This window comes from Mesoplodon mirus (assembly GCF_964341445.2).
Source record: "Mesoplodon mirus genome assembly, chromosome: 1".
Classification (NCBI taxonomy): Eukaryota; Metazoa; Chordata; class Mammalia; order Artiodactyla; family Ziphiidae; genus Mesoplodon; species Mesoplodon mirus.
Window position 1 is genome coordinate 6,120,687 of NC_138976.1, and position 142,999 is coordinate 6,263,685.

The window sequence follows — 142,999 nt, forward strand, 5'->3', positions numbered from 1 at the left end:
CCCCTTCTCTGTGGCTGCTTCAGCCCCGAAGTGGGCCCTCCAGCTTTGTCTCCCAGGTTGGTGTCGGTCTGACACTCCTTTTCACAAAACCAACTGTGAAACACAACCTGTTTTTGCAGGTGGTGGCTCATTCTAATGTTGGCTGCTTGATCTCATCAACCGACACATTCACGTGTCTTTCAAGGGCCCTTGGCCCAGAGTGGTAACATATTTCTAGCCAGCAGTTACACTCTTGACGTGACATTGCCTTTTACTGTTCTCCTAATTAACGTTCCCTCAGCAAGATCCAGAAGGCAAAGACTGTCACCTCCTCTGATCTCCCTCCCCAAAACACCTGGCACATGGGGAACCCACGCCATGCGTGTTGAGCATTTGGTCACTTAACTAGAGGGGAAAGAAGAGGCCCCTCCAAGATCCCAGGTTCCAGGCCGAGGGGAGCCATGGCAGAGGGCAGCCACTCGAACAGCCAAACCATGGGGTGCCTTTCTGAGAGCCCGCATCGGAGCTACTCACCTACCCACCTCCCCTCCCGAAACACCCCTCCACTCGGTAAGTGACAAGTCTCTGGGCCCTCAGTGCCTGACACGTGGCAGGTGCAAAAGTTACGCACAGGTGAATGATTAGCTTGAATCCCCAGCAAGTGGAGGGTGGACTCCTCTTTAGAACCCAGCTGGGGAATTCCCAGGCGGTCCAGTGGTTAGGACTCTGCTCTTTCACTGCCAGGGCCCAGGTTCGATCCCTGGAACTAAGATCCTGCAAGCCACATGCTGTGGCAAAAAAAAAAAAAAAAATTAGAACCCAGCTGGATGTCCTTCTGTGTCAGCAGCTCCCCAGGCCTTCCAAAGTATGGTCCCAGACCAGCAGCCTCGGCATGGCCTGGTAACTTGTTAGAAATGCACATTCCTAGGCCCTGGCCCAAACCTAGCTAATCAGAAACTCTGCAGGTGGCAGTCTGGGTTTTAACAAGCCCCCAGGTGATTCTACAATGCTCAGTTCTGAGAACCACTAGTCTAGGCCCATGTTTTCAAACATTATTAAACCTTTAGAGAACCCCAAGACATGAAACAGGCAGGAATGGAAATGCTGGGAGTGATACGTGGGGATTCACTCTGCTGAACCCTTGGCTTCCCAGAAACACTCCTGGAAATGTTCTGGTTTAATCATTACACCCAAGGTTCTCACTCTGCACATTCTTTCTCTTGGGGAAACTGGGCAGACAACACCCAAAGCAAGAGAAAGGGTGTCACAGGAGGAAGAAGAAACCTAAAATGAAACAAAAAAGAAACAGACAAAGCAACAGGAGCCACACAAGGAAGGCAAAGACAAGTCAGGAAGCGTGTTTAATTGGCGTGACAAGGACGACATACAAGGAGAGCACGAGAGGAGGCCTGGGCGTGCTACGTGGCCCCTGTCCACCCCAGGGCCTGCCCCTCCCCCGGAGACACACACCAGCAGATTCAGACAGAACAACACCCCAAAAGAGGCTCAGAGGGATTGGGAAGGCAAACAAAGAAAATCACCACCCAGGAAACATTGCTTTTTTTTTTTTTTTTTTTTTTGGTAAGAGTTGCCCAAATTCCTTTCCAAAGCTGCAGGCTCTGGGCGGGGGGCACCATGACGATTCAGACTCCCACTGGCCTTTCACCTCGGCCAAAGCTCTGATGATTCCGCTCATGGCTGCTCCCCACAATGTCCCTGTGACATGGGCTGAGCAGAGACTCACTCCCATCTGACGGATGGAGAAACTGAGTCCCAGTGAGAAGTGACTTGCCCGGAGTCCCGAAGGAAGCTGGTCACTGAGTCAGACTGGGAGCCTGTGGCCCTCCTTGGGGCCATGGGTCAAGGCAAAGACACATGGAAAACAGAAATGTACAGCCTGGGCAGGGGGCAGTCGGGGTGGAGGTGGAGGGGATTCTGCGTTTGTCCCAATCATGGGGAGCAGACAAAGCCTGAGAGGCCTAGATGCCAAGACAGAAGATGGGACCAGCTGTGTATTCAACAAAAGCCTTTTATTCATTCAAAAATCAACCATTGGGTTTATTCCGCAGATATTAAAAAAGGTCGGGGGGCAAGGCTTCCCATTACAGTGCCCTTATGCTGATTCACTTGCTATCTCTGGGGTAGACCTAGAAGAAGGGCATCTGGGAGACATGCTGCCAATAAGGTGGGGCTGGAAGCCCAGGGCCTGGGTGAAAACATAGCGCGCCCCCCCCTCGCCTCCCCATCTGCCGCCTCCCTCTCAAATCACCTATTTGTCTGGTCAGGTCCCCCAAATGCCTTTACTGACCATTGCCACGAGGGGGCGCTCGCGCGTTCCCCGCAATCCCTTAGAAGCTGAAACCACTGGGAACCGGGTAGCTTTCCACTAGGTGAGCAGTGGGGCTTTCCCCAGGGAGAGGCTGCATCTTCCCAAGGGGCCCAGGAACCGCACACCCCAACCCCCTAGAGAAGAGACAGAGTCCCCGAAAGCCCAGATGCATCTGTCATCTAGGAAGTTGGCTGTCAAAATGAAAAGCATTTCAGGGGAAGAGGAGGACACACATCTGCCTTGACGTTATTCTAAACGTTGCCTGGTTAAATACTGGAAACTCATGACGTTCTCCTAAGTACCATCGACGCAGAGTGGGGAGCGGATTCTATGAGGAAGAGGCCAGGGCTGCTGCAGACGGACTGCCCGAGACTGGCCCCTGCCCCTGGGCTGGGGAGCGAGGGCTAAGAGCCTGGCTTCTGGCTGGTCTGGAAGTCCCAGAGAGCAGCAGTTGATGGGGCTGGGCCTCGGGTGGGAAACGGTGCTGGGGAGAGAGGCCCAAGGGCTGCTCAGGGTTCCGAGGGTGCTGCAGCTAGAGGCCTGGTGAGAGGACGGGACAGAATTGTCCCTGCCCTCAACCTCGGGCAAAAATGGCCAGTGTCCAGCACCCTGCCAGGAAGAAGCGTGGCCCTTCCAGCAGCTCTGGACTGTCTCTGGGCAAGGACCCAAGGTGTGCCTGGGGCATGAGTCCACAGTACCGCCTGCTAAGGTCAAAAGCCACACGCGTAGCTCCAAACCAAAAGGCCTAACGGTGAGGAGGTGGGAGGAAAGCCTTGCACACACATCTCCCTAGACTCCTAGGAATCAATGTTTCAGTGGGCGGGACCCACATGCTTAACCTTGGATAATTCTTAGCCACAGGCCCTTTCCCGTGATGCTCCAGGACAGGCTGCACAAAAGCTCCTGCCCAGTGGATCAGAGAGGTAAATCGAGGCTTAGGTGCAGGCCAGAGAAATCATTTGACCTGGGGAAAGGCCCCGCTCTCCCCATCTCCAGCCCCAAGCCACCAAGTTCACCTGCTGCCCTAAGGTCCTAGGTCAGAGCCAGGCTGAGGAACTGCAGGATTTGGTGGTGAGTACTGGGCCTCCTAGGCCAGTGGCCTGAGCAGGAAGGTGACCGCAGGGGCCTCAAAGAGCCCAAGCTTCAAAGTCACCCGCGAAAATGAAACTACTGCTCCTATCCCCACAGGATCTGGGGGGCTTCCAGTGGAGGGAGAGGGCAGCCAGAGGGCTGGCAAATGCAAGGAGGGAGAGACAGGGGCTGGCCAAGTGGTCCAGCCTGCAGGAGCGGACACGCAAGTCCCACGCTGGCAGAGCCGCTCTCTGGCGGGGCGTCTGCTGTGAGAGTTAAAGAGAAGGAGAAGCTCTGGCCTCCTGGGAAAGCGCAAAGTGGACGCCAAGGGCAATTTAAAGCGGGGGCCGAGGGTCAGGTCCTCCCCTCTGCTGGCCGGGATAAGTCAGGAGGTGATAGGCTGCTGACTTCGCAAAGAAGAAGCAAGGATTCTCGATTCTGGCCTGGCCCGAAACAGTCTGGGAGGCTGCTTCTCACCCAGAAGCCTTCCCTGGGTGAGGACTAGTTCTGGGCCTGAAAGATAGCTCAAGAGTCCAGGAGGGACCAGGAAGCTCTGCGGGGAGGGACAGGGTGTGTCATCCGAACGCACACACCACGAACAGTGGCTGCCGTGTCCCTGAAGACTGTGCTAAGAGACAAATAGTGACTCAGGCAGTCCCCGTGTCTGCTGGGGTCTGTAAACTTAGACCCAGACCGCAGAATCACCAACTGCAGGAAACCCAAGCTTAGAATTAGACAGCATCAGCACGAAGGCCTCCCGGCTCTGCAGCAGGGGGAGGTGGGGCCCACAGAGGGCGTGGGAGCCCACAATCACGGAGCAAGGGCCAGCCTCAGGATCCTGCCTTCTGGTCCAAGGTCATCTGACTTTCCTGGTGACAGTTGTGGGCCTGCCCTGTCTCAGTGGCAGGCAGAGCTAGAAGCTTCCTGTGAGCACATGTGGGCCACAGCCCAAGAAGCTACCTGAATGGGATTGCCTGCAGCCCTTCTCTCTCCCCCTCTCCCTTCCGGCCTTTCAGCTAAAAGAGGGAAAGATACTGTGGTCCGCTGGACGAGGCAGACAGGAAGGCAGGAAAGCCGGGTGAGCGGCTATTCTCAAAACCCACCAAGGAGGGAGACGCAGACTTTACACCTGCTCACTCCCTCCTCCTTCTCTCCTTAGGTTCTTGGCCCACCCCCGCCCCTTCCTGGCTCCCAGTCTCAGCACAAGCCTCACCACTCCCCATGGCGCTGCGAACACCAAAGCAAGAACTGAGAAACCAGAAGATGTCCCTCCCGTTTGTCCTCAGAAAACAGGTTATGGACCCAGAGGAGGATACAGGACCGAGAGATGTGTGAACTGGGAGCAGAGAAAAGAGATCCAGGAGGGAGGCATTCAAGCTGGAGGCAACAGTGCATTAGCCATTTAAGAAGCCCACCTTTCCCCTCTCCAAACATCGAGCACAGTATCTGAATTAAAAAAAAAAAAAAAAAATTTTGGCTTCTTGGCCGCTGCAGGCCACCATCCTCCCAAGCGCCTGGGCAGGTGGGTGAGGGCGCGCACGTGTAAACGGTGGGCCCCGCATCCCTGGGAGCGTCAGACACACGAGGCAGAAGCAACGGTTACCCACCAATAAATAAAAGGTATCAATTATATATGTATATAAAAAAACCCCTCACTTTCCCCACAAAAAGCACAATACTGTTATCACAAAAAAAATCATCAACATTGTAATGAATCATCCTAGCCGCGCAGGTGGTCTTGCTGCTCGAGGATGAGGCGCCAAATCACGATGGGCAGGCAGGCCCCCCCACGCCCCGACCCCCCGTGGCCGAGGCCGTGACTCCCGTGGCCTCTCCCGCTGCCAAGGTCAAGGCAGGAGTCAGAGTTCTTTGACGTCCCCGAGGCCTTCTCCCCATCTGTCCGTCTGAATCTTCTAGGACAGAAGGTAGGTGTTTTTTTCTTTTTCAATGTCTGTTTGAAATAGAGAACGAAAGCACACACGCAGGAGAGCCAGGAGGGACCGCGAGGCCGCCTGCGAAGCAGCCAAGTCCTTGGTTTTGCAGAGGGCTGGAGCCTTTTCCCGTCCGTACTGTCGTTTTCTGGACAAGCAGAAGTTGGTGGCAATTGGAGCCGGTGGCTTCAGGCGGCGGGTGGGTGCGGGGCGGGTGGAGGAGAGCCGGGCCTCACGGTTCCAGGGCAGCCCGGCGGGGCGTGGATGCGGAGAAAGGCTGGGTGGACACATGAGGGTGGTGGTGTCGGGGCAGAGGTGGCCTCATGGCACGGGAGGAGGTGAGTGGTTCCCAGGCATCTGGAAGACACAGGCAGGCGGGGCGGGTTCAGAGCTGGCTGCCAGGGACACAGAGCAGGCTACAGTCAACTAGAGGGCCAGGTGGCATTATACGTCACAAGTCCTAAAAATGTGCATGCCCTCCGATCCACACATTTGGTGCTTAGTATTTATCCTTAAGAAATAAATGTTTATGGGGGGTGGGGGAGGGATGGACTGGGAGTTTGGGGTTAGTAGATGCAAATTATTACATATAGAATGGATAAACAACAAGGTCCTACTGTATAGTCCAGGGAACTATATTCAATGTCCTGGGATAAACCATAATGGAAAAGAATATGAAAAAGAATGTATATAAAAAGAAATATGTATCTGAATCACTTTGCTGTACAGCAGAGATTAACATGACATTGTAAATCAACTATACTTCAGTAAAAAATAAGTTAAAAAGACAGAAATAAATGTTTATGACAGTATCATCTGTAATAGCAAAATTAAAAGGGAGGAAGCAACCTCAGTGTCCACTATCAGGGGACAGGGTGGATAAATAAGGACAGAGCCATAGGCCAAAAAAGTTTGCAACCATTAAGAACAACGTGTGCAATGGCCAATAATCACATGAAAAGATGCTCAACAGAATTAGTCATCAGGGAAACACAAATCAAAACCACAATGAGGGGCTTCCCTGATGGCGCAGTGGTTGAGAGTCCGCCTGCCAATGCAGGGGACACGGGTTCGTGCCCCGGTCCGGGAAGATCCCACATGCTGCAGAGCGGCTGGGCCCGTGAGCCATGGCCGCTGAGCCTGCGCGTCCGGAGCCTGTGCTCCGCAACAGGAGAAACCACAGCAGTGAGAGGCCTGAGTACCGCAAAAACAAACAAACAAACAAACAAACAAAAAACCACAATGAGACACCACTTCGCACCCACTAGGATAAAACCTGAAACCAACAAGTGTTGGTGAGGGTGTGAAGAAATTGGAACCCTCGACCATGGCTGGGAGGAATATAAAATGACACAGCTACTGTGGAAAAGTTTGGCAGTTCCTCAGAAAATTAAACATACTTACTATATGACCCAGCTATTGCACCCCAGGGATGTACTCTAAAAACTGGAAAATAGGTACTCAAATCCATGTACACCAATGTTCATAGCACCATAATTCACAACTGCCAAAAGGTGGAAATGACCCAGATGTCCATCAATGGATGAATGGATAAACAAATGTGATCTAACCACACAGTGGAATACTATTCAGCCATACAAACGAATGAAGTACTGGTACATGCCCCAACACAGATGAAACTTGACCACATGACGCTAAGTGAAAGAACCAGACATAAAAGGTCACATAGGGTTTCCCTGGTGGCACAGTGGTTAAGAATCAGCCTGCCAATGCAGGGGACCCGGGTTCAAGCCCTGGTCTGGGAAGATCCCACATGCCACGGAGCAACTAAGCCCGTGAGCCACAACTACTGAGCCTGCGCTCTAGAGCCCAAGAGCCACAACTACTGAAGCCCGTGCACCTAGAGCTCTGCAACAAGAGAAGCCACCGCAATGAGAAGCCCGTGCACCGCAACGAAGAGTAGCCCCTGCTCGCCGCAACTAGAGAAAGCCCACACGCAGCAACGAAGACCCAACGCAGCCAAAACTAACTAACTAACTAACTAACTAACTAACTAAATAAATAAATAAATTTAATTTTTTTAAAAAAATGGTCACATAGTAAATGATTCCATTTATATGAAACATCCAGAATAGAGACAGAAAGCAAAGTATGGTTGCCAGAAGCTCAGTGAGGGGTGGGGGTGGGAGAGAAACTGCTTAAGGGATATGGAGCTTTATCTTGGAATGAGGCAAAGGTTCTAGAATGTACTAAATGTCACTGAATTGTTCACTTAAGATAGTTAATTTTATGTTATGTGAATTTCACTTCAATACATTTTTTAAAAAAGCAGCAGCCTGGGGGACAGTTATGTCTGTTACTGTCTGTGCCATCCAAAGATCCTTCCCATAACCTGCTCCACCCCTGTGTTTAAATCTCACATCCCCACTCCCCACTGGACAGGTGTAGGTGTCTGATACAAAGGGGTCATTTTCCCAATTGGGGGAGATGACTTAAAAACATTATCTGGGCCAATCCAAATCTATGTGGAGGTGGCCCTGGGGGAGTAGGAAGGCCCTGCAGGACCAGAATTGGGGGGGCCATTATGGTGCAGGTGCCGAGGGAGAGAGAGTATGGAGCAACCACCCAGAGAAAGGCCAGAGCACCCAAGGGAGAGGCCTGGGTCCTCTCAGCCTTCCAGGTCCCCTGCCAGCCCCTGGAGGTTCAGCTGGGTCTCCAATCACATGCTTTGCCTTCCACGGTGATCTGTGAACCCCTGTGACTTGCATTATTGTATCTGCTAGTTAAGGGAATCCCCTGGCGGTCCAGTGGTTAGGACTCTAAGCTCTCACTGCCAAGGCCTGGGGTCCGATCCATGGTTGGAGAACTAAAATCCCACAAGCTGTGCGGCGTGGCCCAAAAAAATGTAAAAAAAAGAAAAAAAGAAAGAACTGCAAACATGATGAAACTCACCCAATGCATTTAAATCCCTAAATTCACAGTTACACATATATTTTTTAAAAACTTCATTGGTCACCTCTAAGGATTTTAGAAATCCAACTTGTTTTGAAAACTGATAAAGAATCAAGTACCCATCATGCCTTCCCTATGAAAACCAAGCCTCAGGGTCACCAACGAGTGGATGAGGGGAAGTTTCCCTTTGTAAAAGTAATCTAGCCAATGACGAAGAAGGAAAGACGACTTTAGGACGTCACCATTTCGCACCATGTAATGAATGAATGGACAGGGGTGGCGATCAGCAACAGCGGCTGATGTCACCGAGGTCATGTGCACCTGCCAGACACACACAACCCCGCTCATGAGGTGTTCTCGCCCAAAGTGGCCCAAACCCAATGCCAAGCCAGCCTGCAGATCTAACTGCCATTTCCAGGAAGAACAAGAAAGAGAAGAGCCTGTTAACAGCACCGTGGGGCACCGTACAGAACGCTCTTCTCAGCAAATAGCAAGAAGGAAAAGGGAGGGGGGGAAACGTAGAGATTAAAATAAACGTAGACCTATCAACCACTTGCTATCTATGGACTTGATTCAGATTCCAATAAACAGAGTGAAAAAAATTGTGAGACAACAGGAAAGTGGAATGTAAGTGCTGATGAGAGCGTATTAAGGAATTATTGATTTTGGGGGTATTATGGATTCTTTTTTTAAAGAATCGTTATCTTTTAGAAATACATTTTGAAATATTTATGTATGAAATGATACGATGTCTTGAATTTGCTTCAAAACAACCCAGTGGGGCTTCCCTAGTGGCGCAGTCGTTGAGAGTCCGCCTGCCAATGCAGGGGACACGGGTTCGTGCCCTGGTCTGGGAAGATCCCACATGCCGCAGAGTGGCTGGGCCCGTGAGCCATGGCCGCTGAGCCTGCGCATCTGGAGCCTGTGCTCCGCAGCGGGAGAGGCCACAACAGGGAGAGGTCCGCGTACTGAAAAACAAAACAAAACAAAACAAAAAAAAACAACCCAGTATCGGGGTGTGTGTGTGGGAGGGTAAAGATGGCACAAGATTGCTGTGAATCGGTGATTCTGAAGCTGGGAGATGGGTACACGGAGTTACATATTCTCTCCACTATTGCATGAGAATGTTCACATAACAAAAATTGTTTTTTTTTTTCCACTCTCAAATTTCCAACAACCTAAGTGCCCCACACCATAAGACTGGTTAAGGTATGGTCCAGCCATAAACGGTATACTATGCAGCTATTAAAAATGATGATCTCGAGCAACATTTAGTGACGCAAAAAATATGCACGATCTCAGTTCCTGAATAATTCAGTGAATTATATAACCGTAATTTATCTAAGAATTATGATCCATCAGGAATCTGAGAAGGCAAATAAATCACAAAAACAATGGAACACAAATTGGATATAATTACTATCAGGCAGGCTCTAGGAAGTCCTGAGAAACATGGTATATGGCAATTTTCGGGAAGAGCTATAGAAAAGGGGATCTTGGCACCCTGAAAACCTTGTCATGGAAATAAAGTTACGTCGTGTTGGCCGACATGTTGCTGGTGAGGGTAAGATATATGTCTACATAAATTGTGTTAAGGAAAGCCAGTGTAGACACAACAGGATGTGAAGCCAAGTTGGGTAAAACACATTAAAAATCTCTTTTCTTAGTGTTGAGTCTCCAAAAGAAAAAAATAAATGTTTCCTACAAGTTGTTCCTTTAAAAAACAAACTAACAGGGCTTCCCTGGTGGCGCAGTGGTTGAGAGTCCGCCTGCCGATGCAGGGGGACACGGGTTCGTGCCCCGGTCCGGGAGGATCCCACATGCCGTGGAGCGGCTGGGCCCGTGAGCCATGGCCGCTGAGCCTGCACGTCCGGAGCCTGTGCTCCGCAACGGGAGAGGTCACAACAGTGAGAGGCCCACGTACAGCAAAAATAATAATAATAATAATAATAATAAAACAAACAAACAAACAGGGCTTCCCTGGTGGTGCAGTGGTTGAGAGTCCGCCTGCCGATGCAGGGGACGCGGGTTCGTGCCCCGGTCTGGGAAGATCCCACATGCCACGGAGCGGCTAGGCCCATGAGCCATGGCTGCTGAGCCTGCGCGTCCGGAGCCTGTGCTCCACAACGGGAGAGGCCACAACAGTGAGAGGCCTGCGTACCGCAAAAACAAACAAACAAACAAAAACCAAAAAAACAAAAAACACAGCCAACAGCATATGGTTATGAACTCGTTGTTGAGGAAATATATATACATATATATTCATAGAAAACTGTAAGACAAAAACAAATAGGGTAATTCAAAAAGAATCACACACTTAAAGAAATTAATTACACTGTACAACTTTTCCTTGGAGGGATACATCAAGAACTTATGTTTGCACCATTTTTCCATGGCCTGGAGGAAATAAGCAGCTGTTATATGATAGTTGCCAATGAGGCTATTGGTGGTAAATCACAAAAGAGGGACTCTGAAAAATCAGACAACAGATCAGTATGCACTGTGGGACCCAGAGCTGCATACTGAACATTTTTAAGATTATAGAAATGACTGTCACAGTTCCTTTATAAATTAGTTTGATTATATGTTCCTATGTGACCTAGTTACTGAGTATTAAGTTTTTGTAAGTGTTCAATTCTTTCTGAATCATTCTGGACACAAAATGTTCACAGTGGTTATTTCTGGGTTATACATGAAGGGTTTTTTTCAATAAACTTTTTAATGGAGGTTTTCTTTTTAAACATATTTTCTAATGTCTCTTCAATGAAAAAGGATTTCTTGTGCAAAAACATAAGAATATTAGAAGCTTCAAAACAGGCTTCCTAAACAAAATATCAGCAAATCAAATCTGATGATACATAAAAGCATATCATGGGTGGCTTAGCATTCAAAAATCTATCGGTGTAAATCAGAATGGCTATCATCAAAAAATCCACAAACAGTAAATGCTGGAGAGGGTGTGAAGAGATGAGAACCCTCCTACACTGTTGGTGGGAATGTAAATTGGTGCAGCCACTATGGAGAACAGTATGAAGGTTCCTTTAAAAACTAAAAATAGAGCTATCATATGATCCTGCAATCCCATTCCTGAGCATATATCCAGAGAAAAACATGGTTCAAAAAGATCATGCACCCCAGTGTTCATTGCAGCTTTGTTTATGATAGCCAAGACATGGAAACAACCTAAATGTCCATTGACAGAGAATGGGTAAAGAAGATGTGGTACAAATATACAATGGAATATTACTCAGCCTTTAACAAGAATGAAATAGGCATAGGAGGGAGGCTGGAGAGATCAGGAGAGGCAGGTGGGAGGGGCCATCAGGAGGAGCGGGAGAGGAGCAGAGGGCGACTGCCCAGCCCACTCTGGCCGGGGAGCCTGCTGAGCTCCGAGGCCAGTCCCCTGCCCTCCAAGGCCCCCTCCAGGCCACGTGGGTCCTTGGGGGCATAGGAAGGAGGCCGGGGGGAGAATAGGAGAGGCACGTGGGAGGTGCCTTCCAGGAGGAGAGGGAGAGGAGCAGAGGGTGATTGCCCCACCCACTCAAGCCCAGGAAGCCTGCTGGGCTCCCAGGTGAGGTCCCCTGCACTCTGAAACCAGGGGTGGGGGGAACGCCTGGGCCCCTTCTGTTCCTTGAGCCTAAGTTCTACCCCCCTGCAGCCCCCAGGGCCTTTTCCAGATCCTGAGCATTGGCCCCACCCACCACCCAAACCTCGCCCTTGCTTAGGCCCCGCCCTCCACAGCTAAGGCCCTCCCCCGCCTTTTTTTTTTTGTTTTTCTTTTCCCTCCTCTTCTTTTTTACTATTGTGGTACTGATGCATCTTCCAGTTGTTGATTCATCCCTATTTTTATTTTCATATTCTTCCTAACATATCTGTTAGTTTCCTAGTCTAATTTTATTTTTTACTTTGTTATTGTTGTTTTTTGCCACCCCAGGCAGCTTGCAGGACCTTGGTTCACAAGCCCAGGTCAGCTGAAGCTCCTGCGGTAGGAGCTCCAAGTCCGAACCACTAGACTAACAGAGAACCTCAGACCCCAGGGACTATTCATCGGAGTGAGGTCTCACGGAATTCCTCATCTCAGCACCAAGACCCAGCTCTACCCAATAGCCACAAACCCCAGTGTTAAAAGCCTCAGGCCAAACAACCAGTAAGACAGGAACACAATCCCAGTCATTAAAAAAAAAAAAAAAAAAAATGAGATGGCAAAAAAATATGTCATAGATGGAGGAGCAAGGTAAAAACCTACAAGACCAAATAAATGAAGAGGAAATAGGCAATCTACCTGAAAAAGAATTCAGAGTAATGGTAGCAAAGATGATCCAGAATCTCGGCAACAGAATGGAGGCACGGATTGAGAAAATACATGAAATGTTTAACAAAGATCTAGAAGAACTAAAGAACAAACAAACAGAGATGAACAACACAATAACTGAAATGAAAAATACACTAGAAGGAATCAATTACAGAATAACTGAGGCAGAAGAACGAATAAGTGAGCTGGAAGACAAAATGGTGGAAATAACTGCTGAGGAGCAGAATAAAGAAAAAAGAATGAAAAGAATGGAAGACAATCTCAGAGACCTCTGGGACAACACTAAACGCACCAACATTCGAATTATAGGGGTCCCAGAAAAAGAAGAGAAAAAAGAAAGGGTCTGAGAAAATATTTGAAGAGATTATAGTCGAAAACTTCTCTAACATGGGAAAGGAAATAGTCACGCAAGTCTGGGAAGCACAGAGAGTCCCATACAGGATAAACCCTAGGAAAAACACACCAAGACACATATTAATCAAACTAACAAAAATTAAATTCAAAGAAAAAATATTAAAAGGAGCAAGGGAAAAATAAAAAATAACATACAAAGGAATCCCCATAAGGTTATGAGCTGATTTTTCAGCAGAAACTCTGCAGGCCAGAAGGGAGTGGCAGGATATACTTAAAGTGATGAAAGATAAAAACCTACAACCAAGATTACTCTACCCAGCAAGGATCTAATTCAGATTCAATGGAGAAGTCAAAAGCTTTTCAGACAAGAAAAAGCTAAGAGAATTCAGCACCACCAAACCAGCTTTACAACAAATGCTGAAGAAACTTCTCTAAGCGGGAAACACAAGAGAAGAAAAAGACCCACAAAAACAAACCCAAAACAATTAAGAAAATGGTAATAGGAACATACATATCGATCATAACCTTGAATGTAAATGGATTAAATGCTGTAACCAAAAGATATAGACTGGCTCAATGGATACAAAAACAAGACCCATATATATGCTGTCTACAAGAGACCCACTTCAGTCTACAAGAGACCCACTTTCACGCGGCATGGTAATTAAGCTCGTGATCTAATGGACGGGCACATGTACGATAAATGCAAATTATGTACTTATGTAAAATAAAAAAAATTAATTACGAGCTTTAACTCCTCGTAGTGAAAATAAATGAATGCACAGTTATACATAGTATATATATACATACAGACTGAAAGTGAAGGGATGGAAAAAGATATGCCACACAAATGGAAATCAAACAAAAGCTGGAGGGGCTTCCCTGGTGGCGCACTGGTTAAGAATCCGCCTGCCAATGCAGGGGACACAGGTTCGAGCCCTGGGCCGGGAAAATCCCACATGCCGCGGAACAACTAAGCCCGTGCACCACAACTACTGAGCCTGCACTTTAGAGCCCACAAGCCACAACTACGGAAGCCAGCAAGCCATAACTACTGAAGCCCGTGTGCCTAGAGCCCGTGCTCCACAACAAGAGAAGCCACTGCAATGAGAAGCCCGCACACTACAACAAAGAGTAGCCCCCGCTCGCCGCAACTAGAGAAAGCCCACACACAGCTATGAAGACTCAATGCAGCAAAAAAAAAAAAAAAAAAAAATTGATAAACGCTTAGCCAGACTCATCAAGAAAAAAAGAGAGAAGACGCAAATCAATAAAATTAGAAATGAAAAAGGAGAAATCACAACTGACACTGCAGAAATACAAAGGATTATAAGAGACTACTACAAACAACTATATGCCAATAAGATGGACAACCACGAAGAAATGGACAAATTCTTGGAAAGGTACAACTTTCCAACACTGAACCAGGAAGAATTAGAAAATATAAACAGACCTATTACAAGTAATGAAATTGAAACCGTAATTAAAAATCTTCCAACAAACAAAAGTCCAAGACCAGATGGCTTCACAGGTGAATTCTAGCAAACATTTAGAGAAGAGCTAACACCCATCCTTCTCAAACTTTTCCAAAAAATGGCAGAGGGGGAAACACTCCTAAATTCATTCTATGAAGCCACCATCACCCTGATACCAAAACCAGAAAAAGATATCATAAAAAAAGAAAATTATAGACCAATATCACTGATGAACATAGATGCAAAATTCCTGAACAAAATACTAGCAAACAGAATCCAATAGCACATTAAAAGGATCATACACCATGATCAAGTGGGGTTTATCCCAGGATGCAAGGATTCTTTAATATATGCAAATCAATCAATGTGATACACCGCATTAACAAATTAAGGAATAAAAACCATATGATCATCTCAATAGATGCAGAAAAAGCTTTTAACAAAATTCAACACCGATTTATGATAAAAACTCTCCAGAAAATGGGAATAGAGGGAACCTACCTCAACACAGTAAAGGCCATATATGACAAACCCACAGCAAGCATCATACTCAATGGTGACAAATTGAAGGAGAAAAACAAATACAGTATGCTAACATATATATATGAAATCTAAAAAAAAAAAATGGTACTGATGAACCTAGTTTTAGGGCAGGAATAAAGAGGTAGACATAGAAAATGGACTTGAGGACATGGGATTGGAGGGCAAAGCTGGGGTGAAGTGAGGGTACCATCAACATATATACACTATGGAATGTAAAATAGTTGGCTGGTGGGAAGCAGCAGCATAGCACAGGGAGATCAGCTCGGTGCTTTGCGATGACCTAGAGGGGTGGGATAGGGAGGATGGGAGGAAGGCTCAAGAGGGAGGGGATATGGGGACATATGTATGCATATGGCTGATTCACTTTGGTGTACAACAGAAACTAACACAGTATTGTGAAGCAATTATACCCCAATAAAGATCTATTAAAAACTTTTTTTAAAAAATGGATAAGCAACAAGGACCTACTGTATAGCACAGGGAACTCTGCTCAATATTATGTAACAACCTAAATGGGAAAACTAATTTGAAAAAGAATAGAAAAAAAAAAGGTAGTGTATTTAAGTGGACAGGAATCCACGGATGATCCATAAAATGTATTCACACACAAAATCAATCAGTGTAATTCATCATATTGATAACAAAAAAGAGAGAAAAGTCATATGAGCATCTTGATAAACGCAGAAAATTTTGATAAAGTTCAATACCACTCATGATTTTTTTAAAAAAACAAATAACTCCTACCAAACTAGAAAAGAAGGAAACTTTCTAAATCTGCTAAAATCTATCTACAAAGGACCTATAACAAGCATCGTAATTAATGGTGAATTATTGAAAGCTTTCTCTCAAGAATGAGACAAGGATGTTCACCATCACTACTTCTATGTGACTGGAGGGCCCAACCAGTGCAAGGAAGCAGGAAAAAGGAACAAAAGGCAGAGGGATAGGAAAGGAAGAACTAGAATGTAGACAATCCAAAAGAATCTAAGGCAGACTCCTAGATTTAATAAATGAAGTTAGCAGGACCATGGGTATATGATCAATAAACAAAAATCAACTGAATTTCTATAAATCAGAAACAAACAGAAAATACAATTTTAAAATTACTGTTTAAAACACCATCAAAAACATCAAATACTTAGGAATAAATCTACTAAAAGATGTGAAAGACCTTTTAGCTAAAAACAGCAAAATGTTATAGAGAAAAAAATTTAAAGACCTAAACACAGAGAGAGATATACCATCTTCATGGATTGGAAGACTCAACATTAAAAAGATGCCAATTCTCCCCCAAAATGAACAGTAGACTCAACTCAATCCCATTCAAAATCCCAGTGTGTGTGTGTGTAGATATTTATAAGTTGATTCTAAAATTTGTATAGAAATAGCATAAAGTAGCCAAGGCATTCTTAAAAAAGAAGTGATGGGATCTTGCTTCTCAAGATCAAGTTATAGGGCTTCCCTGGTGGCGCAGTGGTTAAGAATCCGCCTGCCAATGCAGGGGACACGGGTTCGAGCCCTTGTCTGGGAAGATCCCACATGCCTCAGAGCAACTAAGCCCATGTGCCACAACTACTGAGCCTGCCACAACTACTGAAGCCCGTGTGGCTAGAGCCCGAGCTCGGCAACAAGAGAAGCCACTGCAGTGAGAAGCCCGTGCAGCAGAACAAAGAACAGCCCCCACTTGCCGCAACTAGAGAAAGCCTGTACACAGCAACAAAGACCCAACGCAGCCAAAATAAATAAATAAATTTATTAAAAAAAAAAAAAAAAGATCAAGTTATAAAAAGACTGTGGTTTCATCTTGGGTTCTCCCTCTCCCTCCCTCCCAGACAGCTTACCCTGCGGGAAGCCAGCCACCATGTTGTTAGGCAGCCCTGTGCAGAGGGCCACATGGTGAGGCCGCCAAGCCAAATGAGTGAGCTTAGAAGTGGGTCACCCCTGGCCAAGCCTTCAGATGAGACCGCAGTCCTGGCCAACAGCTGATGATCATCCCAGTTTACCTAATACGGAGGGGTTTCCCAGGACATGGGACTTTCAGCACTAAATCTGGGACAGTCCCAGGCAAACTGGGATGGTTGGCCACCCTCCTGACAGCTTGGCTGCATCCTCATGAGAGACCTTGAGCCAAAGGCACCCAACAAAGCTGTACCCAAATTCCTGATGTTTGTTCTCTTCAGCTGCTGTTTTGCGGCACTGCCGTGTGCAGCAACAGATAACTAAGACAGCACTGCACAAAAGGTGATCGTACAATGGAGGATGCACATACAACAAGGTGCCCAACTTCAGTGCTCATCGGTGAGATGCAAATTAAGATTACAACAAGCTATCGTGACACGCCCACCAAAACGGCTGAAATTTTAAAAGACAGAGAACACCCAGTGCTGGCAAGGAAGTGGGGCAATGGGAGCTCTCATACACCGCAAGTGGGAGTAGGAGATGGTACAACCATGTTGGAAGACTTCTGGCAGTATCTACTAAAGCTAAATATACACACATTCTATGTCCCAGCAATTCTACTCTTAGATCTATATCAACAGGATGCATCATCCGTCCACCAGGAGACACATACAAGAGTGTTTGTAAAACAATGGTCATGAAGAACCTAGGGGTAAGACGGGAAAAAAGACACAGACCTACTAGAGAATGGACTTGAGGATATGGGGAGAGGGAAGGGTAAGCTGTGACAAAGCGAGAGAGTGGCATGGACATCTATACACTACCAAACGTGAGGTAGATAGCTAGTGGGAAGCAGCCGCATAGCACAGGGAGATCAGCTCGGTGCTTTGTGACCACCTAGAGGGGTGGGATAGGGAGAGTGGGAGGGAGGGAGATGCAAGAGGGAGGAGATATGGGGACATATGTATATGTATAGCTGATTCACTTTGTCATAAAGCAGAAACTAACACACCACTGTAAAGCAATTATACTCTAATAAAGATGTAAAAAAAAAAAAAGAGAGAGCCAGTAAAAAAAAAACAAAAAACGAGTGTTTGTAGCTGGACAGGACCATAGGGGTCAGTTCTCTGCCAGCAACAGAGGCCTCTGTGGGCTATCATCCTATGCTTAACGGAAATCCAACGGGGCAAAAAAAGAAACCACGCTGGAGCTATTGATCAAGAGAGTGGAAGCTGAGGTCTTCAGCCACCCCAACGGAGAAAAGATGAGAAACTCCTGTTCTCCCAGGCCCCTGGCCCTGGCTGAGAACTGGGATTTTCAAAGTGCTTTCACCCCAGGGAAACTTCTATTCAAGTAAACGCTCAGGCTGAATCTGGGTATATAAAAATGACAAAAATAGAGGAGCCCTGGCTGATGTGAAGGCCCTGCCTCCTAGGCCTCCCCTACTAGCTATGCGCCAACTGGGCAGACCCCGATTCCCCTCCGGGAAACTCAGGTACTTATCTGCCAACCCCAAGTGTCCTGAGGCTAGGTCTGCCCCCTTTCCCCCACCCCAGGCCCCAAGTCTCCCTCCACTCACCTCAGCTCTGGGCCTTGGACTATACCAGCCCGTCGTAGAGGGACAGCGCCTGCACGATGGACGGGTCCGCCTTGGATCCTTCCTGGAACTCCTGCAGCGTCAGCTTCCCGTCAGCATTCTGCAAACAGAGAGAAGAGGGTTAAGGCGAGGGGACAACCAACCTCCCAGGACAGGGGCCTCTGCCCTGGGCCCTGGACATTCCCTCCCCAAGCCCAGCCCAGGGCTGCTTCCAAAAGAGCTTCCACAGTTAAGTCAGGAGGGAGGCAAGGCAGCTCATTAGGTGGGAGGGGTCAGGCATAGACAGACGCGGGCACTTCCTGGCTGGGTGACCTTGGGCACACGACCCACCTCTCTGGGCCCTTGTTTCCTCATCTGGAGACTGGAGAGAATTGAACGGCTTCTTCAGGGCACTGAGGTGAGCACTCCTTGAGCTCAAGCTGTGTATAGCGTTCGGCGGACTGGAAGCACCCGATAACTCCACAGTTATCATCCTCACTGCTGTTCATCCCACACAGGGTGTTAACCCCACAGGGCCGAGAACCTGATGCATTTCTCCAGGGTCACCCTTGGAAGGGCATTTAAGCCATCCCCCGGGAGACCTACAAGGAGGCTGGACAGAGCCCACGTCAAGGGGCTTTAGTGGGTCTCTTGCAGAAGGAAATGGTTTGGGCCAGAATCCCTTCCCCTGGAGCATCTTGCAAGGAAACCCGTGAGAGAAAAAGAAAAAGGCCTTGGAACCCACCCACAGCCTGCACCCAGAGAGACCGTGACGAGGTTTCCACAAGCTCCGCAGGCAGACCTTGAGGGTCGTCTACCTGGGGCCCCGCTCACGCTATGCGTGCGCTTGGTCTCATGGGGTCCTCACAGCCGCTCTAAGAAGAGGGGCTGCTCTGCTTTCTCTGGTTCCTTTAGGTGTAAGTTTAGATGTGTTATCTGAGATTTTTCTTGTTTCTTGAGGTAGGATTATATTGCTATAAACTTCCCTCTTAGAAATGCTTCTGCTGCATCCCATAGGTTTTGGGTCGTCGTGTTTTCATTGTCACTTGTCTCTAGGTATTATTTTATTCCCTCGTTGATTTCTTCAGGGATCTCTTGGTTATTTAGCAGCGTATTGTTTAGCCAAAGAGGGGCTGCTCTTATCACCGGTTCACCGGTGAGGATGCCGAGGCTCAATCACCTATCCAGGGCCCTCTCTGGCTGCTAACTGGGGAAGCCAGATTTACACCCAGTCTGACTACAGCGTGGACTTTGCTTCCCCAAATAAGGGATGTCTGGATTGGGGGTGGGGGGGATTTAACACCTTGGTGGTAAATAACATTGAACCACCCTGCGAGAGGTTAGTGTTCTCTGCCGCACTCTATGGACGCATCTTCTGATTATTATCAGCAGCCCAGCGCGGTCTGAGCCTCTGTGTCTTTACTGCCCCTCTGACATGTGATCTCACTTTTTTTTTTTTTTACATCTTTACTGGAGCATAATTGCTTTACAATGGTGCGTTAGTTTCCGCTTTATAACAAAGTGAATCAGCTATACATATACATATGTTCCCGTATCTCTTCCCTCTTGCGTCTCCCTCCCTCCGAACCCTCCCTATCCCCCCGCCAGGTGGTCACAAAGCACCAAGCTGATCTCCCTGTGTTATGCGGCTGCTTCCCACTAGCTATCTACCTTACGTTTGGTAGTGTATATATGTCCATGCCACTCTCTCACTTTGTCACAGCTTACCCTTCCCCCTCTCCATATCCTCAAGTCCATTCTCTAGTAGGTCTGTGTCTTTATTCCTGTCTTACCCCTAGGTTCTTTATGACATTTTTTTTCTCACTTTTTAAATTAAGGAAGTAAGGCCTCAGGCTCAAAGCTTTCAGGGCAGGCACCTGTACCTAGCCAGAATGTAATAATAAGCCCAAGGTCACTGTTCATTTGAATTCTTTTATTGAAGGCAAGCAATAGTGGGTTTCCTTACCACCTTGATATCAAATTCCAGTTTAAAACAAAGTTATTTCCAGTTTAAAAAAAAGTTTGGTATAAAGAAGGGTTTCTTTCTTTTTTTTTTTTTTTCGGTACGCGGGCCTCTCACTGTTGTGGCCTCTCCCCTTGCGGAGCACAGGCTCCGGACGCACAGGCTCAGCGGCCATGGCTCACCGGCCCAGCCGCTCCGCAGCATGTGGGATCTTCCCGGACCGGGGCATGAACCCGTGTCCCCTGCATCAGCAGGCTGACTCTCAACCACTGCGCCACCAGAGAAGCCCTAAAAAAGGGTTTCTTAACCTGAGGTCTGAGGACAGAATTCAGCAGGCCTGTGAACTAAAATGGGAAAAAATGAGGTCTTTCTTTTCGCTAACTTATAACTGAAATTTAGCTCTTCCTTCCATAATGAATCTAGGTAACGATCTCCCACAGAACCAGCAGTACCTGTGGTTTTGTCAGCTGTGGGGATCGAGGGATTTTTATAACACTCCACGGTTGCTGTAGGCATCACCTATACATATCATCGGTTCGAAATTGTGGGGTTGGTTAAACCACTGTATCTCATCATCCGATGTGTTCATAAAGAAGCTCATATACCACATCACAAATTCTTTAAAAGAATTTTTTGATAGCTGCATTCCAAAATAGCTTCCTTCTTAATCCTGTGGATTTTATCTGATGCACTTAAAACCATTACTCTGAGAAGTCCACAGACAACTTCTTCAGAATGCCCAAATTTCTTGTCCGTGGCAAAAAATTTAAAAGGTTAAGAACCTTGGGACTTCCCTGGTGGTGCAGTGGTTGAGAATCCGCCTGCCAGGGCTTCCCTGATGGCGCAGTGGTTGAGAGTCCACCTGCCAATGCAGGGGACATGGGTTCGTGCCCCGGTCCGGGAAGATCCCACATGCCACGGAGCGGCTGGGCCCGTGAGCCATGGCTGCTGAGCCTGCGCGTCTGGAGCCTATGCTCCGCAATGGCAGAGGCCACAACAGTGAGAGGCCCGCGTACTGCAAAAAAAAGAATCCGCCTGCCAATGCAGGGGACATGGGTTCGAGCCCTGGTCCGGGAAGATCCCACATGCCACGGAGGAACTAAGCCCTGCGCCACGACTGAGCCTGCGCTCTACATCCCGCAAGCCACAACTACTGAGCCCGCGTGCCACAACAACTGAAGCCCACGCGCCTAGAGCCCATGCTCTGCAACAAGAGAAGCCACCGCAATGAGAAGCCCGCACGCCGCAACGAAGAGCAGCCCCCACTCTCGCCACAACTAGAGAAAAGCCCGCGTGCAGCAACAAAGACCCAACGCAGCCAAAAATAGATAAATAAATAAATTAATTAATTTAAAAAAATAAATAAAGAATCTTAGTTGATCAAAGAGAAAGTGTTGGACAAATTTACTTAAAACCCTGGATGTATGAAGGGGACGGCTGCCAACTGGACCAGTGGACGTCACACCAAGTGTGCTGCCTGCCTCGAGCCAGGCCCCTAGGCGGTCAGTGGCGCCTACGGGGAGGGGTCTCACCTTGTCCATCATGGCAAAGATTCGGTCCACCCGCTTCTCGGGGGTGTTCTCCTCCTCGGGGAGTTCCACGGTGTTCCCCTGACAGGGACAGACATGGTGGGGGCTGGCTCCTGGCACTCTGGACTTTGGGCCCTTTTCCAAAAAATATGCTCCCCAGACCTGGGCGGGTTCCAGATGAGGACCCCCTCTGCCTCCCACTCCCCGCAACGTCCCCCGCCATCTGTAATTCTGCTCCAGAACCTCGCACTCACCCTAGCCCCCATCTGCCACCCCAGCTGCAGATGTGCTGAGCGGCCCCAGGCAGTGACCCTTACCTGGCCAACGCTTGCCCCGGTCAGGAGAGCAGTCCCACGGGGGTGCTTCCTCTGGGACAGGCCCAGTCACTGAATTTGATGCCCCTACTGCCTCCCCCTACCCCACAGGACCCGGGCCTCTCACCACCATCTGGTAAATGGCGTCCACTATATCCAGCATCTCGTTCCTGGTGATGTAGCCGTCGTTATCCAAGTCGTACAGCTTGAAGGCCCCTGCGGTCAACCAGCCAGGGCAGAGTGACCCCCGGCCCGGGGAAGGGGGTGCTGCTCCCCCCCGCCACTGCACCACAACCCCATTACTCATCCAACCAATGAATATTTACATCAAAACAGACGGGACACGCGTACGCGCACGCACGACAGGAACACATGCGCCGTTTTAACTAGGGTTATTAAAAAAAACCCTAAATATAAAAAGGAGGGGGGGGCTTCCCTGGTGGCGCAGTGGTTGAGAGTCCGCCTGCCGATGAAGGGGACGCGGGTTCGTGCCCCGGTCCGGGAGGATCCCACATGCCGCGGAGCGGCTGGGCCCGTGAGCCATGGCCGCTGAGCCTGCGCGTCCGGAACCTGTGCTCCGCAACGGGAGAGGCCACGGCGGTGAGGGGCCCGCGTACCGAAAAAAAAAAAAAAAAACAGGAGGGGGCACTGGATCTGCTAGAGCTGAGGCTGGAGCTGGAGCTGAGGGAGGGAGGGGACCCCAGGAGGAGCCCTAAAGGCCCCCCTCTCCTTCCCCATGCCCGGGCCTCTGCCTCCTTTCAGCCCACTTCCTTTCCACAATTACACTGTATCCTGCTGGGATCAACTTAGAAAATAAAATAATATGCCTGGGGAGGAGGTGAGGAGCTTCTGCATAAATAAATCCTCTTTTATTTCTAAAAAGAGAAAGAAAAAGAAACTGCCGCGTGTTCTCGGTGCCGATGCAAAGCAGTGAAAGTGTCTCAGTGGGAAGTGAGTTCTGGCCCAGCTGTTTTCATCTTCTCTCCAGATTCCCTCTCGCAGCAGCACGAGCCTGCACACTCTCCCCTCTGAATTCTTCTCTCATCCCTCCTCAGGGCCTCGCACATGCTGCTCCCCTGCCTGGAACCCTCTTCCCTCCTTCCTCCCTGGCACCATCATCCTTCCCAGCTCAGCTCCTGACTCATAACGGGGTCAGTTCCTCTCCTGTCGGTTCCCACTTCCCTCTTCCTGCCTCAGCTGCAGTTTTCTGGGATCTTTTGGATAAGGTCCCTGAGCTAGACTGACAGCCGCGAGGGCAGGTGCCCATCTATCTGATGCACCCGTGGGTCCTGGCCTCTGCTCAGCACTGACACGTGGCCGTGTTTGGTCAACATCTGTTGGGTGAACCAGTAAATAAGTGAATGAATGAGATCAGTTATCAAAACAGCCTCCTAAGTGGTGGATCCAGCCCTGGAACCGGGTCTTTTAACTCCATGCTGTCCTGCCTGAGGTCCCATGTCTGCACGTGCTCGGATGCCCCTTTGCTCCCGCCCCATCTGTCCATGCATCTAAGGAAGACACGTTCCTCCCGCCTGGCCTCCTCCAAGAAACTGCCTCTGACCTGGAAGGGCAGGACATCTGTGCCACTCTCAGCCCCAGACAGATGACCTGGCCCAGGTAGTTGGCCTCCCTCCCGCCTGGGACTGCCCAGTGGCCGCCCCATAGAGCCCAGGGGGCAGGACTTACACCGCAGCTTCTCATCCAGGGTTCCCCTCGAGGTCACCGACAGCGCCTGGATGAACTCAGAGAACTCAATCCGCCCGTCCTGCAGGAAAGAGGGGAGTGGGGGTGGGCCTCAGTTAGCGCTGAGTCACCTGGTCAGGCTGCACCTTGGGCAGGTGGTGATGGGTGGCAGCAGGTACCAGACACCCAAGTGGAGAGTGCGGGAGTGATGGGATGAGGGTCAGGAGAAGGAAGGGGAGGGGGAGGGGGTAGGATTAGAAATGGGAAAAGAGGACTTCCCTGGTGGTCCAGTGGTTAGGACTCCGCGCTCCCAATGCAGGGGGCACGGGTTTGATCCCTGGTTGAGGAACAAAGATCTCACGTGCTGCATGGTGTGGCCAAAAAAAAAAAAGAGGGAAAAGCCAGGCAGGAGGGACAGGGAAAAGGGTGAGGCCAAAGGGAGAGCCTGACACTCCACATCTGGTGGGAGGAAGAGGGACCACCAGCACACATGACCTTCTGGGCAGGAGTCACCCAGAAACCCCTTTCTCCTCGGCCTTGAACCACAGGCTCAGAGGCTTTAGAAAAAGGTGGGGCTCTGGACTGTTCAATCCTATTTATTTTGCAAATAAGGAAACTGAGGTCTGGAGAGGCCAGAGCTCTTCCCAGGGCCAGGCAGTGTGATCGTCAGCTGAGACCACCTGCGAAGAAAGTCAGGGCGTGACACAGCAGAAAAAATCCGAGTGCCCTACAGCATGGAGCATGGAAACAAGTTACAGTACGTCCACCTTGAATACAAGTGAGCCAGGAAATATGCCAGCGTGGCACAGAGTCTGGAGGACTGCAGATGCCCCAATGGTGGATATGCCAACTGTCAGGGTGGCTGTCACCAGGAAGGGACACGCTGCAACACGGATAAGCCTTGAAAACACGATGCTCAGTGAAAGAAGCCAGGCACAAAAGATCCCATATTATATGATTCTCAGTTTCCTCATCTGCAAAATGGGGGCAATTAAAAGGCATCCCTACAGGTAGTTGGTTGTAAGGTCTCACTGAAAATAATCCACAGAGCAACTAAGCCCGTGCACCACAACTACTGAGCCTGCACTCTAGAGCCCAAGAGCCACAGCTACCGAGCCCGCGTGCTGCAACTACTGAGCCCGTGCACCTAGAGCCCATGCTGCGCAATAAGAGAAGCCACTGCAGTGAGAAGCCTGCGCACCGCAACGAAGAGTAGCCCCCGCTCGCCGCAACTAGAGAAAGCCCATGTGCAGCAACGAAGACCCGATGCAGCCAAGAATAAAATTAATTAATTAATTAATTAATTTTTTTAAAAAATCTACATAAAGAGCGTAGTACGTAGTAAATGTTCAGTAAATGTCAGTTATGATTATAAATCCTGTTATTATCCCTGGAGGCATTTGCATTTTGTGCTTGTAAGAAAAGGGTCAAGGTATACATATGTGTGCATGTGTGTATACATGTCTGTCTGTGTGCATGGTATGTATGTGCATACACGGATCTCTGTGGGTTCCTTGTGCATGTGTGAGCTCCTGCAATGTACATACGTGCATGCATTTGTGTACAATGAGTGCATGTGTGTGCATGCATGCGTTTGTGTGCATCTGTGTATAAGCACATGTGGGTGTGCACACGTGTGCGTGCGTTTGTGTGTATATGTGTATGTGTGAGTGCACACGTCTGTGTGTTCCTTCTCTGGAATGGAACATCAGCAGGACAGCGTGGGTGTGGAGCCGCGCAGGCTGCCGCAGGAGGGAGGGGACTCCGGGCTGGCACAGGCCCTGTCAATTCTCAGCTCACCTTGTTTTCATCAAAGACGTTGAAAACAAATGTGGCGAACTTGGTGGGGTCTCCAAACGGGAAGAACTGCTTGTAGATCTTCTGGAAGCCCGCTGCGTCCAGCTGCCCGCTGGGGCAGTCCTTGATGAAGCCTTTGTACCTGGAGGTAGAGAGCAGGTGAGAGAGGGTAAAGGAGACTCGCTCCTGCCCAGCGCCCTGGAAGCCTGTGAGTCCCTGTCCAGGGAGACAGTGCCACACGGGGTCGTGAGCACAGACCTGGACTCCACAGGCATGGGCTCATCCCACCTCTGCCTCTCGCTAGCTGTGTGACCTGGGACAGGTGGCCACACCTCTCTTAGCCTCATCCGTCCCAGAGGGTAAGAGTCACTTGGCCACTCGGCCCCCTGCTCCACACAGGCGACGAAAACAAAAGTTGCAGGAGCGACCTCCCCGAAGTCCCGCTCTCCCACAAGGTGCTCCCCCTCCCCGACCCTCTCCACTGAGCCCCTCCCGGAGCCAGGCAGGCTGGCGGTGCTGGCGCCGCGCTGGTGGGCAGAGCCACCATATGGGGCCGGCAGCTGGCTCCTCCCACATGCCTGCGCCCCCGTGTGCACACACCCGCTCCCCTGCCTCTGTTCCCAGAGAACTGTGTAAACGACGCGGGAGCCGCCCAGCAAGCTCGGAGGGCATCCTGGTGGGTCCCAGCTGGACCTGTCCACCCTGCATTCCCAGTGCCCAGGGACCCTCCAAATACCCGGCCAGCTGATGGCAACATGGCTTTGCAGCCCAAATCCCAGTCCTGCCGTTGGCTGGCTGCGTCCTCAGGCAGGTGCCTTCACCTCTGAGCCTGACTCTCCTCATCTGTAAACAGGGACAGCTATCACGTCCATCTTGTGGGGACTGCGTGAGATGATGATGTAGCATACTTGGCACAGGGTTGGACGTAAAAAATAAGCAACGGCATGACCTTTAGTATTATGACCTCAGTGTGTTCTTTTAAATCAATTCATAAGTTGGCTCCTGCGTGTAGCTTGGCTACTCCAACCAGGACATACGTTCCTCTGAGGAGGATTCCCAGCACAAAGTGGGGCTAGAGAGAGGGGTCAGCTATTAACAGCTACCAGCTGCTACCTCTGCTGGACCACTCTCTGCTGGGAACTTTGCAAACCTGATTCTCCTGGAATGCCCATAACAGCCCTATGAGCCATGTGCTAGGATGAAGCCCCCCCTTTTTTTTTTGGCCGCGTGGCTTGTGGGATCTTAGTTCCCCGACCAGGGATTGAACCTGGGCCCCAGCAGTGAAAGTGTGGAGTCCTAACCACTGGACCGCCAGGGAAGTCCCAAGCCCATTTTAAAGATGAGGAAACTGAGGCTTTGAGACGGGGAGATCTGCAAGTCCTTGCAGCCCAGACCGGAGCTGAGGTGGGGTTTGAAGTAACCACTGATGGGGCCAGATGCTCAGAGACACGCGCTCACTGACGACGTCCCCTCCCCCCCGCCCCACTGTTCTCTGGTCTACCCAGGGCCACTCTCCCGTCTCGTCCCGGGAAAGTTGCTGGTGGCGCCGTGACTGAGGGCCGTACACACAGAGAGCGAGTGGAGAAGCCACTGTCCCTCCACCCATCAGAGAACAAGCGAAGGGGCCCAGGCTGGGTGAAGGGACACGCAGGGCACCAGAAGGAGGGAGACTTGGGAATTCTGGGGCCTAAGTGATCAAGGTCAGATGTCCGAAAGAAAGCAAGACAAGACTCTTGCTAACAAGTCAGCGGTTCCTTAGGGGTGAGGGCGAGGCTGGGAGATGGAGTGGGGCGTGGCGTCGGGCTGCCGTGGGCACCCACCCTCCCGCAGTGCCCCCAGCAAGCATGAGGCTGTAAAAAATGGCCGGGCCTCTGCGTGCCTCCCCACCCACCCCCTGGGGCACCTTGAGGGGCCAGAGGCCCAGGGAGGCGGTCCCGGCCCAGTAATCAGGATCGCTGCCCCATCTCACCACCGCCTGCACCTTTGACAACAGCCCCGTGCCGGGCACTGGACTAAGACTTGGTGGGTGGTTCCTCCTGCAGTTGCCACTCAGCCCTGCTCAGTGGGTTCAGTGATCCCCATTTCACAGATGAAGGCACTGAGGCACAGAGGGCAGGGCCCCTCCCACAGCAGGTACCAGAAAGGGACTCGGCCCCTCCGGGTCCCTCCCCTTGAAGCCTCCTTCCCAGCTGGGTGTTCCAGACTCAAACCTTCACATCTGGGCCAGGACGCAGAGCCAGAGAGGAGCGTTTCGGAGCCAAGATCTGGTCCGTGACCCCAGGCCCCTGGTCAGGATGGGTCCCGGGGCAGGAGGAGGGAACAGGCCCGGCGCCAGGCCGTGAGGACCACATGGGGGCACAGCCGGCTCTGGAGGCCAGAGGGGGGCCATCGCTTCCCCTCGTGTCCCCCAGAGCCTCCCAATTCCCCACAATGGCTGTGTGTCACTTGAGTAATTTGAAGATTATTAAAAACAGTAAAGGGAGAACAAAAGGCGCCCAGAGGCGTCTCGCGGCCCGGCCCCTGCGGGCGCCTGGCCCTTAGGAGGGAGGGCGGTGCGGACGCTGCAGCAGCAGGATCTGCCAGTGCTGTGAGCACCTGCGGGGGCCCTGCAGCTTTACTGCGGGCAGGTGGGTACAGGCAGGCTGGCCTCAGTGGGGAGCCTCCGGGGGACTATCTGGTTTCCCCTGCAGAGACTGTCACTGTCACTGTGGGGCCCCAGCCCCCTTGGTGCCATGAGCAGCAGGCCCACCCCCTCGGGGGCCCAACCGATGAAGGTTTGCTCCAGCCTGACGGCCCAGCCTCCTCTGGCCACACACCCTCACCACCCCACGCCGCCCATATTCCACACCTTCCCGCACTTTCCAGAGCTTGCCATGCCAGCCAGGCGCCAGGCCTTTGGGCCTGCAGGTCCCTGTGCCTGCAAAACACATCCTCCTCCTCTTTACCTGGCTAATGCACTCATCCACCAGGTCCCGGCTTCCCCCAGGAAGCCCGCCCAGGCCCCCAGGGGCCGCACTGCCCATCTGCGCCCCCACCCCTTGAACGACCCCAGCGCAGCATGAACCATGCTGTGTCATGTTTTCCCCCAGGCTGTGTCCTCCACCCAACAGTGAACTCCCAGTGCCCTGACGCCTGGCACATAACGGGGGCTCAGCAAATGCCCAGTGAGCTCAATGAATGAGCTGAATGAATGAATGAACGAATGAACGAATGAACACACAGAGAGACGGAGAGGCCAGGTGTCAGGCGTCTTCTTCCTAAGCCCCGGGCACCGTGGTCAGAACCTGAGAACTCCGTGCAGATGGTTAGAGCACCACAGATATACGCCCACCCCTCTGTGCATTGATGGGGAACTGGGGGCCCAGAGAGGGAGAGAGACTGGCCCAAGGTCACACAGCAAGTTAGCAGCAGAAACAGGCCTCACACCCGGGACTCCCGCCTCCCAGGCTCCCTCTTTGCCAGGCTGCACTGGCCCCAGCCCCATGGAAAGCCAAGAGCCTGCTCCCCAAACATTGCATAACCCCATGGTTCATCATCAGAAGATGGGGGGCACCCTGTCTCGCTGGAGCAGAGAGGAGGTGGTCTGTCCCAGACGCCCCACTTGCCCCAGGCCCCAAATTTGCTCTTCAAGTCCTCACAGCTCGGAGGCCAGGACTTCCTGCCATGGTCCGATTGCGAGGTGCAGCCCAGCCCCTGTGGTGGGCCGAGCCAGGACACTCACCCAGGAACACACCCCCACCCCCACCCCATGGCAGGCACCCAAGGGAGCTGCGGCTTAATAACAGAGCTCTTGAGACCAGCCTGAGCAGGTCGCATAGCAGGTCTGGGGCCAGGTGGCAGTGACCCCGGCCCGGCCACGGTGCAGGCCTGGTACATGGATGACTCGGCTGACAACCCACCGTGGCTACACCACGCGGAGCCCGTGTGCCCGGTCGGCCTGGAGCAGCTGCGTGGGCTTGGGGTCCTTTACTGGAAATTGGGTGCTAACAAATATGAGAATGATCCAGAATTAGAAAAGATCCGAAAAGAGAGAAACTACTCCTGGATGGACATAATAACCATAGGCAGAGACAAACTACCAAATTACGAAGAAAAGATTAGATGATTTACAAGGAGCATTTACACCTGGATGAAAAGATTCGCTTCATCTTGGTCGGCAGTGGGTACTTTGACGTGAGAGGTAAAGAGGACAGGTGGATCCGGATCATCGTGGAAAAAGGAGACATGATCATGCTCCCTGCCGGGATTTACCACCGTTTCACACTGGACGAGAAGAAATACGAGAAGGCCATGCGGCTGTTTGTGGGAGACCCGGTGTGGACGGCATACAACCGGCCGGCTGACAACTTCGAGGCCCGGAGGCAGAACCTGGAATTGCTGGCGCAGACAGCCTAGCGGTGCCCTGGGGCCTCGTGCACCCCGGCCCCCCTTGTGAAGGTTCCAGATGTGATGGCAGCAGAAAGTCTGTCATTTTCTCCTTGCTTTTGTGTTGTAGACTTGAGGCTAGGTGAGCTTTCCTCTGCAAGGTTGTTTGATCAGAATACATTTTAATGGAAGTAGCTATAGAACTTGTTTGTACATGGAAGCACCTGTGGAAATCTGGGCAAATCTGTTCATTTTCTCTGATTCAGGATCAGTGGTCAGTGGCCCTGTGTCAGCTGGTGCCTTCAGCTCTGACCGAATGAATTTCATCTCCCCAGATGCAGCCATTTAGCTGCTCCATCTGGACAATTTTTGGACTTCAAGCAGATACCAGGCGAGGCCATGCCTGCCTTGTGCAGAGGGGTGACAGTGGATGACAGGACTGGGAAGAGAAAAGATGCTTTTCTCCCTAAACGCGGGGGAAGCTGGGGGGCGGTGGGGTGCGTGGGGGACGGGCTGGCATGTTAGGGGGACACTCGCTAGCTTATGCCACTTTCTTGTTCAAAATATAGTAGCTGCCTTAATGTTAAAATAAATAAAAAATTTAAAAATAACAGAGTTCCTGCCCAAGAATTCTATCCCAGGATGACTGAGAGATGTACGAGACTGCAGCCCCACCCCTGACCCAGGCTCAGGTTCCAACAGGCCTGGGCCTCTCCCTCTCCCCGCCCCCACTCCGTCTCTCCTTCAGACACGCTGCTGCCTGGAAACCTGCTCTGGGGCGTGCCCTGTGCTGCAGTCCTGGCCCATCCTGTCTCACTGTGAGAGGGGCCCGAGCAAACCCCTTCCCTGCAATGCCCCCCAGTTTCCCTGCTGGTAAAATAAGTGACTTAGACTAGATCAGGGTTTTTCCACCCACGCCACTGACACTTGGGGTCAGATGATTCTTGGTGATGGGGGTCTGTCTGGTGGTTTAGCGGCATCCCTGGCCTCCACCTGCTAGACGCCAGAAGCACCCCCGCCCCAGGTTATGACAACCCAGACAGTGCCAAATACGCCCCCGGAGCAGAACCACTCCAGTGGAGAACCATGGGGCTAGATGGTCTCTGGGGACCCCCACAAAGCGGGGGGAAGGGTCTTCCCCAGCGTCTGCCTTCCAGTGATCTGCGATTCTGAATAACAGGGACCCACTGAGAGCCGGGCACGGAGCTATGTGATTTCCAGGCACCATTTCACCAAATCGTGCAAACAAGCCCAGGAGGGGACGATTATTATGCCCATTGTACAGATGGGGAAACTGAGGCTGGGGGCTGTTAAGTCTCCTGGCTCAGGGCCTTCACACGGCATTTCTTTTGCCCGCCCCACTCCTTCCCCTCCTCCTTCCCCCTTTTTTTCTTGGCTTCCGTGCACCTCCCCTAGAGAAGCCCGCTCTGGCCACCCAAGACCCCAGTACACACACCGGTTGACACACTCACTGCACCCTGTCCCTGGCCTGGGCCTCGCAGCTGTGCTTGTAGCCTGTATGATGCCTGGGCCAGTGAGTGCACCACAGGGTCCGTCAAGGCAGGGACCCCGTCTTGTAGCTCACCCCGAATCTGCAGGGCCCACTGCAGGTGCTCAGTAAATACCTACTGGAGCTGCACAGCTAGCAAATGGGGGGTCACAACTGGACCCCTGCCACCGCCTGTGTGCGGCCGGTCACCAGCGAGGGCCGAAGCCTCCGTGGTCTGCTTTCCTCAGTGCCTTCTGCCTGATTCCAGACCAGGGGTGGAAGCAGCAGTAGTCCTGGCACTGTCGCTGGCGCAGGTTAGGCCGGGGAGGGCGGGTGAGGCACAAAAAGCGTTCCGAGGAATTTATATGGAGACCACCCCTCCCACAGCCGTGCTCAAGAGCAGGGGTCTCAGCTCTCTTTGGGGATGGGAGGAGAAGTTGTGGAGCCGAGCCTGGGACGTGGCGCGGCTCCTGAGCTCCACACACGCGGTTTCCAGCCACCAGAGCACAGGTTTTCCGCATGGTTGACTGTGCTTGGGAACCAGCTCTCCACGACGGGGTGGAGACGAGAGAAGAAAATCCCAGATTTGACAACTGCATTCTTAAGCCTCTTTAAAAGGGAAAGGGGAAAAAAAAAAGAAATCTGTCATTTCATAAAAACACTGAAGGCTGAATGCCACTTACAAAACACGCCCGACTCAACGCTGGGCTTCCTCCCTGTAAGCTTCCCACCCCACCTCTAACCCCCACTGCGCCAGCCTGTGTCCCCCAGGGGACTCCAGCAGCTCGGCTCCCCCAGTCCCTGCTGCCCCCAGTGCTGGCCATGGGCCTGGCACATAATAGGTGCTCAGCAAAGATTTACGGAATGAATGAACCAACAAAGGAATGAAGGAATGAGTGAGCGGATGAATGAATTAGTGAATGAATGAGGGAGTGAGCAAATGAGGGAGTGAATGAATGAAGGAGTGACTGACTGAATGAATGAGGAGCAAATGAGTGACTGAATGAATGAATGACGGAGTGAATGAGTGACCAGATGAATGAATGAATGAGTGAATGAAGGCATGAGGGAGTGAATTAATGAATGAATGAGTGATGAGTGAGTGCGTGAATGCACACTGGCCATGAGGCACGGGTCCAACTCCAGCTCAGCATCCTGTTCTCTGTGGTCCCCAGAATCCCCAGCGCCGCCAGGGCCTTGGTTCCCCAAAGGCACCAGCCTGCTAGGACTTTCTGGAATTCACTGCTCGCAGTTCCCACAGAGCCTCGTCCTCTGGGACCCAGCTTGAAGCAAGCCTCGCATAGCCCTCCATGCCCACCTCCCTCCCCGCCAGGGTTAAGTGTGGCAGATGCTGCTCTCTGCAGTGTGGAAAGTGGGAAGTAAATAGATGGATAAATAATAAAGCATAACCCCCAACTGCAATCAGGGACTGCCACAGCGGCCTTGGCAAACTGTTCTCCCATTATCTTCTCAAACACCTCCCTTCCCCCGGCATTCCCCTCCCAGCTCCCTGGAGACCTGCCTTCAGACAATCCTGGAGGAGGGGCTCAAACACATCCATGAGGATGAGGCCTCTTCCCTCTCCTTCTCTTCCCTCTCCCCTCCCCCATCTCTCTCCTCACTGCGTCCCCCCATCCTCCACCGCCTTCAGCTTTGTGGGGTTTCCCAAAGCCAGAGCCAGCAGAGCTGAGCCCCCGTAGCCCAGGCCATGGAGGCCAGCAAGCTGGACCCAGACTCCACACACACACAGAGCTGTGAGACCCAGGCAAGTGTCTCCGCCCCTCGGAGCCTCAGTTTCTTCATCTGTATAACGGGCTGTTCCTAGACTGACCCCACGGCATTGGCGGCGGCCTCCTTACCCACAGCTGTGACTGCGGAGGAGGGTCCAGGATTGACAGCTGGCCCTGCGGAGGCGGCTGCAGAATTCCTCCTGCTTCCGCCCACTATTTTTGTTACAATACCATCGGGTTATTTGGTTATTATAAATGTAACAAAAGCATTACAGACAACTTGTAAAATAGAAAATATAAGAGAAAAAAGAATACCCATGATGCCACCACCCCCAGCACACCCACTTCTAGCCTCTGGCCAGTCTCCTTCCCATCTTCTTTTCCCTCCACACTTTCTTCATCATGGAACTGTGTTGGGGCACTATTTGTACCCTACTGTTCCCCCTCGGGATGGCGTTCCCGTCACCCTCCAGGTGATCACAATTTCACCATCGGCTTTAAGGGCCTGGGACCTGCTACAGTTTCCTAGTCAGTCCCCACCGAGGCTCCCGATCTTCCACTGTGGTGAATGGAGCTTGGTCAAGAACAAGGGATCCGGTGGGCAGGGGCCTCGGGCTGGCTGTGGACCTGACACTGGCCCCACCTCCCGACGCCCCAGCCTCCTCCGGTCTCTGCCAAATACAGAGCCAGGAGCAGCGGAGATGACACCATGGGTGTCCAGCATGAAGCCGGGTGTGAGGTGAGTGCCCAGCTGGCCCAGCTCAGGCATCATATCCTTGTGGCCTGGTCTGCGCTCCTGACCACCTGGGGCTTCAGCTCTCCTGGAGGACCTGGGACGTGCCCAGCTCTGCTTCTGCTCACTGGGTGGCCCAGGACAAGTCACAGAGTCACAGAAGACCCCTGGGTCTGGTTCCTATTCTGGGGAGCAGCTACTGAAAGTCAACACCAAACAAGATGATCCTGTACCAGGCAGGAGAAACAGGGGCAGGGTGGTCAGTGCAGACCTCTCCCAGGAGGTGACATTGCAGTGAAGATGCCAAGATCTGGGGCAGAGGGAAGAGCAGAGGGAACCGCAAGGATGGAGGGCCTGAGGTAGGAAGGAGCGTGGCATGGCTGAGGGACAGTAAGTGTGGCTGGTGCCTGGTAAGCCAGGGAGAGGGTGAGGCCAGAGACCTTGGGGAGCCCCGAAGACCAGGCAAAGGGGCTGGGTCTTTATTCTAAGTGCAGTTAAGAAGCCACGAAGGGCTTTAAGCAAGAGAGAGAGAAACACAGGAGGAAACTGAAGCTGCCCTGGCTGAATCCACCCACATGTGTCACAGGTGGGATAGGAAAACTCTGTCCATTGCGGCAACGCTGCTCTCCGCGTGCCCCTCCCTCCCATTTCCCAATCCCACCCCAGATGGTTTGATGCTAAATTGTTTGCTGCCCTGGTGGTCTGGGCTCAGGAACCTCAGTTTTCCCAAGGAAGGGCAGGCATTCCCCAGCTATCAGGTGCCAGAGAGCCGTTTAGGACATGAAAGGGCATGGTTGGAGACCGTGGTGAGAAAGGGTCCTCTGAAATGGGCCAGGGCACTTGGGATGCAGATGCTTGTCCCATTTGTCTCCTGTGCAAAGGACAGAGGGGATAGCGGGCTGCATGGATGTGGCCTCTGACCCAGCAGGCTTGTGTTATGGTCCCAGTGAACCAGGGAGGTGTAGGCCCATCATGGGATTACAAATTGATTCATTTCGTGTGCTAAGAATAATTACACGGGCTGCCCACAGCACTGGAGGAGACTGATCCAGAGTGCCATATTCTGTGATCCATTATTGATGTCTGCTGTGGACACAGGTTGGGAGAGTGGTGGTAAGAGTGTCGCTGTTTAACCATCCCTAGTCTACCTTCACCCTGGGGGGTATAACCATTCTAGGATACAACAGTGAGGTGGGTGGTGGGCTGACCCAGGAGGGTTAGAGAAAGGCACCACCAAAATGAATCAAAGGGCATTTACTTGAGGTCCATGGAACTTTGTGGCAAAGAAAAGATCTTTTTTTTTCTTTATAAGCTCTTTAGAGAGAGTTCCCCTACAGCAAGGACTGGGCATCACAAGGGCCCTGGTTTTGTTGTAGAAGCCTCCACTGTCCCCTCCAGGCCGGCCTCCTTGGCCTCCCTGCTGTTCTTCAAACACACCAGGCCCCTTCCCACTGCTGAGCCTCTGTCCTTGCCGTTCCCTGTGCCTGGAACACTGTTCTGTGGTTGAGTCCTGTTGTCCAGGTCATAGCTCAGATGTCAGCTTGATGAAGGAACAAAACTCCCTCCACCTGTTTGGGATCCAGTTTCCCCATCTACGTAATGAGGAGACGACCCTCAATCTCAGGACCCCTCCATGGTCGTACTGATCAGTGTTATTCGTAGTATTAGCGTTATTAACAAAACAGAGAACTTATGACTAGGCCCTGTTCCGGACGCTGTGTATGAATTAGCTCATTTATTCTTCACAGTATTCCTATAAAGCTTGACTATTATTACCCTCACTTTCCAGATGGGGAAACTGAGGCACCGAGCAGTCCAGTCACTTGCCCAAGGTTGCTCAGCTCAAGCCCTGGTTCCGGATCCCTTCTGGCCACTTTGCCTCCTGGGGAAGACCCAGGGGAGCAGGGGAGGATGCCGGGGCTCAGGTGTGCCCTGCACCTCCTGGGGCTCAGGAGACTCGTCTAGGGAATGCCATGGTGGGACACCGCTCTGGGTGACTACGAGGACAAAATGACTAAGGCCACATCTGAGAGCAGCACTGGGGAGGCATCTGCCACCTCGCAAGGACAGACCTCGTCCTCATCCCTGCTCTGACCTTCTCTGAGCCTCAGCTTAGTTTTTCCATCGCTGTGGAGATGATAAGCCATGTCAACCCCCGGGACAGCACCCAGGAGTCGATGACAATGTGTATGTGAAGCACCTAGGGGTGACAGATGGGTGCTGAGCACCTGCTATGGCCAGGCCCTGGGGACACAGCAGTGAACAGGGCAGAGCTGGCCTCAAGGCCAGGAGGGGAGGTGGAGGAGGACGCAGACCTGTAACTGCTGTTTGTCCCAGGTGTGTCCTGTTTGTGCCTGGTAAGTCCCCGGCTGTGACACTGAGCTGTGGGAGGTCAGAGGAGGCCCCTAACTCAACCTGGGGGCTCAGGAGGTTTCAGGGAAGGAGGCCTGAGGGTGAGGAGGTGGCGGCCAAGCAAAGAGGAGGAGGGGTGTTCCCAGAAGGGGGAACAGCCCAGGCAAAGGTCAGGAAGCCCCAGAAAGTAAGGTGAATTCGGGAACGGATAGCAATTTGGGCAGGCCAGAGGGCAGAGGGCAGAGGAGAGGAGGAAATGGCAGTGAGACTGGAGGGTTCAGCACAGCAAGGCTGGCCTGAGCCAGGCCTCGTAATCACGTGACCATGCCAGAGGCGCAGACTTCACCTGAGTCCAGGGAGAGTTTAAGCATCGTTGAATATTTGCTCAACAAAGACCCCTCTGGCTGCCATGTGGGAAGGAGGGGGATTATGTACAGATGGGGAATCCAGGAAGGCTTCCTGGAGGAGGTGACTTAGGTACGCCTTGGGAGAGTGGAGTTCAGATGGCCCCGAAAGGAAGGGTGGGAAAAGTGAGTGACAAAGGCTCGGGAAGGCCGGGTAGGGCAATCCAGGAGGGAGAACCTCACAGATAAAGACCTAGAAACAGGGACTTCCTTGGTGGCACAGTGGTTAAGAATCTGCCTGCCAACACAGGGGACACGGGTCTGATCCCTGGTCCGGGAAGATCCCACATGCCACGGAACAACTAAGCCCATACACCACAACTACTGAGTCTGTGCTCTAGAGCCCGTGAGCCACAACTACTGAGCCTGCATGCTGCAATGACTGAAACCCGCGCGCCGAGCGCCTGTGCTCCACAACAAAGAAAAGCCACCACAATGAGAAGCCTGCGCACGGCAACGAAGAGTAGCCCCCGCTCGCCGCAACTAGAGAAAAAGCCTGTGCACAGCAACGACGACCCAACGCAGCCAAAAAAAAAAAAATACCTAGAAGCAGGAGTATTTCTGGAACGCTCACCTGGGGAAGTGGAGAAGTGGAAAATGAGGTCAGAGGCAGGTCAGGCCCACCTGTTGGGTCCTAGGATGTGGGGGAGGAGGAAGGGAGTGGCAGCTGCTCCCTTCACATCCACTCCCCCTGTGGGGCACAGCCAGCTCACCCCTAAGGTTCTGCCCACCTAGCCGGGGTCTCCAGCAAGGGGTCAGCAGGGCCAAGCAGGGCAGCCACAACTCTCCCCCTCTGCCACCTGGACTCAAGGACAGGGAGGTGTAAGCAGTGGCCCCGGGGAGCCTGGCCCTGCCCCCAGCAGGGCTCCACCAGGAGTCTCGTGGCCTGGGCCCTGCTTCGGTCTGCTGTGATGGAGGGCACGTCTGTAGGCCTCAGCTCCCCATCTGAACAGTCGACGGAAGACCGCTGTCAAGGCCGTCATCTCTTAGGACCTTTACAGGGAATGTCGCCCCGATGCCTCCTCATTACTGTCACACACGTGGGGAAACGGAGGCTGAGGGGGGTTGGATCACTTGAGGTCACTTGGATAGGAACAGGTAGGGGCAGAGACCATTTCTAAGCCACCAAACTTTCTGGAAGGTCTCCAAGCTCGCCTCCTCGCTCACCTGCTCCCAACTCAGGTTCACCTGACCATGCGTGAGTCTCCCCTGTCTGCTCCACATTCCACAATGACAGACAGTGTATACCACTCTCCCCTCTCTGCCCCAGGGCAGGCATAACTAATCCATTCCAGACCTTCCAGGCATTAATGACGCTATACTTTCCGTTTGCTCCATGATCTACAGCCTCAGAATCCTTCTTAACACAGCACTCCAGGCAGCTACTATGGATTGATTAGAGCTGGCATCCAAAAAGAAACCTATCTGCCATCCTTGGTCCACTCTAATCAATCACTTTATAGACAGGGTGGCTGAACTCTAGAGAAGAGACTTCTCAAGGCCACGGGATGATTTAGGGACAAAGCTGGGCCTGGGATCCAGTCTCCTGACTTGTTTCTGGTCCAAACCCCTCCCTTGGGTGAGCAGGGTGTGAAATGAACACTGGTGGTCCTTAGAGATGCCACACAAGGCAAGGAGTCACCACCACCCCACCCCCATCCCAGTTCAGCTGGATCTATGTCAGTCTCCTGTGAACAAAGGAATCTGAACAAAGGCTGCCTGGACTGGTTTGCAGATAAGCCGCTCTTAGAGGGTCTTCCACGTGCTGCTGTCCTGGGCAGCTGGACTGCCATCTCATCAGCACAAAGCCAACACCCCCTCTCCCACCCAACAGTTTGGGGAAAAGCAGCTACTCACCACTGCTGGACCTCCTTCTCAGTAACTGCAAAAGAAAACAGAAAAGTGGCCTTTTAGCTCAGGAAGGTGTCCTAGGGCACAGACAGACACAGGGGAGCCTCCTTCCTGCCCTCCCCACCCCGGCCCACAGCCAGTGTGCCCAAGTCTGGACACCAGCCAGCTCTGAACAAGAAGGTGCCTGCAACTCCCACCCCGCCCGGTGGACAGTCCCAGTCAGGAGCTCTGTGTCTAACCCCCAAGGGGACGACACTGGCCCATCCCCTCCAGATGCCCACTGCACTGCCTGGAGGACGGCCGAGATCAGCCTCTTGCGGGCAGGGGCTGGCCTCTCCCTGCAGTCCTGGGCTGGGCAGGCAGGATTATTGTGCCCAGGCCAACACTGAAGATAATTCTTCCCCGTCTCGCATCCCTGGGGACAGGACAGTCACAGAAGTCACTGGCTTCCCCAGGCACTCAGCTGCCCTGCCTGCACATGGGGGGCCAGGGCAGAAAGGCTGAGCCCCCTCCTCGGCCCTGGCAGCACCCAGCACCTTCCCCTCCTTGACCCATCCCTCCAGCCCTTCAGAGCCATCAGTCCCGGGTTCTTTTTACAGGCAAGACGAGAACAGAACGGTGAACCAGAAGCTAGAATGAGCCACTAAAGTAGCTGAACCTCCAGCCAAGCCCAAATAGTCATTCTTTATTGAATCATGAAACAAATGAAAAAATGTTTTTTTACTGAATTGGTTCAGGCTGAACAAAACCAGTAATTTCGCTCAAATCACTGAACAAGAACATCTAACCACCTCTAAGGCCTCACTCATTCTCGGGGCAGAGGGGGCGGGGAGTGACTTTGGGAGAGCACCTCCAGCTCCCCACGCCTCAGTTTCCTCGTTTGTAAAGTGGGAATGATAGTTATAGTACCTGCCACACGAGCTGTCCTGGGAATTCAATCAAACCACGTGTGAAAACTCCTGAATCCCCAGCACAGGGCCTGGCACTCGGATGTGCTCAATACAGGCCTGTAGAATGAATGAATGAACGAAAGAACGAATGGACAGGAAGGTGGGTGTTGGGTGCAGGTCAGGTGAATAAAGGAACTGGCTTCCCTTCCCAGAGAAGTGAGGGGGGAGGCCCAAGGGGGTCCACCTCACCATTTGTGCCCGATCACACTTGAGGCCGCTTTTCAAAAACTGTTCAAAGCAAGCTCGTAACAGCTGCCAAGTCCTGAGTGCCCACTGCGAGCCTCGATCTGTACCAGGGCGGGCCTCTGTGCTTCGACTCAGCTGCCCTGACAATGCTCCCAGGGAAGCTGTGACTCTGCCCTGGCTGAAAATGGGGAAACTGAGTCACAAAGTGGGCAGGACGTGAAGTGGTAGTGCGAGGGTCTGAACTCAGGTCTGTGGCTCAGCCATCTGCCAGCCAGGCCCTGGCAGTCAGGCTCTTGGGGCAGGCTGCAAGCTCCTGCCAGGCCCCTTCTCGTCGGCGCTCTCCTCCCACGAGCCCAATCCGAGGCTAAGGAAGAGCCCGGTCCATGAGCAGGATGCTGACAAAAAGAGCGAGGCAACAGTGAGAGTTGTAGGTTACTGGGAACAGCCAGACCTGGTGTAAAAAAATGCAATTTTCCAAGAGAGTTTTGGCAGAGGGTAGGGGGTGGGAAGGGAGTCCAGCAGGGGGGTGGAGAGGGAAGTGTCCGTGGTCTAACTCAGGGTGGGCTGCCCTACACCCGCCACCCACACCTGGCAGTGAAGAGCAGCAGGAGCTGAGGGGCTGATGCTTAAAAAACCCAAGCTGGAGACACAGGAGTCCCACCATAGCACAGCTGGGAGCTTAGGGGCTTATACTCTGGAGCCAGACTGGACGGCCTGAGTTTAAACCTAGCACCACAGTTTCCCAGCTGTGTGTCCTTGGGCTAAGTACTTCCCTTCTCTGAGCCTCAGTTTCCTCATCTGTCAAATGGGCTTGTTGTGAAGATTAAAGTGCTTGGTGCTCTTCACGGACATAAGACTCCCACAGGTAGGTGTGACCCCATTTTCCCAATGAGGAGACTGAGGCTCAGGCAGGTCTGCTTACTTGCCTGAAGTCACCCAAGGTGACTGGGTGGGGCCAGGGGCCAGGACTGTGCCTCCAGAACCCAGGATGGATGTCCAAGTGGATGCCCCCCACCGCCCACCTTGAGTAAGCCAATGAGCTGCATGACCTTGTATGACCTTGGCATCATGTGATATAAACGGCAGGAGCCGGGTAGCAAGGGCTCAGGCGGCTGGTCCACTGCTGACTTTAGGGGAGGCCTCCTAAGGTCAGAGAAGGCTTCCCTGGAATCCCCCAGCTCAGAAGTCCCAACCCTCTCCTGATCACACACCCCTGCCCCGTCCCCCAGCAGCCTCCCCCCAGGGCCTCTCAGCCTCCAGGCTCTCCTGTGCCCCTCACCAGCCCCTGCACCCAACGAGCTCCGAGGATGCAGACATGTTTGGCTGTCCCCTGCCCCATTAGAACGGTCCCATCACAGAACACTGTGTGGTCAGCAGGCAGCCAAGCTGTAAGCTGGGGAGGGGCAGACAGGTGGCTGTGAGCTGGGGAGGCCCTGCCCCGTGCTTTAAGCAAATTAACCTTTAGGAAACAGGTATCCCCTGGTACCGTCCCAGGCCCAGCAGCTACCACTGCTTGACCCCTTGGAGGGTCTTGGAGGGGGGCAGGCAGCAGGCAGGTCTCAGGGGGCCTGGTCACCTGCCCCCAGCCCCTCCCCAAAGGTCAGGCAGGCCTGCATCCAAATCCCAGCCCCCCGAGTCTAATCATGAGGATATAACCAGGCAAATGCAGAATGGGGGACATTCTATAAGACAAGTGGCCAGGATAATTTTATAAGTCAGGGTGCGAAAGGTAAAAAAGGCAGGGGATTGTTCCAGAAAAAAACCCTAAAGAGACAAGGCCATCAAACGCAACTCGCAATGCCTGCATTGGGTCCTGGATCTGGAGTTAAAGACCAGCTACAACGGGGCTGGTGGGGGAAGCTGCCTACAGGCGGGCAGCTGGATGCCCTGATGGACTGACTCACTGTTGGTTTCTTTAGGAGCAGCAACGGTAGGGAAGTTATGTGGGAGAATGTTCTTTTCCTTGGGATGTGCCCTGAAGCACTTAGGGGTGACGATCAGGATGCCTGCAGCCTCTTGGGAAAGGTTCAGAAATATACACACACATATTTAGAAAGAGAGAGGAAGCGAATGTGGCAAAATGCTGACAGCTGGTGAATCTAGGTGTGGACACACAGGCGCTCACAGCGCCGGTGTTGCTCTTGATCTTTCAAAATAAAAAGTTGGGGGGAAATGCTTGTCCTCATCAGCCCACCACCTGTGTGCCCCCCTCACAGCACCAGAAGGGCCGAGGGTCCTGTCCAGGAGCACGCCCCTAGCAGCTCCGACCACCGCAGGCGCTAGCAGGGAGGAGAGGGCTGAGGGACACTTATGGGGTCCCTCTGCTTCCGCCGTCCACCCAGATACTAGAGCGACAGGCTCAGGCTCCCAGCTTGGTCCCACCCCCCCATCTCCCAGAGCCGACATGCGCGTGTGAAATTAACAAGCACCCACCAAGCCCTCGGTGGGTCCAGGCTCAGCACGCAGGGCCCAGCACGAATGAAGGTCATTTTCAGTGCTACTGGCCCCTACTCTCCTGCCTTCCCCCAACTCTGTGACCCCCTCAAGCTCCTCTAACTGGTCCCACCTCCGGGCCTTTGTACATGCTGTTCCTTCTGCCCAGAACACATGCCCTCACCTCTGCTACCTGTAACCCCAACACACATTTCAAGTCCCAGCTGGGATGTCCCTTTTCGAGGAAGCCCTCCCAAGCCCCGTTTGGGAGCTCCCTTCATATGTGGGACTCCCTGTTTTACATGTAGTCTGTCTTCCCATCAACTGTACAACAGAGGATCAGATGGGGCACTGCCTGCCGGGGCCAAACCGGGGAAAGGGGGTAACAGGACATTGGTAAAGTAGGGTGGGCCACACAGAGGGCTCTGGTTGTGTGGTCTTGGGCGAATGACCCCACACCTGTGAGCCTTGGTTTGTTCATCTGTAAAATGGGACAAACAGACTGTCTCTTAGAGGAGGAGGATGGACTTAAAGTGCTTGGTGTGATGTCTGGCACCCAGCGGGTGCTCAATAGAAGCCCTTTTTCCCCCCTCACCTTCCCAGATGGATGCTAAACCCCCAGAGGTCAAGGTGCTTCTCCTAGCATCACCCTCAAAGCCCAGCCCAGTGTCCTGTTGATTCCCACATCAACACCAAGCCACTTGGCTGGATTGGGAACACATCCTAAAACACGTTTCTCACAACATGTTTACCTTCATAATTACAACTGGCTTCGGCCAATTTTAAAAACAAGCTGCCTTTCTCCAGCTCGCCCCCGCCTTCAGGCCTGGGGTGCCCAGGCTCATTAGGAAACCAGTATTTAAGACCTGTCTTGATCACTTGTAGACTGGGTTGCTCCAAACAAGTTACTTAACCTCTCTGAGCCTCAGAGTCCTCATCTGAAGGATGGGGTACAAACTCCTACCTGGCAGAGTCACCGGGAGGGTTTCTTTTCTTTTTTTTTTTTTTTTTCATATTTATTACCCTTTATTAATCCAGTTTTTTTTTTTAGTTTCTGTTTTATAACAAAGTGAATCAGTTATACGTATACATATGTTCCCATCTCTCTTCCCTCTTGCGTCTCCCTCCCTCCCACCCTCCCTATCCCACCCCTCTAGGTGGTCACAAAGCACCGAGCTGATCTCCCTGTGCCATGCGGCTGCTTCCCACTAGCTATCTATTTTACGTTTGGTAGTGTATATATATCCATGCCCCTCTCTCACTCTGTCACAGCTTGAGAGGCGGATAGAAAATTCCCAGCTTAGCAGGGGGCTGAGCTCTAACCCCCTCCTGCTGACCTCCCCCAGAGCTGGGGGCAGCAGAGCGGGAAGGAGCCTTCTGGGGGCTCAGCGTGGAGAGAGGGGCCCAGCCCCTGCCCCTGGACCAGCCTTCACCCCCCGGCTGTGGCAGGGGTGCCCCCAGGGCCCCCTGCTCCCCTCCACCCACAGAGCCGCGTCCCCGGGCCGCCCCCCTCTCCTCCTCCTTTCCCCGCAGCTCTCGTCTGCCAGGAGCGAACACTAGAGCCGGTCCCTGGAGCCCAGGATAAATGTTGAGTCTGATTTTGATTTCCCTAAAGCAAAATACCTCTCTCCTGATTGAAGCTCAGCTCAAACATGGTGGGCACAGAAAGCAGGGGCTGCGGCCCACAGAGGCGCTGGCGGCAGCAGGAGGGATGGAGGGCACCCTGCGTGCGAGCTCTTGCCCCCGCTCCCCAGCCACTGTCCTGGGGGCCCTTTCCATCTCCAGGGACAAAGGCTGCGTGCCGGCTGTGCCTCCGCCACCCCCACTGCAGGAAAACCATTAGCAAAGGGGCCTCCGGTTTGCTTCACACAAAAAGAGAACTGGGGGCTGTTTGGACCTGGCCGCCAGCATTCCCTTATCACTGAATCCCACCCTCCCATCAGTCCTGACATCGCTGACTGTACACCTTCCAGAAGTGCAGCCCCCCTCGGACAGCTCCTCCCCAGGCCCTAGGCCTCTCCGTCTTTGCTCAGCCTCCAAATATTGGGGTTCCCCAAGTCCCTGCCTCAGTGTCCTCCTCACGTGCTCTCTGGGGGGCGGCATGTGCACCCTGCACCCCTCCCTCCAGGCTTCTGGCTCCTCTTGACAGCCCAGGGACCCCTCATGCTCCAAGTGGCCCAAAGAGACCCTCATCCCAGGCCAGAACTCCCCTCCTGGATCCCCATTCTGTGCGCACCCCTCTTCCTGCCCTACCGGCAGCCCCACCCATCCTGGCTCCCTGGAGAGCACGAGAACACTGTCCAGGGCCAGCCCAGAGTCTCCCACCCCAGCCCAGGGCTGTGCCAGCCTCTTCTCAGCCTCCCACCTCCATTCCTCCCTCCCATCTGGTCCCCACCCAGCAGCCGCCAGCATCCCTAATTTGGTCATGTCCCTCCCCCCCAGCAAAGCTTCTTCAGAGAAGGGAGAGAACATGCTGGTGGGCCAGGATGCGGCCCCCCTACCCCACAGCAGCCTGACTCCCCCACTCCAGGGGCAGTGACCCCAGCATCCCCAAGGAGGGGCAGTTGTCTGTAGCAAAGATGGCAGAGCATGGTGGTCTTGTGGGACGTGGATTCCAGGGGTCTGCCGTCCCGCTCCTGCGTGACCTGTCACTTCCCTGGTCTGGGCCTCAGCGTCCCTGTCCCCAAAGGGGGAGAGGACTCCTCCAGCTGGTCTCAGAGACGCTACCCGGCTAAGGGCTGCACCGGGGAGGGCAGGAAAGAGCACTGAATGCCCGTGGGGTTTCCCACCCACAGGGGCCTGCCACTCCGAGGGCTGGGCGAGAGGAGAGCTGCCCTCTCTAATCCCCCAGGAGCCACAAGCTCCCCAGCCCCAAATCACTCCCCACCCCCAGCTGTAACAGACCCGTGGACCACAGCCCCTGAGGTCAGCCAGCACTGTCGGAGCAGCTTCCAGCAGCCTGCGGAAATGCACTGGTGCCCCTGGAGGGGCAGGGGACTTCGGGCTGCCTGCCGTGGCCACGCTGCTTCCCCTCCCTGGAGGCTCCTGAGACTTCCAGGCTCCCCGAAGTGACCTGCGGGCAGCAAGTCAATGACGATGGAGACCCACAGGCCCCGAGCCCAGGGAGCAGCCCATGGACACCATGAGGGGCGGTATGGAGACTGGAGGGTGGGTACCCGCCCTGGGCCAGATAACCTGGGCTGGGTCCCAGATGCACTAACACGACGGGTGACCTTGGACGGGGGGCTGGGAGGCTCATGTGTAAAGCACAGTCCTCCAGCAGAGCCGCTGCAGATCAGATGTAACGGGGTAACACGCACGGGAGCCCAAGTGCCACGGTCACTGTCACTGTGATGATCATCCCGCGCCTCTGCTGGGAAGGGAAGAGATCGGACCCAGCGCCCTCCACCCCGCCCCATGCCTGTTTCCCATAAATGCCCAGCTGCAGGGGAGCTGGGCCCCAGGGCCAGCCTGAGTTTCATCAGAAAGGAGGCCTGGCCTCCTGCCCAGAATCCCGGGCAGTCTGGGCTGCGCTGGGCGCTGCAGGAGTCCCTCGCCCTGACCCAGAAGAAGCGAGGTGCCCAGAGCCCCAAACCCTACAGCCCTCCCCTTGGGGTGGCAGTGGCCCAGCCTCCCTGGCTCACTATTTCCACCCTCGTTGGCTGAGCACCGGCTGGTAGGGGCCCCTCCTGCCTCGCTCACCCTGCACCCTTCTGTGCAGGCTCGCCCGCCAGGACCCAGGACACCAGACTGCCATCCACGGGTAGGTAAGGACCTGTGAGCCACCACTACATCTGCCAGTCCTGCACCCAGCCCTTCATACACAAGATTCCGGAGACCCTCCCAAAGCGCCCAGGGTCCCGGGTACAGAGGGAGCCACGTCCACGATCACCCAGCTGACCAGGCTCTGACCGCCTCCCGGGCCGCGCTCCTTACACCCTCACGGTGCCCCCAGCCCCTGCACTAAGAGGGGCCAGGGCGCTGGGGTGGCAGGAGGATGGCTGAGCAGTTCTGGGGCTATTTCACCTGCAGAAGAGGCCCCTGGGGGTCTAGGGGGAGCTTCAGGCCCATAAGGCCTGACTTCAGGAACCTGGAGTGGATGTTGGGTCCCTGACCACAGAGGCGGGGTTCAGGCTGGGACTGGGCCAGCTGAGCCCCCGGCTCCTGAGACCTGCTCTTCGCCACCTTGAGCTCAGGCCTGGTGGACCTGACCGTGGCCCAAAGAACCTGGGCTCTCTCCCGCTGTTGGCCTTTGCAGAGAAGGGTCCACCCACCATGTGGTCGCTGTGTGACCCCGGTCAATGCACTCCCCTCTCTGAGCCATGGTTTCCTCCTCCATCACAGGGCTGCCGTCAGAGCCAACAAGAGGAGGTTGAAAGCGTTGAGCCCAGCATGTGACAAGTGCTCCACGTGGAGACGTGGGCTATCATGACGATAGTTACGGCATTGGAATTAAATGGCAGGGGTCTCACCGCCACTGGGGCAGCAGTGGGACAAGTGGCTGGTGGCGCCAGGCTGTGGGATCCATGCTAAGTTAGGAAACTTTCCAGGACACAGAAAGGAGCCAAGCCCTCAAGGGAACACAGGTGAGAGAAGCTGCTCAGAGCCACTCAAGTCCCAGTTCAAATCTCCTGTATCCCACTTGGCCCCTCAGGATCCTCCCTGAGCCCCAGACGACTCCATTGGCTGAGCTTTTGGGCTGCATCAGCCCTTCTGCTGAGAGGTAGGGGGTCCCCAACAGCCCACTTCACTGATGAAGAAACTGAGGCTTCACTGAGAGGCAAAGGCACTCGTCCCAGGTCACATGGTCAGTGGCAGAGGAGTGGAGATGGGAGCTCAGGTCCATCTGACTCTGGAGCCCAAACTCAAGAAGGCTTTAGCCTGGCGATGGTCACCCCCAAGAAGGGGGCCGCACACCAAGCACCCCTAAGCCATGGCAAGCCCTCGCCGAGCACCTGCTGTGGGCCAGGCACTGGGGTGTGTGAGACTTGGGGAGCAGCCGGCTCCTGACAGTCCAAGTGCCCCTTGGCAGTACCTCCACTGGAGAGCCAGGCCCCTGGGCTCCATCTCTCTCCTGGATGCTGTGACCCTTCTCGCTTTCAGATTTACCAAATAGAGCTTGAATCTTTGTGATTCATTTCCCACTCCAAGCCTCAATTTTCTCATCTGACAAATGGGGTAAGAATGTTCACTTTGAGGCTTCCCCGGTGGCGCAGTGGTTAAGAATCCACCTGCCAATGCAGGGGACACATTTTCAAGCCCTGGTCTGGGAAGATCCCACATGCCACGGAACAACTAAGCCCGTGCGTCAAAACTACTGAGCCTGCGCTCCAGAGCCCACGAGCCACAACTACTGAGTCCGCGTGCTGCAACTACCGAAGCCCACGCGCCCAGAGCCAGTGCTCCGCAACAAGAGAAGTCACTGCAATGAGAAGCTCGTGCACCGCAATGAAGAATAGCCCCCGCTCGCCAAAACTAGAGAAAGCCCGCGCACAGCAACGAAGACCCAACGCAGCCAAAAATAAATTAAAAAAAAAAAAAAAAAAAAAAAGAATGTTCACTCTGACAAGCTCACAGGTAGGTGAAATCGCTTGGTCCCTGGAGCAAGGCCATGTGGTAGAAGAGTCCAAAGACTCCCCAAAGGTGCCCTCCCCAGACCCCGTGAAGGGAGAAGGCCAGTGCCCCTGCCCCCGGGAGTGAGAGGTAGAGTCTAGGCAACCACCGAAACAAGGTGTAGTTCAAATCTTGTGTTTTAGCTCAAATATTTCTGCAGATTTTGCATTCTATTCCATCATTTATAGATGTTTTACTTTAAAGTTACAAAATGCATTGATTTTAATTTCTGTGTAAGTTAAATAACTTTTGCCAAAATGTTCTCAAGTAAAACTGCAGGAAGATGTCATTCGTCTTGTGGTTTCCAGGAATAGCAAGACAAAGAGCTGCCATTTACTAGGCATGACTGTTTGTGTCCTAGACTAGGCACTTCACACGCCTGAATCTCATTCAGGCAAGGATTTCGATTATCCCATTGTACAGATCAGGAATCTGAAGCCCTTAGAGCTGAAGCCACTTGCCCAAGGACCAAAGTCAGTCTGCAGTGGAGCTGGGACCAGAACCAGGGTCTGGGTGACTGCAGAGCTTGTGCAGAAGTGCAGTGTTTAAAACGTCACACAAAAGCATTCTGAGAATAACCTTCTTTAACGTCCTGACTGCTTCCTGCACTCCGCTGTCTGGTCCCACTGAATCTTTGGTTTCTCTGAATCCCCAACAAAGGGCCACCGGGGCTCCGAAGCAAAGGTCCTCCATATTTGCTGATCTATTAACAACTTGCTTTGACTAAGTGGGGGTTCAAATTCCAGCTCTCCCATGTCCTGGCTGTGTGACCTTGGACACATCAGTTAAGCTCTCTGAACCTTGTCAGGAAACTGAGGATGATAAAGCCTACCATAGCTGTATACATAGAGAAAAGACTAGAAGGAACAGGTGAAAATGTTAATGACAGTGATGTCAGAGAGACGGTACAAGGAGTGGTTTTGTTCTCATCTTTGTGATGGCCCCTATTTTCCACTTCTGTCCTTCCCCAATCACTGGGGGCTCCGTGGGCAGGATCTGAGTCTGCCTACATCACAGCCACGGAACAGCATCTGGTACACAGTAGGCGCTCAGTGTGTACTCGTTCTTGTAGAATGCACGTGTTATGCTTGATTTAGGTGGGTAAGTTGGAAAGTAGACATGCCTACTTTAGTTTCCTAAAACTCAGTTATTCCTGGCTAATAAATGGACTTGCCCTGGTGGCTACACATGGGCTCTCTCTCTCTCTCTCTCTCTCTCTCTCTCACACACACACACACACACACACACACACACACACACACACACACACCCCAAGGTAAGACTCCAACTACTCCCTGGTTCAAGCCACCTCTACTGCAGGGAGATCAGCTCGGTGCTTTGTGACCGCCTGGAGGGGTGGGATAGGGAGGGTGGGAGGGAGGGAGACGCAAGAGGGAAGGGATATGGGAACAGGTGTATATGTATAACTGATTCACTTTGTTATAAAGCAGAAACTAATTAAAAGAAAAAACAGACTCTGAATATTCTAGAAGAGTGGTGAGTCCTGAAGGAAGTGAACCACACCTTCTGCTTCCTTTGAGACCTTGGGAAACGGTCGGCATGTGGGATTTTCTCAGGACTCCTGGTGGAGAACCTCTCAAACATTTCAGAGCCGAGCCGAGCCGAGTGCTCAGGGGTTCGGTTCAGCCCAATTTTATGAACATTTTCCAAGCACCTGCCAAGGTCGGAGGCTGTGGGAGGCCCTGAGGCACCTGGTCAACAGGAAAGGTCTTTTTCTGAATTGAGTCATTCTTTAGCCCCTGTGTGACCTGGAGAAACTGAGTTCACCTCTTTGAGCCTCAGTTTCCTCACCTGTAAAATGGGGGTGGTGGTGGTGACAATACCTTCCTTCCAGGGTGGTTAGAAGGAACAAATGGGATTTTTCACCCCTTCATTCATCCAACAATTAATTTCTGAGCACTCAAATGGGCCAGGGAACACAGCAGTGACCCAGACCCTAACCCCTGTCCTCCGAGGCCCTGATGTAACAGTAGATGCGGACCTACAGCACACGACCACACAGCTGTCTAATTATCTGCCATGATAAGAAGGTAAAGTGTAAAGCTGGAACCCGACCCAAGCGGGGGGCGGGGGGGGGGTCAGGGCGTGCTCCCTGGGGACAGGGCGCTTAGGCTGACACATAAAGGATGATCAGACTTCAGCAGGCAAAGAGAAAGGGCTTTCCAGCAAGGGGGGTGGGGCGCGATGTCCAAAACCCAGAGACGGTACAGAGAACGGTGAGGCCAGGGGACCACCAGAAGCCGCATCTCTCTAGAACAAAGCACTAGCCAGAGGAAGCGCCGTGTGGAGCTTCCTCTGGCTACGGGGATAGAGCACAGCAAAGGGCTCCAAGATATTAACAACTGCTACTATTATTAACAAAGGTGTCACAGCACCCAAAGACGAGGCAGGATGACCAGGGCGATAACGTGAGCACCTGGGAGGGGAGGGGCTACAGGAAGGCGTGGACAGCTGCCACTCCTCCTACCCACCCCGTCCTGGGGCATGTGGCTTTTGCCTCCCCCCACCCATAGCCCCCACTTCCTTGCTTCATCCCCAGCCCTGGGAGGGGGTGGGACACGCTGGGCTGGCCTTCATCACAGCCGGATCAGCCACCGTCCTTAAGGTCACCACCAGTAGAGCAAGGAAACCTCAGAATGGGGGTGGGGGAGGGGCACTCAGAGCCGGGGGAGGGGCACTCAGAGCCGTGGAAAGGGCACACAGCGCCCCACACGGGGAGAGACCCAGGGAACCCTGACAAGGACACAGACGAATAAGCAGGGGCTGTTCCTGGAACGGGAACCGGGCAGTCATGGGTCATCAGGACCCAGTCCCACCCCACCGCCAGCATCCCTCCCTTCCCCTTCCCGCCCAGGATGCGGCAGATCCCCTCCTGAGAGTAACCAGCCAGCCAGGGCCTGCACCTGAGCCGAGATGGGGCGGAATGACTCCAGCGGGGGGCCCAGGGGGTTCCGGGGCACAAATCCCAGGGCACCTGGCCTGGGAGGGTGGAGCTCCAGGTGCCCCAGGGCGGCAGCACTGCGGGGTCCGGCTCCAGCTCTGGCCATTGAAGAGCCCAGGGCAGAGGCCAGCCCGGACCCACCCTCTGTGGGCAGGCACAGAAGTCACCCTTTGTGGTCCCTGTCCTAGTCCTGGGCAGCAGTCCCCGGCACTGGGACTCCAAGAGAGGCACAGCCGCACACCCATCAGCCTGGCCAGAGCCCCCCCAGAGGCTGGACCCTGATCCTGACCCAAGATGCCCACTGGTGCCTCCTTCGCCCAAGGAGGGCCCTGTCTCCCCTAGTGTGCCCTGTGTCCTTGCCTGTTTCCCAAGACTAGCCCCATCCGTGTGCCCTCCGGGTGGGGCCCTCCCTGCTGGTCAGCGGGCCCCTCCGAGGGGCTACGCCGCTAGGCCTCTGGCTCACCGTGCATCCTCTCTACACTCCCGCCCCCGCTCCGGGTTTCCAGGGCCTCAGAGTTGCAACCTCGAGGCCTCCAGACCCGGAACACACTGTTCCTTCTGTCTGAAACGCTCTCAACATCTCGCATAAACCCTCCCCCGCCCCCAAAACCTCTGTGTGCCTTCTCAGCTCCTACTTCTCCCTCAGGTAGGGCTGCCAAATTTAGCAAATAAAAATACAGGATGTCCAGTGAAATTCGAATTTCACATAAACAATGAATAACTATTTAGTATGTCTGGCAGCCCTACCCTTGGGTCTCCGCTGAAACACTGCCTCTTCCAAGAAGCCCTCCCAGGCGCACCACAGAGCCGGCGGGCTCCCATAGCGTGGTGCAAGGCTCTGTCTTGTTTCCTCACCAAGCTGTGAATGCCACGAGGGCCAGAAATCCATCCATCCAATGTGCCTCGTGTCCTGGCACCCACGGGACCTGGCAGGAGACAGCTGTTCCACAGACAGTTCCTGCATCAGGCAGTGAGGGGCGGCAGAGCGGCCCGGGGATGCCCTCGGCCAGACTGGCCCACACGGGTACACAGGGCCTCCAGCTGTGAGAGGACGGGCCTCCTTCCCCAAGAAGTGCCCAGAATGCTTCTCATGACCACTCACCCCCCTCCACGGAGCCAGAGCGGAGGAAACACGAATCAAGGCGAGAGCAGCTAGCAGGCTCCTCTCCTGTGTTTTGACGGCCACTGTTGGTTTTAATTAAGATCCTGTCCTGCTCAGGCCCAGCAAGGGCCTCATCATAGGCAGTCTGGAAACAATAATCACCCAACATGGCCGTGTAGGCTACCGAGCCACGGAGGGTGACAGGGCGACAGGTGCCGGGGGACAGGAGCCCCGCCAGCACAGGCTTTGAGCTCGTCTAGCTCCTTGCCTGCCCAGCACATACACCATACATTTTTGAACAGAAGGGAAGCGTTCGCTTTTTCCCCCACAGTGCCAAAAATAGCCCCATCTCCTGCCTTTGAACAGGAATCTTTTGGTTCCTACAAAGAGAAAGGAGAAGGAGGGGCCTGGGAGGAGGGGCCAAGCTGGCTGGCTGGACCCCTCCCCGGCTCCCCAGCCCCAGACGGTGAGCGGGGCTGGGGTCTTTGCTAAGCCTCACCGGCTAAGGCCCAGCCTCCCAGCACCTGACTTCTGAGGACCGCCCTGCCCCCCACCACGCCGATGTGTTAAGCCCCTCGTCACCCAGGCCAGGAGGTAGGAGGAGGCCAGACAAATGGAAAGCAAAGACCCGAGATGGATGAGAAGAAACACCGTTTAGGGACTTCCCTGGTGGTCCAGCCGTTAAGACTCCGCGCTTCCACTGCCAGGGATGCAGGTCCGATCCCTGGTCGGGGAACTAAGATGCCACGTGGCCAAAAAAAAAAAAAAAAGAAAGAAAGAAAGAAAAGAAATGTCGTTCATTCATTAGCTTGCTTGTTTATGGATTTGTTTTTTCCTTCATTCCAACAAATGTGCTCCAGGCTGTGTCCCAGGAGCAGGGATGCAGCGGTGAACCGTGAAACCAGACGCGTCCCACCCTCACGGCACTCACAGCCGAACGGCAAGAAGGTGGGTTAAACAGGTCCTCAGCACCAGGTCTGGGGCGGGCACTGGCTGGGCTCAGGGCACCTCCATGGAAGGGGACGTTGGGCGCTGATGCAAGCTGAGTGTGGGCGGGGGTGGGTCCTGCTCAGGCTCAGAGGAATGAGGCAAACAGAAGGCCAGATGGAAGGCGGTCCCAGCTGCCCCTCGCCCAGGTGAGGACCCTCATTTCTCCCGCAACAGGCCCGCAGGAGGCGTTTTCCCATTTTATGTATGAGGCCACCAGGACTCAGAGGAGGGGTTTCAAGAGCCTAGCGTGTGCCAGGCCCTTTTGCCAATATTTTCACACTCATTCCATCCACCATCCTGGGAGGCAGGGTTAGCATCATCTGCCCATTTTACAGATGAAGTGAGGAAGCTCAATGGGAAAGGGCTTGGCCAAGATCCCAGAGCTGATGAGAGGAGCTGGGCTCTGTACCCAGGCCCTGCTGGTCCCTGAGGAGGAATTCCTGACACTACCAACAAGCCATCTCAGCTGCCGTCCCCCTCCCCCCAGTTCCCTAGAAGAGAAAGCAGGGGTTCAGGGTAGGAAGTGACCACAGGGCTGGGAAGTGGAGAACAGGGGATTTGAACCTAGCTCTGTCTGCCTCCAAATCCAGCGTCCTTTCTGGCTCCCACAGCAGTTTCTTACTTCAAAAAAAGAAAAAAAAAGAGGCCACTTCCTGTCCCCGAAAGGCCAGAGCAGTGGGGGAGCTGGTGGAGCCTGGAGAAAGAGAGAATGGCGCTCTGAGCTCACTTCCTAGCTGAAAACCCAAGCCTGAAATAAAAAATGCAGAGTGCTATTTCTGCCTTGGGTTAAACATTCCTCAGAGCCACATTCCTCCCCTCTCCTTCTCCCCTGCCAGGGAATCCAGAGCACGGTGGCCTGGATGCCCCGCCAGCTTCCTGGGGCCACCTCATGAGACCAGGAGTGCCAGGGCCAGCAGCTGCCCTGAACCCATCCTAGGAACCCCCAACCCAGACTCCCTTGGTGGGGAGCACGGCTTCCTAGATGGCACCGTCAGGGTTCCCTGGGGCTGAGAAAAGGTGACATCCATATCACTGAGAGTGGGACAGATGGGGACACTGAGACCCTGAGAGGCTCAGACACAGCAAATTGGGCTGGAACCAGGACCCCAGACTCTCAGCTCCCTGGCAATTCCCCACCCCCATCAGATTGCAGGTCAGGGACACAGGTGGGCCCCGCCCCGGTCAGCAGAGAAGCAAAACAAAGCAACACATGGACAAGCACTTTGGAAAGCCCAAGCCTTACCCAGAGGCATTCACAGGCCTGCACTGTGCACAGCTCCCAGCTGGGCACTGAACAAATGCCCAAATCCACCAGATGTGTCCCTACCCTCAAGGTGCTTACAGTCCCCCAGGATACGGCTACCAGACCTCCAGACCCCAAGGTCCTCTCTGTCACTGTGCCTCTGAGCCCCGCATGGCACCCGTGAGGACTTGGTCTCTCCCTTGTCCAACAGACACTTCCTGAGGCACCCAGGCCACGCCAGGGATGGGCAAGGCAGGATGGCCGGGGCACTCTGGGCCTCCACGGCCTCATCCTCGGGCTGCGCCTTAGCACCCAAGGCCCCCCCTGGATGGGGCAAAGCCTAAGAGAGCGTCAGAGGCCTGGGTGCGGCCCAGCCCGCTGTACACTCCTAGTGGTGCTCCCTGGATTTGTCACGACCCTTCTCCTGTCACCTTACTGAAGGCCTCAACTCTGCCTCCATCCCAGAGGAAGCCAAGTGAGGCTGCCCCCAGTCCCCTGCAGGGATCAGAACAGCAAGACCAGTAGAGCTGGGGATTCCCTGGCGGTCCAGTGGCTAGGACTCCGCACTTTCACTGCCGAGGACTCGGGGTCAATCCCTGGTCGGGGAACTAAGATCCTGCAAGCTGCACGGCATGGCCAAAAAAAGAAAAAAAAAAAAAAAAAAAAAAGACCAGTAGGGCTGTGTGTTCCCAGCTGGAAGGATCCTACCACCCCACCATCCAACCTCACATCCGGCCCAGGAATCCAGGACGCCTGGCAGTGTCTGACACTCCAGCAGTTGCTTGAATGCCTCCAGTGATGGCAGACTCACTACTCTTGGCAGCAGCTCTAAGGATACAAGGCTCACAGAGGCCATGGGAGGCGGGCACGGGGTGGGAAGGGCATGGCTTTGGCAAGACAAAGGTCTAAGCCTGAGCCCCAGCTTGGCCACTGACTGGCTGGGAGGCCTTGGGCATGTCCCTGAACCTGCCCGGGCCTCCTTTTCTTCATCTGTAAAATGGGCATAATAGCTCCTCCTCCCAGGGCTGTGGTGAGATCACAGGAGAGAAAATCTGTACTCAACACTCCTGGCACCGAGTGCCCACTTGGTAAACAAGAGTCATCACCACTGTCACTCCTCCCAATGACATTTCCCCACTGCTCAAGGGCAGAGGGGCTCCCAGAGACCATCGAGGCCGGGGCAGAAGGGAAGAGATGTGGCAGCCACGTCACCTGGCCCCAGGGCAGGCAGCTGAGCAATCAGCTTCTGATCCAGGGCCCAGCCTGTCTGTGCCTCCCACCTGAGTACCCACCCCCCTTGCACACCTACATTACAACCTGCTCAGACCTGCCCTCACACACACCAACATGCCGCTCACTCACTCCTGACACATGCCACGACCCCGTCACTCACACTCGGAGCATGCCCACGTGAGCCAGGGCTGCACACCCACACTACTCATGCTCACCCGCACACCTGCACCGAAGCTTCTCGACGCCCCCCAACTGCACGGGGCCCCTCATCACAGCCCAGGGTCAATTTCCCCCACACCACTCACCAGATGTGTGGCTCTGGGCCAGCGCCGGTCCCCTCTGAGACTCAGTTTCCCCATCTGTAAAGTGGGGACCGTGCACGGCTCCTGGGAGGAGTGGGTGACGAATGCACCAACGCTGAGTTGGGCTGGCATGCTTAATGCCAGACTGCGGCCGAGGCGACAGCCTCTGATCCTTACTCGTTGCTGGTTACGGGGTCTCCATCACCACTGATGAGCTACGGGGAGCACCCAAGCCACCAAATTCAGTGCCTTTGCTGTTTCTAACCTCGCACGCAACAGCCCTGTGTTATGAGGGTATTATGATCTCCAACTCACAGATGAGAAAACTGAGGCATCAACAGATGAAAGACTTGCCTGTGGTTGAGCCAGCCAGAGAGTCCACGTCATCAGACACCGGAGCCCGAGCATGTTCCGTCCCTGGGGCCCAGGAGGAGCTGCCCCACGGAAGTCTCACCATCTGGCCATCTGAATATTGTACAGAGCGGGAAACCGAGGCCCGGGGGGACTAGTGATTCTAAAGTCACTGTCCAGGCTGCAGTGTTTCTGGGACAGAACCCCAAGCAGGTGTGTCTCCAGTCCTCCAGGCCCGCATCCACGCAGGATCCTAAAACCCAGCACTCAGGAGCCGGCCCGCCCTCCCCAACTCCCGGAACAATCCAGCTACCAGCCAGGCCAAACACAGAAGCCATCTGCATTTACCATTCACTCCCAATTCAGCCGAGGGCCTGTGACAGCTCACCCTGTTACCTCCCAGGGGGGTGGCCGCGAACTGTCTCCTGACTCTGATGGCCAAGCAGCCCCATTCCTGTGAGGACATTTACTGAGCACTTATTAGGTGTCGGTCCCTGTGCTTGCCAACGGCACACACCTGGCACCCAGAGCTCAGCAGGGTGGGGGGCTCCCCAGGGTCACATGGCCGGCAAGCTGTCCCACCCCCGGCCAGGAACCTGACCCCAATTTCACATTACCTGGAAACCTGGCGTGTTAATTTATGACGATCTCTGCTGCGGTAGATAGACCACTTGTGCAAAGTGTTTCGTCTCAAAATGACAGTAAGGAGGAACCTCTTTTTAATTTATACTGGTTTTTCTTTTCCTTACTTGAGAGCAAGAGAGATTTAGGACAAGATGAGCCCTATCAGCTTCAATGAAGAAAGCAAGACATCCTCATCTCCACCCCAGCAGGGAACCCATCACGGCACCACAGGAGGCACCCGACAGGAGTCAACCTGCCCCGGTTATTTGCCATGTGACCCTGCGAGAGATACTTCACCTCTGGTACTCAACTGGTCCATTAGTAAAACGAGGACTTTGGACTACATGACCCCAAAGTCTCCTCTAGCTCAAAGATTCCAGGATTTTATTTCATGCTAATCAAAGAAATGAATATTGAAACAGTGAGCTACTCTTTTCTTCCTCATCGAGTTGGCAATTATGAAGAAAAACAATAACACTCAGTGCTGGCAAGGATGCAGGGAAATAGGCACTCTCTCATCCACTTTTGCTGAAAATATAAATGGGAACATACTTTGTGGAGAGCAATTGAACAATTTTTTCAATCAAAAGCCTTTTAAGATGTTCCCAGCCTTTAATACCACAACTTCATCTGGGGACTTTTTTTTTTTTTTTTTTTTTTTTTTTTTTTTTCCTTTTTGCGGTATGCGGGCCTCTCACTGCTGTGGCCTCCCCCGTTGCGGAGCACAGGCTCCGGATGCGCAGGCCCAGCGGCCATGGCTCACGGGCCCAGCCGCTCCGCGGCATATGGGATCCTCCCAGACCGGGGCACGAACCCGTATCCCCTGCATCGGCAGGCGGACTCTCAACCACTTGCGCCACCAGGGAGGCCCTCATCTGGGGACATTTATCTTCAAGAAGAGACATGTGCAAAGATTTACTACAAAGATGTTCATGCCGAGATTTAGTACAAAGAAGATTCTTAAGCACTGTTTATATTAGGGAGAAAAAAAACAACCTAAATGTCCAATGGCCAGGGATTCAATAAAATATGTTGCATTCATATGATGTACTGTTAAAAAATCATGGGCAAACATTCACAGTTGTGAGATTTTGAAAAGTTAAAATGTATATAATCCCCAAAATGAAACCTATGTACCAAGTCCTATTGAGTCTTCCCCCTAAATATATGTAGGATCTGTCCTTGACGTCGCCCCCAGTGATACCCCCAATTTATCACCATGATCACCCGGCCTTGATTCCAACCCCCTCCATACTAGGGGCTACGTGCTAAAAGGATATCCAAACCCAAATCTAATGTCTCCGCCACCTCCATCCATAGACGGCCACCCCCGGCCCCGCCCATCTCGGAAAGTGTCCAAAACCCTTCCTACGGCCTTTGGGGCCCTTGGTGAGGGATGGCGTGAGCCCAGGGCACTGGCCAGCTGCATCTGCCCCAGAGGGGCTCAGGCTTGGCCTTGGGAGTAAAGGAATCTGGGCCCAATCCCAAGGCCACGGCCAGGAGGAAGGGCTCTCACCTGACACTGTGAGATACGACATGCCAGAACTCTCTAGGGTGGAGATGGGGGTGGATGGAGCTGGAGGATGCAGATAGAGCCGGAAGAGGTGTTTGGAGGAGGCCTGGGCTCTGGGCCCCGGGGGAGTCCCTGCCCCTCTCTGACCTCTGCTTCTCTCAGCAAGGGGCGGCTGTAAACCAGTGGGCCCGTCCTGCTCTGGAGGACTGAGGACTTGCATCTGAGGGTCAGTTGCCACCAGGAGGGGTTTAAAGGGTCCCCCCAGAACCAGGCACCATGCTAAACCCTTCAAGTGCGCCGATTCCTCCCCCCTCTGGGGCCCCCCTGATGCCTGTTTTCCAGAGGAGGAAAGTGAAGCTCCATGAGACGGGGCTTGCCCAAGGAAAGGGCCAGAACCCCAGCGCATCTGGTCCCCGGGGTCTACTTCCCTCCCTGAGACTCTGTGGCTAAACAGCGCCCCCTCCCGTTCTGGCTCCCGCTCGGACCTCCAAGCCCTCTCCCCTTTAGATCCACAGAGTCACGTGGGCAGGTACTGCAGATGAGCAAACTGGTGCTCAGAGAGGGTAAGCAACTTGCCCAAGGTCACAGAGCCCTGAGTGAGGACCCGGCGCATTCTCCAGGATACTGAGTTTACAACAGGCTTGATATTTCTTGCCCAACCCAGCTTTAACAGTCTAACCTCGATTCCTCCTGCTGCTGCTCTGTTTAGCCTTCAGTGGAATCGGGGAGCGGCCTCCTTGGTCTTACCCGCATGCACACAGGAGGCAGAGGGATCGCAGAAAGCGCCTCCCTCCCTCAGGGCCTTCCCTCTCCTGGGTGGCTTATCCCTTTCTCGGCTGTGGGGCCCTCCACACCACAACCCGCTCATTTATCTTAAGATGGGTGCCAGATACTGCCTCCCCCCAAGGCAATGTCTTGCCCTCCCTGGTCAAGCAGAGTTGGGTGGGGGAAGCACCAATCAGAGAGTATTCCTTATTCTACAGGAACGGACCCTTCCCAAAGCCAGAGAGGCTGGTGACATCCAGCATCTCCCAACCAGACTCCTGGGGGTCCCCTTCTCTGCTCTGGGCCGCAGACGCTTTAGCTGCTGGCTACCCTGACCACCCCCGCATCCAGATGCCCCTCCCTCCACCATTCTGGCATCAAGGGAAAGGCCGAAGAGACCCAAGGTTGGCAAGCAAGGTCAAGGCAGAGCCTGCACTGACCAAGAACAGCAGGGAGGAGGTGACCTCCTCTGAGTTTTGGAAGGAGGCTCCGTGGGGAGAGCCGTGAGCACCACGGGAAGAGAATAAGGGGGAGAGAGGGTGGAGGTTTCTGCCTCTTGGGGCTGGCTGGCTTGGCCCAGAAGAGTTTAAACGGATGCAGCTCAGACCACGACAAACGGCTTGAGCCCCACAAGCTCGGTTTTCTGGACGACCTGGCTAGTTTCCACCTGAGGGCAGGAATTACATCTCTCTCATTCACGTCTCCATCTCTGTGCCCAGGACAGAGTGAGCATTCGGTGAAGGGCAGGTCAGGGCAGCCTCAAAATTAACAAGTGGGATGGGGGTGGGGGAGAGACTGCAGCAGGTCAAACAAGAACCTGCTAAGATTCGGGCAAACCAAAAGTCCCATCTTTCCACGCCTCCTGAGTGCCAGGCACAAAGACCAGGGCCGTAGGAAGGTTCCTTCATGGAGGATGAACTTTGCTCACAAGATATATTTACGACCAGTTCAGGATGAAGCCGAATTGTGTAGTCAAAACAACCTGTTAATAACGATCGCTAACATGCATCCTTGCATCCTTGACAAGTGTGTGTCACGCATCAGGGACCTCTTATCATACGCCTTATACTCTGCTGTATGTGAATCATCTTGTTGCCTCCTTACATGCCCTTGGAGTCAGGGACCATGAGCACAACCATTTTGCAGATGAGGAAACTGAGGCTCAGTTAGGTGAAGGGCTGGCCTGTCCCACAGCCTGGGCACACAGGGATGACAATATCCTCACCAACAAACTGCACAAAAGTGGGCCAGACCTCACAGAAACCGGGCCGCTGGCCACACCGAGCACTGTTTGATGAGTCCCGGCTGGGCAGGGCCTCCGTCTCTCGCAAACCTCCTGCTGCCCCTGGATGTGAACTGTGCCGGGGAGAGTGAGGATTGGATTACGGGGCGCTGACGACTTACAAAATCTTTTCTGCAGGGGAGGGAAAAAAATCTGCTCTGCAGTGTTAAGGCTGAATGACAGAGAGGTTTAGCTAGGCTGAATCCAGATGTGCCGCGGGAGGGCCACACGGTTGGAGCTCTGAGAACTTCTCCTGCGTCCTCACACACACAGATCACCAAGACAGTCTTTCCCAGAGAGCAGGAGACTCACCACCAAGGATGGCAGCCAGCACTGACTTGGGCGTGAACATCTGGGGCTCCCCTCTGGGCCCCCCTCGGCGTTGTGGCTGGCTGTGGGATGCCGAGGTGGCCTAGGACACCAGGTGATGCTTACACATGCCAGGAGGACTCCCAGAACCAGTTGTGGGTCTTCAACTGGGACTCCTCAGAACCAAGGTCTGCATGACAAACACTCGTTAAGGGTACAAATTCGTGGGCCCGGCCCAGACTCTAAGAATCGGAAATCTGGGAGGGTGACCAGACCCAGGCACCTTGGTGTTTAATGGACCCCCCAGGAGATTCTGATATTTGAGAGTCCTTCCTAAGCGCTCCTCTCTTGATCCCCGGGCCTGGAGGTCAAGAACACACACAGAACCCCTTGAACAAAGAGCAGACGGCTTCACATCCCGGCCAAAGGAGGCCCATCTGGGGCCTTAGAACAGGCTGGAGGCTTCTCCTGCTGTTCCCGCCGGGAGACTTTTCATTCAACAGATACCTGTGGCCCTACTAAGTGCCAACGCAACCCGACAGGGAAGGGCCTGCCCTGAGGGAGCCGACATCAGCAAGGGAGATAGATAAGAGTCCCAGGAGCCCACCACGACCTCCATCAGCCCAAACCCAATAAGAGCCCTAGAGGAAAAGTACCCGGCTCACTCTCTCCCTCATTGAAACTGTTCCAGGTCTCCAAAGGCCTTTTAAAATAGCCCAGCCCAGCCCAGCACCATGGGCCTGATTCCTAACAAGGCCTTGTTGACTCATCTTCTACCAAAGTTAACAGATCTGCCCCGAGAGAGGGCGATGGACAAAATGACCCAGGTGCCTTCCCAACCCAGAGGCCACCATCATGGGCTTAGAAATCGGAAAGGGACACACAGAAAACAAGCCCCTCCAGATTTCTCAGTGTGAGCTCTGAGGTCTCTCAAGGGGATTCACTTGGGGGCCAGACAGGCCTGAGTTCGAGACCTGGCACTGCCTGCTGACGGGCCCTGGGATCTCGGGTCCCGCAACTACTGTGAGGATTGAACGCGTTAGGGAGGCAAGGAGCTTGGTGCGTGATGTGCTCCAGAAGCAGGAAACCTGGCTTCACTCAGCTCGCAGGTGATGGAGACACCCTGGTGCAGCCCAAGCTCACCCGCCTTTGAAACCCACTGGACCCTCTGCCTCCCCAAGCCCAGGGGCCCGGGAAGCCCCGTGTGCAGCCTGCCTGCTGACAGCTACAGGCCGCAGCTGGACAGAGCCTGAAGGAAGGCCCAGCAAATCTCACAAAACAGCAGCCAAACTGGGAAGGGCCACCTACACACCTTGGAAAGAAGGTAAGAGCAGCAAGGACGGAGTCCCTGGTCCTCAGAGCCTCAGCCCTTCAAGGAGCAGCTACTGAGATGTGAGCGCCTTGCTGCAGAATTCCACTGGAGAGGGGCCAGTACCTCCCAGTGGACTAGCACCCACTCAGGAAAGACCCCTTCAATCCAAGCACATGGGGGTGAGGGGCATGGAGCTGAAGTGTGGGCTTGGAAAGACCGCCAAACGTGCCCAGAAGACCAATGGAGTGGGGGGAGGGGCGAGCAGAGGTTGTGCAATGCACCATCACAAGCTGCCTCCCAAGCCTCCATCAACGCGTGGAGGTGGCGGTCAATCTGCCTCCGTCTAGGGACGGCACAGAGCGGCTGGACCCACGCAGCCGCCCAGGTGCGGGCTCAGAATCCCAGCCCAAGCCCAGAGCCCCTGCCCCGTTCCAAGTCAGATCCCCAGGCAGAAGCCCTTCCAGACCACTCAGCAGTCCTCCTCCGATCCCCCAAAAGAAAGACCCTAAAAGAAAGACCGTGTGGTCAGGACCCAGTGCCATTAACCCTTGGCACTCTGGGGCAGCTCCAAGAGGTTTGTAGGGAAGGGAGAAGTCTGGTACAGAGAAACTGGAGAGGTGAGGCGACCGGAGAGTTGCGAAGTTGGGCACGTGGAGAGAGACACCCTGGGACAGATCTAGAGAAATCTGAAATTGACAGACCCTCCTCTCAGGGGTGCCCCAGACGGTTAAAAGATGAGATGGACCAGATCACCCAGGGCTGCAGAAACCCATTTCCCAGCTTGGCAGATACAGATAGAAGCTGGGAAGGCGCAGTCAGGGCCAGAGGAGAATTCAGCCTATAAACCTTGCAGCCAAGAGGGTGCCCAGGACCCTTCACCGCTGCCGCTGCCATGAGCTCTCTGACAAGTCTCGCCACCCCACCACACACGATCAGGGCCAGGGAGGGGGCGACAGGCCAACCTCGCATCAGCAGCAGCAGCAGCGGCGGCGGCGGCAGCGGCAGTGGCGGCGGCACCGTGATGCATGAATCACCCGCCCCGCTGCGCTCGTGCCAGTCGGCTCCGCGCAGCCGGAGCCACCTCGCAAGCAGGCGCCCCCTCTCCGCCCCTCGCCCTTGCACACCCCTGCCCTTTTGGACAGTTCTGCTGGGGGGGCCGCGGGGGGCTGGGGACTTCCCTCCGGGTCTGGGGGTGGCCCCGCGCTCGCAGACAGGCGGCACTGGTCCCGGGCGCGCGTGGTTGGGGGGTGTCCTAGAACAATAGGGCCAGGTGTGGGGCTGGGGGCGCGGCCGGGAGCTTCCGAGGGGCCCGGGGCGGGTGCAGGGCAGGGGATGGTCGAGGCAGGGTGGCGGCGTCGTGGGGAGCGGAGAGCGGGCCCGGAGCGGACGCGGGGCGGGGGGTGGGGGTGGGGGTGACCGCGCGTGGGGGGAGGGGCGCGAGGGGGCGGAGGCAGCGCCCGGGAGCGCTGGGCGGGGGTCCCGGCGCGCGCACTCACAGTAGGTTTTCCTGGTCAGCTCCTCCACAACTTCAGGCTTCAACTTGCTGTTGGATTTCCCCATCCTCGGCGGCCGCGGCCCCCGCGCCCCGGGCCGGACCCCGTCGGGGCGCCCAGCGGGAGTGGCTGGGCCGGGGCGGGGTGCGCGGGGGGCCGGCGGGCCGGGGCCGCGCCTTTGTTTGCGGCTCGCGGCGCGGGGCCCGGGGCGAGGGGCAGCCGCTCGGCAGGCCCGGGCCGTCCGGCCGCCGCCCTCTCCGGGCGCCGCGGCGCAGAGCTGCGCTGGGCTGGGCGCCGACGCGGCCGCGGTGTCGCCGCGGTCGTCCCTGGTTACTGAGCTCCGCGGCACATGCTCGCTGCTGCGCTCCCTCTCGCCGCCGCCCCTGCGCTCCCCGCCTCCCGCCTCCCGCCCGCACCGGCGCGCCAGGGGTGGACCCGGAGCCGCCACTCAGCGCCCGGCGCCACCTCCCGCCCCGCACCCGCCCGGCCGGGCCTGCGCCCGCGGAACGACGACCCCGCGAGCGCCAAGCCAAGCTCACAGAGGGGCGCCCCCGGCCTCATCGGTCCCCGGGCGGGAGGGCGAGGTCACCCCCGCCACCTCCCTCGCGGCGATCCGGCCCCCCCCTAGGGCGGAGCCGGGCGGGGGAGGGCCCGGAAGATCTGAAGTGAATGAGGCTGAGGCTCGGCTTGGCGAAATTCATTCATTCGACACTGATTTGTTGGGCGCTGGGGAAGCCAGGGAGCAGGCCAGGCGCAGTCCCAGCCCTGACGGGGCGGGGGCGGGAGGGGAGGACACGTCTCTGCAGGATGTCACATGTGGTGGCTGGTGGGGGGGGCACCTACCGCGGCCTGGGGAAGGTGACCTCCAAGCCAGGGGGGAGGGAGGGTGGTTGGGAACGTGTTCAAGGCCCAGAAAACCTGGAGGAGGGAAGGAGGCCTGAACCCCAGGGAGAGCTCCTCTCCGTGCACGGGACTCCACGCACAGCCCGGGGTATGATGTGAGGCCAGAGAGAAGGGCAAGGACCAGTGGGGACAGGCCTGCGCTCGCCCCAAGGAGCTGGGCCTCTGCGATTTAAGCAAGGAGGTAACAGGGTCAGATCTGCTTTCTCTGCTTCTCTGGCCTCAGTGTGGAGGGGCGCTCTGGTCAGGAGCTGTGGCCCAGACCAGTGGCCAGGGCTCCACCTGGATGGACAGAGGCAAGGGATGGGGGTGGGGTAAGTTTATGGTGAGGGAGAGAGTCTACGTGGGCTTCCAGGACCACCCCATCTCCAATGTGAACATGTTGGGACCTCTTCTGTCCCCTTCCCCAGCTTTATCTTTTTTCTCTTTAGCAACTATCACAGATCTCTTTTTTTAATTTAATTTAATTTTTTCTATACAGAACGTTCTTATTAGTCATCAATTTTATACACATCAGTGTATACATGTCAATCCCAATCGCCCAATTCATGACAGCACCATCCCCACCACCCCTGTGGCTTTCCCCCCTTGGTGTTCATACGTTTGTTCTCTACATCTGTGTCTCAACTTCTGCCCTGCAAACTGGTTCATCTGTACCATTTTCCTAGGTTCCACATACCTGCGTTAATATACGATACTTGTTTTTCTCTTTCTGACTTACTTCACTCTGTATGACAGTCTCTAGGTCCATCCACCTCACTACAAATAACTCAATTTCGTTTCTTATTATGGCTGAGTAATATTCCATTGTATATATGTGCCACATCTTCTTTATCCATTCATCTGTCGATGGACACTTAGGTTGCTTCCATGACCTGGCTATTGTAAATAGTGCTGCAATGAACATTGGGGTGCATGTGTCTTTTTGAATTATGGTTTTCACCCACTTCAGACCTAGGGACACATACAGACTAAAAGTGAGGGGATGGAAAAAGATATTCCATGCAAATGGAAATCAAAAGAAAGCTGGAGTAGCAATACTCATATCAGATAAAATAGACTTTAAAATAAAGAATGTTACAAGAGATAAGGAAGGGCACTACATAATGATCAAGGAATCAATCCAAGAAGAAGATATAACAATTATAAATATATATGCACCCAATATAGGAGCACCTCAATACATAAGGCAACTGCTAACAGCTATAAAAGAAGAAATTGGGGCTTCCCTGGTGGCGCAGTGGTTGAGAGTCCGCCTGCCGCAGGGGACGCGGGTTCGTGCCCCGGTCCAGGAGGATCCCACATGCCGTGGAGCAGCTGGGCCCGTGAGCCATGGCCACTGAGCCTGCGCGTCCGGGGCCTGTGCTCCGCAACGGGAGAGGTCACAACAGTGAGAGGCCCACGTCCCGCAAAAAAAAAAAAAAAAAGAAGAAATCGACAGTAACACAATAATAGTGGGGGATTTTAACACCTCACTTACACCAATGGACAGATCATCCAAAATGAAAATAAATAAGGAAACAGAAGCTTTAAATGACACAATAGACCAGATAGATTTAATTGATATTTATAGGACATTCCATCCAAAAACAGCAGATTACACTTTCTTCTCAAGTGCACACGGAACATTCTCCAGGATAGATCACATCTTGGGTCACAAATCAAGCCTCAGTAAATTTAAGAAAATTGAAATCATATCAAGCATTTTTTCAGACCACAACGCTATGAGATTAGAAATGAATTACAGGGGGAAAAACGTAAAAAACACAAACACATGGAGGCTAAATAAAACACTACTGAATAACCAAGAGATCACTGAAGAAATCAAAGAGGAAATCAAAATATACCTAGAGACAAATGACAATGAAAACACTACGATCCAAAACCCGTGGGATGCAGCAAAAGCAGTTCTAAGAGGGAAGTTTATAGCTATACAATCCTACCTCAAGAAACAAGAAACATCTGAAATAAACAATCTAACCTTACACCTAAATGAACTAGAGAACGAGGAACAAACAATATCACAGATTTCATTAGCAGATTTTTTCGTTGTGTTTTGCTGTCTCCTCAGCTAGAGTATGAGCCCCCCGAGGGCAGGGATTCTTTCTCATTTGTAGTTGTATCTCCAGCACCCGGAAGGCACCTGACTTGCAGTGGCCACTCAGCAAACCTCTGTGAATGAGTGAAGGGCTGAGGGAGGGAGGACACCGGTGCTGGGGGCCTGGGGGTGGACACAGCATGGCAGGAAGAGGCCGCCCTCCTCAGGGCCGCAGGGATGAGGTGGTGGGCAGGGTGTCTTTTTGTCCCCACTTTGGCACAGTGTTCAGACCTCAGGGGATCTGGGAAGCCCGGAGGAACAGGGGAGACAGAAACCCTGCTTCTCAAACCCCCAGATGCCTCCTCCTCCCTCCAGACATGCCCCATTCCAGCCTTCCTCCTGAAGGCCTTGCCTGGCTCGAGCCCCCGGCCCCAGGAAGCCTTCAGAGAGGGGTACACTTGCTGGCCTGCTAGAGCTCATTCTGTCAAGGAAGTGAGGAGGGTACAGACCCCAAGAGCTGGGCCCACAGTTGGAGGGACCCGGTTTAAACGTGGGAACAGGATGTCCCAACCATGAGGACTGGCTAGGAATGGACAGTAGGGAGGGACCCGCGGGGAGGGGTTTAGAGCTGGCCAGCCCAGCCTGAGCGTCCTGCCTGGGAGGAGGGGGAGCCAGCAAGGGGACCAAGGCCTAGTTGGGATGACAGTGACAGCGGTAGCAATTAAAGCCCTAAATCCAGGTGCTCCTCCTGTATTTCTTGCCCACTGTCTACATGCCAGGCACTGTGCTGAGCACTGGGGACACCACCGTGACCCACGTGGTCCATTTCCTCAGGGAGCTCAGGGACCTCCCCCTCCCGTCTGCCCCACATTGGTCCCCAAATCACACCGGTGACAAACACCACGGAAGGATGTGAACCATATACAGAAACTCCTGTGGGGGCAGGGAGCTTCCTGCGGGCTTCACAGATTCACTCTGTCATTCAGCAAGCATTTACTGAGCACCTACTATGTGCCGGGCCTAGAGGATAGAGATGAAACTCCTGCTGTTGTGGAGTGTACAGTTAATGAGGGCAGAGTGATATAAACAAAATTCATGAGTAAAATATATAATGTCAGAGGTGAAATATAACAATAAGGCAGGGAAGGCGGATGGCAAGTGCTGGGGTGGGAGCTGTGAGATGTTTCCTGGCAGGGAGCCCTCACTGAAGAGGTGCTATTTGAACAAGGACCTGAAGGAGGGGGATGCCCTGCAGTGGAGCCTGGTGGCCTGTGTGTGGCCTGGCAGGGGCGCAGCAAGATGGGGCTTAGAGAGTGAGGCAGAGATGGGAGATGAGGTCAGACTCAGGGATCTGTTGGTACTTAGCCGGATCCCTGGGCTGCTGCACACTGACTCCAGGCAGGTGGGGTGGAAACAGGGACCCTTGGGAGGTCACAGCATCATCAGCTGGGGCGGTGGTGGCCGGGTCCAGCGTGGCAGCGAGGGCATAGAGGGAACTGGTTAGACTCGGTTATATTTTGAAGGCACAGACGGCAGGATACCTGAATGGATTGGGTAGGGGCGTGAGACAAAGGAAGAAGGGAATCAAGGCCAAGGATTTTGACCTAAGCCACTGGGAGAATGGTTTCCATTTGCTACCGTGGGGAGTGGCCAGGTTTGCAGGCGGATAGAGCAGGAGTCCGGCTCTGGACGTGTGAGGTATGGGAGGCTTATTAGACATCCAAGGGGAGATGCTGAAGAGGCAGGTGACACAGGCGCCTGGAGTTCATGGAGAGGTCCAGGCTGCAGGGATCAGCTGGGGAGTCATCCTGGCAGAGATAGAATTTAAAGCCCTGCGACAGGATAAGGTCACTAAGGGAGCATATAGATATATAGGAGCTGGTCGGGCAAGGCTGGGCAGAGTGTTCCGGGCCCCCATGACGTGGGGAGGGCATGTGGGAAGGTGCTGGGCCTTGGGGCCAGCCTCACCCTCTTTCCTGACCTGGATTTCAGCCCAAAGGGTCCCTGCCAACATCCAAATACCTTATCCTGAGCCACCCCGGACTAAGCGCTCAGATCCACTCTCTGATGCCCGGGTCGTTCTGAGAGCACCGGTTCTGGGTCTTTCTGCCACAAGAATTTGGTGTTTAAGGTGAAGAAAAACGTGCAGCCAGGCTTCAAGCCAGGGTTTCACGACCAGATTCCCACTTTCAGAGGCCCCTTCTGGCTGCTGTGGATTGCAGGGGACAGAGTCAAAGCCCAGAGGCCGGTGAAGAGCCAGGCAGTTTGAGTGGCAACTGATTAGATAGGGGTTGGGGGGATGAGAGAGAGGAAGGGACGGAATGGATCCCTGGTGGGGGGGGGGGGAGGGAGAGCCCAGCAAGGAGCAGGTCATAAACCAGTGCGCACAGAATCATCGAATTAGCTCCATATACCTATGTAGAAAGCAGTCTGAAGTGTATACCTCCAGGGGGTTACAGCAATTGCTACCAGCATATGTGGGATTATAGGTCATTTTATTTTCTTCTCTCATCTGTATTTTTCCTTGTGTTTTCAAAAATTGGGACGGGACTTCCTTTGTGGTCTTATGGTTAGGACTCAGTGCTTTCACTGCCGTGGCCCCGGGTTCAATCCCTGGTAGGAGAACTAAGATCCAGCAAGCCGCTCAGCGGAAAAAAAAAAAAGGGATCTAATTCACATAACATAAATATACCATTTTAAAGTATATAATTCAGTAGTTTTAGTATATTCACTAGGTTCTGCAGCCATTATCACTACCTAATTCCAGAATCTCCTCTGTGTCTTATATAGACTGTTTTCTACAACTAAATGCATTGCTTTTGAATAAGAAAAATATTTGATAAGTCATTTTGCTCAGCTGCCAGTAGCCCCAGGAATACGCATTCCTGAGTCAGCTGCTAGAGCTCGTGGATGACCTGGTTGCCCAGCCCCCTTCCAGACATGGTGAATCTGAAGGAGGTGGCATCATGGCCTTGGAATCTGCATTTTAACCCAGCATCTGGTCTCCCTCTCTCGCCTTTCAGCTGAGAGTCCCATCCCTTGTGTTATAAGCTCACCTGGGAGAGTGACCCCAGACGCTTGCTTGGTAGTTCTTCCAGAAAGCTTTTGGTCGGGGGGAGGGAGAAATGACACACATGTGGTGGGCAGAGTCAGGATTAAAGATTCCCCCAGGTCACTGCATCCTGGGTGTCGGTCACCTCTTCTGCCTGATCAACAGCTCCATCCTGATCTCTTCCAAGTCTCAGTCCATGTATCCAGTGCCTTATGGGGTGTGTGCGTTTGAACGTCTCGCTAGCATTTTTTTTTTTTTTTTTTTTTTGCTTGTCGTGTCTTCATTCAGCTTCCATCAGAAACGTATAGCACAGATGTAGCCTCACCCCACCTGCCTCTGTGCTTGGGACTCCCCCCACCTCAGGTGGCCACCTCTGCTGCCAGTTGGTCCAAGTCCTCTGTTTCCCGGGGTCCTTGTTCAGTGAACTCACTGCTTAGCTGCCACGCCTTTACCATGCCCTTGGCATCGCCAGCAGCCAGGAGCTGAGTCTGCTGACGATTGAATTCAAGACAGTAGACCGGGCTTTCATCCTGGGTTTGCTTGATCGAAACTGTGCATTTGGACGTCTCACTAGCATCTCATCACAACAGAAACATAACTTATCCCCTCCCTCCCAAAAAGAACCTTCTCCCCTTGGGCACATGGCGCCCCCCATACTCAGTGGCTCCAGTCAGAAATCTGAAACATCTTAGGCTCCTCCCTCTCCCCAGGAACTCCCCTCTCTAGATCCATCAACCTGGTCCATGGGATTTCACTGACTAAATAGCCCTCAAGGTGTTAACGCTTTTCTCCACTCCTCCCCAGCCCACAACAGGTCTAATCCAGCCACTGCCCTTTCTCAAAGCCACCATCTCCTGCCTCATCTCTTGGTCCCCCTAACAAGCTGTTACCCCGCCGGGGCTGCCCTCCCACCCCCTCCCATATTGCAGTGACTGCCTAGGCCTTCAAGCTCCAACACGGAAACCCCTCCCACACCTGCAGCCACTGAGCACCTGAGACGTGGCCGATCCAATGGAGATGTGCTCTCTGCACAAAGTACACACTGGATTTCGAAGGGTCATACAAAATAAAAAGAATGAAAACTATCTCATTCATATATTTTAAAAATTTGATTACACATTGAACCAATAATATTTTGGCTATAATGGGTGAAATATATTATTAAAATTAATTCCATCTGTTTCTTTTAGTTTTTTTTAAATGAACCTACTAGAAAATATAAACTTCCACCTGTGGCCACATTACATTCCTAACAGACAGTGCTGTCTTGGACATCCCTTCTAGTCTCCATTTAAGCATCACCTCCACAGAGCCTTCCCGGGGTCCCACAGGTGACCTCATGCCCCCCTAGTGTGCACCTACGCCCAACGGCACCTGGTCCTGGGGTTTGCAGCACTTTATGTGATTTAAGGAGGTGTGTCCCAAGGAAGTCCTTTCCGATCCCTCGTTCCATCGGTCAGGTGGGTGCGAATGGGGGCTGCCCAGGTACAGCCAGCTGCTAGGAGTGGGGGGAAGGGTTTGCTGGAATTTGGCCCAGTGTGGGGAGGCAGAGGAGGGGACCCAGTGAATCCCCGGCGTGGAGCATGCATCCTGAGGCCCAGGTTCAGGCCTGATCCTGTTCCTCATGCACTGTGTGGCTTTGGGCAAATCATTTCCATCTCATGGACGAATCTGATCTTCTCATGAGGGGAGGGTTTATGAGCATCAAAAAGGCTGGGCACAAGCGCACGACAAACAGTTAACATCTTTAACCTATTAAGAACTTTCTAGGCTAAGAAGCAAACGGTGAGCCCCCAATTGAAAGTGGGGAAAGGACTCAAGGAGGTGATACTGGAGCGAATGCAAGCCTCCCGTCAGCACAAAAGCCGTCCCTGACAACTCATTAGAGGAGCACAAAACAAACTGGAAAAAAAAAAGAGTCCGTGACCATAACCCAGTGTTGGCAAAGAAGTGAGAAAATGGGCAACCAGCCACTGCCAGGCAGGTTGAGTTGGTACAACCTTTCTGAAGAACATTTCGGCAGTAAATATCCATAGTCTCTGACTCAGCAATTCCACTTCTAGGAAATTACCCGAAGCCAACAACTGGAGCTCTACACAAGTGTTTAGCTTCAAGGACATTACTACAGCGGCACTTATATAACGACAACAACAAAAATGGAAACAACCTAGGGGCCTCCCTGGTGGCGCAGTGGTTGGGGGTCCGCCTGCCGATGCAGGGGATGCGGGTTCGTGCCCCGGTCTGGGAGGATCCCGTGTGCCGCGGAGCGGCTGGGCCCGTGGGCCATGGCCGCTGGGCCTGCGCGTCCGGAGCCTGTGCTCCGCAACGGGAGAGGCCACAACAGTGGGAGGCCCGCATACCGCAAAAAAAAAAAAAAAAAAAAAAAAAAAAAAAAAATGGAAACAACCTACATATCCGAAACCGAGGGATTCCATTATCCATACCATGGAATCCTGTCCAACAGTATTAAATTACAGCATGGACAGAAATCTACTTACATGACACAGATCCGTTAACAGCACAAAAAAGTTTCAGAAATCCCAGGACGATGCCAACTGTGGGACGAAAAAAAAATCTGTGTTCTTCATTGTGTGTGTGTGATTTTTTTTTGGCCACACCGTGCAGCATGCAAGATCTTAGTTCCCAGACCAGGCATGGAACCCATGCCCCCTGCAGTGGAGGCGCAGAGTCTTAACCACTGGACCGCCAGGGAAGTCCCTGTGTTTTTTAATTAAGTAGTTTTTAATCATATTTTTTCTCCAAATTATAAAAAGATTATCAAAAGTATATAATCCAGTATCTCCTGAAGAAAAACCAGTCTCAGTCGTACACATGTCCTGTGGGGAAAAGGGTTCCCTGGTCAAATGCTTTGGGGGGATATCCCATCTAAGAGTCAGGCACATTAGCATACTAAAGGCTCTGAGAAATCCTGCGGGAAAGAAATTTGTTTTATTTCAGTATTTCTACTCTTATTTTTTCCTTAACTCCAGATAGCATTTGAAGAACTGATGTCCTGTGGAATACACAAACATGAGGAATCCACTGTTTTATGGGTTCTCCCGTGGGAGAAATGATGTAATGAAGAGGTGAAATGGATGGAGGCGAAGCATTGAGTCTTTAGTTGTCATATTCACAGGGTCGGCACTGCTAGAGAGAGCCCGCCCAGTGGCCAGCTGTCTCCCCGTCTCAGACGTCCTGCAGGTACCTGGCCCACAGTGGGAGCTGCATGACCACAGGGTGGGTCCAGCTGAGCTGATTCACCCTGTCGCCAAAACATGCTGCAGTGGGCTGCTGACTCCAGCCCGTGGGCAGTGGCTGCTGTAGCATTGTGTTGGGCAGGGGTTGGGCTGGAGAGAGTGGCATGAACCACTGCACTGCGGGTCATGGCCATCACGGAGGAAGAGGCAGCACTGTGTACCTCCGTGTTCCCTTGGGAAGAATTCTGTGGTCTTTCCCATCCTTTCCTGCGGGGCAGGCTACATCATTCACCCCGAGCGAATTACCACCCAGTCAGGGCAAATGGCGATTGGAGAGGACAACTAAGACCGCTGCAACTAAGACCCGGCGCAGCCAAATAAATAAATATTAAAAAATAAAATAGGGCTTCCCTGGTGGCGCAGTGGTTGAGAGTCCGCCTGCCAGTGCAGGGGACGAGGGTTCGTGCCCCGGTTCGGGAGGATCCCACATGCCGCGGAGCGGCTGGACCCGTGAGCCATGGCCGCCGAGCCTGCGCGTCCGGAGCCTGTGCTCCGCAGCGGGAGAGGCCACAACTGTGAGAGGCCCGTGTACTGCAAAAAATAATAATAATAAAAAAAAATAGTAGAATAAAATAAAGCCCTCATTCTCAACGGCCGCTGGGCCATCACTAACATACTGACGTGCAGACCACACACCCACTCCCCCAGCCCAGGGAAATTCACACACCCACTCCCCCAGCCCAGGGAAATTCACGCTCCCTCACTGACTGCTGGCCAAGGATGCCTGACCCAGGGCTCCATGCCCAGTATGGGATCCCTGCCCGCCCTTCGAAGCCCAACCCACTGCGGGGGACTCAGAAGGGGTCTTCGTGTGGATTCTGGGAATAAAGAGGCAGAATGCTGCACATTAGGATGTAGGAAAAGCTCCTCTGGTGGGTGAGGGCACAGGGCTGAGAGTTTGGAGGAGGAGTTCTAGAAGTGTCTTTCCTGGACCCCCCAGCCCCCATCTTTCTGGCCCTTCATTTATAAAAGAATGGCCTCTGCTTCTCCTGACTGTGAAATGCTTCTAGAGCTAGCAGGGCCACACGCCCCCTCGCCCCACAACAGGTTAAGTGTGGGCTGGGGGCTGGAGAGGGGACGTCCTTCCCCCCTCGCTCCCACTCCGAGAGCCCATCCAGCAGCACACCTGATCCGAGTCCCAAGTCGCTCCCAGGCTGGGGGCGGGAAGGGCAGATATGCCCTGATGTCCGTGGAACTCGGCCTCTCTCGCCTTCCTGCCCAGCCCACCAGTTTCTGCTTCTTGTGGTTCTCTGCCCCACTCCATTTGAAGGACACCTGCCAACAGCAAGCTGACAGCAGGGCCCTGCAGGTGACAGAGTGCCCCTCGGGGCCTGGGGCCTGGGGTGAGACTGAAAACAACCAACCAGAGGGAAAACAGGCATAGCTTCTGGCTCCTTCCAAAGAGGCTGGTGGCTCGGGGGTGATTTAAGGGCCAGCTTGTCTCCAAGGGTGAGGATGGGTCCTGAGCCTGGAAGGCCATGGGAGCCAGTGCAGGCTGTGGGGTGGGGGAGGCCCTGTGATGACTTGTCCCCTTACTGCCCGTGTGGCCCTAGGTTCTCCCTTGTTCTGCTGCATGGCCAGGTTTCCCGGCAGTTCCCTCCGGAGAAGTAAATATAGCCTTGTTAATAATTCTGTCTGAATCACCCGGCCTCTGGCTGCTCTGTGCTAAGAGTGGTTCATAGGGGCCTGGAGAGACTCATAACCGGGAGGTTAAACACGACTGAAAATCAATGAGGCCACCCGCTAATGGGTTTTATGAGGCCTGGACCAGGAAAAGGCAGGAGCCACAACAGTCGGGGCCACCAACATGCATGTGGGCAAAGGAGCCCGCATGTGAATTCCAGAAGAGGTAAAGAAGTTTTCTCTCAAAACCAACAAAATCAGCTTTTATCCCAGGCTCAGCCCTGGAAGGCTTGTTGCTTCCAGTCAAAACCCAGAGTGGTGGGTAGGAAGGACTCGCCCCAGGATACAGCACAGCTGGGCTCCAAGTCCGGCACTTGCTGTGTGGCCGTGCGCAGGTCAGTTGCCCCCTGGGACCTCACCTTGGCTGCCTGGTCTATGGAACTGGGCGGGCCCCCTTTCGTGCTCAGTGTTGGGTCTGGGGTCAGGGTTGCTGAAATCCCACCTGGCTGCCTGCCCTCAGGGCATCGGTGATGAATGAACGTCATCAGCAGATTCTCAGGAAGGACACCTTGTATAAACCATCCCCTCCCTTCCCATGACAGCCCCTCCACCTCTGCTAACTCCCCCCTTCTCGTCTCAGAATTCAATGTTTTCCAGGGAGCCTTCCAGAACCCTCCAGGCAGACTGCAAAGGTTCCTCAGGGCTTCCTGATCCCTTGTGCATCCCTTCTGTCAGAGTGTCTGTCTGCTGGAACACTTCAGAGTAACAGAAAACCTGACCTAAACTGGCTAGAGCATAAAGGGAACTTTGATGCATGTAACTCAGGAGTCCAGCAGTATCTGCCTTCAGGCAAGGCTTGGTCCCGGCTTATAGGCTATGAGAGGATCTGGGTTTCCTCTCTCCGTTTCTGGCTCTGCATCCGCAGTGTTAGGGCCATTCTCAGGAAGCCTCTCCAACGTGCTGCAGGTGGCAGTTTAGGCGTCCCACTTGGTGTTCACATCTTGCTGAAAGCAACCCACTTCCTCCCCGCCCTCATCCTGCCAACCAATCAATGTAGTGGGGTGGGGAGACAAGGGATGTGCTGATCAGTTTCAATCACTTGAGGTTCAAGCCTAGAGTTAGGAGTATGGGGTCAGTCTCCTCCAAAACACAAGCCTGAGAAATCTGAGGTCCAGTTTGGGATAGAGAAGAGATAAAAGTGCGAGAGGCAGCCAGGCCATGTCCCCACATCGCTCCTTTGTGCTGTAGTTACCAGCGCACTAGATGATCAGGGTGCAGTCTGACCACATCACTTCCCTGATAAAACTTGCCAGCGCCTTCCCACTGTCTTCATGGTGAAGGCCAGCCTCCTCAGCAGAGGGTCTCCTGATACAGCCCACATCTGCTTTTCTAGTCTCATCCCTCTCTGCTCCCGACTTCCCACTCATGATTCCAGCTCTACTGGATTCGTCCCAATGTGCCAGGATCTCATCACTGGCCTTAGCACATGCCATTCCCCCCACCCAAACACCTTTCCATCGCTGCCTGCTTCATTGAGCTAATCCATACAAAACGGTACTTCCTCCATGAAGCCCTCCTTGACCTACCTAGGGTTGGGTGCACAGGCTCTGTGCTCCCACAGACACCTCTCAGTTTGGACCACTATTTTTTTAACAGCTTTTGTCAGCTATGATTCACATACCATACAATTCACACATGTAAACTGTACATTTAATGGTTTTTAGTATATTCAGTGTTGTACAACCATCACCAAAATTTTAGAACATTTTCATCACTTCAAAAAAAAACTCTTCTAAAAAAAAAAGTGTATATATGTATATCTGATTCACTTTGCTGTACACCTGAAACACAACACTGAAAATCAACTATACTCCAATAAAAATTAAAAACAGCAGCAGCAAAACTCACTCTTTAGCAGTCACCCCTTGCAACCCCCCTCCCTCAGCCCCTGGCAACCACTAATCTACTTTCAGTCTCTACAGACTTACCTATTCTGGACATATATACATGGAATCGTACAATATGCGGCCTTTGTGTTTTCTTTCATTTAGCAAAATGTTGTCAAGTTTCATCCATGTGGTAACATGTATCAGTACTTCATGCTTTTTTTATTGCTGAATAATATTCCTTTGTATAGGTAACCACTTTTATTTACCCATTCATCAGTGATGGACATTTGGGTTATTTCCAATTTTAGGCTATCAGGAGTAATGCTTCTATGGATATTTGTATCCAAGTTTTTATGTGGACCTGTGTCTTCATTTCTCTTGGCTGTGTACCTAAGAGTAGAATTGCTGAGTCACATGGTAACTCTACACGTCGTCTTTGGAGGAACTGCCAAACTTTTCTGAAGCAGCTGCAGCATTTTATACATTCCCATCAGCAAGTGTGTAAGGATTTCAATTTCTCCACATCCTCACCAACACTTGTTATTATATATTTTTTATTATAGCCACCCTAGTAGTGTGAAGTAGTATCTCACTAATTTTGATTCACTTTTCTCTGGATGTTGAGAGTCTTTTCAGATGCTTGCTGGCCATCTGCCTATCTTCTTTATAGAAATGGCTATTCAGATGCCAAGACCATTTCACTGGGGTAAGGACAGTCTTATCAACTAACGGTACTGGGAAAACTGGATATCCACACGCAAGAGAATGAAGCTGGATCCTCATCCTTACACTATACACAAAAATGAACTCAAAATGGATCAAACTAAACCTAAGACCTAAAACTCTTAGAAAAAAAAATAAAAGCTTCGTGGCATTGGATCTGGCAATGATTTCTTGGCAACAACAAAATAAATAAATTGGACTTAATCAAAATTTAAAAATTTTGTGCAGCAAAGGACACTATCAAGAGTGAAAATTCAACCCACAGAGTGGGAGAAAATACTGCAAACCATGTATCTGATAAAAGATTAGTATCCAGGGTATATAAAGAACTCCTACAACTCAACAACAAAAAAACCCAATCCAAAAATGGGCAAAGGGAACTTTGAGGACACTAAGTGAAATAGGCCAGTCACAACAGACAAATACTGTGTGATTCCATTTATACGAGGTGTCTATAGTAGTCAGATTCATAGACAAAGTAGAATGGGGGGGGGGTGCCAGGGATTTGTGGGGTAAGGGAGAATAAGGAGTTGTGGTTTAGTGGGTGTCGAGTTTCAGTTTTGCAAGATGAAAAGAGTTCTGGAGATTGGTTGCAGAACAACGTGAATGTATTTAACGCGACTGAACCATACACTTAAAAATGGTTAAGATGATAAATTTATGTATATTTTACCATAATTAAAACTAAACTAAAACTAAAATGAGCTAAGGACTTGAATGGACATTTTCTCTGAAGAAGATAAACAAATGGCCAAGAAGCACAGAAAAGATGCTCAACATCACCGTTCATGAGGGACATGCAAATCAAGACCACAATGAGATACCAAGTCACAGCCACTATGATGGCTATGCTAAAAACAAAATCACCTACAAAATAATAAGTGTCGGCAAAGAACACTCGTGGAGAAACTGGAATCCTTGTGCACTGCTAGTGGGAATGTAAAATGGTGCACCTGCTGTGGAAAATGGTATGGCAGTTCCTCCAAAATTTAAATACAAAACTACCATATGATCCAGCAATCCACTTCTGGGTATGTACTCAAAAGAGTTGAAAACAGGGCTTCCCTGGTGGCACAGTGGCTAAGAATCTGCCTGTCCATGCAGGGGTCACGGGTTCGAGCCTTGGTCCGGGGAGATCCCACATGCGGCGGAGCAACTAAGCCCGTGTGCCACAATTACTGAGCCTGTGCTCTAGAGGCCACGCGCCGCAACTCCTGAGCCTGCGTGCTGCAACTACTGAAGCCTGTACGCCTAGAGCCTGTGCTCCACCAACAAGCCACCGAAACGAGAAGCCTGCGTGCCACAACTAGAGAAAGACTGTGCACAGCAACAGACCCAACGTAGCCAAAAAAAAAAAAAAAGAGTTGTAAACAGAGACTTGAATAGATATTTGTACACCCATGTTCACAGCAGCACTACTCACAATAACCAAAGAGTGGAAGCAATCCAAGTATTCATCAATGGATGAATGGATAAACAGAATATGGTATGTCTATATATACATAAAATGGAATGTTGTTCAGTCTTAAAAAGGAGTGAAATTCTCATACACATTACAGATGAACCTTGAAATTATTATGCTAAGTGAAACACCTATTCAGATCCTTTGCCCATTTAAAAAATGGGTTATCTTTTTATTGAGTTGTAAGAGTTCTTCATATATCCTGGAGACAAGACCATTCTCAGATATACAGTCTACAAGTATTTGGGTTGTCTTTTCACTTTCTTGATGATGTCCTTTGAAGCATGGAAGTTTTAATTTTCATCAACTCCAGTTTATCTTTTTTCTTTATTGTTTGTCTTTGGTGTCTTATCTAAGAAACCATTGCCTAATAATACAAGGTCATAAAGATTTACTCCTGTGTTTTCTTCTAAGAGTTTTATAGCTTTAAGTGTATGGTTCATTTTGAGGTAATTTTGGTATATGGTGTGAGGCAGGGTTACAAACTTACTTTTTGCATGGGGATGTCCAGTTGTCCTTAGCAGCATTGGTTGGAAAAAAAAAATTCTTTCCAGATTGAATGGTTTTGGAACACTTGCCGAAAATCAATTGACCATAGATAAATGGGTTTATTTCAAGACTTTCTATTTTATCTCATTGAGCTCTACATTTATACTTCTATCACTACCACATTCTTCGATCACTACAGTTTTTTAGCAAGTTTTGAAATTGAGATGGGGGAATCCATCAGCTTTGTCCCTTGTTTTCAAGGTTGTTCTGGCTATTCCGGATCCCTTGCATTGCATATGAATTTTAAGATCAGCTTGTGAATTTCTGCAAAGAAACCAGCTGGGATTTGGGTAGGGATTACAATGAATTTGGAGATCAATTTGGGGAGTATCGTCATCTTTAACAATATTGTTTCCTGATCCATGAATATGAGATGGCTTTCTATTTATTTAGATCGTCTTTCAGTGTTTTTGTTTTCAGAATATTAATTTTACACTTCTTCTGTTAAGTATATGTTTTATTCTTTTTGATGCTGTTGTAAATGGAAATGCTTTAATTTCATTTTTTGGATTGTTCATTGCAAGTATATAGAAATAGTTGATTTCTGTATATTGACCATGCATCCTCCTTGCTTGCTTTTGCACCTATATGCTTAACACAGTAGGCAGGCACTTGGCCAAGGCATGGCAAAGGCTGGGAGTGGGGCAAGACTGGAGGTCAGGCCACCAGCTGCAAGGCAGCAGCTGATGTTGTAATCCAGGTTACGGGTGAGTGTGGCTGGCCTGGCTAGTGGCAGTGGGGAGAGAGAAATGGGTAGGCTTGAGCCACAGGACTGTGATGGGGTGAGGGAAAGGGAAGTGTCAAGGATAAGGCCCAAGTTTTTGGCCTGGATCACATTTACTAGGATTGGGGAGGAGACGTGGTAATTTCATTTTGAAAGTGTAGCTTTGAAGTGCCTTTAAAACAGTCCAGGGACTTCCCTGGCGGGCCAGTGGTTAAGACTCCATGCTTCCACTGCAGGGGACACGGGTTCGACCCCTGGTCAGGGAATTAAGATCCCGCATGCCACGCGGCGCGGCCAAAAACACAAAAACAAAACAGTCCAGGAGGCAGCTGGATAAACCATTAGCAGCTCAGGACAGTTCTAGGCTGGGAATACGATCCTGGGGTTCAGAGAGCAGAAGAGAGCTGGGGCAGTGCCGAGGAGCCCAACACCGAAGGGTTGGGCACAGGAAGCCGACTGTGGCCAAGCAGCTGGAGAGAAAAGGAAAACTACCGGGAAGTCTAACCTGGCTGGCGTGGAATTCCGAGGAGGGAGGCAGTGGGTGCAAGGTGATGTGGCCAAGGGTGAAAGGGGAGGGGTCCCACCGTGCCACAGGCTGCTACAGTCGCGGCAGGTAATAACCAAGCCCCAGAGGCTGCGGGAGACTTTGGCCAGTGGAACCCAGACCTCAGTGAGTTGGGGGTACTGGAGGGGAAAGAGGCAGACCTGAGAAGTCCACCCTGTAAGTGGAGGGCGGGGGCTGCAGCTTGGCCTAGGGAGATGTTTTTTTTTTAATGGGAAGAAAACTTCTTGATCAAGCCGTACTGCTGATGCGAAGGGGCCAGTTAAAATGGAAAGGGTGGGAGGCAGGAGGGGAGAAAGCGGGGGCAGCAGTCATGCGCTCAACTCTCCCCCACGCACCCCCCCTTATTGCTCTCCCATCATGCGGTGGAAACCAGGCTCACATCATTTTATGCTGTGGTCCTGCAAATACTAGTGCGTTGAGGAGGGCTTTCAGCCCTCGGTGAGGTTTGCAGCCTAGAACCCGGGCCCTGAATGAGACACGTGGTGCTAAGTGTATAAACAAGACTTAAAAGCTCGGTTGGTTGTGCAGATGTTTCCATGAGCAGATTCCTTGTTTTTTATGAAAGTCAGCAACCCTGGCAAACTGGGAAGGAGTGGTGCAGGGTGCAGCTCCTGCAAGGGGCACACTGACCCCCTAAAATCCAGCCCCCAAACCGCTGAGGCAGCTTCTCTCCACGTGGTGGGGGCCAGGCCAGCTCTAGGGCTGGATGGATGCTCGGAAGCGCCCGTTGTGTACGCAGCTCGGGCGCAGATCTGCGGGAAGAAAGTCAGCACTTTCTCACCCCACTTGCCAGCCTCACTGTCGAGTAGCCTGAGGGACCGCGCAGCTCTCAACCTGGCGACCTGACTGATCCCTGGGGAAGGGCAGGGCGCCCAAAGGCGCTGCCACAGGAAGGAGCCCATGTGGGCGTTGGGAGGACTCCACAGGGTCCCAGGGGCGGTCGGCCGCTCTCAGCAGGTAGATCTGGGTCAGTTGTCCGCTGCCCACTTGGTCTGCTCTTCCGGCTCGTTAGAGAAACCGGAAGGCGAGTGAGCTGTGGTCAGACCCACTGGCATAGGCCTTCCTGACCCTGAGCGTCACTGGAGGTGCAGAGTCCTCGGCCCGGACGGCTGCACTTCCAACGGGGGAGGAGGAAGCCAAGGCTGATGGAGGGGAGCAGTTCAGCTGGCCCGCTGGCACGCTCACCGGATTACCACTGCAACCCTGCCAGGCGGGCCCGGAGTCAGGACGCCGTCTCGCTGCTGTGTGTCCAGCAGGAGTCTGCACGGGTGGGTGCTCGACACACCCCCTGAATGACTGGGGTAAGTCTCAAGAAGGGAGCTGGGTTACATCAGCGGTTCTCAAGGTGTGACCTGGGACCAGCCGAGGTGGCATCACCTGGGAGCCTGTTAGCAATGCAACGTCTCGGGCCCCGCAGGAGACCTACTGAATCAGAAGCCCTGGGGCCTAGGGGGACACTGATGCTTGCTCCAGTTTGTGAAGTACTGGATTAGATGGTCCCCAGGTCCTTCCCACACCTTTCCTCAGCTGTCCCCTTCCTGGGGGGCCTCAGCATCTCTCACCCTTGAGAGTCTCACCCGATTCCTGGGCTCTACTCTTGGAATGCCCTGTCCCCGCTCCTCAGGCTTCTTTCCATGGACACCCTGGGTAACCCAAGGCCTCTGCAGAGTCAGGAAGGAGCTGTGGGTGAGGCATGGCCAGTAACCGGAAGGCCCAGGGGAAACGACATGGACTCTGAGGCCCTTCGTTCCGAGCTTCTGGGATACAGTGAACTGAGGATCATTCTAACGTCACTGTAAACACAGCAACAGAACCCGACAGAGCTCCAGGCCAGGCCCCTGACTTAATCCTCATCACCACACCGAGGCTGGAGTCAGGAGACCTGGGTTCTCACCTCAGCTCCGATACTTATTGGCTGGGTGAGGGGGAGGGTGGGGCACAACCCTCTCTAGGCCCCCATTTTTTGCAGCTTTAAAGCCAGGGCTTTGGATGGACAAATCACAGACAGTCTCCTGAGTGGAAGAAGCCATACACGGAAGTGTGATTCCACTCACGTGAAGTTCCAGAATAAACTAAGCTACAGCGTAGACATCAGAGCAGCGGCTGTGGTAGTTCTGGACAGGGGGCGGTTTTGACTGAGAAGGGGCACAGGGGACTTTATGGGGTGGTGGAAATGTTCCATCTCACTTAGGGCGGAGGCTACAGAACTGTATATACACTTGTCAAAACTCATCCAACTGTACGCTTAAAGGGTAAATTTTACTGTATGTGAGTTACACCTCCATTTAAAACATTCCTAGTAAAATAAGGGGTTTGGAGTTGGATGACTTCCAAAAATGCCTTGAGTCTAAAATCTTGGATTTCTCTGATTCTGATGTGGGAACACCAGCAGGGTTATCTGATGACCAACATCATAAGAGGGTGAACCCGAGCCTGCTGCAGGGTGGGCTTTACCCCAAGTCTCCGCCGTCATCTCCCCTCAAATGGCAGCAGTGCCCAGGCCTTGACTCAGAGAGTACCCCGTCCCCACTGGAGGCAGGACACCAGTCAACTACAACTGATCTTCAGCTTGTTCCAAAACAAAGCCTCTGGAGTTGAAGTCACGTTTGAGTTTCAATGGCAGCTGAGACACAGGGAGCTTCTCTAGCAGGTGTCACTCTTGCCAGTGGGAGCGAGTGGGAGGCAATTAACTAATTTAATGAACAAAACTCACAAAGGAAAGAATTATAAGGGGGAGGGGGCGGAGAGACAGCAGGCAGGAGTCGGCAACCCCCTCGGATGACAAACATGCGTCCCTGTCCCAGAATCTTTATTGTACACGTGTGCACCACAGCAGGAGAACCCGGCCCCGACATCATCCCGACCGGAGCCTCCACCCGGCAGATGTTCACATAAACACTCTTCAGTGACCATCAGTGTTAAAAAAAAAAGTACTGAAAACTCCTGCTGCATCCCAATCTAACCTGGAAAGCAAAGAATATTTACATTTTCTCCCCCAAATGAAACTTATTTCTGGATTGGATGTTCTTCTGAGGTCACATGACTAGGCAAATCCAATTTATCATCCGCAAAGGCTGCTTAAGGCATCAAGAAACCCCCGTGTGCACAGGATTTTTGGATCCTTTTGTAATAAGTGTCTTACACGCTAAGAAGGCTGACCGCCTGGCCCCCTGATGGTTTGGCTGCCCACCCCAAAGCCTCAAACCCCGCCCCAAGAGAAGCTTGCTGTCTGGGGGTGAGCTAGCTCTTCCATCTCACCTTGACCTTTACTGACTTTATCTGCACTCCTGCCCAAACGGCCTGCAGACTTCCTGCCAGTAGGTCCCAAAGGTCCTTGACGCAACACAACCGAATCCTTGCTCCTGGGTCTCCCCGCCCCGCCCCGCCGAGTGCTTTCTGCACACAGTCTCTCAGAGGATGTGCGTGTCCATGTCCTAGCAACGAGCCACTGAAAAACATTATATTTCAAGCATAAGCTGTGCGGAGAGGGCAGATGCATCGCAAGCGACAGAAGGGGCCTGGGGGGAATGTCCAGCTTGCCAATCAGTATCTACATTGCAGGTCGTAGTGACGAGTATTAGCATCAACTCAGGTGGAGCTCTTGTACGACCTCCTGCCAGAAACACCCTAGAGAAAACTGGAGTAAAGGGCGGATCTTCTAGAACGTCTGGTATGGTTTTTGATACACCAAGAGGTATCAAGTCAAAGTCTAACTTAACTTCTTCAGTGGGGAATTCTGAATTCTGAAGAGAAAAAAAAAGCAGCAGGCCACAGGCATCCTGGACTCAGCGTGTTCGGAATCTGCTGAAGGCCAGGCGTGGGTCAGGGAAGCAAGGGTGAGGTGTGGAGTGCAGAGCAGGAGGAGGAGGGGGCGAGGACCCGTGTCCTCTGAACAAGCTGCTCGGCAGCAGGAAGCACCACCGGTCCCACAGCTCTACGGGGTGTACAGAGCAGGGCCAATAACCCGTCAGACTGTCCCAGGTCCGAGAAGCCTCCCTCGAAGGATATGCTCCAGGATGGCAGAGATGCCCAGAGCCACTCACAATTAAAACTGGCATCTTTTTTTTTTTTTTTTTTTTGCTGTACGCGGGCCTCTCACTGCTGTGGCCTCTCCCGTTGCGGAGCACAGGCTCCGGACACACAGGCTCCGCGGCCATGGCTCGCGGGCCCAGCCGCTCCGCGGCATGTGGGATCCTCCCGGACCGGGGCACGAACCCGTGTCCCCTGCATCGGCAGGCGGACTCTCAACCACTGCGCCACCAGGGAAGCCCTAAAACTGGCATCTTTGACACTGTTTCTTGGTCAGTACGGACTAAAACAAGACAGACATTTCCGTGCGGGGGCGGAAGATCACATATGGTCCGAAGCAGTAATATGTGCTCTTGGGATACAATTCTTAGCTTGGAAAAGACATCCTTCACACAGCTGCTGGGAGAAAATGCTGCAATGCACCAAAGGCTTCAGCCCGTACTCCCAGACTGAGCCCATGTGGAACTGATGGGCGAGGGCCAAGGCGAGGAAAGAAGAGATGGGCGGGGAGGGGGAAGGAGGAAGTGGGGGGAGAGGGAGGGGGGAGGAGAGCATCCTGTGGCGAGATCACAACGAGGGAGTGGACGTCTGGCCGTGGCAGCCCCGTGGAGTGGACTTATGAAGAGACTGGGTGCCGCCTTGGCTGGCTGGACTTGTCCGGGGGAAAAAAAAAACCTGGAAATTTTACTCTAAAGTGGTTTCTTGAAAGGAAACTAAACAGACTCAGGCTATGATCTGAGAAACCATCTCTTACACTAGAGCAAGCTTCTCTTTCCAAGAGGAGCCAGCAGGCGTGTTCAGGGGAGGCACTGCTGCTAAACCGTTCAAGTATCATGGGACCAAGAAACAGGCCGATGGAGTCTCTGGCCACTGTTAAGAGCCAGGATTAAGAGATCAGTGATTGTTCTTGTTGTCCAAGAAGTAATTTTCTAGCAAAACACACACACTTTATTAAAGGAAAACAGACCCTTTACTTCCTAAAGTTTCACAGCCAGCGGCACTTCCAGTCCACGGCCGGATTCGCAGAGGAAGTACGTATATTTCGCGTAGGCAGAAACGGGGAGCAGAACACAGAGCGAAGCTATAAATACCACCGATCACTCTGTGATGTGCACCAATCCTGTCTGCCCAATCCCCGAAATACTGAGAGGGCTTAACTATTCAAACACGGCATCACCACGAGCCCAAGTGGACTGTGAAAATCAGGGAGTGGGCTGTCAGCTGGGGAAACAACTTGGCTTTAGACCCCAATCAGTCATCTTTACTCAAGAGGAGAGCTGAATGCTGCTCACTGCCGTCAAGTCATAGAGAAAGAGAACAAATTTTTGCACAACAGGATGAAGAGCTTAAACAATTTTGTCAAAACTTGAACTACCACCTATTTTCCCAATCTTGGGCTGGGGTTTTGATTCCTCTTGATCAGCGGCCTGCCTTTAAACCTTCTGCCAGTTAAAATACAGGACGTGGGCAGACGACCCGTTTGTTAGGAAGCCTGTGGCCTGCCTTTATTTCTAATGCACTATCTTATCTCATCTGTACCTTCTGGTTCCGGAAGGGTCAGGACTGTAAAACTGTAGCCTCTCAGCCATTCTGCAAGCCTAGAGGTGCCGCGTGGGATTTGAAGACCACCCGGTACCACAGAGAAGCCCAGCCCTCTGGCTCATGCCCTCCTGTGACCGCTGGGGCCCGGGGACCTCAGAGCAGGAGGGCTGAGCAGGGGCCGGTGCCAGCCCACATGCACACACTCATCTTCATTCACTCGCTTCCCCGCTTCCAGCACATGAAGTGAGGACACCTCTGTGGAGACCCTTTCGTGGGTGTGTGTGTGTGGTGGTGGTGGGGTGTTTCTTCAAACCTTTGGTTCTTGCCAAGAGGTCTACGGCCTAGCCGAGAACATCTGCTTGCAGGACAAACAGCAAACACGTCCCTCGGAGGGAAGCAGCAAAGGGAGTTCTGGCCACAGTATGAGACACATTTCTTAATCACTGGGATGGTGTTCACGTCAGGAAAACATAGTCTCAAAAATACTCCCGTCCTCCCTGCCACTTCCTTCTCCTGTCACACAGCTCCAGGATTACTTACAAGACAAAAAAAGGCCCTTAGATGAATACATGGGGCATATTTCCTCGCTCCTGAAGATGGGAAGACACACGAACCCTTCCCTAAGGTATCTGCAGAGAGGTGGGCAGCAGCAGCCTTGGAAGATGCTGGCTCTTCCTCCTACTCAGCCAGGACCGAGCCCCTGTGGAGGGGGCACTGGGCAGAGCAGAGGGCTCATCGAAGCGCATAGAAAGGACACTTGCTTCCTCACTGGTCATTTAGGAAGTGAAATGGTACAGGAGAGGGAAAATAACTGTTTTCTGAGTAAAGACACTTCAGGTTCCCAAACCGGGCATACTGAGCGGCACCCCTAAATCTTGTGGCTTCTGATCGACCCTTCCAAGCCAGAGGTAAGAGAATAACCACCAGCCACCGTCACCATCCAGCACCCAGGAGGCAGGCCAGGAGGTCGGGGGGGGGGGCGGCTCGGGCTCCTGACGCACGTGGGCACTGGGAGCTACCCCACCCGGCCGGGGCCCCACGCTCCAGGGAGCTTGCCTGATGCAGTGTTTCAGTCCCCATCTCAGGCTCTGGCAGCCAAAGCCTTCGTAGGAAACGAGCGGTAAGCCCTGCTATGCCCTCCGTCACGGGGAAACTTCTGAGCTCGTCCCACTACTCAGATGACTTGGCTACGAGCTGCAATACTGTTCACCTCAGGCAAGCTATCCGTGTTCCTCTCCAAGCTCTGAAAGTTTGGAAGGGAACCTCACTGAGCTTCTGTGAAAGATCTCATCATCCCCACACCCCGAGAGTAAACCTGTTTAATCACCCGCATCTTCTTTGCATACTTACTCTTGGAATACAGGGACAAGGTCTGCTTCATTCCTCCCTTTAGAAGTCCTACCTGGCTACAGGAAAAGCTTTGTCATGATGACGATTTGCCTTAAGGATGTGCTTCGACATGATCCTTTCTGCCCCCAGCTGCTCCTTAAGGAAAAGTCCTTCCCGTTTCCCCATATTCTGATCACACAAAATAGACGCAGCTGTGAGAAGAGAGGGCCGCCAGAGACGGTGCTGCTCTGGGCCGTCGGGGGGACCAGATGTTCAGGGAAATCCTACAGGAGGCGGCTTTTCGAGCTTAAACACACACTTCCGTCCATCCATTAGGTAACACAGAACACACTTCAGTCAAGAGAACCATTTGCCACCACCAGAGCCTTGACTCTGACACGGTAGCCCTCGGACGACCGTTGTTTCTGGTCACTTTCAGAATCCGGGATGAAGGTCTGGGTGACATTCAGGGCCGGAAGTCCTGGGGCAGTCTCTTAATACTAAATTGGGTTTTGACTTTGCTTTCTAAAATAACCTGATCTCACTCGTTTTTTGTCCCCAAGACGCAGCGATGCTCACCTTTCCCTTCTTTGTGAGCCTCCGTGCCCCACTCGACATCTGCTCGTTTCCTAAAGTCCCTTCCCCTGCACGGCTGCAGACACACCGCCCCCCGCCGTGCCCCATCCACCAACATTCCGCTGCTACACACTGGGTCACAACTGCACCTACCTGAAGAGTTCCCAATTTAAAATAATAGAGATTAAAAACAAAGTCTTCCTTCTACCCTCCTCCTCTTACACCCCCTACCCAGCACTCCCACCTGAAGGAGAATTCTAGCTGCCTATCACCAGCCACAGATCCAGCTTCCAGAAAAGAGTGAAAAGTTAGGCTTCCGTGGCAATTTGCTCCCAGCCACGTGCTCTGCGGTGTCACCGTCGGGAGGGGCCGACCTCTCTCGCTGACCAACAGGACCATGAATAAATTGTTTCCTCTGACAGTGCCGCCTCGGAGCTGTTCCATCACGCGCTGCCTTCCCACTCACCCTGCGGCTCCACTGAGCCGTTGGTCACCTTCTTGACTTTCTTCATATTCTCCATCACCCCTGACGTGGTCACTCTGAGGGAAAAAACGAGGAAAACCTCAGTCTTAAAGTAAAAGGCCGTCTTCACCACAGCACAGTGGCAGCCAGGGGTAAAGGGTGTTGGCTCTGGAATTAGACACACCTGGGTTCAAATCAGGACCCGCTCCTTGCAAGCTGTGTAAGCTTGCCCAAGTCACGTGACCTCTCTGTGCTGCAGGAGGAACACAGTCCCCACTTTCCAGAACTGTCGTGAGGGAAAAACGAGATTCTCCGTCGTGCCCAGTCACTACATACCAGCTGTTACCACAACCAGCATTCATCTCTTTCTTTTTGTCACAAATTTTTATGTTACGTATACACACTAGTCACAATTATGACACCAGTATCTGTATCATAATTAACGTTCTAAACGAAAGCTAATCAGCTGTAGACGTTTACACTAGTCAGCCACAGTGGGTCATTTCTGAGTCCTGGGACAGAACCACAGGTTTGGAGGAACCTTCTGGGCCCAAAGATTCTTTGACCGTTAGAGACAGAGAGTGACTCACGACATCTCCTGAGAAGGTGGGGGTCTATGAGAAGACAGCCTCTTGCCTCACAAAATGTGAGCTAGACAGATTCTAAGGATCTGGGTATCCATGACGCAGCTGAGGAAACACCAAGCAGATACTGAACTCCACCTGGTAGGCGGAGCACAGGGGATTTTCAGGGCAGCAAAATGACTCTGTATGATTCTATTATATAATGGTGGGCACACATCCGTCCAAACCCACACAGTGTACAACACCAGGAGTGAGCCCTACTGTAAACTACGGGCTCTGCATGATAGTAAGTCGATACAGGCCCATCAGCTGTAAGGAACGTACTACTGTGGACAGGGGATGCTGATAATGGAGGAAGCTATGTGTGTGTGCGGCGGGGGCATATGTGAAGTATCTGTCCCCTCTGTTCAATTTTGTTCAATGTTATGAACCTAAAATAAAGTGTTAGAAACAAACACCCCTGGCCCAGCATCTCCCTAAGGACTCTAGGAAGCAAGGAGGCACCTATGTTCCTCCATCGCGGACCAACAGGAATTTCCTAATCAGTAGAATAAATTCAAACAATCATTCCAACAGACTCTCTCCAAGGACCCTACCTAGCCCCCCCACCAACTCCCAAATCCTGTTACTTACAAATGGCGACTCAGTGGCCCTACATGTGACATCTAGAGTTTGTCCAGCTGGACCTCACAGTAGATAAATTACTTTATTTGAGTAAGGAAAGAAAATTTTTTCTCCCTTCTTTCCTGCCACCATGCTGCTGCTGTGACCAAGCCCCAAAGCCATCCAGTCCTCCCCAGAGGTGGGGCTTTTCTCAAACAAGCGTCCTTTGGACTCATGCGTGATCTGTACTTCTGGTAAAGTCAGGACAAAGTATGATGCAGGTAGGTGGCTCTTGTGGGAACTGAGGGATCCCTGCAGAGGCTGTGGGTGAGTATAAATGCAGCCCCCAAACAAAGGGAACACCAACTGAGAGAACCTAGCATCACTTCCTGCCAGCCGGTGCCCGTCTCGGGCCTGACTTCACCGGGAAGCGCTCACACTTCTCCCAGGAGAAATCCATGCACCCAGGGCAGCTTCTAAAGGGACCTTCTCCAGACTAGGACACGGGCACCACAAGCCTTTCCAGCCCCAGCAGAGCAACCCCTATGCGCCTCCAAACCTGTTGATGTAAGGGAAGAGGTACAACCTCGAGTCTTCCAGAAACACTCCCGGCAACAGCCAGCAGGTCTGTGGCTACTGCTCCAGGTTAAAAAGGACAAGGAGGAGGCCAACCCGCGCGGACGCGGAGGGCAGAGCACAGGCGCCGTGACCCGAGGACGCCTCGGAGAGCGGGCCTGGGAAACCCTTTGCTCCCTTTCCTTCCCTAAGGAAATACTCCTTGCCAGATGGCAGCCCAACTGAGAAAACAACGTTCCCTCTGTCAGGACAGGCCTGGGCCAGGACAGAGAGCTGGAACTGGTGCTCCCAGGGAGCCCGCTGCCCAGCAGAAGGGACGGTCTTCCAGACGGACACGCAGAGCCACTTCACACAGGACAGGACGGGAGTGCCAGGGCGCAGGTGTGATGACGGCTTGGGGTGAGAAGAGTCACCTCCGCTGGGGGCCGCTTTGAAGCCTGTGTTGAAAGGCAAGGAGGAGCAGCAGCGAGATGGAGGGGTGGGGAGAGGGCAGGGGAGTTTCTGAAAAGAAATCTAACAAGAAAAGGCTTGGAGGAAACACAAGAAAGCCCCCCGACAGTCAGGGAGTGCTAAGCAGCTGCTGGTGAAGGAACGTGGCAGGAGAGTTGAGGGTGGGCACGCGGGGCTGTGGACGGCCTTCCGTGCCGTGTCACCGGAGTGGGCGTGACTCTTATACCTGGGTTCTCGGGCCTGGCCTCCAGCAGGATCCAGGGCAGTCAAAAAAGCACAGAGACACCTGAACCCCCAACATTCAGAATCGAGTCTCTGGGGAGGAGCCAGGGTATCCTCTAAAAAACAGTCTACAGGTGATTCGGGTAGCTGAGGAGAATGGACGGGAAGGGAAGAAGATGGGAGGTGAGGACATCGGCCACATGAGGGCAGGGCACCAGGATCAAGCGGGGAGAGGGCGGGAGACACGACGTTAAGCCTCCAAGAAGCAGTCACTCACCCCACACAGGCCGAGGGAGAGGGAGGCATTTAGGCCAAGACCCATATTCTGCTGACAGCGACTGGGTGGATGCCGAAGCCCACAGGGTATGCAGGGGAGAGGCAAGCTTGGGGTGACGGTGGACAGGTGGACAGAGGGACCCGAAGCTCAGGACAGGTAACGGGGCTGGAGCTGGAGACTGGGGAGCGGTCAGTGAGCGGAGTGGAGGCGCCCCGGGCGAGAAGCGGCTGAGCGGGAGGCCCCCGGCTGTGGGGTGAGGGGTGCGCGGGCACAGAAGGGTGGCACGGGCGGAGCCAGCGATGATGGGATGTGGCGTGAGGCTGGACGGCGCTGCGCCCTGGCTCCCCAGTGAAACCTCTGGGAAGTGAGAGGGACGCCAGGTGGAGGAGACAGAGGAGGAGCCCGTGGTCAGACTGACGCCCGGGAGCCTCCCGGGCAGGAGGCGGCGCTTTGGCAACTTCACAGCTCCGCGCACACCCCCCTGCGTGCCCTGGTTTCAGTACAAACACTGAAGGGGGACCAACAGCCGAAGTGCCGTCCTCGGAGCAGCACCCCGCACTACACACAACCCGCACAGAGGCCCTCCGTGTGGCGCAGAAAGACGCCGGACAAAGCTCAGGTCAAGCACCGAGCAGCGGTGATTTTCAGTCTAAACTCAAACCCCAGGGATGGGAATGCAGGCGCAGCCCCCGGAGCCGCCCAGGCGGGGAGAGCCCGGTCCCCAGAGGGCAAGGCCTGCCCATTCCTGCCCTGCCCGACCAGCTCCTTCTCGCCCCCACTGCTCAGATGCCTTTCTGCGACTCCAGACACACACCTGTATCACAGCGCTGTCCACACTCTGTCACGCTGTTCCCGTAGGAGTCTGGGGGATTCGGCACCGGCTGGTGTCCGGAACCACCTGCAGGGCCCACAGAGCGCTCACACCAGCACGAGTCGAGTCGGTGCCCGGGCCAAGCCAGCCTCTCTGGCTGGCAAGTCCCACGCTGTTGCCAGCAGAAGCTGTCCTGCCCCCAGGGCCTGCTCAACTTTTTTGAGCCGAGGTGGCCACTCCGGACTTCAAGAGGACACTGGTCCAAGGGTCAGCAGCTCCTGAGCCGGTTGAGGCAAGGGGCAACAGTGCTAAGCCGGCAGAGGTGCTCCCAGGGGATGGGTCCAGGGTAGCGTGGAGGATGGAGAAGACAGTGGAGTGGAGAGGCGCCCAGAGGAGGGGGGAGAGGCGCCCAGAGGAGGGGGGGCTCCAGCGGAGACGGGGGGGGGGGCGGATGGACCCAGCTGCCTGCCGCTTTCCTTCCACCCCTACGTGGTGACCTCTCTTTTCCTTGTAGAGGCCTGAGTCTCGTGTTTGCAAGCAACAGGGCCCTAATGAATACGGGAAAGACAAGAAAGGGGGCTCCGGGTCCCCACTGCTCCCTCTGCCACACGAGACTGCCGTCAACTGTGGCCTGGGCCCAAGTGGCACACGGATGCCTCTGTTTCTGTAACCAAACTAAATCGAAATGCTAACCATTTCTGGACTTGAAATGTAGAGAGGCTTGGTTAAGAGACAATTCTATTAGTCTCCAACCTCTGTTTCTACATTTACTGGTTACCCACTTGCACGAATGCAGGAAGTAGTAAAAGGTTACCGGCAACCCCGAAGCCAGCACTCTGGAAGGGGGACTCCAGAGAGACAGCTTCTGGAACCCAAACCAGATCTCTTCCCACTCCCGCTTCTAAAGATGGCAGAAATAATTCAGAACATCAAGGATACGCACAGCACGTGCGGTGGCTATAAGTCTGATAACTGAAATTACATCCAATACTTAACTTGCTGATTTTGTTATGATAAATTCTGTTACCAAAATCAGTAAGCCACTCTGAGCTTGAGCCCAAAGAGAGATGTCAAAAGGAACAGAAGGAGAAAAAGATGGAAAGTCGGCATTGCTTCCGAAGGCGCCCTCATTCCCCAGGCCCAGAGGGCGCAGCTGCCCGGACTGCACGCAGGCCTAGTCTGGGGGCGGGGAGGATGCACTACCCTGCGCCAGACTCACTTCCCGATGCACCGCCCTCATGCAGCACAGCTTCAGACAGAGGAGGTAAGAAGAGGTGAATGAGAAGCTACCCAGAACCTCAGTCGGCAAAGTCAGTGTGTGGCCCAGGTCAGAGTTCTGGCGCAGAGGGCATGTTAGGAAGGGTGTGAATTCGTCTTAGGTGTGTGAGGCATAGACGTTATTACTGACACTTTGCACACAGAGGTGCTTGATGTCCTGGGTGGGGATCGGACCTCACGCCTCCTTCAGGAAACACCCTCCAGTGTGCAAGACAGAGTACTCACGACCTTCTAGAAAACACAGGCAAGGCTCTGCTGGTCTCTGGTTTGGGTTATTTCTGGAGGATTTAAGAAGGGCCCTCCAGGAACGGTACTTCCGAGCGGAAAAGGGAGATGACAGCCTGGCCTCGGCGGTCCCAGAAGCTGCTGAGCCTTGACCCTCACCTGCGGCTGAAGCCTCCCCCCTCAGGCCTCTTCTGCCGTCACATCTTATAAATTCACAGAACTTTCCCAACAGTCGAGTTCTCAGCTAAAGAGAAACCCCAGCACAACTGCCTTGCTGAGTAAAAGGCACCTGGCCTCAACTGGCTCCTCAATGTGTCTTTCACAGGCTCATCTGGGCCGGTGCTCCCAGGAACACCACCACCACCCCTGTAAGCAAACGTTCATTTGGGCCGACTCCCTCTCTAGCTGGTACACGTGCAGCCCTCCCGTCACGGAAGAGACGCTCACTTCGCCGTTACGGGAGGGCCCACACTCAGCCAACCCCGGAGAACAGCGCATGGAGCGCCCTTCCCCAGTAACAGGAGCAGAAGCAGAGGCAACCCAAGGATCAACCTTGGCTCAAACTGCCCACCCTCCCCAAATCTTGCCAGAAGAAAGAAACACACTCCCCCTAGTCTCCAGTGGACTGCTGGTCTGTCTGTCTGCTTCCCTCTTCCTCCCCTGATTTTAACACACACACAGGCCCTCTTGCGTTTTCGTTACCACTACCACCAAATACTGTCAGAGAAATAAAAACCAAAACAAATTTTTAAAAATTTTGCCAATGAGACAAATATATCTTAACAAAGCATCTGCACTTCTAGATGCCATGGCTGAAGGAAAGGATGTGGGGAACAGGAACGCCTGCGTTGCTGGGGAGAACATCAACTGATCACACTTCAGTCAAAGGGAAGATGCTAGGACCCAGCCATTCAGCTTCTCGCTATGACCCCAGAGCAACCCTGCCTTAACGGTAACGGAATGCTGAGCTGAAGGGCTCCCCGCAGGGAAAGGAAAAACACACCACGTCTACGGTTACTTCCCAAAGCTGCTGCTTACCAGATGGACTCTATTTTTTTTTTTTTTTTTTTTACCAACAGCTTAAGTATTTTGTTTCCAACTAAGCTTGTTCATTATAAATATATAATAAAAATGTACAAAGAATTATGTTGCACTTTTTGGTTAGATTTAAGTCAAAGGCATTCATCAATAAGGAATCTTCAGATGTGAATATTCCAGAAATTTCTCTAAGCCATCTGATGAGGACGATTGTCTCTGAATATTACCTTACTTTGGAAGGTATTGGCAGACATTTAAATTGAACTCAGACTTCTTCAAAATAAACCTTAATTTAAAAAAACTATTCTGGCCTGAGGGTGTGGCTTCCAATCTGCCTGAATCTCGGTGCTGCCTGAGATCCTTCCCTTCGGGACACTGATAAAAAATAAAATAGGCCACTTGGATGACCACAAAGGTTTGAGAGACAACCAAGAGTCAGGGCAGGGCTGAAGGGGGAGGCTCATCTCCTCCATGAGGCCCTTCCTTCAAGATTGGGAGAGGGGGCTGTTTAATCTAATGCATAGGCACCAACACAGAGTCGAGCAAAATGAAGAAATCGAAGACTATGTTCCAGACAAAAGAAAAGACAGAACCTCAGAAAAAGCCCCTAATGAAACAGAGAATTGACTAGAAAGCTTTCCTGAAAACTAAAATGACTAGTTTAAACAACTTGTATATGAACGTGAAGCATGAAAACAAATTTACACAAATGAGAGACCTAATGGAAGGAATGGCTATCTTGATTTAAGGCAGCCTGGGAGCATGTCTTAAAAGGCAGTTATGCAAGATGATTAAGTTCCATATATATGTTGTAAAACACTGTGGCTATAATTAGCAACACTGTATTATATACTTAAACATTTATTAAGAGGCTGCATAGCTAACAGGGTCTTGGTGCTCCAGCCGGGTGTCAGGCCTGTGCCTCTGAGGTGGGAGAGCTGAGTTCAAGACACTGGTCCACCAGAGATCTCCCGGCCCCACGTCATATCAAACGGCAAAAGCTCTCCCAGAGATCTCCATCTCAATGCTAAGACCCAGCTCCACTCAACGACCAGCAAGCTACACTGCTGAACACCCTATGCCAAACAACTAGCAAGACAGGAACACAACCCCACCCATTAGCAGAGAAGCTGCCTAAAATCATAAGGTCACAGACACCCCAAAACACACCACCTGCCCACCAGAAAGACAAGATCCAGCCTCATCCACCAGAACACAGACACCAGTCCCCCCTACCATGAAGCCTACACAAACCACTGAACCAACCTTAGCCATTGAGAGGAGACACCAAAAACAACAGGAACTACGAACCTGCAGCCTGCGAAAAAGAGACCCCAAACACAGTAAGTTAAGGAAAATGAGAAGACAGAGAAACACACAGCAGATGAAGGAGCAAGATAAAAACCCACCAGATCAAACAAATGAAGAGGAAACAGGCAGTCTACCTGAAAAAGAATTCAGAGTAATGATAGTAAAGACGATCCAAAATCTTGGAAACAGAATGGAGAAAACACAAGAAACGTTTAACAACAACCTAGAAGAACTAAAGGCAAACAAACAATGATGAACAACACAATAAATGAAATTAAAAATTCTCTAGAAGGAATCAATAGCAGAATAACTGAGACAGACGGATAAGTGACCTGGAAGATAAAATAGTGGAAATAACTACTGCAGAGTAGAATAAAGAAAAAGGAATGAAGAGAATTGAGGACAGTCTCAGAGACCTCTGGGACAACACTAAACGCACCAACATTCAAATTACAGGGGTTGCAGAAGAAGAAGAGAAAAAGAAAGGGACTGAGAAAATATTTGAAGAGATGATAGTTGAAAACTTCCCTAATATGGGAAAGGAAATAGTCAATCAAATCCAGGAAGCGCAGCGAGTCCCATACAGGATAAATCCAAGGAGAAACACGCCAAGACACATATTAATCAAACGGACAAAAATTAAATACAAAGAAAAAATATTAAAAGCAGCAAGGGAAAAACAACAAATAATATACAAGGGAATCCCCATAAGGTTAACAGCTGATCTTCCAGCAGAAACTCTGCAAACCAGAAGGGAGCGGCAGGACATATTTAAAGTGATGAAAGGGAAAAACCTACAACCAAGATTACTCCACCGAGCAAGGATCTCATTCAGATTCAGTGGAGAAATTAAAACCTATACAGACAAGCAAAAGCTAAGAGAATTCAGCACCACCAAACCAGCTTTACAACAAATGCTAAAGGAACTTCTCTAGGCAGGAAACACAAGAGAAGGAAAAGACCTACAATAACAAACCCAAAACAATTAAGAAAATGGTAATAGGAACATACATATTGATAATTACCTTAAATGTAAATGGATTAAATGCTCCAACCAGAAGACAAAGACTGGCTGAATGGAGACAAAAACAAGACCCATATATGTGCTGTCTACAAGAGACCCACTTCAGACCTAGGGACACATACAGACTGAAAGTGAGGGGATGGAAAAAGATATGCCATGCAAATGGAAATCAAAAGAAAGCTGGAGTAGCAATACTCATATCAGACAAAATAGACTTTAAAATAAAGACTATGGGCTTTTCTGTGGCGCAGTGGTTGAGAGTCCGCCTCCCGATGCAGGGGACACAGGTTCATGCCCCGGTCCAGGAAGGTCCCACATGTCACAGAGCGGCTGGGCCCGTGAGCCACGGCCGCTGAGCCTGCACGTCCGGAGCCTGTGCTTTGCAACGGGAGAGGCCACGACAGTGAGAGGCCCACGTACCACACACACACAAAAAAAAATTAAAAAAAAAAAAATAGAGGGACAACCTCTGGAGCAACAAACTGCGGAGAGCAGCTGCTCCAGTTCATACCACGCTGCTCTTAGTTACGTAAGGGGCGAGGGAGGGGAGGGAAGAAAGGAGATTCTTACACAGATTCCATTTCCAAGTCATCTTCTTCCTGAGAAAGTTGTAGGTAGGGGTTATCTGAAGCTGGACGGAACTTATACCCCGTTAGAACAAAGAACACCAGCGTGGCCATTTCATCCAGGAGCTGCAAATTTTAAAACCACCCCCAAATAAAGGGATTAGAATATTGTTCTTCAGAAAGCAGTGGAACTAAACAAACTGACCCCCTCCCCCCGACGACTCGCCAATCAGTCACTCAAATGCCAGAGCTGACCGCTGGGGAGCATTTTCCTTAGAGGATTTGCTGAAGCCTTAGCTAGAAGCATTCTGCCCAGAGATGACATTTGAGACTCCTTGCTTTAAGTGTCTTCACTGGCATCTTTTAAGAGCTCATTACATACATACATTTTCCTACAGGGTCTAAAGCACCGAGTGAGAGCCTCCAGAAAAAAGTCTCGAAATCATATGATGGCTACCCTAGTTGTTAAACTAGTTCTAGTATATTGCAAAGATACTTTATTATTGAAATAGTTAAAATGGGCAAGAAAAAGGGAGGTCTAGATTCCAAGTTATTCTAAGCCCAATATAACTGATTTCATCTAGATTTTAATTATACAGGGCAAGTCTTTCTCGGCCTGAGGCTTTTCTCTGCAAAAACTTTAAAAATTGAAAACTAAAATCAATAATGCAATTACTTCCAGATTTCTCATGTAATCCAGCAGCTTTCCTGGACAAACATATCGTCTTAATTGCAGACCGGAAGAGACAAAAGGTCTTAGTGGCCACTGCCAAATAAATTAGTAACAATCTTAAGTTACACCCTAAGACTTCATCCTCAGACACAAATTCTCTGGCACTGTCCCCTCTGAGCAGCATACCTGGTAGAGCCACTTCCACTGGAACGGAACAGCAAGTTTGAGGAGAAATGCAATAATCCTGGTGAAGTATATATAACATACGATCTATATGAGGGGCAAAGAAAACAAGAAATAAAATCAACATAGAAATTATGGCACCACTTTCTTCCAATGACCTGCTTTCACAAACTAACTACAAAAGAGAAAACAGAATTACCTGAAGATTACCTGACACTTTTAGTGCTAATTAGTAAACATGGCAGAGAGACAGATGCTCTGCTAGTTACGCTAGAAAGGATTTCTTCTTTTTCTCTAGGTGACCAAGATGCTGATTGATCACAGTCACACCCACTGGGAGGACACTTTGCTGTAGTTGCTCTTAATTCCTGAGTAACCCCTTCGTCGCCTAATTCTCATACATGACCCACTGATTTCAAGCCCCAAAGGGTAGTAGTTTTTTATTCCCAGGATTTGAGAAATATTTTCCAGCAGTAATAGCAAAATAAAGCCACACAGGGAAAATACTGATTTTTAGTCTCTTCAGCAGATGCTGTAAATGTTCGAGGTCCACGCTCAGAGGAAGTACCAATAATCCTAAGCATTCTAGTGAGAGAGGATGTGAAAAGGATTCAACACGCTGACCCCTCGAGAGTGGACGGCTCACTGTGACCGCACCCAGGGCAGACAGGCTTGCAGGGGACTGTGCAAAGTGACAGCCAATGCCCAAACCACAGATAAAGATGACTCAGAAGCTTTCGTTTAGGAGTACGGAAGCAAATTCCAGAAGAAATCTATACCTTATATAGTCCAGGAAATTATGACTCTAATAACTTATAGTAAGTCCTGCCTCTGGTGCTACGTTTACAGGGACTTTTCATGTTCATTCCAGTCCTGTTTGTAGCTATGATCCCATTTTTGTAAATGAGTTTTTTAAAAAGCAAGTCAAAGGAACAGCTATGAGTGGCATATGCTTAGAAAAGAATCTAGAGAAATAACCACTGAACTGTTAACCATAATACCTGGGGTAGGAGGAAGAAAAGGGGAAGGGGTGTAGAAGGTCGGGGTCATAATGGGCTTTTGCTGTGTTCCTATCATCCTGCATTTTAAAAATATCAAGCATGTATTACTTTTCTGAGTATTTAAAGCCAAATTTAAAACTAAAATTTAAAAAGAAGTAACTCAGATATTTAATTTCCCATGTCCACAGCCACCATTTGGTTTTGTAAAACGAACCCCACACAGCTCCAGGTAGCACACTTCCTGTGCTTTACCAATGCTTTGGAAGTTCATTAGCTCGACTTCATGAATTGACCTTATTTACAAATTCAGGAATTTTTTACTCACCAAGACGTAGTAATGTCTGAAAAGTTTCAGCTTTGCCAAGTTAATGGCAGCTGGGGAGAAGAAAAGAACAAAATGAGAGGCTACTTCTTTTCTCATTCTTAAAGCCCATCACATTCAGGTACCCTCTCAGTCAAGAGGCCAAGTCTAATGCACATGAGTACCGCCCAAGGGCGGGAGGGGGCACATCTGTATTTCTGGAAATGCAGTTTGGCAGGGTCTCCCCCAGTCACCAGGAAGAATTTGGGAGTTGTGGCGGCAACATGCTGGGACTCCCAGCTCCAGTAAACCAGTGCACCTCCCCGCTCCACGTTCAGAAGCTTTAAACAGCCATGCTGAGAATACAGTGACACCACAGAAATCGGCAGACACTACAAATCAGGACTCTTCCCCCAGCCCCGCCTCCCCCAGAGCCATCATTAAACATTTCAGCTCTGCCACTGTGACTACAGGGCTGCATCCCCCAACAGGACCAGTCCCAGGTGGGTCCCTAAGCCCCATCCAGGGGAGCCTCCAGCTAACTGAGGGTGTAAATTCAATTAACCCATGGGTGCGCTTTGCAAATTTCACTTAGGTTTGCACTAAGTGTCTTGTAACAGAGCCCTTTAAATACAACCTCCCCAGCTTTGCCCTACCTTCAAGATTGCTCAAGGTCAGGGAGCCAGGACAGCTAACTTCCTGCCACCGCCAACGGCCATGAAATATTGATGACCAGAGGATAGCCTGGCTCCCTCCCCGATCAGCAATCCTTTCATTCATCAGAAACCTCCCTGCAGGAGGCAAATTAATTTTGCTTAATAACATTTAATTACTGGTTCCCTTTAGGAATGGAACTGTGGGTGGTGAAGGAGCGATTTCCTTCCATCTCCCTCCTCTGACTCATGATTAGTCGGGGGGCACTCAAGCTTAGGATTCCTGGAATCCTGAATTAATCGTCAAGGTGATTATCAACTAACAGTATCTGCAAGAATACGCTGAGAAAGTGAGTGTGTCAATGAGAGACGGTTCAGAAAATCTGAGAAATTCCAACTCCCCAAATTGAGAGGCTATAATACCCACATACAGAGCTGTGATGGATTCATGCACTCAAGTAACACGTGAAGTAGGCAGATCAGCAAAAGCTTTCTTATCTAGCAACCCTTCTGGCGGTCTTGCTATTTTTTAAATTAAATCTCTCTGGTTCTCGGTCCTTCTTCATCTACTCTGACTCTGGGCCAGGCCCCGGGATGCAGCAGTGACCACGGCGCCTGCCCCAGGGGTGGCTGCCATGCCTTAGGGAAGGAGAGGCACTGGATCACTGGCCATCCACTCACAATGCTAAGCGCACATAGTACTGGGCGGTACGGGTGTGGGGTCAGGGTCTCCTCCCCGCCTGGGGGACAAGAGAGGCTATGCTACACGAGGTCAAGATGTTAAAACTGAGAAGTGTCGGATAACTACGTCACCAGATTTCAAACTCTGCACGTTTGCATGAACCAGCGTTCCTTCTGTGTTCCTCTCTGCGTGCGAGTCTCTGCTCACACTGGCGGCAGTCAACGACATGGCCAGCTGCTCCTGCACTCTGCCCCATAAAACCAGGTGGCCTACAAAAACTGGGCCCCTTCCAAACAAGCAAAATCGGTCTTGAATTTGTACGTTCAATCCTCTTCTTTGTGAATAACTGACAAAAAACAGCACCAACCATCAGCCCATTTAAACAATAAAAATGCTTTACAAGTCTCTTCTGAATTTTGCTTGCTGAAATAACTCCTGGCAAATGAATCTCCTGCCTTTGCTGCAACAAGGAACATCAGCCCAACAGAGAGAAGCGGCATGTTTCTATTCCTGGATTTCAAGGTGCCGTGCTGGGATATGCAATGGTTGCCATGGCCACGCCCAATGAAGGGCTCCCAACTCAGACTAAGGGGATAGGGAGGAAGGACAGTATTCCCAAAGGAGGTGGTGTCCAAGCAGAGACCTGACGGGGGCTCAGGAGGGAGCGAGAGTGGAGAGGCCGAACGGAGAGAATGTTTGGGAAGAGCAGATACCAAGGTTTGGAGATGCTGGTATCATGTCTCAGTGCAGAGAAAGCAGCTCAGCGCAGCTGGACCGCGGAGAGGCTAGGGACACGGCCGGGCTGAGGACAAAGCCCAAAACTCAGTCAGACGCAGACCATGAGCTGCACTCCTTGTTGGTGCCAAGGCCCCAGGGAGTCTCTGAGGCGTCTCAAGCAGGGCAAAACCTGAATCACATCTACATTTTGGAATAATCTCTCAGAGAAAAGATGAAGAGTCAAGAATAAGAGTCCAGGGACTTCTCTGGCGGTCCAGTGGTTAGGACTCGGCGAGGGCTGGGGCTCAATCCCTGGTTGGGGAACTAAGATCCCACAAGCTGTACAGCACGGCCACAAAAAAAAAAAAAAGAAGAAGAAGAAGAAGAAGGAGAGCCCCACTAAGGTCAAAAACCTTTAATTTGTAGAGGTTCCTCTAAGAAGTGGCAAGGGATCTGTCAGGGCAGAGCAGTGGCAGGCCAGGGAACAAGGTGGATCCTGTCTTAGTGGCTGGGGGAGGGGGGGATGAAGTTGAGGGTACCAGAGAGAATTCTTCAGGTGAAGTCTGAGCCCCCCGCCATCACAGGAAAGCAAATCAGGGGCAGAGGGAGGGCTGACTGAGAGGAAGCAGAGGGGTCAGGTCACCGCAGGTCTCCATGGGATCAGAGGAAGGGGGGGAGGCGCTGCCTCTCCCATCCCCTGCGATCTGCACCACCACGGCTGCCTGTCAGACACTCCGAGAAGTCAGGCAGGCCAGGAAGCACTGGAAAAATGAGCCTGCACACGCACGTCCAGGCAACACGAGGAAACGTCAGCACGGGCACCGATGCTGTGCCATCCCAGGACACATGCTAGGACGGATAAACGGACCTTGGGAACAGCCGGTGTTGACTCTTGAGAAATGCGGCCACAATACGCAGAGCTCAGGTTGATCCCGAAACCCACCAGTCACGACAGACATCATTTCCGGTCACAAGAAAGACATCTGTTTGCAAGTCTGCTGCTCGTGGGATCAGGCTCCCGGGTCCCACACGGGTGTTCTAGTCACAGCCAAGGCTGGGAAGGCAGGAAGCAAGCTCACTTATTGTCGTGAGTAACAGCGTAGGCCCTGCACATTTGAACATCTTGGGTTCTAGTTCCAACTGTGTTGCTTACTAGCTGTGTGACCTCAGATAATTCACCTAACTTCTCTGGGCCTCAGTTCCTTCACCTGTAAAACAAGAATAACACCACCTACCGCTAGGGTTGGTTGGAGGGACTGACTGACACCGTACATGGAAGACAAACAGCACACAGTAAGCACTGGATGAACGTCCGATGTTACAGCATTAGGACTGTATTAGGATCACAGCTGATCCTTGAACAACACGGATTTGAACTGCTCAGGTCCACTCTTACGTGGATTTTTTTTCCCAACGGTAAATACTACAGCCCTAGGGGACCCGTGGTTTGTGGAATGCAGATACGGAAGAACAGCAGTGACTGTAAGTTATACTCATCGATTTTCGACTGCGCAGAGGGTTCGACTGCCCCAAGCCCTGCGTTGTTCAAGGGTCAACTGTTTAGTTTTCCAATACCAAGTGCGTTGTGGTGGCTGCCACATCTGGCAGGAGTCCAGGCTCTAGTAAGTGAAACGGGAACAAGTGGTGGCCCTGGGCTCTCCCGGAAGCAGGGCTGCCACGTGCACGTGCTGAGTCAGCAGGCTGAGCAGAGGAGGACCAGCTCCGAGGTGCAACCTCACCCGTGTGCTGCAATGGGCAGGGATGCGGCACGTCGCAGCCTGGAATCCCAAGCCTCCCCTTGCTTTTCTTCCAAAAAAGCTTTGCCTGCACTTAAGAATGCTGACAGCCTGCAGCTCACTGGACCACGGCCGGGCTAGTCTCCCACGGGAGTGAAGGCTCACCAAGTCTGGGCTATTTCTGACTCCACCACGAGGAACAGCAAATATGGTAAAAGAATGAGCAAGACGAGAGGAAAAATACCTCGGAAGGAGCCAGGAGACCTGAATTCTGGTCGCTGCACCATCGTAACTCAGTGTGCCCTAGCCTGGCCTGCCACTTCCTTCTCTGGGCATCAGTCTCCTTTAGAGGAGAATGTCTTTATGGTGGGCTAGAATTTCTTTATGGCAATGGCTCTTAACCGGGTGAGCACCAGAATCACCTGGAGAGCTTTATTTAAGGATAGAGGCCCAGGTTGCCCCTGATTCTTCGGCAACTGGGCCTGGCTATAAGGATTTTGAAAAGCCTCCCAGGAAATGGGGAAGGGCAGGGATTGGGGGCAGGGAGGGAGCAGGTCCACCTGCTTCAGGAGCTCCTACAAGGCTGGCCTCTTGTGCATTCCTCTTCCTCCCACTCACTCTCAGGAAAACAGCCATGACCCTGGATTTTGGCAAGTGCTTTTTACTGATGAGAACAGAACAAGTGGCCAATGAGAACAGAACAAGTGCTTGCGAGGCAGGAAGAACCCAGGTTCTCATATACTCAACAAGTCAGTTCTCTGACACAGTAGCAAAAGAGCAAACACACCCGATCTACAGGAAACACACCTTCCCTAGACTTTCACCTTTCCCCTTTACACCAATGGGCAACTAAACAGGCTGGCAAGAAGGCAGGTCGTCCCCTTCCTCCCCAGTGGTCTTCCCTGGGTGGTCTCGGAACTGTGACAATGAAAAGAACAATAGTGCTGGTGGTCACATCTACTGAGTGGTAACCATGCACCAGGCACCGGCCTGGGCACCCCTCATGCTTCACCTCATGCTTCACCTCATCCCCACAACGGAAGAGGCACTGTTACCACTGCCTCGCAGATGAAGGACTCAGGCCTGAAGAAGTTTAGTCAATTACCAAGGTCACAGAGCTTGTAAGTGGGGAGGCCAGTGCTCAAACCCAGGTCCCTCCCTCCAAGGACCAAGCTTTTAACACCTATACTTTGTTCTAAGAGAAAGGCAATTCATAGCTTTGTAATCCACTGGCAGCTCAGGGATGTGATGGTGGCTCAGAGTGTGGGCAATGCCCAGGAGCTGCCAGCAATCCAGTACTGAGGAGTCAATACTGGATGGTCCATGGGACACACAGAGGCAAAGGCCCACGACAGCCACTTAAAGGGTGAAAAATCTCCAAAACAATCCTTCCCCGGGAGCAAGGAAAGCCTCGGGGCTTAAAAACATCCTCACCTACCCATCACCTTTTTCTCCTGCTTCCTCCCTGCCACGCTTCAGAGGGGATTGTGAGTCAAGCACAAAAATGAAAGAAATGAGTGTGATGGCAAAGCCTGGACAGCAGGAGACTCACTCTGACTCACTCTCAGTAGTACCATTTCCACAACCTGCTTCAGCCTCGGGCTCAGGCCCACTCTGTACGGGGGACAGGGCTGCTTCCCCTGTTCATGGTCAAGCACAGACCTGAAAGCCAGGCCGCACACTGACCTAGGACCCCACTGTTCTGAAAGGGTCCTTTCTGGGGAGTGATCAGCTCATGGGGTGCCCTCTGGCCTCCATTAAGAAGAGATTCCACTAACGCATCTCGCAGAGAAGGTATCAGGAGCAAGTACGGGGAAGGGTGCGCTAATACAAGAAGAACTACCTAGAGAATGAAATTCTTTGACCTTCAAACTGTTGAGGGTTGTGTGAAAAGTGGTTCAAAATACATTTCCAATATATACTTAAATCAATGACCCAGGAGTGGTCAAAAGTCACTGAACTGAACAGTTAATGACTGTGCATCTTACTGTAAGCAAAATTTTATCTTAAATGACTAATAAAAAGAAAGAAACAAGAATGGCCCAAGAGAGCGGCTGATGGCCATCCCACATGAGGAAAGTAATTCTATGAAGACTTTCACTGTCAAGTCAAGCAAGTTTCTGCCTTTCGCTTCCCTTATACTCTAGAACCACACCAAAGGCCCCGCTAGAGGGGGGGGGGGGTCCTCAGGGTCAAGCTGATCTCAGACTTGGCTCCTATCAGCCCCTCCCATCACGTCCCATCTCTGGAAGCCCGCAATGAGCTGAGCTGAGTAGAATGACGGGGACTCCCCCCAGCCCCAGGGCCGCCCACTGCACAGATTCAGTCCGTGGCGGAAGTCAGACATCCCACTGCTTGAAGACACAGCTGGTTAATAGCGGACAGCACCTTCTCAATAAGAGAACCGGACCTCCCTGAGTACTGCAGTGATGAAGAATAGCTGGTTTCAACTGTGTCTGTCTCGAGACTCTCAGAGTCAAATGCGTGCTGACACCCCTAGACAGAGAACCACGCCCGGAGCCAAGGTGGGCCTCCAAGCCAGATTACTGACCAGGCCCGCTGGGTGGCCGAGGGAGGGACCCCTCAGGCAGTTAGGTTCCCAATGTTTTAAAGGCCTAAAAAAAAACTGGTAATGTGACCATGATGAGGCTGGTTCTCAGCCTGAGGACATGAGAGGCCCCTTTGCTTCTGGTTGTAGATTATACGAACTCAGGGCGGTATCACTGGCTAAATGATTATTTCAAAATGTTGATCAGAAGCTGTGATTAGGTTCACGACATTGAAGGAATTTTGTGTGATCTGAGGAGGAAAAGTAATGAGAAGAGGGGTTTTGGTGTTTAAAGAAATTAAAAATCACTGGGCTTCCCTGGTGGCGCAGTGCTTAAGAATCCGCCTTCCAATGCAGGGGACATGGGCTCGAGCCCTGGTCCAGGAAGATCCCACATGCCGCAGAGCAACTAAGCCCGTGCACCACAACTACTGAGCCTGCACTCTAGAGCCCGTGTGCCACAAGTACTGAGCCCACGTGCCACAACTACCGAAGCCCACACGCCTAGAGCCCGTGCTCCGCAAGAGAAGACACTGCAGTGAGAAGCCTGTGCACCACAACGAAGAGTAGCCCCCGCTCGCTGCAACTAGAGAAAGCCCGCGTGCAATGAAGACCCAACACAGCCAAAAATAAATAAATAAATAAATAATTTTTAAAAATTAAAAATCACTGTATTAAGCCACTCTCATAAAATACAATTTTTTCTCTCATTCTCTCTTCATGACAGTCTACTTAGCTATGGTTTTCACCCTTCCTAGGGTCACAGACTTGTTTGAAAATTTGCTGAAGGCCATGCACCCCCTACCCACGCCTGAAGTGCCTGGTGGCACACGCCAGGGTAACGTACTCACGGATGCCATGGGAAGAACATCAGAGTCACAGGGTTGCCACACACTTCAGTGAAGTGGCCCTGAGCACAGGACAGAATCCTTTTGAGAGCTCGACATATGCCCGCTCACCTCATGCCTTAAGAGGCAGGAGTTTTATGAGTACTTGTATCACACTGCCGGAGAGAAAGCGTTCTGCCTGCTGACACTCCACCCTTCTGGAGCCGAGAACTGTTACAGGGCTCCCGTGGTATGCATCAGACTGCTGGCACAGAGGTGGGTTTGCAAGTACGTGCTCTGGCTACACACGGACAAAAGCATGAACATCTTCTGAGGGACCAGCTAAAGGGAATCTCATTTCTCTGCCTCTTCTCTTCTATCATCAGGAAACAGCACTCCAGAGCCAGGAGCCCAACAGACTATCCTCCACAGTGGGGCAGACACTAGCAGACGGCAGTTCTGGAGGAAATCAGCCTTGCCCAGGCCGCACCCCGTCCTAGAGCACCGCCCTCAACCCTCACCTCCGGCCCCAGCCCCATGCCGAGGAGGTGGAATCACGCCAGATGTGCAGCCGGGAGGCTCCCCCTTCTCCTGCCCTCCTTCTCCCCCTCCAGGCTTCTGACCCAGAGTCTCCAAGTTTAACCTAATCACAGTCCTCAGTGCCTAGAGCATCAGTACATCTGGGGCTACCTTAGTTTCCACTTGGAAAGTGAAAAAAAAGTTTGGACAAACCTGGAATTATAACCAGGAACTGAGGAAGAGGTGCTTATTCACATGGGCCAGGTGGAAGGGTACAACCCAAAGCCCCGCTGGTAAACAGAGGAGATCCATGCGAAAAGCCATCTTGCTAGTTAAAGGAAAGTACCAATTCCCATTAGAGTAACAGGTCAGGTAAAACATCAGAGCAGATGAAGATGCAAAAGCTATTGTTCCAATCAAACAACAAAGAACACAGTTCTGGATACAAAAGTTGGAGTTTGGCAAATGCTTAAAAGGAGTGATTTCTTACATCTATGTGAGCTTAAGAGTTTTCAAAGTGCTCAGTATAGAATAAAGTCAGTCAATAGCACCACATTGTAGGTACGGTTTTTAAAATGGTATCTCTTCAATGTCTACAACAGCCAGGAGCCGGCAAACTGTTTCTATACAGGCCTGGAGAGCAGGCGTCTAGGCCTTGTGGGCCAGGCATCTCTGCCACCTTAGTGCAAAAGCAGCCACAAACCACAGGCATACACACTGCACAGCTGTGTTCCAGTAAGACTTTATCTATAAAAACAGACAGAGGATATTTCTCTTCCTTTCTCATCAGTGGGTATTTCATTAGGCCTGTTTATATGAATACATCCAAATAAAACATTTTTCCCCCCGTGAGTTGCCCAGAATGAACAGACATCTTAAATAGTCATAGAATATGGCCAAGTAAGTCTGAAACGGGCTCAGGAGGCACAGGAGAAGAGAACCAGGCAGGCTTTCACTCCCTTTCACGGTCATCGTGACCACCAGACTCAGGAAGCCTTGTCCCTAACACACGTTTCTCAAACTTTCAGTCTCAGGACCCCTTCACACTTTTAAAAAATTACTGAGGACCACAAGGAGCTTTTGTTAATATGAGTAGAGTCTACCAATACTTACCATATTAGAAACTGAAACAAAAACATTTAATAATTCATTTAAAAGTAACAAAAATAAATAATCCATTACATGTTAATATAAACAATGTTTTCCTTATTAAAAAATAACTTTCAAAAAAAATTTCATGAAAAGAGTAAAACTGTTTTCCATTTGTGTAAATTCCTGTAACGTCTGGCTTAATAGAACACAACTGGATTCCTGTATCTGCTTCTGCCTTCAAATCTGGAGTGAGGGAGTGTTTTGGTTGAAGTCTATAAAGAAAATAGGGCCTAATCAGATGTCGGCCTTCTCAGAGAACTGTGAACAGTCGTCTTTGATTCTGCATTAAAGCTTGACAAATGGCAGCTTCTTAAAGATAGGTGAGGTAGGGAATCTGAAACTGTAGCAATGAACTTTTTCTTTTTTAGATTATTGGGTTTTTTTAATTAAAAAAAAATTTTTTTTTTAAATTTTTGGCTGCGTTGGGTCTTCATTGCTGCACACGGGCTTTCTCTAGCTGTGGTGAGCGGGGTCGCGGGCTTCTCACTGTGGTGGCCTCTCTTGCTGTGGAGCATGGGCTCTAGGTGCACAGGCTTCAGCAGCTGCAGCACACGGGCTCAGTAGTTGCGGCACATGGGCTCAGTAGTTGTGGCCCACGGGCTTCAGCAGTTGTGGCTTGCAGGCTCCAGAGCACAGGCTCGGTAGTTGCGGCACACGGGCTTAGTTGCTCCGCGGCACATGGGATCTTCGTGGACCAGGGATAGGACCCATGTCCCCTGCATTGGCAGGCGGATTCTTAACCACTCCGCCACCAGGGAAGTCCCGGTAGCAATGAACTCTCGCACTCTGTCACAGTAAAATCCACTGGTCCATCTTAGACTCTGAATGGATCTTTTATTCATGCATGACTGTGTAACATGCACTGATCAGGTAGAAAATATTGTTTCACTGAGTTAAGCAGATCTCTGAAATACTGAAACTTTTATCATAAAATATTTTTAAAGTCACATTTGTTGAATATCACCCCTGCTCACACCAGATGTCTGTTAAGAACTGGGAAGCCGTCAAGCTTACAGTGGTAGATTATAAGTTTTCCTAAATTAAAATCTGTGCTTTCAAGTGAAAATTAGATCACTGACAACAAATATTTTTAATTGTTTTCCTGAAGTGACACATTCACTTCGTTCATTTTCAGGAAAATGTTTGCCAAAAGCCCAGGTCTGAGTAAACATAGTTCGACTGTCATCATTCTTTCAAATAAAAACAGTGTCCTGAGAGAAAGCAGCTAGTTGGGCTCACAACTCAAACAACTGCACACCTGCTTTTCCTCAAGATGACCACCACACCCCGGTACGACGCACAAGTGCCTCCTGGGTACTTCCCATTCCACACAGAATGGTAAAAGACATATATTCAAGGGTTGAGACTTAATAACATTAGTACTTTCTCCTAATTCATCAAGGTCATTCTTTTTCACGCCCAGGAAGTAGATGGTAATGAAGAATGCAGTGGCCACTAACAGTTTGGTGCCACCGTCCTGAATCATGCTGAGGCGCTAGCTGCCTTACCCACCTCCGCTTTTGTACCATCAGGGCAAACATCAACAGCAAAGAAGGCTGATAAAGTCTTGTTATGAAAAAAGTTCTGATCCCGAGGACCCTCTTGAGAACGGCTGCCCTCTCAAGGCCACAGCTACTTTCAGAACATAGTGGCAGCTGGGGATGAAGCCTTTCCCCCATAACCTCTTCAACCAGCCAATCACCATCTGTTTAAGTGCTTTTGAAGCTCATGTGAAAGCTAAGATTCCGAAGAAGGCTTCCGCTGAAATTTCCTCAGAAACAAAAGGGGAAAAAAGAAGATGCTCAGAAGCAGAGATTGTTAATTAGACGTATGGTGTGTCTCCCCAGTCCAGTCCTCTGAGGTAATGACACTGGACTAACAGAAGGGAACAAGGGTGCAGGCTCAAAGGCAGAAACAGCCAGTGACTCCTGGAAGGCAAAACACAGCGCAGCAGAGCTGGGCGTGCCTGTGAAGACTCAACAAAGCCTCCTCTCAGAGGATGTGGCACGGCAGTGACACTAAATGACAGAGCACCTGAGAGAAGCCACCACGTGTAACAGAAGAGACAAAGACACGACTTAAGGACAGTGGGCAGCTTTGCCCTTAACGTTTTCCTTTATACTTTCTCAGCTTCTGTCAAAAGGAATCTAGACACAAAGAAGTAAACAAATCCAAACCCACATTCTTTGAAAGCAACATGCCCCCAAATAGCTGGAACACCCTCCCCCCACTCATTACCTATGCAATTACCTGCTTCTATAAAAACTGACAACCCAGTACCCTGGTGCCGCTCTCGCATTCTGAGATGGCCCCCACTCTGTGGAGTGTATTTCTCTCTAAATATATCTACTTCTTACCTATCAAAAAAGAAAAAAGAAAAAAAGAAAAGAAAGCAATATGAATCCCAAGTGCAGGGAGAACAACTACAGCCTTTCCCCCACTTGCAATCAGTCGGCCTAGACTGCACTTAAACTGACATTCTTAAGCCCAAGTCGCGGTCAAGGTCATGTAATGAGTCAGTGGAATAATGAGACTAATAAGAACCAAAGTGTCAGGCTCCATCCAGCCAAAAGCTTCCAAATCCCGCAAGAGATTTTATTGCCCACGGCCTTTGCTCTGTCAGCTGCCTCCAGGATGGGCTAGGTCTCAGGCCGCGCGAACTGAGGAGCAGAGAGGGTTGACCGCAACATTCCAGAACCAGCAGGCGGTGGGCAGTGCGCTCACTCAAGCTCTCCCGTGCTGCCTCACCTCTGTCCTGGGGTAGCCGAGCAGGGCACGGCCACTCAGCAGCCATGCCCGAGGATGGTGTGCCAGCACAGCGTGCTGTCCCTGAGTTCTCTGCAGGGGAGACTTCAACCGTGGGGACATGGCTGCCCTGTTTCTGGAAGGGTCACAAGCATAACCATTCTTCAAAGTTCAGAGTGAAATATGCATTTGTGGATTAGCTCCAAAGCACCCCACAGCCTACATCAGTTCAGTGAAAGAAGACGAATCAAGAAGACACCCCTATTCTAATCAACTCTGTCCCTCTTTCAAAGGGCTTGTGATATCTGCTGACGAGAAATGGGTGCTTTCTTAATGGTATGTCCCGAGAATGGTGGAACAAAAGCCCTGGTGTGCCTGCATGACTTCCGGTTTTCATATTCGCTCTCTGCTGAAGAGGTCCCATGCTGTCACCTGGTGGAAAAAACAAGAAACTACCTTGTATGCCCCAGGGGATGACAAAAGCGTTCCTGTTCCATAAAGTTTCTCTTTACTACAGATGCTGGGGGACAACTGCGACCCCCGCATCTTGGGCTTCACTTGCTGTGTTGTCCACCGCAGGCAGGACACTTTACTAAGATCCTCAGCCAACAATTAATGTCTCATGGAATAAATGGTCACAGAGACAGTTAACTACCACAGTCACCTCCAAGCCCTCTAAAAGCAAAGTGGAGAAGGCAGAGAGGTGTCAAAGGATCAGAACAATGGAGAAGGGGAGAAGGGAGTGGTGAGGAAGGAATAGAGGAATTCACAAAGGGGTAAGGATGAAGCCAAGAAGAAAAGTACAGATAGGACTTCTCTGGTGGTCCAGTGGTTAAGAATCCACCTTCCAATGCAGGGTACACGGGTTCGATCTCTGGTCGAGGAACTAAGATCTCATGCCACAGGGCAACTAAGCCCGCACACCGCAACTACTGAGCCTGCACGCCACAACTAGAGAGCCCATGTGCCACAACTACCGTGGGACAACTAAGCCTGCACGCCGCAAATACTGAGCCTGCGTGCTCTGGAGCCCACGCACCACAGCTAGAGAGAAACGCACGCGCTACAACAAAGACCTGATGCAGCCAAATAAATTAATTAATAAAAAAAGAAAAGTACAGATAAAACTTATCAACTGGAAAACATTACCCTTGGGATTTTTGGACATTTTCAGTCAAACAGTCAGTAAAATGAACCCAGAACTACTGAAGTGTAAAAAGATGAAAAAGTTAACATGTCTCATTTCAATATATTAAAATAAGAGAAAGACCTATTCATTAAGTTACAGAAATAATAAAACCAACTTTTTATATAACATGCATCGAAGGAAAAAAAAAAAAAAAAGGCAAGAATATGCCCAAACAATAAGTTCCCAGAAGGTGGGTTTTTACTTTCTGTTTGTGGCAACGTACTTTATCAAGATTCTAATTCATGGTTTATTTTTTGCTGCTTTCCTTTACCCCACTCCAAGAAGGCAGAACGGCTCTCTGAGATCCGTGGCTCAGAAGGCCAGGCTAAAAGCAAAAGATTTCTGCAGACCACGTTCCAGCTTAAACTCACTGAAAAGAATCTATCCCAGGAGTTTCTTGGTGGCACAGTGGTTAAGAATCCGCCTGCCAGTGCAGGGGACATGGGTTCGAGCCCTGGTCCAGGAAGATCCCACATGCCGTGGAGCAACTAAGCTCGTGAGCCACAACTACTGAGCCTGTGCTCTAGGGCCCATGAGCCACGACTACTGAAGCCGCAGCGCCTAGAGCCCGTGCTCCGCAGTAAGAGAAGCCACAGCAATGAGGAGCCCGCACACCGCAACGAAGAGTAGCCCCCGCTCGCCGCAACTAGAGAAAACCTGCGTGCGGCAATGAAGACCCAACACAGCCAAAAATAAATAATAAATAAATTAAAAAAAAAATAAAAAAGAATCTATCCCAGAGAGCATTCCAGAGGGAGAACGGAATCCAGGGCCTTTGAAGGAAGAGAGAGAGAGAAAAAAAAAGCTATTTCCTGGGACTAGAAAGAGAGCTGGTACATTCTGCAAGTGGCGCCTTACGGCCACCTGGGAAGCTGGGGGCACCTTGGGAGCCTGGAATCTGAGGACGGGGGCTCCCAGCCTGGCATGACCGTCACGCACCAGGCTTCTCACAGCAAGAGCGCTTCACGGACCCAGACAGCAGGAATCCCGACAGGAACTACCGTGGACCCCAAACTGGAGACGCCCCAGCGAGTGCTGTGCTCTCAGTAAGAACGCCGGGATCGTGCCCGACACTGGTATGAAGGCTTGAAGTCAGGTTAATTCAATTCAAGGAAAATCATGTGATATTAACTGTATAGCAAGTGTGAAGGAAGATCTGTACCTACTATCTATTTTCCAAAAGTTCCAAAATGAATCTACATTACTTTTACAATCAGAAAACAGGTCAGCAACAAAATTTTATTTAACAAGAACAAATGAATAATCTGCCTTAAAGAACATTACTACCAGCACTGGGTGTGGGATTTCATGGATCCAGAGGCAGAGGGGACCATAGAGAGAGCACGCCTCCTCAACCAGCTGTGGCCTGAAATCCCCGCGTGGCCCACGGCAGCCTGTAGTCATGGACATTATTCAAGTTAGCCCAGAAACGCAAAACATTTTCTCTGTGGCTTCTTTTCAGACTTAGGAGGCATGGTTCGAAAATCAAGAAGATGCAAAAGGGTTATAATGGCACAACCATTTAAAAATCAGAGTTTCAGAGGTTCTTTCTGGCATGAGTCTCTTTTTAAATTAATACCGACACAACTATTTTGAAAGCGTGTTAAATCAGCAGGAAGGGATGCTTTACACGTAGCCATTCCCAATCCATAATACCTCCTGTTCTCACAGTGAAGTGTTATCTGGTCCTTCCAAGACAACATTTTCTCCTCCTGACTCAGTTCTGAGAAGGTGAAGCTCACACTCACGAGTGGAGATAAGCAGTCACCTCCAGGCCTTACACAGCCTCTCGGTAATGCTCCCCACCTGCCTCCCCACCAAACAACCCGGGGCTGCTCTTACAAAGAAGCCCCTAGGGCTCTCCCTTGGGCACCGGCCTTCCTGCTCCACCCTCAGCAGTGCCCAGGCATGCTGCTTCAGGGAACGCTGTCCGGCCCCAAAAGGAACTTGCCTTTTCCATCTGTTGCTGATGCTTCTTGTAAATGTCTGATTGACCTAAAAATAAACATTTGGAGAACAAAAAGGTTAGCTAACAAATTTGCATTCCTCTCTATTTTCAGCAGTAGTAACTTGAGGCCTTGGATTTCTCGATTATAAACTTAAAAGGCTGGACTAGATGATTTTAGAGCACTCCCCCTAGACAACATGATTGTTGATAATCAACCCTTCAGCATGTATGGTGCCCAAGCCTGAGGGTTAAAGATGCCCTCTGCTGGCTCAAAAAAGCCTGGCAGAGACCTGGGTGTGAGGGGAAAGATCAAAACACAGTAACACTCCTCATCTTTTTCTACCTAATCTCTCAGTCCCACAGCTACGCCCCCGCCGCAACACAGCTAGGACAATGGAGCCTCAGCGAGTTCACCTGCGACCTGGAGAGAATGGACCCTATAAGAAGGTCACAGGCCGACTTCTGAAGTCTAGGTCTAGGAGCTGCGAGCACAAGGCTTCATGCAAACTCGATACTTCATCGACCTGAGATTCCTAACTTTGCTGAAAAAATGCCAACCTCCAGGGAATCTTTTCTGGCTGTGAGGTGCTGGTAACTAATTACCATTCAGACAGGGGAACGTGAACGTTCTTAAAGAAGCTGTAGACCAGCGTCCTAGGCAGAGTTCACAGGCACCGAGGGAAGGACTGTGTGGGAGGAAGGGCACAGCACAAGCGGACATGGCACAGGGGGAGAAGGGCTGGGGTCACACAGACCCAGCCTGCAGTCCTGGCACAGCTGCCCGCTCTCTACTCAACTGTAAGTAAGTCATTTCTCCTAAAACCTCCGCAGTTTGCCCACCTGTGAGAACTGAATGGTGCAACATGTGAAATTAAGTGGCACAAAGCTGACACTGGACCAAAGCTGGCCGAATCTGAATGTTTAAAAACTTTTTGATACTGTTTCTTAAATCACCTCTCTAGTACTTGAGTTTCTTCATTTTACAGCAATTTTCAGAGCGTTTACCTTGAAGAATCCTGCCATCTGGCACCTGCTCCTTAGTGCTGTAATTAACAAACGGCAGGAACCTGCCCCTTGTAGCTCTGGAGCGTATGGGGCTTCCCCGTCCCCCAGGGCCTTTCTATGTCATGCGCACATGTGGCAGGGGGCACGGAGGCTCTGTTCCCTGATGATAAGATGCTCCTTCTACCTGAAGACAACACTGGCCATCCTGTCACAGAAGCCTGGGCAGGGTACGGGGAGGTTGTGGAGATTAACGAGACTCACACGCGCTCTCTCTCCTGTGCTGGCAGCTGTCTGCTCAATCTACTGAACTGATGCATGTACACATGTGAAGTATGACGAAGTTAGGGTTAAGAGTGAATCTAAATAACTGGCCGGAATGAGCATTACACTCCACTGGCACCATGTTCTAAATAATCAGAATAACTGAATGACCTGATCGACCCCAGGAGTCTAAAAATCTTAATTCACTGCATGGGGCACTGCAGAGTGCAACACCTCACTTCTAATAAAAGGTAGGTAAATCTGTATTTTTAAACTTTATTCTAAAAGAATTGATTGCTTTCAAGTAGCCACGGAACTAGATCATCATGAAGGCGAGTGTCTGAGTTTTGTTAGCCCTTCTTCCTCTAACTGCTTCCTATTGAAGCAAGAATTTCCTTCACTTTGATGAGATCTCAGGAGGATATTCTTTCTCATCAACCACTGACTTGGCACTAACGTGTCTTTACACACAAAGCACAATACATACATGCATCTAAAGTCTGCCACTTCCAGGAATGAAGCAAACCATTCTGAAGATATCTGCAATGTTTATGAGCTGAGAACTATCACTAGTTTTATGTTAATAAACTTCCTCACTTTCTACCTAATCTGGCAAGATGAGGCTGTTTATGGGCTTTCTTCAACTCCCTTCCCTTTAAATTCATTCTGCTATTTTATGTTGCTACTAAGTTCTCATCTCAAGAATCTTCTCTAGTGTCTGAACTGCTAAAAGCCTGTGCCATATGAGCGCTATCACAATCTACTGGGAACTTGAAAGAGACAAAAATTCCAAGGTCCTGCCCCTGGAGACTAATTCAGGTGAGTCTGGGGCCCAGGAAGTTGTCATTTTTAAACAGATGCTCCGTGTGATTCTGACCAGTTTGGGAACGGCGGGTTCAGCCGTCGGGCTGGACAGACAAGCCCACGGTGCACACACGGCCTCCCTCCCCGCAGGCACTCACCACACCACCGGGAAGAGGATGGCTCCACAGCACAGCAGGTCCACCAGAAACAGAGAATCCTTCCACAAGCCATACTCGGTCGTCCCCTCCTCGGTGGACTCTATGATGATATAGGCCACGTTTGCCAGGACCTGCACAGGACACAGAAGTCGCTGAGGCCCCAAAGCATGGACAGATCTTTACAAGAGCAGCCCCGACGCGGGGGGGACACTGGGACCTAGAGGCCCCACCCTGGGGCCACAGCATGGTTTCCAGGTCCACGTGCTTTCGCAGAACTTTGCTTCCCTCCAATCAAGAAGTAGTCTCCGTGCCTCCTCGAGCGTGCGACTGCTCTGACCAATAGAGGGTGGCCGTGACTGACACATGTCACTTCCAAGGCAGGTCACGCCAAGGACACTGCCCCTGCCTGGCTCTCACACACCTTTGGAGACCCGGTCTTATAAGAAGTCTGGCTACCCTGAAGCCGCCCTGCCGGAGAACCCAGAGAGAGAGAAGATGCCCGAGGAGTCCCCACAGTTCCCGCTTCATCTGACCAAGTCCTCCCAGCCCAGGGGACAGAGGCAAGTGAAGACGGCCCCTCCACCGTCTACCAGAACTGCATGAGACCTAGCAGACCCACCCACGTGAGCCACTGCCGAATTCCTGACCGACAGAAAACGTGAGACAGAGTCAACAGTCACTGCGCTGTGACGTCACTGAGTCACAACAGGGTGACGTGTTATGCAGCCACAGACGACCGGGACACGCTGCCCTGCAGACACCTTCAGCCTCAGCAGTGGCTCAGGTGCTGAACAGGTGGCACTTCACATCCCCTTCAGCCACCTCCTCAGGCCTGAGATCTCACGCATGGGGCCCCTGGCCCTCGGGGACAGATAACAGGACTCTTTTATCAGAGACCAGAGCGGCAAGGAGGGCCGGTTTCAGCCCAGTGGGTGAGTGGCCACGTTGCTCCTCAGAGGAATAACCCGGGTCGGCCCACCCCATAGCGGACGCGGCTTGGTTCTCCGCACTGAGGTGCGTCCACGTCCACGGCCTGCTTCAATCTCCAAAGTGAAGGACATGCCTTGTACATTCGGTCCTGTCATTAAGCTCTTAGCATGTTATAAAAGTCCCTCAGCTGGCTAAACAGAGAGAGCAATATTTTTAAAACTGTGACACTACTGAGCATAAGGGAGACATAACTTATGAGATATTCTTTCGAAGATTATCACTAGGTCCGAAAGCAGAGATCAGAATCCCACCTCTGTACTCCATGCGAAGTCCGTGGTCCCAAATACTCTGCTTCACTGCTCTAAAGGGAATTCTCCACACTTGTACCAAAATGTGCAACCTGTCGTGCAATGACTTGGGGAGGGTAGTTTCTCGTTCCTAGGACTTATCAGTTAAATCATCACTGAAGCCCTAATTCACTTAATACAAATGCAAAAATTAGCTTGAAATTTCAGTCTCCCACCAACACCCAGCCTCTGGGTTCCTCCTGCAGCCCAGTCCATCCTAAACATGTGCATTTGTGGCTCTGTCCATGAAGACAAAGTGGGAAACTGACAGCTTAAATGTTTAATGCCATTTTGTCCTTAGTTCACACTCTTGACACGAGACACAAAATGTTCCCAGAGGCGCTGGTGTGGAACCAAGCGCCAATCATGTTCTCGAAACTCCATTTCTACATCCCTCACTCCCTACTCAGAAACGCACAGTGGCTCCCCATGACCAAAAGGAAATGGTTTCAACTTTTCAAGGCTGGCGCTCGAGGACTTCCCAGACGAGTCCTGACACTTAAATACTCCTAACTTCCTTACATTCAGTTTTGTAAGTGGCCTTGTTTCCTCCGAGTGACCTGCCACGTAACCTTGTGGGGAACAAAAGGGGGGAAGCTGTGTCCCTTATATCACAGTTTAGGCTATGTGAGGAAGAGTCAAACTGGGGGGGAAGGCAGCGGCTCCTAGAGGGAAGGCGAGACGGGGCAGGACGGCAGGGGCAGGAGCACCCCGGTCCACCGCCTCCGAGCTCTGAGACCTTGGCAGGCTGGAGAGCTCAGCCCGGCAGAGAAGTGGCCCCAGTGGCTCAACAGCCAAGACCTGCCCAGCGCCTCAGCATCTCCTGTACACGAGACAGTCGTGTCATGTTTGCCTCTGTCACGTGTCTTACCTTAAAACCTAGGCAAGGCCCATCTCCACCATAAAGCTCTTCCAGATCATTCGAACTGGGGTGAATACCCTCTCATTGGAAACCTACAGCAGCTGGCCTGCATCATTCCCCTGACACTAGTGTGGCCCCTTATTATTGAACGTGAAGATGGTTTTGCCGCAAGCATTGCCAAACCGCCCATCACCAGAGTGGAGCAGGCCGACCTGGGTGCCCAGAAAGTTGTCCCTCTCCCACCCTCACCTGCCACACTTACTCTGTGCTCCAAAATGATTGGCTGATGAGAACAACTTTATCAAATAGAAGCTCCCTGGTCAAGCAGAGCTGAGGAGCTGTGCATCCCTGCTAGGACCTCTCTGTTTATTATGCGTCCCTTACATCCAGGTTCTATATCCAGTAAGACTGTTATACGTAAGACAAGGTTCCTCTCCTGAGGGGCTCACAATTTTATAAAGTTGGCTTCAGTCCAGGGCCCCAAACATATGAAGCATTTAATAAATGTTTGCCCCAATGTCTCATATTCTACCTTGTGGAAACTCAGTGATGTCATTCAGTTTTAAAATATTTGTTGGGAATTCCCTGGCAGTCCAGTGGTTAGGACTTGGCGCTTTCACTGCCGTGGCCCAGGTTCAATCCCTGGGTCGGGAACTAAGATCCTGCAAGCCGTGCAGCATGCCGGGGGGGAAAAATTTGTTGATCAAGTCACTGTGTACCCAAGCTTCTTTGTTAACAGGACCATCTTGTTACGAGGCAAACAGATTCCCTAACTTCTCACCAGCTCCCTATTCACATGCTGGCTTAAAGATGGTAGATGGTAGAGCATCCCCCAGTGCAATGACCTGAGGTCTAGGTCTGTCAGAATTCAGAAAGAGAGGCCCAGTCTTCAACCCCAAAGGCAGAAGCGGGGGTTTCCAGGAGAAATGACTCCCTCTTCCCAGGCAGGCCTGGAGCTGAGCCCAGCTAAGTGTCAAGAGAGAACGAGGACAAGCAGGACGAGGGTTCCTTTACCTGAAGCGGGATGACGATCATGAAGATCTTTTTGTCTTTATCAGAAAGGATGTGCTTAATGAAAGCCCAGCCGGTGCCAATGAGCGCGATGGTGATGAACAGCAGGGCCCCTTTCAAGCTGCAAAGGAAAAAAATGAACAGATACCAATGGGTGTCTTTAGCGTCTCACTCTGAGAGTTCTATGATTTCACGCACTTCCTGCAAAAGACAGGTGGCCAAACTCAGGGAATCCACCGTAAGTGAGCGTCACTTTCAGGCACACGGTAGCTAGCTATGCACCCTGCTATCTGATCGGCAGGGGCACGTCGACGGCCCCACGTTCTCAGGTCGGGACAGCCACTACACGCCACACGCCTCAGGCCTGGCAGGAATCCGGCAGGCTGCCCTGGGAGGGTGGGGCCAGTCAACGTGGGGCAGGTCTCGTCCTACCACGGCTCCCCCAACTTGTCTGGCAAGCTACTTCGCGGGATGGGTGCTTCCTGTGTCACTCTGCATACTTACAGGTGAGTGATGTAGTACACCACAGCCCACCCTTCGATCGGGAAGCCCTGGGAGGAGATGTAGTGGTAGTCGATCTGCAATCAAACAAGTGCATTTCAGAGAGATCATCTACTACACGCCTTACACACAGCAGAACAGGAAATGCCACCAGAGGCCCTCGTGACGGGGGACACCCACTCCCAATCTGTAATGCTGAGCTTGCTGATGCACAGTGAAGCCTGTAAGCGCACTACAAATGTCAGGAAACTTGCGTCCTGACAAGGAACTTGACGCAAGGGTTCCATGTCACTAACACCTAGTCCGGGTCCCTCTCTTTCTGGCCGTGCCACGCGGCATGTGGGATCTTAGTCCCCGACCAGGGATCGAACCTGCACCCCCAGCATTTGAAGCTCAGAGTCTTAAGCACTGGGCCACCAGGGAAGTCCCAGGGCCCCTCTCTTGAGGCAGGTGATTCACTCTGGCAAATGGATGCCTATTCCTTTCTTTAAAATCTCCAAGGGAGTTCCCTGGTGGTTAGGATTCCAGGTTTTCACTGCCGTAGCCCAGGTAAAATAAAATAAAATAAAATGACGTATAAAACCACCAAAACAACGGGAGAGGCCACGGCAGTGAGAGGCCCGCGTACCGCAAAAAAAAAAAAAAAATAAATAAATAAATAAAAATAAAACCACCAAAAAACAAATAAACAAGAAAAAAGACGTCCAAATGCCACAGGTCTTTTCAATGCCCCAGTCAAGAGCTTTACCTTTCATAGCCTTGCTGCTTACATAGTAAATCAGTCAGTAAAGTCAGTAAATAAATCTACATGGAATCACCTAGCTTCAACTATGTTTTCTTTGGAAAAAAATCTGTAAATTTAGAGCCACCTGAAATCACCAGTGCATTTTAACTAAAGTGACCAGTTTCAGTAGTGGCCCAAATGCTTCCAGGCAGGACTCCCAAAGCTGACATCAGTTTCTTTATACATCTTTCATTCCCCCACACGTGGCTGTCTAGATATGAAAGTGACTCAAGAATCTTATCATTCGTCATCTACATGGTTCCAGAAAGAATCTTTTACTTTACACCCAAATGGGAAATGATCCAAATAATTGTCATTTCTTGATTGTAACTGGCTATATTATTACTTTTTCTATGGCAACATTTTTAAGTGCAGTAGGATCTTGTGCACATGTCTGGAGACTGTCACCCTCACGTATGACCCATGGATACCTCGTAGGCCTACAAATCAGGGAAGCTGTGATCTTACTCCCATGGGCAGGCTCATTTCAATCTGCATCAGGACTAAATATTCAAAGCTTAATGTGACAAAGCGAAAGAGCGGCATGGACATCTATACACTACCAAACGTAAGGTAGGTAGCTAGTGGGAAGGAGCCGCAGAGCACAGGGAGATCAGCTCGGTGCTTTGTGACCGCCGGGAGGGGTGGGATAGGGAGGGTGGGAGGGAGACGCAAGAGGGAGGGGATATGGGGACATATGTATATGTAGAGCTGATTAATTTTGTTATAAAGCAGAAACTAACATACCATTGTTAAGCAATTATACTCCAATAAAGATGTAATAAATAAATAAATAAATAAATAAATAAATAAATAAATAAATAAATAAAAAGGCAAAAAAAAAAATATTCAAAGCTTAAGCTCAATTCTTATGCCTCAATCTTTAGAGCATCAGTTTTCTCTCAAATAAGTATCCTAACACTGAACTTCAAATCAAACGGGAACATGAGGGAATATTTGGAAAAATAAAGGAAATCATGGAAACAATTCAGCAGATGGCACACTAATCTTAAGAAATGACTGGGAAAACAAAAACAAAACAAATAAACACCAACCAGTGTTCTGAGAAGACTCTGAGTCTGAAGGTAACGTGTGAAGATCTCAAGTCTAGCATTAGGGAGATTGTGATGATTCATCTCCGTGACCAGAGTCCCTCCCAGACCAAAGGAGGCTTCATGACAAAGGTATTCTCTCATCTTTTATTTGATGTGTCCTGTCTTCTACTTTATTTTTCCAGACAGTATAGGCATTGTACATCATTTCGTAAATGACCCCAAAATACTAATACGTACTGCGTGGAACACCAAGGAGAGAGACTTGGTGAAAGGAAGGGCGGCCATCAACCAGTGAATCTTAAATACATCATTCCTATGTAAAAACAGAGAGAAAAGAATTAAAGGCATATTTCATACTCCCAAAGAACACGTGAAGCTCCAGGCATCATATACTTATAAGGAGGCAGGAAATATAATCTAAGCAAACCACAAACATGAAGCTTTTTAAACAAGTGGTTGCTGGCAGCAGAAAAGGCCTGGAATGGAGTCCCAAGTCACCTCTACTATGTAATTCAATGTTGTGAATGGAGCCGAGTTATGCACAATGGGTTTCCAGGCCTGATAAGATGGAAATCTAAACAGGCTGCCCGCTGCTTCTCCAGAAACCACCTTGGAAAGCCCGCAGAATCAAGAATGAGGCAGATGGATCTATGAAAATGGCATGAAATCCCCAAGAAGGCAGAGGTGATTAGGCACAGCTACAGGGGAAATCTGTAGCCAGGAGGAGAGGAGGCTTTGGAGCCAGGCAGCAGGGCTGGTCAGAGAGAAAGCGCTGGGGTTGTGCCCCTCTCTCCCTCCTCACAGCTAGAAACTGCCAAACATACCAGGACAGTGGCGCAAAGCACCCACTGCCCACCTCCCCCTACGGGCACGAGTCCACCTTCAGGTTGCCAGGCACTCAACTCCACTACCCCTTCTTGCCTCATCCTAGGAATTAACCTAAGAAGACAAACAAAACCACGATGGAGAAAAGTCTTAAAGAAAGCAAAGACTTGAGTAAGTGCTACAGTGGGGACTCCCACTTTCGGATATCAAGACATTCTGCAAAGCCACAGCCGTAAAAAACGGGAAACGGGTGTCGCATCAGACAGGTAAACCAACAGAATAGACTAGAAGGCTTATAAATAGATTCGTGTGTGTACAGAAGCTTGATAGTTAAGGGGATACCAAGTCAGTGGGAAAAGAACAGCCTGCTTAATGACTGACCTTGGGAAAAAATTAGCTCAAACCTATATAAGAAATAAGGAAAGCTGGATCTCTGCTTCACACTTACTTATAACCCAGGTGGAGTCTGCTGCTAAGCATAAAATACACATTTTGTAATCTTGGAGTAGGAATGGGCCTCTTAAGTTCCAAGGAGCACTGCCCCAAAGACTAAAATTAGATAGCTGTGACTCCATTAGTATGAAAGATTGTTACTCAACAATTCAACTGGGAGAAGAAATTTGCAATGTCTAAGACATACAAGGGATTGAGATCCGAATGTGTGAGGAATTTATGCAAAGCAACAAGAAAAACACAGAAAATCCCACAGAAAAAGATGCAAATACAGGCAGTCACAGAGGGAAAACCCAGAAGGTTAACATGTCTCTGCAAAGATAATTCACATCACTGATATTCAGAGAAATGCAGAAGAAAATGAGGCACCAGTTTATACCCGTCACACTGGCAAAACATAAGGTGCCAGTGTCGGCACACGTGTAGTAGGAGCACAAGCCGGCACAGGCACGCATCCTGGCGGGCAACCGGCGGCACTTAGCGAAATTAACGGAGAGCTCCCCGACACCCAGGGCACCTCCTTCCGAGGATGTACTTCAGAGGCTGCAGACCCCTCCGGGGACAGGAGGGAGGGTGGATCATGACAGCACGGGGAAGCAGGGAAATGAAGACAACCTAGGGGTCCACCATTAAGGGGGTGGGGGTGGGTGGGTGGAATGGGGACGCGCACTGTGGATGACATGGACGCTCACTGTGGCTGAACAGTAATGAACTGGACGTGCACGCAGCCACGTGACTAGATCTTAAAGAGGATATTCTGAGTGAAGAATGTACAAAAACAATACCTACAGATGGAACAGTTTATATAAATTAAAAATACATGCAGGGCTTCCCTGGTGGCACAGTGGTTAAGAATCCGCCTGCCAATGCAGGGGACACGGGTTCGAGCCCTGGTCCTGGAAGATCCCACATGCTGCGGAGCAACTAAGCCCGTGTGCCACAACTACTGAGCCTGTGCTCTAGAGCCCGCGAGCCACAATTACTGAAGCCTATGCACCACAACTACTAAAGCCCACGCGCCTAGAGCCTGTGCTCTACAACGAGAGAAGCCACCGCAATGAGAAGCCCGCGCACCGCAACAAAGAGTAGCCCCTGCTCGCTGCAACTAGAGAAAACTCACGTGCTGCAGTGAAGACCCAACACAGCCAAAAATAATAAATAAATAAAATAATAAATTTATTTAGGGCTTCCCTGGTGGCGCAGTGGTTGAGAGTCCGCCTGCCGATGCAGGGGACACGGGTTCGTGCCCTGGTCTGGGAAGATCCCACATGCCGCGGAGTGGCTGGGCCCATGAGCCATGGCCGCTGAGCCTGCGTGTCCGGAGCCTGTGCTCCGCAACGGGAGAGGCCACAACAGTGAGAGGCCCGCGTACCGCAAAAAAAAAAATTTATTTAAAAAAATATATGCGGGCTTCCCTGGTGGCGCAGTGGTTGAGAGTCTGCCTGCCGATGCAGGGGACACGGGTTCGTGCCCCGGTCCGGGAAGATCCCACATGCTGTGGAGCGGCTAGGCCTGTGAGCCATGGCCGCTGAGCCTGCGCGTCCAGAGCCTGTGCTCCACAATGGGAGAGACCACAACAGTGAGAGGCCCGCGTACCGAAAAAATAAAAAATAAAATAATAATAAAAAATATATATATATGCAATACCAATAAACATTATTTGTTTACAAGAATACATGAATATCCCCAAAACACACACTCAACGCATCCGAGTGGCTGGCCGTGCGGGGAAGGAACGGGAGAGGGGACAGGAAGTAAAACAGGAGAGGGCGTGCACAGAAGGATAAGGAGGGCGTGTGGCGCGCTGACGCAGCACACCCAGTTTCCGGATAACTGGTTTCCTCCCTGGTACTTTCCTGCTCCAGTGCCTACCTACGTGAAGGTCGAAAGGGAAGTCAAGGCCAGAGAGTCTGTCCCTCCTGAATAGTAATGAGACTTACCCAGAGTGCAGAACCGTCCAGGGCTGTGCTCACCACACGCCCCGGCCACCAAGGCTCGCGGTCCAAGTTGCAGCACTCATGGCTGGGCCGTTACGTGAATGAGGGAAAGGTCTCGGGCACTGGAGCCACACCGACCTGGCTCACATGCGGGGTCCACCCTGACGACCTTCATCTCTCTAGGCCTCAGAAACCTCTGCTGAAAATGGGCCAACAGTGGCCTCAAGGAGCCGTGACATCCAGTGCCTGGCTGGGCAGAGAGCAGGTACCAAACCGATCAGCTGCCCGCGTGCCCCTCCCACTTCCCCGTGCTCTGGGGCCTACGACAGAGCCACAAAGGCACAGCAAGCCAGTCTGGGTCCCAGGGCCAGCTCTGTCGGGGGATGCTAGCCATGTCTCTCACTTCCCCCCCTCAAGGCCTCAATAAGACGAGGCAAAAAAATCTCTCAGTTCCCTCCAGCACTAAGGGGCTACAAGTCTCTGAAATGCGCTGGCAGCCCTGGAGTCACATCTGTGACGTGACTCACGTGGCTGGCTGTGAGCCTCCAGGAAAAACACGGGGATGGGGCAGGGGGCTGAAATGGCACGCTTCTGTACACACACTATACTTCCACAAGGAGTGTAAAATACGCTGTACAAAGTAGGTCAGCCGCGTTTAAACACAGATTTCAAACTGCTGCCATGAGTTTACATAAGTGAACCAGTGACAGTGACTGTTGCATCGCTAAATAAAGGGAAATTAAAATACCACTGAACATCTGGCTAAACTATTTTGTATGCCCCTCATCTTTGCACGGCACCCTGATCTGCAAAACACTCTCGTACACATCATTTCAGGGGGAATCACATAAGAAAACTAAGGATCTAAGACTGAGGGGAAGGCAGGGCAGTTATGACTGTCCCAGTTCTGTAGCCGAGGAGAAAGAGGCTTAGATTGAAGGAAGGCACACAGGCAGTTAAGAGTCACAGCATTTACACCTGAAATCAGGTCTCCGACCCCTAGTTCTTACTTTTCTAATAACGGCAAAAGCAAAACTTTCTTTAAAAAAACAAACCAAACGCCACCCCCCAAACACCTCTTATGGCCTGAATTTGTAGGATTCTTTTTTTCTTATTAATGGCTGCCTGATCTCCAGTCCAAACATGATTATGCAGGGTTCTTCACAAGTAAACAAGACACAGTTCCATCCAGTGGATGTACAAGATTTACAACAAACAGGAACCAGCAACCACATCCAGCAGAGCCCAGTACCCGAGCTGAACACGTCCACTAGAAGGCAATCTGGCCACCAGAGGTTAAAGAGATCTCAATGTGTCCCACTGCTCCAGAGAAAGAGGTGTCTGGTACTTGGGGGTGCTCGATTATTGTCTGAATTTAAATCCATATTATAATACCGTATTCACATACCATCATTTACACAGTTTGTGGGCCTTATACTATAACAAACACTTCACACTATTTTTTAACTGAAAATTAGTATCCTGTTTTCCATTTTGGGGGATGGACACAAACACGAGCTCCACACATATGCTGCTGCTGCCCTCAAGTACCAAGAGACCAGGAAGTTAAAGCCTCAGGGATTTCAGAAGAAAGGCCAAGAGTCAGGCAGGTGGGCTTTGCAGAGGTTTTCTCAAGTGACGATCCTCTGGAGGTCGGTATGTACCCCGCCCAGGCTCTGGGCAGGGGCCTTCGGTGCTCAGCAGCAACTCCATGCTCCCACCAGGCACTGGGCTGTCGTCACTTGTCTCTTAAGAACAAAGAGCCCCTGAATGGGACCAATGTGTTCACTCTGAGTCCTGGACTCTAGTGTCCTCGCTATGGAAACGCTTTGCTTATACATTTTATTTTGCTTGTATATTATTGAAATATTTGGATTTGCTTTTTAAACAAAGCAATGGGAAGTGAACAAACACCAAGGCATGCAAAGGCCTCCCAGGCGGCAAGGCTCCTGCACGGTCTCCCTTTGTTTTGGGGAAGATGCCCTTTGAAGAGAACAGGATTGCTAGTGCCAAGTGCTCCAGGTTCAGAAAACAGGAAAAGGTGAAATTATATAAATCCCCAAACACTCGTGGATAAAGGGCTCAAGGAGGTGATAATTTACCGTCGTTTTCGAAGGATGTGAATCCAGATGGTCCCAGAGAGCAAAAAGAAAAAGGCCATAGAAATGTATAATTTGGGGAGAGGAATTTCTCCCGCTGAGAGGTAGCTGTCAGGATTCTTCTCTGTGATCTCAATCTGAAACCAACATGACATTAATTTTTACTTTTCAGAAACAGATCATCCCATATTCAGCAATCTGGAATCTTAGCTGTTTCACGGAAGTTCAAGAAAGTGAGTACCAGCAGATAACACCCACATTCTTAATGCATAGGCTGAAAGTGTAAACACATCCTAAATCGCTTTATATTTTCTTATTTATGAACCCTCTGCTGAAGTATCCTGCCCACTGGCATAAATGTTATTTTGGCCACATGTTTCTCTTACTCTGGCTTAAGTGTTCTTAAGACTACTCTCATGAAGAAATAACTGTCTCCCATTTTACACGGCTGACAACACCCACATGTGAGTTTCTGTATGGTACTCACATCGAGGCTGAATGAAAACTTGTCATTAGACCGTATTTCACTTCCAGGGCATTTATGAAAATAAAGACTGTAGAGGCCTTCTTGGTCTTCAGTGCTGATGTTAAAGAAAAACTGAAAGTGAAGAAGAAAAAAATTTAAGCGTACCCAAATCCTCGGCTAAATTTTTAAATCTTAGAAATAAATCGTGAATACCATGAGCAGAAGAAAACAGACTGCTTACTTAGATTAATCAAACTGTCCCAGAGCAGAGTTTAAATAGATGTCTTCTTATTCTATGATACCCTCCTAATATTTTGTTATAACAATTTTCAAGCTAACAGAAAGGTTAACAGAATTATACAGTGAATACCTATGTACCCACTACCTAGATTCTACAATTAACAGTTTACTACACTTGCTTTATCACATATTTATCCATCAGTGATGGGTTTTTGCAGAAGTCTGCAGAGCTAACCTAAGATACAGTTTTCTAGTTTTCAAGCCAACATATTGTTGTTTTGCTCTTTGGTAAAAAATACTTCTGAGAAAGAAAGGAGGTTCATCTGATACTTGAAAAGTTAAAGGACCAGTATTCCCTCATCAAAATTTACCCATATGATTTTAAACAATAGTAACAGAGGCTACAATTTCTACATTTAGACATTTTTCTTTGTTTTCAACATTATTTCATGTATTCAAATGAAGTTTAATGTAAATTTTAAAATGTATATATATAAAAAGATCACAGAATGTGACACCTTAATCAATTCCAGAGAACATTTTACTCAAAGCCTAAAATATACTGTTTAGGGTTACATATATAGGTGGTAAACTATGAAGAAAAGTGAGGAAATGGTTACGATAACATCTTTCACGATACCCCTATCTAGAGTTGAGAAGAGCATGAGGGCCACAAGGGGGTTCTGGGGTGTTGGCACTGTTCTAGTTCTTGTCCCAAGTGATGGTTACAAAGGTGATTATTTATAATTACTTGTACTCAACATAAGTACTATACACTCTTCTATAGGTACTATACCTTAAAATTTAAAAGAATGGGGGGAAAAAAGAGACATCTGACAAGAAGACGAAAAGAAAAGACCAAGAATTATTCAAGCTGAAATTATTACCGAAAAACCATGTCCCAAACTCATCACTGTAAAGTGAGAGCATGTATTCTTGTCCACCCAAGGTAGCCACAAAAAGAAAACTTTTCTAAACATGTAATTTTAATTACAAAAGTAAGACTCTCATGAAATTTCTAAAAAATATTTTTTAAAAAAATCAATAGAACCATCATGGTGGATCAGAGTAGAGACCTGACACTTGAAGGAAAAAAAAGAAAACAAAATAAAGCAAAAATGAAAACGTTAGGGTTGAGGTAAGCCCTGACAGTCCCTTTCCAGCTCTAGGTAGACAGACTATCAGACCTCCTCTGTGGATGGAGCAGAAAAGCTCGGAGTGACTGTGCTGCCCAAAACCGGGAGGACACTGGGTAGCAGAACACTAACGAGCCATCTGCTGGCTTCTTTACAAGGAGGGGGGAGGCCAGAGAGAAAGCGAGCTACCCATTCTGTGTGCCGCCTGTTCTATGCATCCCAAGAACCCTATGCACTGGCTGCTTGAGGCAATGTTCTGAATCACCACGAATGCTGCTTTCCCCTCAGTACTCACCTTGACACAAAGTACTAGTAACTGACAAATGTGTATCCTATAAATGCTTTCCTTTTGTGACTTAAAAAAGAAACATTCAAAATGCTTATTTTATTAACAAACATTTTAAAGTGAAGGAAAGAAGACAGAAAAGTACCTCTTGTATTTTCTTAAGAAGGTAGTAAAGCAAAGTGATTAAACACATGGGCCTTGGAGTCAGACAAACCTGGGTTTGAACCCTCCCCTTGGGCAAGTTACTTAACCTCTCTGACCCTCAGTTTCCTCATCTGTAAAAGGAGAATAATAACAGTACCTAATTCACAGACTGTTGGGAGGATGAACTGAGATAATGATGACACATAAGTACTCAGCACGATGTGTGACTCACTCATTCATCTCCGTAATGACAGATGGGCAGCCTGTTATGGGCCAGGCCCAAGACGAGCAATTTCATATACAGCAGCAATAAAGCAGATAGAAATCCCTGCCCTTATGGCTACCTTCTAAAGGGAGAGACAGATAATAAATACAATAATAAGTACAGGTATACCGTACGTTGGAAAGAAGCACTAAGGGAAAAAACAGAGCCCGGGGCGGGGCGGGGGGTGCTGTGTTTAAAACAGGGCGATTGGAGTAAACTTTGTTGAGAAGGTGACATTTGAGCAAAGACTTGAAGGAGGAAGAAATTGATCACACAGATTCTGAGGGATGAATGTTCCTCCAGCAGGTACAGCTAGAGCAGAGCCCAAGGCCTGACCTTTTCTAGGAGCAGCAAGGTGGCCTGTGTAGCTGGAAGCGAGTAATAAGCAGGGGCTGGGGAGGAAACAGGAGCTGAGGTCAGAAAGTTGACAGCAGCTGGACCACGCAGGCTTGCAGGCCACGTGGAAGGATTCGGGCTTTTACTCTGAGACAGATGGGAAGCTGCCGAGGATTCAGAGCAGATGAGCGCCCCAAAAGCTCTCAGTTATTAGCTGTTAATACCGACGGCCATTGAACTTGAAAGAACATATAAAAATCGTTAGATAGGCGAAAGAATCCATGGTGAAAGAAATCAGAAGAGCAGACGCAGGGGTGAGGGACTTTCGGAGATGGTGAAAATACAGAGAAGCTTGAGAGTGGGTTATGTGGGTGCACGCAGGTGTCAGAACTGATTGAACCATACACGTAAGACCTGGGCATTTCCCTCTAAGCAAGTTACACCTCAATTAATGAAACCTGGTTAGAAAAGAGACAGTGATTCTTACAAATTAATGATAAAAGATTATTTGTATAGTGCTTTACAAAGCACTTTTACTTTTGAAGAATGATACACCTAACAACCCTGTGAGACACGCGCCCTCATTTTCCATGTTCAGATCATTCAAGAGCGAGGTTCAGAAGCTGACTGAGCTGTCCGAGGTCACCAGCTAGCACATGGGCTCTGAGGTCCAGTCCAGTGTCCTCCGCCGGACCCCACACACGGGCTGCGATGCTGCCGTAAACACCCGTGCGCAGTTAACAAGGGTGACAGCGAAGCAGGTCACTCAGGCCTCTAAGGCTCAGTGAACTCATCTCTGAAATGACAACATCACCCTAAAAGATCACAATGGTCCTTTCAGGTACAGAAGTCTGTGTTTCTGACACACTCTGAATGGGAGGCAGCATGGGACTGGAGAGGCAGAGGTGTGGGGACAGCCAGGGAGAACTGGGTTGGAATCCGGGCCTCCTCACTCACACTGGACACACTCTGAGTTATTCTCTCTCAGAGATTTACGATTTGATAAGTGGTGGCTAACAATACCCACCTTGTAGGTTATGGAGAGAGCTACTGTATTCAAGTGACTGACACGTAGCATACCTAAATTACTACTCCTAAATTCAAATTTTCTATAAAAATTCCCCCTTCTACATGGTAGAGATAAATTCTACGAAGCTTGACTGAAAGAGAATACATACCTGAAATGAAACTGCCCCATCATTATTACGAACAGAAAAGGATTTCTCTCCTGTTGCCTAAAAAAGACAGTAACAACCTATTTTAGAATGAGACTGGTGGAAAAAGCATGCTAATAAAAATAAAAATTCTAAAACTCCAAAACATGCTTTTCTTAAACCCAAGCTTTCTTCAAAAGCTCACTGAAAAAGAAATTCACCATTTTTTCAAGATGTATGAAATCACCTTCCACAGAGAATGGTAATTCTTTTACCCATTTCCTTTTCTCATCTACCTCTTGTCTCTTCAATACCCCCTATTCACTAGTGACCACCTCTCTAGTCTTAAAGCTTCAGCTAGACAACGGATGCCAACCCAGGTCACACCCTGGCACGGCACCTGGGCTCCATCCCCGACTTCAAATGATCTACATACTGCCACCGGTACAACGGACTAAAGGTAAGTAACAAGAAGAAGGAACTACTGATCCATGGAACAACACGGGCAAACCTAAAATAATTATGCTAAATGAAAGAAGACAAAAAAGAGTAGGTACTGCATAATTCATTTATAGCAGCTTCTGTAAAACGTATCTATAGTTACGGATCAGTTGTTACTTAGGGACAGGAGGGTGACAAAGGGACAGGAGAAACCTCTGGGGTGATGGACAGGTTCACTCTCTTGTTGTGGTGGTGGTTTCACAGGTGTACACACAAGCCAAAACTTATCAAATTGTCACTTTAAATATGTGCAGTTTATTAAATATCAATTATACTTCAATAAAGCTGTTAAAATAAACAAAACAAAATACCGCCATTTGGATGTCCCATCACTGAAAAATCAAGATATCCCAAACCAAAACTTTCCCATTTTTCCTTCTGCTATTTCTACTTCCTACACCTCTGGGGGGGGAAAAAAATCTACCTCTTCTCCTACCCTCCCACCACCCCCAAATGACCTCCCAGACTGATTCCAAAGCTCTGCGCTAGTTCAGATCCTCATCACCCTAAACCTGTATTATCACAACAGTATTCCTCCTGGTCCCTCTAATTTCACTGTCTCCCTCTCCCTACACATTCCTTCAGAACTATGACCTTCCCTTAACACCTTCTGTATCACATTCCATCCTTATCAAGAACACATGATGACTTCCTGTTTTCTGTGCATCGATGCCTTCAATTTTCCAGCCCTCTGTTATCTAAGACACCTCTCTCTGCTCCCAAACAGGTACCTTTTACTTCCAATAGGCCAGTGCCCAGCACCTGTCACGCTCATCTCCACTTCCGGTCTTTGCTCATGATGGTCTTCATCTCCTTCGTTCTCTTCTTCCCCAAACAATCTACCAAACTTCAAGCCCTGGTGACGCCTCCCTCCAGAGGGCTCTCCGAGAGCCCACTTCCCTCTCCTCTCACTATCTGAGCCTCTATCATGTAAGTGCTGTATAGCTCAGCACTCAGTCTTACTTTGAAATTGTTTCCGAGTGCCTAAGTTATCTCCCCAAACAGAAGGCAACCCCCTGTAGATCAGGCATGCAGATGTATGTGTGCGCACCTGTGTGTGTACATATATACATATGTATATACATTCCTATACGCACACACATACACAGACATACATATACACCCAGGAAAGCTGAGAGCATAAGTCAGGTTATTTCTTACCTTTGAATCCACTGTACTTCTTTCAGACTTTGCACTGTCTAGAAGCAGAACCATTTAAGAGCTATTATTGCATGATTCAGCTCATATGTATATTACAGTATCATTTTATGAGACTCTAGCTCATCTAATATCAAATAATTCAAACAATCAAAACGGTGAGGCCACGTGCCATCTAGTGAAATGCCATCTGCTTAGAACCCCAAACACTCCTGAGCTGTAGAAGCCGCAAATGGCAACCTGTTCTATTATAAATGCAATCTAATAAATGATAATACTCAGTACAGACGAGGGAAATCATCTCTAAATAACCTAGTGCATGTTACTGTCAGAGATACCACGTGGAATGACTTCCTTATCTTCTAAGTAATTACATTTGAAAACAGATCATTGTTTAAAATACATATATATAATATATGAGATTTATTTATATACACGGAAAAATAGGAAATAATATTAGCATAAAGCATACTATTTTTATTTCCACATCAAGGAGTGTAGAAATTGCTAATGACTTCTTTCAATGAAAAGAGAGGGCATCTGTGTCTTATTTTTACTTAAGACCCTCTTCGTGAGGAAGACAGCATCTCAAACTCCCTGCAGGAAGGGAGAGAGTTTCAGAATAAAAAGAAGGAAAAGAAGATTTTCTGCCTAGGGAATGGTTATGTGAGCCTGAGGAACCTGGACAAGGAGGAGATGGTGAACATACGTGAAACTACCTCATCACACAAATGTAACATTTCTGCACATCTTTTAACCTGGGTTAGAATTTTGACAAACTGAGAAAAAGACACATAAATAATACAATAAATAGTTATCTTTAAAGCACTCATATAAATTATTAGATAAACCTAACGGTTAATGAAAGAGGTGATAAATATAAATTGGTTAATCAACATATGGAGGAAAAGAGCAGCCTCAGTAATACGAGTGACTTCAGGGCTTCCTTGGTGGCACAGTGGTTGAGAGTCCGTCTGACAATGCAGGGCACACGGGATCGAGCCCTGGTCCGGGAGGATCCCACGTGCCGCAGAGCAACTAGGCCCGTGAGTCACAACTGCTGAGCCTGCGCGTCTGGAGCCTGTGCTCCTCAACAAGAGAGGCAGAGACAGTGAGAGGCCTGCGCACCACGATGAAGAATGGCCCCCGCTTGCCACAACTAGAGAAAGCCCTCGCACAGAAACGAAGACCCAACACAGCCAAAAATAAATAAATTAATTAATTTTTTTTTTAAAGTGACTTCAAAATCAAGAATACCTTTTTGCCTTTCACTTTAGAATTTAAAAAACAAAACAAAACCAAAAACCCAGTATTGTCTAGGACATGGTGACGTGGGCACTATTCTTATATATTTCCCAACAGGAGTATAAATTCACACAACTCATATGGAGAGGAATGAAAATATGTATCAATATTCTCAAAAGTATTCATATCCTTTGAACCAGAGATTCCAATTCTGGGAACCCATCCTAAAGAAAGTTCTACATATGAAAAAAAATCTACAAATAACAATGTCTGATGTAGCAATGTTTTAATATAATAGCATCAAGGTAGAAATATGTCTCTTTAAGGGGAAAGGCTGAGCAAATTACAGTATCCATTGAATGAGATATCTAATAAGTATGAAATAACTTAAAGTTGAGTGAACAGGGATGCTTATAAAATTATAAACATGTATGAGTTTTAAAAATCAAATATTCTAGACTTAGGAAACAAGTTTAGAAGGAAATATAAATTACTAAAATTCTAACACAGGGAGTAAGGAGAAATGACATTTCTTCTCCCACCTTTTCCACATTTTTCTTTGTTACATATTTTTATATCACCTCAAAAATAAAATAATGCTAAGATCATATTTGTTTTTACTTAGGAACAAAAAAGAATCTACAAATCAGGATAGTGAAGAAAATGCTAGCTTCTACCTCACAGTTTACCTTGTTTTTTCTGAGTCTGGCTGCCTGCTGAAACAGCGTTAACACCAGGCTCCTGGCTCTGACCAAGGACTTTCTCATCCTTGCTGAAGATGATCTTTGGTAACTGGGTACCAGCTTCTGGTGGAGATTTTATTCGCACTCTATATTCAAACAAGACAGAAGAAAAAGAGTTCAAGGTAATGCTTATGGCCAGTAAGTGTTATAAGTTAGGTGTTGTTTCCAGCTCTAAATCCATCATCTCATGCAGTCCCATGATGTCCTATGATGTAGATTCTATTATCCGCATTTTACAGATGTTGAAATGAAAGCTCAGAAAGGTTAAAGAACCTGCCCAAGAGTAGTAAGCTAGTGAGCAGCTGGGCAAGGACCTGGGCAGTCTCACTCTAAAGCTTAAGTTCATAGCAACCATACAATTCTGAGGTACACATTCCCCCCTAAGTATGTGCAATGTGTTCAACAAATTGGTGTACAAGGGAAAAGGAACAAGAGGTAAAAAAAAACGAAAACAAAAACCCAGTAAGATGTTAAAGTGAAGCCTTGGGGAGCATGCGAGGGGCAGTGATCACTATTAGTAGCCCACCTAATATGCATTTCCTCCCTCCTCCCTGCTTACCAGACCGCAATTTTGTTTGCCCCATCCCGCCTGAGGAGGAACAAGCAAGTTTCCATGCCTGGGCGGACACGCAGCCTCAGCTGGCACCATCACTCGTACCAAGGGGAGCATGTCTAGCACTGAACGGGGCGGAGCCTTCCTCTCTTCCTCTTAGCTGGATGCGGACAATGACCTCACTTCACTGAACACACCATGCTATTTCACACCATTCTGCCTTTGTATATCACGTTCCCTTTGCCTAAAATGCTCTTCCCTCTCCTATTCATCTGTAAAGTCTATTCATGAGAAGGGCGGTCGCACCAACACTTCTCTGAAGCCTTCCCTTCTCTTCTGCAATCCTCAGTCTCTCTGCTCCACTACTTCTCTAGTTTGCTGTGATCATTTGCTCCCTCACCCATCTAGAAGCTCCTCCAGGACTGGACCTCTGTCTTCCTCATCTTGTTTTTAATCTCCGGCACTCAGCAAAATATTTGGCATGTGGCAGACAATAAATGGTAACTTAACTACCAAATTCCCCCTAACTTTACTCTAGGATTGAACTGAAGGATTAGTAGAATTACTTACTCACTTCTGGAGATGTCTAGGATTAGAAGGGTGACAGAGGCAGACTGTTTCTTTAAAATACAGTAATTCACATCTTCATCCTGAGAAAGGAAGACCCAATTACACACCACCTTATTCATTCACACTAGAGTAAGAACAAAACGTTTTCAGGAACAAAGCAAATAAGTGGCCCAGACTCCGTTCAAATAACACAACTGTGGGTGCTCAGAGATGCCTGCAAGTCAAAGCCACTACCACCTCAAGAAAACAGCACTGACGGAAGCAGGGTGTTTCCACGCAGTGTCTTGGGTTCAAGTGAAGGGAGGGATCAGGTCAAGCATTTGATACTCACCAGGTAAGAAGAAAATCCATCATTCTTTGTGCGGTCTAGGCTGAATCCAATCTAAGAGGAGGTAAAAACAATGGAAGTAAATAACCACATGATGCCCGGCGCCCTTACCTTCATTACTCCAAGAGCAGAAAGGTGACTCTTTTGGCCTGGCCACCTCTTGGTTTTCTTAGCATTCATTTTGTAAGAATGATCAGTTGTTACTAAAATTATTCAAGAATTACAATTTGGGCTTCCCTGGTGGCGCAGTGGTTGGGAGTCTGCCTGCCGATGCAAGGGACGCGGGATCGTGCCCGGTCTGGGAAGATCCCACATGCCGTGGAGCGGCTGGGCCCGTGAGCCATGGCCGCTGGGCCTGCGCGTCCGGAGCCTGTGCTCTGCAACGGGAGAGGCCACAACAGTAAAAGGCCCGTGTACAGCAAAGAAAAAAAAAAAAAAAAATTATTATTATTATTACAGCTTAACTGTTAAGAATAAAACCATTGGGCTTCCCTGGTGGCACAGTGGTTGAGAGTCCGCCTGCCGATGCAGGGGACACGGGTTTGTGCCCCGGTCCGGGAAGATCCCACATGCCACGGAGCGGCTGGGCCCGTGAGCCATGGCCGCTGAGCCTGCGCATCCGGAGCCTGTGCTCCGCAATGGGAGAGGCCACAACAGTGAGAGGCCCGCGTACCTCAAAAAAAAAAAAAAAAGAATAAAACCATCTGACGCTCGCTCACAAGTTTAATTTTCTCTACATTCTGATACTTCATATTTAAGTATGGGATGAAGCTTTCACCTAAGCAACAGAAAAGATCTCCTGGAAAGGCACTTACCGTTGCGTCCTTGTCTGTGGCTCCTTCAGGCTCATTCACGGAAAGGCTACTGACATTCACCATCATGTACCCGTTCCTGAAGAATCCAAAGGTGTTCAGATGAACCTTATGCCTCACATCGTCCTGAAAGGATTTGCGGTGGTGGAATTAGTAACATGGAGAAGTTAACTTGATGAGTTAACCTATTCATTTGCTTGGAAAACTATGGTTATCTAGGTCCCTGCTACCTAACCAATGTTTCTATATATTCAGTAATATAGACAGCTGTGGGGCCTTTTCTTGCTCCCAAAGCTGAAGAAGACTCATCAGAAACTCATAATATAGCAACAATTTTGCAGAAGGAAACACACAATAGATTCGATTCATTCCAGTGTATCTGTAAGGGTCCCGGGGGCAGACTCGATGGCCTGTGGAATGTGGATTCCAGGAAAGGAGGAACAGTCATCCTCCCATGCTTCCTTCAAGTACAAGGCCTGGCATCCAGTAGGCACTCAAAACATGGAGGCGGGGGAGGGGGGCATGGAGGGAGGGAGAAGAGGCCAAAGCTGCTCCAAGAATACACTCATTCATATGAACCTTCTTAGGCGTTTTGGTGTAACCGGCTCCTCCCACTGCAGGACAACAGGAATAGCTGAACATTACTTGAAACTATCTCAAAATGGTGATTCCAATGTCAACTCAGTCAACAAATTTTAGGGCCAACGGAACAATGGTATTAGTGAGTACTTCTAAAGTTGAGGTTCCACAAAGACGCTTCACATTGTGTAAAGTCATGAGTTTTATATTGAGAATTATTTGCCCAAATGTTCACAGTTATTAAGTAGCTCCTAAATGCAAAGGCATTAGGCTAAGTACTTTTCTAAAACTCGGATTTGGTTCTTCCTCAAATCTGCATAGTCATTAATGATAGTGTTTGTTTCTTGCTCATATTTTAAAACTCTATCAGTTATTTCTTTCATTTTAAATAGAGCCATCTTACAACACACTGAGGAGCTCTGAAACCCCTAATTCTGTTCTTGGTCATCTCTGCTGACTTTCCTAGCAATTTGTTTCTTTGTGTGAGGGGTAATTTTTTATTTCTAGACTTGGAGCTCCTGGACTTCAGAGGTAGTGTAATTGCAAACACCAAACGCCTATGATGAGAGGCTAAGGACCAGATCTTCAGCAGAAAAATCAAACGGACTCCTCCCACTGCCGTTAGGAGGGTTCTATTTCCTAGCCCACTCCTTCATTCGAGGAACAGAGCTGTTGAGAGTCTGCTGTTGTGAGCCGAGGAGAGGGACACAGTCCCAGCGGCCCTACTGGCCTGCGTCTAGGGCTTTGGCTCCTGCCCTCCCTCACCAGCTGCTCAAAATCCAAGGCTCTGGGTCCAGATTTCTACACCTTGGGGCAGCCCTGGCTTGTGTTATTTTGCCACTGGGGTTTCAGCTCCTTCTCTCCCTCTCCCCTTGATCTGGCCCTGGGACTTTCCCTCCCCTTTCTAGGAGCCCAGCTATGCATTTGCTAGACTTCCTTCCATTTCCAGGTGGGATGGAGGAGCTTGCAGCAAACCAGCACTCCCAGGGAGAAAAAAAAAAAAGCCAGATAAGATAACTTAACTGTTATCTTCCAGAAGTCATCTGCTAGAAGACACTGGAGAGCTGCTAGACCACAAAAACCAGAAAAGCTAAAGCTCCCAGTCTTTCCTGGGACTCTACGAGAGATGAACCTCCACGGAACATGATTTGAGCGGGCATCTTCTCAGTTCTCCCGAAAGTGTGACAAGGCTACTACCATCCTAGACTCACAGGACAGAAATTAATTCAGCTACATATGATGGATCACTTTGGACATCAGGGCTTAATACCCCGGCAAAATCCACAGATGAGAAGGGCTACAGAGGGACAGTGAAGGAAAATGAAAAAATTCCTGCCCCACGCAAGGTGGATGGATCTCACAGACATAACACTAAGCAAAACAAGCCATATTCCCCATAGGTATAACAAATTCAAATTCAAACGTCGGGGGAAATACGCTAAGGCGATAGAGGTCAGGATGGTGGTTGGTTATTCTCGGTAGGGAGAGACTTCCCAGTCACTTGGGGGATGCGGCCTTTAGGAGCTTCTGGAAATGCTTGGTAACATTGTTGCTGGTTGCACAAGTACTCTTACACAGTGGAAATTCATTGAGCTGTATGCTTACAATGAGTATTTTCTTTAGCATGTATATTATACTTCAATAAGTTTAAATTTTGAAAGTATGTTTGTTCTAATTTATCCCGCATTTAGATGCTGTGTAGCAAAAATGGAAGCCTGTTAATTGATTTTTATCTTCACGTAGTCCACCACAATGTCTATTTTCTAGGTTTTGGGGGGAAAATGTTTCAATTGTAACCTTATAACAGTGATTTTTTTCCATACAAACTTTATATTCCTTTACTGTTTTTTTTTCCACTTTTGTATAGCATTTCACTTGATAATACAATGCCATTAAAAACATGTTTTTGAAGAATATTTTAAACAATCACAACAGCATCACAACTCCCTGTTTTCAGCACTTACCAAGAACTGGGTTATGTGCCAAGGGCTTTCCTATGATGTCTAATCCTCACTCAGCCCAGTGTGGTTAAAAGCAGTATCCCCATGACAGGGATGAAGACACAAGTTCAGAGATGAAACGCTACCCAAGACTATGGACACTCTAAGTGGTAAAGCTGGGATTTCAACACAGATCTGACATGAAAGCCATTTTCACACCACTATCCCCTAATACTGGAAAGTAATAACAATATAATATTAAATGCAGGTTGGAGTACCTAGAAGAAATGGACAAATTCCTAGAAACATATAACTTACCAAGACTCAATCTGAAGAAACAGAAAATCTGAATAAGGAGACTGAATCAGTATTCAAACAGTTAAGGAAAAATTAACACCAGTGTTTCTCAAACTCTTCCAAAAAATTGAAGAGGAGGGAACACTTCCAAACTTATTCTACAAGGCCAGAATCATCCTGACACCAAGCCTATAAGGACACTACAAGAAAAGAAAATTACAAGTCAATATCCCTGATGAACAAAGATGCAAAAATCCTCAACAAGATACTAGCAAACCAAATTCAACAGCACATTAAAAGGCTCATACACCATGATCAAGTAAAATTTATCCCTGGGATGCAAGGATGGTTCAACATATGTAAATCAATAAATGTGATACACCACATTAACAAAGTGAAGGAAAAAATCCTATGATTATCTCAGTAAATGCAGAAAAGGCATTTGACAAATACAACATCCCTTCATGATAAAGATGCTCAACAGATCAGGTATGGAAGGAATGTACCTCAGCATGATACAGGCTGTAATATGACAAGTCCACAGCTAACATCATACTCAACAGTGAAAAAATGTAAACATTCCCCCTAAGATCAGGAACAAGGCAAGGATGCCTACTCTCACCATTCAACACAGTACTAGAAGTTCTAGCCAGAGCAATCAGACAAGAAAAAGAAATAACAGGTATCCAAATCGGAAAGGGCAAAGTAAAATTGTCTCTGTTCAGAGATGACATGATCTTATATATAGAAAACACTAAAGACTCCTCCAAGAAACTATTAAAACTAATAAATTCATGTGACTTCCCTGGTGGTGCAGTGGTTAAGACTCTGCACTTCCAATGCAGGAGGCCTGGGTTCAAATCATTGTCAGGGAACTAGACCCCACAAGCATGCTGCAACTAAGAGTTCCCATGCCACAACTAAGGAGCCCACCAGCCGCAACTAAGACCCGGCACAACCAAATAAATAAATAAATAAAATATTTTTAAAAACCTAATAAACAAATTCAGTAAAGTTGCAAGACAAAATCAACATACAAAAATTAGTGGCATTTCTTATACAATAACGAAATATCTGAAAGAGAAATAAAGAAAACAATTCTACTTTCAATAGCATAAAAAAAACAACAGGGACCTCCCTGGTGGTCCAGCGGGTAAGACTCTGCACTCCCAATGCAGGGGGCCCAGGTTTGATCCCTGATCAGGGAACTAGATCCCACATGAATGTCACAACTAAAATTTCACATGCTGCAACTAAGAAGTCCGCAGGTCACAACTAAAGATCCTGCATGCCACAACGAAGATCCCACATGCTGCAACTAAGACCCACTGCAGCCTAAATAAATAAATATTAAAAAAAAAACTTTGGAATGAATTTTACCAAGGAGAAGAAAGAACTATAAACTGAAAACGACAAAAACAATGATGAAAGAAATTAAAGAAGATACAAATAAATGGAGACATAAGCTGTATTCATGGATTGGAAGAATTAACATTGTTAAAATGTCCATTCTATCCATATCATTCAGTGTAATCCCTATCAAAATTCCAGTGGCATTTTTCACAGAACTAGAACAATCCTAAATTCACATGGTACCACAAAGACCTTAAAGCAATCTTGAGGAACAAGAGCAAAGCTGAAGGCATCACACTGACTGATTTCAAAATGTATTACAAAGTTATAGTAATCAAAATAGTATGGTACTAGCATAAAGACATATAGACCAATGGAAGAGAATATAGAGCCCAGAAATAAATCCACTCATTTATGTTCAACTGATCTTTGACAAAGCTCCCAAGAACACGCAGTGGGGAAAGTATAGTCTCTTCAATAAATAGTGTTGGGAAAACTGTATATCCACATGCAGAAGAATGAAACTGGACCCTTTTCTCACACCATATAAAAAATCAGCTCAAAATGGATTAATGACTTAAATGTGAGACCTGAAACTGTAAAACTACTACAAGAAAACATAGGAAAACAGCTTTTTTTTTTTTTTTTTTTTTTGCGGTACGCAGGCCTCGCACTGTTGCGGCCTCTTCCGTTGCGAAGCACAGGCTCTGGACGCGCAGGCTCAGCGGCCATGGCTCACGGGCCCAGCCGCTCCGCGGCACGTGGGATCCTCCAGGACCAGGGCACGAACCCGCGTCCCCTGCGTCGGCAGGCGGACTCTCAACCACTGCGCCACCAGGGAAGCCCGAAAACAGCTTCTTAACAATGGTCTGGGCAATAACTTTTTGGATAGAAACCAAAAGCACAGGCAACAAAAGAAAAATAGACAAATGTGACTACATCAAACAAAAAAGCTTCTGCACAGCAAAGAAAACAATCAACAGAGTGAAGAGACAACCTATGGAATGAGGAAAAATATTTGCAAGCCATGTATCTGATAAGGGGTTAATGTCCAAAATACACAGGGAACTAGAACAACTCAATAGCAAGAAAACAAATATCCTGATTTAAAAATGGATAAAGGTGGCTTCCCTGGTGGCACAGTGCTTAAGAATCTGCCTGCCAATGCAGGGGACACGGGTTCAAGCCCTGGCCCGGGAAGATCCCATATGCTGCGCAGCAACTAAGTCCATGAGCCACAACTACTGAAGCCCGCGTGCCACAACTACTGAAGCCTGCGCACCTAGAGCCTGTGCTCTGCAACAAGAGAAGCCACGGGCTTCCCTGGTGGCGCAGTGGTTGAGAGTCCGCCTGTCGATGCAGGGGACACGGGTTCGTGCCCCGGTCCGGGAAGATCCCACATGCTGCGGAGCGGCTGGGCCCGCGAGCCATGGCTGCTGGGCCTGCGCGTCCGTAACCTGTGCTCCGCAACGGGAGAGGCCACAGCAGTGAGAGGTTCGCGTACAGCAAAAAAAAAAAAAAAAAAAAAAAAAAGAGAGAAGCCACGAGGATGAGAAGCCTGCTCACCACAACTAGAGAAAGCCCGCGCCCAGTAACAAGACACAACACAGCCAAAAATAAATAAATAAATATTTTTTAAAAAGGATAAAGGATCTGAATAGACATTTCTCAAAAGAAGACACAAAAGGTGCTCAATATCACTAATCATCAGGGAAATGTAAATTAAAGCCACAATGAAACATCACCTCACACATGTTAGAATGGCTATTATCAGAAAGTCAAAAGACTACAAGTGTTGATGAGGGAGTGGAGACAAGGGAACTCTTGTACACTGTTGGTGGGAATGTAAATTAGAAGAGTCATTATGGAAAACGGTATGAAGGTTCCTCAAAAAATTAAAATTAGAACTCTAGGGAATTCCCTGGCAGTCCAGTGGTTAGGACTCACTGTTTTCAATGCCGTGGCCCAGGTTCAATCCCTGGTCGGGGAACTAAGATTCCATAAGACGCGGGTGCGGCCAAAAAAAAAAAACTCTATATGATCCAG

The 142,999-nt window shown here is 50.6% G+C and overlaps 2 protein-coding genes and 1 pseudogene across 5 annotated transcripts in view; 1 reads left to right on the forward strand and 2 right to left on the reverse strand.

The window, feature by feature from the left end:
• Positions 1-1,992: 1,992 nt before the first annotated feature.
• Positions 1,993-63,655, reverse strand: NCS1 (neuronal calcium sensor 1). 2 transcript variants are annotated; one of them, XM_082614612.1, is made up of 8 exons: positions 63,259-63,655; positions 38,599-38,623; positions 25,672-25,810; positions 23,875-23,953; positions 22,316-22,404; positions 21,878-21,955; positions 18,386-18,503; positions 1,993-5,705 (listed from the first exon to the last, which is right to left on the reverse strand). In XM_082614612.1, the coding sequence occupies exons 1-7, from the start codon at positions 63,320-63,322 to the stop codon at positions 18,405-18,407; spliced, it is 573 nt and encodes a 190-aa protein (XP_082470738.1). In that variant the 5' UTR covers positions 63,323-63,655; the 3' UTR covers positions 1,993-5,705; positions 18,386-18,404. The 2 variants fall into 2 exon arrangements, with proteins under 2 accessions (XP_082470738.1, XP_082470737.1); XM_082614611.1 differs by having other exon boundaries at positions 1,993-5,667; positions 63,259-63,654.
• On the forward strand, positions 29,449-32,250 carry LOC309804221 (acireductone dioxygenase-like; annotated as a pseudogene). Its single transcript has one exon. The product of its transcript is annotated as an acireductone dioxygenase-like (transcript).
• A 19,176-nt stretch (positions 63,656-82,831) lies between the features above and the next one.
• GPR107 (G protein-coupled receptor 107) overlaps positions 82,832-142,999 on the reverse strand; it is a 70,286-nt gene continuing 10,118 nt past the window's right edge. The window contains exons 2-19 of one of the 2 annotated variants that reach the window (XM_082610193.1): positions 136,788-136,910; positions 135,976-136,026; positions 135,645-135,724; positions 134,468-134,607; positions 132,537-132,574; positions 130,899-130,955; positions 127,335-127,445; positions 126,851-126,984; positions 121,771-121,846; positions 119,698-119,771; positions 119,197-119,314; positions 116,044-116,174; positions 113,819-113,862; positions 111,054-111,110; positions 99,124-99,173; positions 97,801-97,884; positions 96,946-97,067; positions 82,832-88,053 (exon numbers count right to left, since the gene is read on the reverse strand). In XM_082610193.1, the coding sequence (XP_082466319.1) occupies positions 87,957-88,053; positions 96,946-97,067; positions 97,801-97,884; positions 99,124-99,173; positions 111,054-111,110; positions 113,819-113,862; positions 116,044-116,174; positions 119,197-119,314; positions 119,698-119,771; positions 121,771-121,846; positions 126,851-126,984; positions 127,335-127,445; positions 130,899-130,955; positions 132,537-132,574; positions 134,468-134,607; positions 135,645-135,724; positions 135,976-136,026; positions 136,788-136,910 (1,587 nt within the window). In that variant the 3' untranslated portion in view covers positions 82,832-87,956. The remainder of the gene's footprint in view (positions 88,054-96,945; positions 97,068-97,800; positions 97,885-99,123; positions 99,174-111,053; positions 111,111-113,818; positions 113,863-116,043; positions 116,175-119,196; positions 119,315-119,697; positions 119,772-121,770; positions 121,847-126,850; positions 126,985-127,334; positions 127,446-130,898; positions 130,956-132,536; positions 132,575-134,467; positions 134,608-135,644; positions 135,725-135,975; positions 136,027-136,787; positions 136,911-142,999) is intronic. The other variant, XM_082610192.1, reaches the window with a different exon arrangement.

Excerpts from the sequence above, each read along its gene's own strand:
- NCS1 (XM_082614612.1), bottom strand. The coding sequence starts at position 63,322 with ATGGGGAAATCCAACAGCAAGTTGAAGCCTGAAGTTGTGGAGGAGCTG. Across the intron at positions 25,811-38,598 it reads GAGAAGGAGGTCCAGCAGTG|GTACAAAGGCTTCATCAAGG; the intron begins GTGAGTAGCTGC and ends CTCTACCTCCAG. Across the intron at positions 22,405-23,874 it reads CCTGGATGAGAAGCTGCGGT|GGGCCTTCAAGCTGTACGAC; the intron begins GTAAGTCCTGCC and ends GGTTGACCGCAG.